Source organism: Peromyscus californicus, unplaced genomic scaffold (assembly GCF_007827085.1).
Source record: "Peromyscus californicus insignis strain IS unplaced genomic scaffold, ASM782708v3 Scaffold_6__1_contigs__length_162567912, whole genome shotgun sequence".
In the NCBI taxonomy this organism is placed as follows: Eukaryota; Metazoa; Chordata; class Mammalia; order Rodentia; family Cricetidae; genus Peromyscus; species Peromyscus californicus.
This window is the reverse complement of record NW_026294584.1, coordinates 104,238,667-104,379,074: the sequence shown is the minus strand read 5'-3', so window position 1 is coordinate 104,379,074 and position 140,408 is coordinate 104,238,667. Positions and strand designations below refer to the sequence as shown.

The window sequence follows — 140,408 nt, the reverse complement described above, 5'->3', positions numbered from 1 at the left end:
TAGCAAACCAGATCCAATATGCACAAAATAAATTATATACCATGGCAAAGGTAGATTTGTTCCAAGAATGCAAGGTTGGCTCAGTATCTGAAAATCAATTAAATTAACACAGCAGAGAAATAACAAGTAATTGACATAATATCACACCCACTGGTGTAAGGCTTAAGTGTTTTCCTGCTAAGACTACAGAGATAAGGAGGTTCATTCTCTTATCCAATATGATCCTAATGACTATACCTGGGGCAATGTGACAGGAAAAGGGACTAGAGATACCCAGATGGGAAAGGAATAGATAGAGCTAATCGTTATTGCAGAGAACATGTTCTTACCCTAGAAAATTCTAAGACCTCCACTGAAAATAAATAAATAAACAACACAAAATTATGATAACCAATATATGAGCTAAGGAAGGTTTCAGGATGCAAGATCAATATACAAAGCTTAATCATATCATTATATATTTTCAGTGAGCAATTCAAAAATTAAATTAAGAAAACAATTCTGAAAGCCAGGAGTAATGGCACATGCCTGTTATCCCAGGATTCAAGAGGCTGAGGCAGGAGGATTGTTACAAGTTTGAGGCCAGTCTGGGCTACAGTGCAAGCTCCTATCTCAAAAAGAAAAAGAAGACAAAGGAGATAATTGTGTTCATAACAGAATCAAAAGGAATAAAATTCTAAGAAATAAACTTAGCAGAAGGCTTTAAAATTCTGAAAACTACAAAATATTACTTAAAGAAAATTGGAAAGATCTAAGTGAAAGATCACCCATGCTTGTGGATTGGGGCACATTGCTGTGAGGATGTGACTTCCCTCTAAGGGACACACACACACACACACACACACACACACACACACACACACTTCCCTCTAAGGGACCCACACAGCCACATACTCTTCCCTCTAAGGGACCCACATACCCACATACTCTCCAGCAGAGTCCTAGCCAGATTTCTTGTAGGACCTGATGAGCTGGTGCCGAAACTCACATGGAATTACAAGACTTGGGACGACAATAGCACAGGAAAGAAGGAAGTGGAAAGAGCCAAACCTTGGTCTTGGAGTTTATTAAGAAGCAGGAAAATAATGCAGATGAGAGCAGAAAATGACAAGGCAGGAAAAAAAGCACATGAGAGAGGCTGTTTGAGTAGCTAAGAGGATTTGTGTATGGCCTTTGAAAAGTTTAAGAAAATGAAAAAAGAGAAGCAGAGGGGGCAGACCCAGAGGCTGGAGAGGTGGCTCAGTGATCAGAAATTACTAGTCGCTCTTGCAGAGACCTGAGTTTGGTACTCAGCACCCATATAAGGTGGCTTATAACCACCTGTAACTACAGTTATGGGGATCCAATGCCCTCTTCTGTTCTCCAAAGTCACCTTTACACACACACACACACACACACACACACACACACACACACACACACACACACACATGCACGCACGCAAGCAAGCAAGAAAAATAAAAATAAATTTTTCTTAAACAGAAAGAGGGAAGCCAAGTATGATGACACACATCTGTACTTGAGAGGTGGAGACAAGAAGATCAGGAGATCAAGAGTAGCCTGGGCTACTCATGGCCTTGTGTTAGGACACCAAAGAGAACACCATTACAGATTCTGACTATAGTAAAAACCTGGGAATCCTAAATACATTTTTATGCCTACATATCTGAAAATTTCTATGAAATGAAAGGACAACTTACCATATCTGGCACAAGAAGAAATATAGACTATTAAAGGTTTCATAACTTTCAAAGAAACTATTACAGAAACTAAAATCATAATTTAACATCTTTTCACAAAGGAAACTCAAGATTCGGGTGGCTTCACCAGCAAATTAGAAATCTGACTTAGAGGAGAGAGGGGACGCTTCACAAATTGCTTTATGAGGCTAGACTATACTTGATACCAAAATCCAATAAAGACATTATGAGAAAGGAAATATCACTTGAAAAAAATAAATGGAAAAATCCTGAATTAAATATTACCCAATTGAATCCAATAAATTTAATCCAAATGAATATGATCTGATCATGTTGATTCAGACTTATTCCAAAAAATAAAGGTTGTCTCCACATCTGGGAATCATTGCATTGAGAGAATGAGGTAGAAAACATAGTGCCTCCCCAGAGATGTCCAGTTTAACATACCTTTAGGTCATATTTTTGGTGTGAATAGTGGAAGGTATATGTGTACATACTCATGGAGGGAAGGAATAGGTGAACATGTGTGTGGAGGCCGGAGGTAAACATGAGGGGTCTTTCTCAATAACTTTCCACCATTTTTTTTTAGGCAAGGACTTTCTATGTACTTCCAGTTCATGGATATTATATATATATTAGCTGGTTAGAAAGTCTCATGGATCCCTCTGCCTGGCCACCTCCTCAGCACTGATATTATAGATGTGTCCCACCACACCTGGCTTTTACATGAATGCTACGGATCTGAACTTAGGTCCTAGTGCATGCACTACAAGCATTTTACCAACTGTGACACATCCCCAGTCCTTCCTATACGTGTTTTGCAGTTTTTAGTGTTTTTTTTTTTAAGCATTAGGCCCTTTCCTCAACCCCTAGACGTAATGTATTCCAGGCTGACCTCAATTCACTATATAGCCGAGGATGACCTTGAACCTTCAATCTTTCTGCCTCCACCTCCCTGGTGCTGAAATTACAGATGTGGATATCATACCCAGTTTATGCAGTGCCAGAGCCTGAATCCAGGGCTTTATCATGCAGGACAGACACTCAGCAAATGAATATAGCTCTAGACAAGTTAGGGGTTTTTGCATCTTATTTTAAACTTTTCCCCAGCCTTGAGATTACATATTCCTTTACCTTAGGATATATTGTTTTGTCTTTCACATTTAGATATTGATTCTACCTGGGAATGATTTTTTTTGTGTATGGAATGAGACTGGGTTTTTGTTTGAGAGGGTTTTGCTATGCTAACCTGGACCAAAGGTCGTTCTTCAGTGAAAAGGTCTAAGAGGGAGAATGAGGGATGAGGAAACAGAGAAGACTGGAAAGTTGGGACCAGGAGGTCTTGCACAAGCTGATTAACTATGCCAAGGAAGTTTATTAAGAAATATGGCATCTTTCAATACAGTTTTTACAAGAGAAATGGGACAAAGTCAACAGAAAACTACAATGGGGTGAAGTCAGCAGGAAGCTAATCAAGCTGTTGCACAAGAGGCAGACATGGTAGCTCAAGAGTGTCAGAGACCAAGCACACAGTGGCCTGGGGACTGATAACTCCAGTCTCTTTAGTGGGGAAAGTCAAGTTCCTGGAACCAATGCCTTAACTCCTTCGAGGATCTGGTCCCAGTCCCAGATGCGACCTGCCAAGTCTGCCCCTGAGTAAGGACACAGATTGGGTCCCTTTTGTCTTTTCATCAAGGCCTCTGAGAAGGCCTTGGATCAGACTGGCTGTGGACACAATGTAGCCCTGGCTGGCCTGGAACTAGCTCTGTAGACCAGGCTGGCCTTGAACTTCCAGAGACCCACTTGCCTCTGCCTTCCGAGTGCTAGGCTCAAAGGTGTGTGCTGCCACACCTGGCTCTATTTTAGAATGTTTTTATTCCTAGGTCTCTGACATTTATTTAAGCCAGTGTAAAGCAGAATCTTTCAAACATTTTGCCTTGTGCTTGTCTTGTTGTTCAGACGTTCACAGGCATTTTGTCCCCTGACCTGGGACTCACATGAATCATCTGTCTCACTGGTTCCCTGACTTGATCAGCCATTATAATGCATCCCACAGATAACCCCAGTTTTAGTGGTTTTCCATTCTTTACATCTTCCATTTCTTTTTCTTGCCATAACATGCAGGCCAGAACCTCTCATTAAAGACCAGGTAGAGGTGGCAACTATGAGTAAGCCTGAGGTCGGTGAGCAGGCTCACTAGCCAGCCAGCCTAGCCAAACTGGTGATGTCCAGGTCACTACACCACACACAGAGACATGCAAATAAAGAATTTTTTTTTAATATAGATGGAGCTCACACTCGCTGTAGACTATCCATTATGTAGAACATGCATTGGAATTTTCAAATAAATTCCTTTTAAGAAGGGTTAAACTAAGTTGAAAATGAGAAAGTCTATATATCAAAAGGCAGCAATGGGTAGAGCATAGCATGGGGAAAAGACACCAGCAACATATACAACAGATGCCATTGTTAATAGCATAGGATTGTGTATGAGATGCTAACATTAACAATTACACAGTAATAGTTAATATATGGCAGATAAAAGACTTCTGTCTAGAGAATGCACAGAACTCCACCAGGAAAAAACACAGAAATAGCAAGACTTGAGCAGGAACTCCACCGAAGATGTTACCCAAATGGCTAACAAGCGTAGAAGCTGGGAACATCCTTCAGTAACCATGGGTATTCTAGGACAAGCCACAGTGAAGTTATCTTCACACAGCCATGAGAAGGGATAAAATAAAAATATGGGACAGTAGTAGGTATCAACAATGATGTGGAGAAACCGGAATGATAGTGTGGGAGATCCGTGTCTCCTCACCTAAGAAAGTAAGTCATGTATTAGCAATTCCATTCCTGTTCTGTTCCTCATATGCACGAAAGCTCAGAGCACCATGGGCCCTGCATCCAGGATAGACATGAGAATGGCCCTAAGAGCCACTCAACACAGGCTGTGGGCTCACCAACAGGAAAGTAGAAATATAAGGTTTATCTGAGTAAGTCCTTCAGCAAAGAACCCAAGCAAACTGCAGCTACACACAGCAGCAGGCATGGTCTCACTAATGGAACGCTGCTCATGATGCCAAGCATTGAGGAGACAGACTGAATGCCTGTTTGTTTTGGGTGTTTTTTCTCCCTTTTGTTTGTTTGGTTTTTAGACAAGATCTTATGTAGTCCAGGTTGGCCTTGAACTTGCTATGTCACCAAGGATGACCTTGAACTCTAATCCCTCCTGCCTCCAACTCTCAAAGTGCTGGGATTACAGGTCTGTAGCACAATGTCCACATATGTATATTTTAAGGCAAAATTAGACAGTGATGTTTATCACTTAGCACAATGACAAACAGAAGGAACATCTGACCACCAGAATAAATGCCAGGAGATAAGGGTTAGGACTCGAAAGGGATTGCTGGGGTTCTGTCAGGGCTGTGTGTGTGTGTGTGTGTGTGTGTGTGTGTGTGTGTGTGTGTGTGTGTGTGTGTGTGTACAGTTACCCTGGAAACATATACCCTTGTTTCTTTGGATTCTGCTCTTGTTTGAAGAAGTGTCTGCTGAAGGCCAAGTGCCAAGTTTGGTCACCAGCCTGTGACATTATTGAGAACATTGTTGCCTTTAAGAGATGTCACTGGGAGCATGCCCCGGAAGAGATGTTGGGACACTGGCCCTCTTTCTCTCTTACTTTTCTTTTTTTAATGTGTAGGAGAGTTTTGCCTGCCTGTGTCTGGACACCATATGCAAGCATGGTACCTGAGGAGTTCAAAAGAGGGCATTGGACCCCTGGAACTAGATGGTTACTGATAATTGTGAGCCATCATGTGGGTGCTGGGAACTGAACCCAGGTCCTTTGCAAGAGCAACAAGGGCTCTTAACCTCTGAGCGTCCCTCCAGCCCCCTTCCTCTTTCTCTTTCCTTCCCAGGAGCTATCACATGAGCAGCTCCCTCCACCACAAGCTCCCACCACAATGTTCTGCCCCATCAGATCCAAAGCAACAAGATCAATCAGCTCTGGACTGGGTCCCCAAATCTGTGAGCCAAAATAAGATTTTTCTTCTTTGAAATTATTTTTAATTAGTTTTTCTTTTGTGCGTTCGTGCACGTACTACAGCACATATGGACAGCTCCATCCTTTCCTGCCACCATGCAGGTTCCAGGAGTCAAATTCAGGCACCAGGCTTGGCAGCAAGTGCCATTATCCGATAAGCCATCTTACCAGCCCCACCTTTCCTGTCTTACAGCTGATTATCTCATGTATTTATCAAAGTGACTCAAAGCTACTTAGACAGCTTCAACATTTTCATAGTCGCTTGATTTTTTTTTTCCCTTGAGACAAGGTCTTAGGTAGGCCAAGCTGGCCTCAAACTCACTGTGTAGCTGAGGGTGACCTGGAGCTCCTGATTTTCCTCTACTCCACCTCCAGAGTTCTGGGCTGACGATGTTCAACACCATGCCTGGCCATCTCCACCTGATTGTTAACCTTACGCTGTCACTCTTGGCCCCAGCCCTACACTTTTAAAAAGTGCCACGCAAACACCATAGTGCGGGGTCGGCAGGCAGTTTGCCCTCTTTCCATGAAACGAACCTAAGTTTGGGCACAAGACAAAGGGCCAAGGGCCAGGGCGGTGCAGCAAGAGAGCGGGCACTGGGCCTGTCTGCCTATCTGGCCTCTGCGTCACACAGCAGCCCAGCACAGGGTGCAAATTGCAGTTTTGTAAACTGATTTCATTCCCAATGCACCAGGGAGCCTGTCACACAAAGAAACCCCAGAGCCAATTCATTTATTAATTGATTCAGCAAATATTTATCGAGTACCTGTTTTATTCACAGAGCTGTGAACCCCTTTGGAACCTAAGAATTTATGTCACAGAGTGAGTGAATTCCCTCTCACTGGCCATGGAGGCCTGTGCTTCCAGATACTGACACTTTAAATGATGCTTGTTGTTTCTTGCTTCCTATTTCAAAGGTTGTACATGTTCACTACGGAGTATTGAGAAAGGACAAAAAACAAAGCAGAGAAAATAAAATCAATGTATCTAGGAACCATGTTGTTTACAAGTGTGTATTTATTTATTGTGTACATACATGTGTATGTGTGTTTATGAGTACGTGGAGGCCAGAGGCTGATGGTGACTATCTTCCTCAATTGCTATCCACAGTATTTTTTTTTCAGTCTTACTCAGTCAATAAAGTGCTTGCTGAGATGATATATTTCAGTACAAGTGGAGTGACAGTGATAACTTGAGTTCAGTCCCCAGCATCCACAGTGTGTGTGTGTGTGTGTGTGTGTGTGTGTGTGTGTGTGTGTGTAAACCTGGGCACAGTGCTGAGTGCCTGTAACCAGACCACTGGGGTTGCAGACACAGGAGGAGCCCTGGGGCTGGCTGACCAACCAGTCTTCTAGAATCATTTTCTTCAGCAGGCCTTGTCTCGAAAGCTGAGGTAGAAAGTGATAGAAGACACCTGATAGCAACCTCTAGCCTCCACATGTGCACACAGACAGACAGACAGACACAGACACACACACAGACACACACACACACACACACACACACACACACACACACACACACACACAAAATAGTTTTTAAACCAACCGTGAAAGGACAAGTGCCATGTGACTCCACATGCATGTGGTCCCTAGAGACTTGGGTTCAAAGAACCTATCGTGGTAGGTGCCAGGGCCTGGGGGAGGATGGAGAGTTAGTTCTTAAAGGGGACAGAGCTTCAGTTCGGGAAGATGAGGTAGCTGCAGGACACTGTGTGCTTCTTGTTGCTGAGCTGTGAAGTTCAAAAGGTTAGCTAGAGCCAGGGGATGGTGGCACATGCATGCCTTTAATTCCAGTTCTCGGGAGGAGATGCAGGCTGATCTCTGTGAGTTCGAGGCCAGTCTGGTCTACAGGCCAGCCCGGTCTACAGGCCAGCCTGGTCTACAGATCAAGGTCTAGGGCAGCCAAGGATACACAGAGAAACCCTGTCTGGAAAAAAATCATACCCCCCCCCCACACACACACAAAGTTAAACAGAAATTGTAATAGGAATGTCATCTCAGTTTGAAAGATTTCATTTATTAATTTATTTTACAAACACCTCATGTTGAAATTGTTTTTTTTCTTGCAAATAGTGTTGTTTCCAGATCAGGACTTTGTGTGGCCTTGAAAATTGTTTCAATCCTTAACAGCGCATTCTCTGGACTCAGCTGCACTGTTGGCAGCTGATTCTGTCAGTCTTGCCTTGCCCCTCCCCCACAAATGAAGTGGGCAGACAGCAAAGGTTGAAGAGACCATGTCTGGATGATGACTGTTAAGGACCACAGGAGGGTGAAGGCCCAACAGAGAAACAGAAGATGTAGCCCTCGGTGGGATACTGAACAAGAGGGGTTACCACCAGCTCTGTTACATCTCTGAGTTTAGAAACAGAGGCAGCCAGACTCAGAGGCTGGCCCACATCGGGAGGCCTCTGGGGAGCAGGAGGAACCGACCTCTGACAGGCAGTCCAGAGAGTCTGACTCCAAGGAGACTATGCATGGGGTTTATATAGACCCAGCTGAGCCTTGATTGGCTGGGGGCATACAAATGAGAAAGAATAAGGACCAATCAAGGGAGTTTGCTAAAACTGAGGCAGGTTCTCAGTCCCAGGGGCTTTGTTTCCCCTCCCTTCCCCCATCAGTTTTCGGCAGAAGAGAGAAAGGCTGGTGGGGGGGTTGGGGAGTGGGGGTGGGGGTGGGGGTGGGGGTGGGGGTGGGGGCTGAACCTAAGGTTGTTGCTGTTCCAGATGCTGCTCTGATCACAGCTGTAATCCCTCCACAGCCATCAGTGCCTGGTCTGAGGACAGCGGTCTGGAGTGAGCTAACCGTTGTAGAAGTGAATCAACCTAACCACAGGCTCCCTGACAAAAGCGGTCCCCAACTCACACGGTTCTCACAGTTGATGGCATGTCAACATCCAACCTGGATTCCAGCACCCCCTGTGGCCTGTACTGCCTCCATAGAAACTTCAAGCTCCCTCTGGGAATGGCGGATGGTGTTCTGAACCCTGTTATCACTCCTTTGGGCACAGAGAATGCTGAAGACTGGAGGTATAGGGGGGGTCCCCTCTGAACTGCTGCACCCTGACCACCTGTCAGAACCTGTTACACTTACAGTATTGAAAACAGCACTCAAGGGTCCTCTCCAGCATTCTATTGCTACATAGCTTTCCCTTGTATGAACACAAAGAAAGATGATTTAAGCCCCCCACCTCGTGGTTGTTTTAAACTTTTTGCTTTTATAATTGTCCCTACGGGGAACATACGCACAGCTAAATCTTTACTCGCTTAATTACTACCTTGGAATAAATTACAAGATCTGGAATTGATGGTTCAAAAGACACAAGCGTGTAAAGGCTTTTTGATACATATTGCCAAATTGACCTAGCAAAAATGTACTAAAGCCTGCCCTCAGACCTGCAGCAAGGGCCATGCCTGCTTCCCTGCATACCTCCCAGCACACACACACACACACACACACACACACACACACACACACACACCGACCCTCAGCTTAGCTTGTGCTTTTCCTCATCTGCCAATCACACAGTTTGTTTTTAAGCACCTTATAGTTGTGCTAGGAATGTTCTGGGTTTATTAGCCACTCATGGTTTCGAGTCTTTTGTCAGAGTTCTTTGTCTGTCTCCCTGTGGAGGGGGCCTCCTCTCCTCTCCATAATGGCCTACGGAGCACTGAGAAGTACCTGCCTTCCTGAAGCGGGTCCCAGCTGCAATCCGTACCCTCTCTGGTTGCTATGCAGATGTGCCAGTGGAGGGGACCAGTCACCATGGCCACAGATGCCCGGGTCTCCACGAGGAGCTAGCGGGGAGAGGTTGCCATGGTAATGCTACCCAAGCGGGGCCTGGCTCCCCGCCCACCATGCAAGGCTTTGAGGGTTGTGGGGAGGAAGCAGGGGGTTCCGTAGCCATGTGCCCACAGCGCCCAGCCTGAGGAGCCGGCAGCTTAGACTAGTCCATCCCTGAACATGGAGATGCATGATAAGATGAAAGATGAAACTGCTCGTCCCGAAACTTAAAAGTCATGTCCCTCGGCCAGACCGGAGAGTCCTCAAGGCGCTAAATGAACGCTTTGTGAATAAAATTGGGATTATCTTGTGACTGGCGCAGTCACAGTGCTGTGAAGTGTGTTTAAAGGATTGGGTTGTTAGAGTGACATTCAAAATACACACCAGTTCTTTAAAGCTGGGCACATGCTTTGAGTTGTGATCACCAGCCTTCTCAAAAAACAATGAACGGGAAGTGCCAGGCCTCTTGGAGACAACCTGACCCTCATTTTACAGACAAGTTGTGTACCCCGAAACCCACATGATGAATTTCTGCCCCTCGTAATTACAGGTGGGACAGCACTTAGAGATAGCCTTTAAGGAGACAATTAAGTGAAAATGTGGCTTTAGGGTGGGGTCCTAAGCCACTGGCTGTTGTCCTTAGAAGAGGAGGTGAGGACATAGACACACGCAGACAGATGTCGGGAACCCACATGGGGAGATGGTGCCTACCAGACAAGTAAGCCAGCCTCAGAAGAAACCAACTGTGACTGCTCCCCTCCGTCCACTTCCCAAAGAACACTCTGAACTGTTCCCAGGATGTGGACCACAGCCCACTGCTTTGCTTATTTCTTTGGGGAAACTGAGGTAGCTCTGCTCCACCAATCATGGGAAGCTGAAAGGAAGATGTCACCACTCTTCAAATGTCTCCAGCTCTGGCTATCTTTGGCAGGCCTGAGTTCTTTCTGCCTGAGGTTAGGGATATTTATATCATTTTTGACTCATTATATATTCATTCCATGATCTCACTCACATTCTCCGGATGCCTCCCTTGCTTGCACTAGACACTGGGCAAGGTGCTGAGGTGACCGAGTGCGCAGAGCACACAAGTGCCCACTCTCACCACATGCTCCACGGACAGCATGGCATTGATAGGACAGATCCAGAAGGACAGGGCAGATGTGTGTCGACAGGAAAGACAAGAGAGGGGAACATTTGAAGCAGAAGCCAGAAAGCAAGGAACAGCCAGGGGGAAGGCTGGGGGCAGAAGGAACCGTGAGTGGCTATTCCTAGGGCTGGGATGAGTATAGGTGCCCATGAGACACCGTCCCAGCGTTCTGTGTGGAGGAGTAAGGGTCCAGCGGCAAGGAAGATGGTGCCGTAAATTTGTCGCCAAGTATACTGTGCTGAGGTCCCCTTGCCAGCACCCTCCTCCCCTGGCGTGCAGCAAGCACTGGTAGAAAGCAAGTAAGTGTTAGAGAGAAAACTAAGCTATAATTTCAGTTTTGAATCGGCATGATGTGTGCCCCCAAAGGCGCTGTGTTGTAGGGGACACTGTGCAGCCCAGATTCCTGCTTCTGGGCCAAGAGCAGCTGATCCTGCTCAAGTAGACGGGATTGTTAGTGACTGCCACTGGGTTTTTAGGGAGAGGCTTCAGCCAATGACAGCCACCCTGCTAGCTCATGTTCCTCTCAGGGAGGAAGGGGCATCAGAAGGAGCCTGCTCCGTTCAACAACTGGCTGGTGTGGGGCTCACAGACCTGCAGGAACACCGAGGGAATTCACTGGGGTTTTGCTACTCTACTCCACAGTCCAAGTCCCCTCTCTAAATAGCCTCCTGCAGGCAGCTCCTCTCTCTGACCTCTTTCCCCCCAGAAACTGGCTCCAGGCATATTTGTTCTAATCAGCTGCCACAGATACACAACAGGTATTCAGCGTTCAGCATCCTAAGAATGGAGAGACTGCTAGGCCAGGACATGGGCAAGTTCTAGATCCATGTCACTCTTCCCCTTGCCTGACCTTGGTCCAGATACATGTTACCACCTTCCACTGAGCCCCGGCCAGGGCCTCGAAGAGTAGCCTCAGCCAGCAACTCTACTCTGGCTTCTCTGGTGGCTCCTGGTTCCACTTCACTGGCTGCCACTTCTGCTCAGAATGCTGTCTCTCACTCCCATCACTGGCCTGTCTCCAGGAAGATATCCTAGAAGCCAACACCACTAGGTGCCCATGAAGTATTTAAAAAGCGCCTCTGGGAAAGCAGTCGTGGGAGCCAGAAGAGCAAGAGAGAGAGAGAGAGTAAAGAGGAAGGCCGTGTAGAAGCCGCCCTGTGTCCCTCATCACAGACCGGGCCGCGCTTTCCCATGCCCACCCCCATCCCGCATCACCCAACACCTGGGCTTCCCTCTCTAGTGCAGTGTGCCTATCTGCACTAGAGAGAAGCTTGTTGAAGAACTAGGAAAGGATACCCTGAGTTGTTGGCAAGGTCTGTGGGGATCTGGGTCAGGTTAGAGACATTACCCTGTCAATCGGGACCAAATGAGCATCCTCCTCAAAGCCTCCTGGCCCAGGAAGGCTGCTTGAAGCACAGGGGTCCTCTGTACCACTCTTCCCATCCCCAGTGATCTGTGCACCTCAGGATCAGGTGGGGGGTGCTAGACTCGGCTTCCCCTAGGACCTCTGTGGTTTGGGGCTCATTTAGGGTATTAGGAACTTGTTCCTTTAGAGAAAGGTCCAGCAGGGACATTGGTATTGATTCCATTCCGACACAGCTGAAGTTCACATTCAAAAACAACCATGAGATCAATCCCTCTAGATGTGGCAAACTGTAGACAGACTCCTGAGAGTCCTGGCACAGGGGCTTCGCTCCCAGTCGGAGGCTGACTAGAACACAGACTTGAATCTGTCTCATTACATGCCACGTCAGTGGGAACAAAAGATCCAGACAGCGGTCATCTGCACACTGACGCCCCTCCTTTCACACCGGCCTGTGGTAACACTGAACTTGGTGCTGGCTCACATTTCTTTGTCCTGACTGACATCAGCATAGAGCTGACCAAAGCGGGAGGGGGAACAGGCGATTGTTGTCTGTGGGTTCACAAGGGCGGGCCCTCTCCAGGGTGAGCTTGCTCACAGAGAGCAAGAATAGAAGCTGTGAGTCTAGAGGGCCTTAAAGTCAACCCTCAGCTGCCACCCTGCCAGCAGGGCAGGATGTTCCACAGGTGGGCTCCCCCAACAAACGCTTCAGCAAGGCTGTGGGCAGGAAGCAGCCAAGCCCTTTCTAGCCAGTAGAGATTTTGTTCCCCTCCATTCTTTGTAAAAAAAATTTTAGGACCACTCTTACATACAAGGTGTCAGGCACCCTCTGGAACCATGGGGCTGGCACTCAGCCCCTCTCTGCCTCCCTTGTACAATGGAGCCGCTCATTCCTCCACACTGTGTGCTTGCTCCAGCGTGGAGTGAGCCGAAACACTCCAAGGACTCAGCACGGAGCTTGGTAAGCAGCGAGTGCTAAATGAGTCTGGCTATTCTTAGATCCCGGGGCTGCTGTTCTGGTGGGTGAGATGGGGAACTAAGAAGCCGGTTGGATCACCCCCAGAGGAGCAAGTGCCACCAACCAAACAAGGTAGTCATGAGGAGCATGGGACAGGAGTACCTGTGGCTCCTGTCAGATGGTACCTGTGGCTCACACCCATGCTGTCCTCTTGTGTTCACCCCAGCCAAATAAGGCTCACGGAGGCCCACGGAGGCTCCTCAGCCAGTGGGAGCAGCTTCTGTGGGAAGAGTAAGCATGTCTGGGGACTTGGGACCTCAACAACTCCCTGTCCCCCTGGGAAGCTGAGATGAAGAAGGATATACATAGAAAACAGAACAGCAGACTGATGAGGAATGTGCTGGACTGACATGGGCTCATAGTAGCAATTTCCACAATGCCCCTCCCTGTCCTTCCCATGTTCCCTCCCCCTCTAAGCTTTCCCCTCAAGAAAACACCTTTTTTTTTTTTTTTTTTTTTTTTTTTTTTTTTTTTTTGTCTGAGAGGCTACCACTGACTGGAGTCCCCGGTTGCTAGGTGATGAGAACTCAGTCTGGCAGGCAGAGTAGGGAGCAGGGCAGGGGCTAGTGGCCTTCAGTGCCCCCCCCCCACCAGCCCTACAGACAGCTGGGCACACAGACCCATAGACCCAGCAGCAGGCAGAAGCAGACAATGGTAGAGGAAGGCGCTGGGCCCCTACAGCACACTCATACCATCAGAGAACACCCAAACAATCCCAGGCTTCTGTATATAAACACCCCCCACCACTCAGACAGGCACAGCAGGAAGACAGGAGGCTTGGATTCACACAAACACAGGCACAGGTGCACCCCAGATGCCTGCCACTCTGCAGAGAAGAGAGGGGCCTCTCCAAGCTATACCAGAGCTCAAAAGGACCCCCAGGGCAGAGACAATAGGACACCCAAGGAGAACCACATCCTCTCCCCAAGAATGCTGCCCACCCCATCCTTCTCTCTTCCCACGTCCTCTGGAAGAACAGAGGCCATCTTTAGTCCAGAGCCCAGCCAGGCTTTGTGTACCACCTTATCTCCCTTGCTGAGGACACTAAAAATGCTCTCTGCTCCTAAGGTTCATTGACACCTTCAGCAAATAAAGGCTGTGGGACTTCACACACACACACACACACACACACACACACACACACACACACACAGTACCTCTGTGTAGTCCTGGCTGGCCTGGGACTCACTCTGTAGACCAGGCTGGCCTCAAACTCACAGAGATCTGCCTACCTATCTCCCAAGTGCTAGGATTAAAGATGTGAGTAACCACCATGTGACCCTGGGACTTCTGAAGAGCAGACAGGCACATTGACCTGGGGGCAGTGTCCTAAGAGGGACCTTTGAGCAGGGAGACTGCAATAATGGTGGGTATCATCCAAAACACAGGAGAAGGTTGCCAAGCCCTTGGGTGCAGGGCTGAGGGAGAAAAGTGAGGCAGGGAGTCTTCTCATTGCTGAGAACAAATATCTGACAGGAAGCAGGCTAAAGAAGAAAGGGTTTGTTGTGGCTCAGCTGAGGCTACAGTCCATCATGGTGGGAAGTCCTGGTACAGGAACATGAGGCAGCTGGTCCCATGGCATCCACCGTCAGGAAACAGAGAGAGATGAACGCTGGTACTCAGCTCACTTTCTCCTTTACTCAGCCCAGGACCCCAGCCCATGGGAATGGTGCCGCCCACCATCAGGGTGGGTTTTCCCCCCTCAGCTGAACTCGGGGAACACCTCACAGTCTGCCCAGCAGTGTGTTCCCGTGGTGATTCTAAATCCAGTCACACTAAACGAAGATTAACCATCACAGGGAGCCACAGTGGCTGCCGTACAGGGACACAATGGCCAGCAGAGAACTCGAGAAGCCTTGTAAGCAGGGGGTGAATTCTGGAGGACGCAGTTCTAGAAGCGAAGCCTGGGTGCAGAAGGCCACGTCCTTGGGGATGCCTTGGGGACTGAAAAGGAATAGATGTGCAATTTGGCAGATACAAGACCAGGTGCTAGACATGGTGAGGTGTCTTCCATTCCCTGAATAAATCCAAATTCTCGGTCCCTTCTTTCGGTGAGCACACCCGTGTCTGTCAGCACAACAGTGCTAGGCAGCATGAAGCCAAAGTCCACTCTCACCCTCTGAGGCCACTGGTGACAGCTCCTGCCCTTTGACCTACACTGTGGTTGGTGTCATATCAGAGCTGGTCAGAAGTGAGCATGCAGGAAAACACTCTAGCTCAGAAGTCTCAACGCTCCGTGCAGGCCCAGCCACGGCAATTACACTACAAGAAAGTGCTAGAACCGTTACACCTGCCACAGGGTAGGAGACAAACTATCAGAACTCCTATTGAGCATCTCCTCCCCAAAGAAAAACAAATGGGCACATCAGAGCATACAGAAGTTCAACCCCCCTCATCAGGCAGCCCTATCCCTTCACAGGGAAGTATGACAGAGCCAGCCTCTCCCGGGCTCATCCTCCTTCTCCACGTGGCCTGTAAGTTGATTTATGGATTATCGTCTCTATATTTAATTAAACTAACCCTAACAAAATGAGCAAGTGGCTTAAGAAGTGTCCCATTCAGAAACCAGGGCTGAAGACGGGGGGGGGGGGGGGGGGGGGGGGGGGGAGGGGGGGGACGACAGATGCTTAGGGAAGACGTGGCATCGGGCTCCTTGTTCCCTGTGCTGTGCTCACATGGATGCTGATGGACCCGGGAGACACCCTCCCCCTGGGATGGGGGAGCTCCACTTTATATCCTATGTGTCACAAACAAAATACTGAGAGGAATGCATCCGGGAGGGTGCATACACGCCTTCCCCAGGGCTGCCCACGCGGCAGGTCTCTGGGAGGTCAAATTATTATAGTGAGTTTGTATAACAGCAGAGATGAAAGTGCGGTAAAAATGTTAAGCATCTTGGGCTTTTAAGCTATTTTGAAAATAGTTGTAGGTTTATTACTGAAGAATCACACACACACACACACACACACACACACACACACACACACACACACCCCAAGTTGGGTTCCTGAAAACCCTCCCCTAGCTCCTCCTAGTGGTAACATGTCAAATAACTAAGGTGTGCTTGAGTAGATAAAAAATGGATATTGCTGTACCATGGGGGAGTAGTTTGACGGTGTCATGGATGCCTAAGAGGGCACAAGAGGAGTCTACTTCACCCCTGTGGTTTCTCAAAGCCCACAACTCCAGTGCAGGAATAAAAAAGCACCACCAAGACGCTAAACTCAAGGACTTCCCTAAAGAAACCCGCAGTCCTCTTTCAACGTCAAAGACGTGATAGGTAAGAAAAAACTGAAGAACACTGCCTGGCAGATCAGCAGAGACCTGGACATCACCACTCCTCCTGAGCTACCCCACCTTGCTCCTTGTCCCACCCATGGACACCAACGGGGAGCTCAAAGCCTCAACTGACTGTGTCATGGCACATGCATTGTAGGACCCAGCTCATTCCCTGGAACACAAAAGAACAAGAATGAAAAAACAGGGCTTCTCAACACCAGTGAATGGGGATGCTGTGGCTTGGTTCTAGACTCCAGAACATTGTAGACCTTCGTTTCTGTTGAAGTTGTATCTGCCAGGCCAATCAGCTGTCGATCCCGTTGGAGTTTGACTTGTGACTAAGCGAAAGGCAAGCTTGGGTCAAGAGACAAGGCAGAGGCCAGTCTGGATGGCCTTGACCACCAAGTCTGAAAGGCCTGGTGCGGTCAGAGTGAGGCTCTGAGGTGCCCTTACTATTCATGGGTTGGGCAGGAAGCAAGCTGGGACAGCTAAACAGGAATAGTAATGTCCTAGTGATAGGGGAGGAGGGAGCCAGATGAGCATTAGTGAGCAAGCCTGTGAGGAGAGGAGACAGTGAACTATGAGGGGAGGGAGCATCTTGCCCCTGGAGAGCAAAAGCTAGGCCTCAGAGCTGCGTTCCTGGGAGACAACATCTTTTGTGCAGCACAGACCCACCTCATACATGGCATCACCCGAGCTAACACAGCAGGGGTGGAGAGCCAGGGACCCAGCTTGCCATTGTGTACCCGTGCCTGAGTCATGAGCATGTTCTGAGCCGCCTGCTTCCTGTTTAATGAATGAAGGAGACAGACTGGGGGAGGTGGGGACACTGGCTGGGTGCAGGCCAAGCCTGAGTCCTTCTCCCCCGCCGTGCAGGCCTCCTGAGTCCCTGGAACAGATAGGTAAGCTGTACTCTGGTCCTGAGGTCCCGGTCAGCCAGCTCCCTGCTGGGTCTGGCTCCAGGTTAATCGTGTCAGTGGCCCAGATCAGGCTGGGGTGGCGACCAGCAGGAGGTGGACTCTGCTATAGTAACTGCTGCTGTGTGAGGAGCCACTCCTGACTTCCCAGCATTAAACAGTTGTCATTTCCTCTGTGTGTAACTCTGAGGGACAGTACTTTAGACAGAGCCCAGCAGGGTAGCTCACCTCCACAGGTCTGAAGCCCGGGTTGGGAAAGCCGCAGGCTGGCAGTGACTGGAGCCACTGAGGGTTAGAGTCACCTGGGGCTTCTTCATCATAAGCCCCACTGGGGGCTGGACTGGGATTCAGGCTGGGTGGCTGACTCATGTGACCTTCCTGCTTGGCAGGGACTTAGAGCCTGCCGTAGGTTCCCACAGGGCTGCTACAAAGAAGGCAGAATCTGACCCTCGCCTCCGAGCAGCATTCTGTCCAAGTCATGGAAATCAGGAAGGTTGGCCCAGACCCAAATCTGAGGGGCGCCCTTGACAGGGGGAAGAAGCCATTGCGACGGGTCCTGTCAGCTGGAGCATGTTCTGACCCACTTTAGGAAATGGCTCTTCCTTCAGGGTCAGGTTCACACAGTGACCTTCCTTCCGGCCTTGCATCTCCTCTGTAGCCACCACCACGGCAGTGTTGATGCATCCCACAGCTTGACATGCTGGCCTCAGTTTCCCCACCTGACACTTCTCTTGGCACGGTAACCCTCAGGAGACACCCGACTCCCGGCCTGCCACATCCTCCAGAGCAAGCCATCTTGTATGACATTCTGACCTCAGGGACTAATTATGTCATCCATCAGGGAAGTGACCCCTGTCCCCCTCTGCCCCAGCCCTGCACCCCACTCCTCTACACACCCCCAGTCTGCCCTGGAATGACACTCCACTCTGACATCCTCTGGGCCCTTCTTTTTCACTGAGCCCAGACCTGGGGACTCTAGTCCTGTGACCCCAGCCATGCTTCAGTGACTCTGCTGAAGGCCTAGCTTCCCTGAAACTTCTCAGAGATGGAGCCAGCACCTACCAGCTGCTCATCTTCCCCTCATGCCGTAGGCCCAGGCAAGGATACAGCCTTGTCCCTGTGGAGTTCACATCCCAGGAGACTCAGTGCATAGACCACCGAACCAGCAGATTGTGGTCAGGTGTAAAGTGTCCGGAAAAGAAGTGGATGGGCCCTGTGGCAGGCTGGAAGAGGAGTGAGCAGGAGTCCATGGGGATGATGGATAGGGGGTGCTCCCTCATCAGCTGCCCTCCAGCCCTAGCCACCCAATCAGAGCTTGGGAGATAAATACCCCAAGAGCTGCCCCTATGCAGGGTGCGGGGCATACCCTCATCCAGGCAGCTGTCTGCAGCTGGACTGCTGGCCCCCCGTATCTGATGCCGGGCAGCTGAGCTACTCCCACAGGTGCTATGTAATTAAGACTTCTGTGGTGGTTAACTCTGGGTCAAGTTAGCCGGGTTAAACCAATACTCAAGCTGAGGTCAAAAGCCAGTCTAGATGTTTCTGCAAAGGTGTTATTTTAGACAACGTTCACATTGAAATCAATGGGCTTTGAGGAACTCAGATCACTGTCTACAGCACAGTGGGTCTCAGCTGATCCATCCAGGCCAGGAGAGAGCAGAGGCTAACCTCCCTGAAGGAGGGAGGGAAGGCTTTGGGATGCTCTCAGACTTGAACAGCAAGGCAGCTCTTCCCAGCTGGCCAGCCAGCTCTAAGATGGCCTGACCTCTGCATCCCCGGGGGGCCAGTTCTGCAATCCAGCTCTCTCCTTTCTCCTCTCACACAGGGCTCTGTTGATTCCCCTCTCAGGAGACCAGCTTCTCTCTCAGGAGCTGTCATTTACACAGACCTGAATGACACAAAGGACACTCACACACAGGCACCTGGGACATGGGTTCAATTAAGAACTTGAGGGCAACTGGCAGGTTATTGCCACCCAGCATGGCTGGGAAGCCAGGGACCCCAGCGGAGTGAAGAGCTGGGGATGGCTGCGGAACCAACCATGTGGGCCTTGTGAGAGAAGATAAACTGCTGTTTATCCTGGGGAGTTAGGAGGGAGGCAGCCAGGCAGAGCATGGAGGGCGGAGGTCCACAAGGAGGGAGATGCTGTGACCTGCGTGAAAGGTGACAACCACGTTAATAAGGCGATGACCGGGAGGCTGGAAGTATGGGTGATTTGATTCTGGATATATTTGGAGGCTGAATCTAAAGGCCAGAGTACCGACTGTAGCTTTGAAGCAATGAGAGGGATCAGGTCGGGTAAGGACACGGTCAGAGTTTAAAGAGCTCCGGAGAATTCTATCACAGTGGATGGCATGATGGGAACAGTCGCTACTGTCCCCCTAGGCAGGGTAAAATCTGGTAACACATGAGTAGAGGGACCACCTTCATCCTAGCCACCCTGTGGCCTGTAGGTGCAGATACCTATGCTCTCTAGGCAAAGGCCAGAATAGCCCCTGGCCCATTGGACCCTGCAAAGAATACAAGGCCAGAGCCAAGCCAGCACCAGAGCAGAGCCTGAGGAACTCAGGCGAGCTAAAGAGAGAAGACACAAAATAATTAGTGAGCAGAGTGTGTAATTAAGTGCTAAATTGTGTGTTTCAGACTGGCTGAGCTGCAGGAGTGGGGGTGGGGGAGTTGCATCACCCTGGAGTGGCTGGGGAAGGGGGACACTGGACAGGGTGCTCCACAGAGACAGGGTTCCCAGGTGTGTAAGCAATGGTAAGAGGTGGGGTCAGATTACAGTGGGGGGTGCTAAGGAGAGAACCCCCAGAGCAGTGGAGGAGGAGCGCAGTACATGAGCCAGGAGCCGTGGGCACTCTGTACCACACTGGGCTTCAGGTGCTATGTCTGTGAAATATAGTTTTCTTGCTAGGGACATCAGTGACACTCAGCTATGTTCAGGCCCAGGGTAGGGTCTGGAACTGGGAACTCCAGCCAGACAAGTGGGTGGGCAGGCAGGCAAGCAAGGGAGACCTGGATGGACAGATAGACAACTGTATCTGGCCCTCTAGCCTGTCCCTGCAGGACCCCTGGTACAAATTCTACCCACTTTTATTGTATACCTTATCCCACAGAAGTGTAGGGCTGCATAGTGGCCCTGGATTGATCAAGACTCGGGGGCCTGCATGACATGGTGATCTATCTCACTGAGGCTCTGAGAAGTCGGGAGTGCTGAGAGGGGACCCTGTGGAAACTACAGGCCCCAGAAAGCAAAACTGGGGACCTCAAAGCTCAACAAGACTCAAACAATTGGAGTTCACAGCTGGGGCAGGAGAGGGTCTGGTTGAAAGGCCAGGAGGGTCAGGCTCTGACAGGGACAGGCAGGGCACCGAGGCCAGGGGCTGGCAAAGGAGTCAGTGAGCAGGAAACACCCGCTGGAGCTCTGTGTTTGCGGTGTGGCTTAGCACACGCTGCCTGTTAAACAAATGTTATGACAGGGCTACTTGAGCGTCCAGAGACAGCAGTGACACTCGGCTGTCACCAAGGGTAGCCTGCAATGGGGCACTCTTCTCTAGCCAAAGCCTCCAAGGTTCGCACATGGGCAGGAGGAAGCTGGCGTCGCAGGATGCTTCCGTCCCTCCAGGCACGGCCCTATCCATCAACAAGTCCTGGGACCTACGACACAGAAAACAGCAGCCAGAGCTGTCTGGCTGCAAATGATACCCACGAGCTGTGGGCAGGCCAGAGAGGAGTGAGAGCCCAGTTTGCGCAGGACCCATGTAAAGCCAGAGCATAAAGCCTCAAAATGAGGAGGTTAGGAGCCAGGCGGATCTCTGTGAGTTCCAGGCCAGCCTGGTCTACAGAGCAAGATCTAGGACAGGCACCAAAACTACACAGAGAAACCCTGTCTTGAGAAAAACCAAAAAAAAAAAGATGGCAAATTAGCAATCCACAACAGACCTGATGGAGACCTGAACAAAGTGAAGGAACCAAGTAGGGATGTGGAGGAAGAACATCTAAGCACTGAACAGCATGAGCAAAGGTCCTGAGGCCAAATGATGCCTGGTGGTTTCTGAGGCTGTAAAAGAAACAGGAGTGACAGAAGGAGAATGATCATAGGGAGCCAACTTCATGAGGCCAGGGAGGCACCTGGGTCTGTGCACAGGCCACAAGGTCACTGGAAGGGATGGAGAAGGAGGGGCAGGATCTGCGTTCAGAATGAAGAGGACCTCTTTGGGTGCTGGAGGAAAGAGGGGTGACTAAGAGCAGAAACAGGGAGGCTAGATATTGGGGGATGGTTGGCTCTACATAGGAAGTTGCCACGGGATGGAGGTCAGTGTGTCTAGGGTAGCCATAACAGGGCCTCTTGACAGAGGAAATGTGGGGTCTCAGGGGCAAGGAGATCCACAGGCTTCCAAAGAATGGAAAGCCTCCTCCTCCATTCATTCATTCATTCATTCATTCATTCATCCAACCATCCATCCATTCTCCACTCATTTCTCTTTTTGGAGGGGATGAGGAGGAAGTGATGACAGACATGAAGATCTGGTTACAGCATTGCTTGTCAGAGTAAGTTGTTTACCCTTTTATCAATAGGGATAATAAACAAACACACCTCCCAGAGTCATTCGGAATAAAAGCAGGCAGTTCTGAGACTGGAAGAGATTTCTACCCACCAGACCTTTGTTCTCTAGAACAAACACTGTCCAGTCCAGTGCAGGCCTCTGGAGATGCTTGGGACTAACAGCTGCAGTCCAGCCCAGGCTGGCCCTACAGCACCAGTCCAGCCCAGGCTGGCCCTACGGCACCATGGCACAGGAAGACTCTGACCAGCCAGAGCGTTGAGGGAGAGCCAGAGAAGTATGCTGAGGACGGTGACAGGTGAACCCAGCTGAAGACGCAGCTGGGGCCAGAGATGCTCGTACAATGATCAGGGGAATGTGCAACAAGGCAAACTGGGGCTTGCTCAAGGAGGCTGTGGGTCCCAAGAGATCTCTGATACCCGCTGGGGGTGTGACCTTTCCCACTGGGCTAGGCTAGCACAGGAAAAGATTCTGTCACTCCCTCAAGATGACAGAGCTCCCCCGAGGCTCCTCCTACCTGGCCCCCACCCAGTGCCTTCCTACGGAGCCTGTACCTGCCCTCTGTCCTCTCAACCCTCATCCCAGGGTTACTATGAGACGTTGGCAAGTCCCCTGCCTACTCTGGGCCTCCACGGAAGGCCTAGATTCAGTCTGTTCTTTGCAGAGTCGGGGACACAAGGCACAATGAGCCAGTAGCCCTCGGAGGACTGTATCCAAGGCAGTAGCCCAGCTGAGCCGCCGATTTCGCTGTCTTTAAACAAAGCTTCCAGATGGGGCACTGCTCTCTGTGGGTGCGCTAGCCGGCTGCTTCAGTGATCCACTAATTGGGTCTCCAGGGAAGGGGCTGAGGAAGAGCAGCCTTTCCCACATCCATCGGTCCATCCATTCGTCCATCCATTCACCGAGAGTCTACCATGTGAACGAGGATACTAGGGGCTATTGTAGTTAATGGGAAGACAGCATTGCACAGATGGGCCAGCTGGCCCACCATGCCTACACAGGGAGCAGTCCTTGAAGCCCATGGGGCAAAAAATTAAACAGGATTGAGTGGCAGAGAAGGAGCATCTCCCAGGAGGTGAAATTTAAGCTGAGACCTGGCAGGTGAGATGGGACCAGTGGGCCACCGTGGGGAAGGGACATCTTACAGGGGGCTGTAAAGCAAGGCTGAGAACCAGCCTATTCTTAGAGGAGTTGAACTGTTGCATTTGGGTCGATGGGCATGTCCAGGAGGCGGAAAAGGTAGGGTACCAGCAGGTGCCTGTGAATAGGAAGAAATGGCCCTGAGCCCCAGGCACCAGGCTCAGGAAAGGTGTGTTGTAGTTAAATTGCTTCCCCTGCTGGACAGGGCTGGGATGACCATCAGTGTGTTCAGTTGCTGGCCTGGGAACCTAAGGGTTGGGCTCAGCCCAGAGAACTGTTTCCTTCTACCTGAAAAATCTGGAAAAATCTGAATCCATTGCCATCTCTCATGAACTGGGAGACTGAAGTGGGAAGTCGAACCAGGATGGAAAATTCGAGGCCAGCATGAGCTACAAAATGAGACTATTGAAGAAATTGAAGTCAAATGGGATGACACTTCATACAAACAAGTCAGTTTCCAGAATCTCTTGCGCTGTCTGGCTGAGGTGGTCGGGCATCACACCGGGCCTCATCCTTCTTCTGCATCCAGCCTCTGAGCCACCTCTTTGGGGCTCACCATGGCCAAAAGTCCCTCTCTCCACTGAAAAGGGACTCAGGGAACTGAGCAGTCTCCTATTCCAAGACTGTCACCTCATCTCCCTGCCTACAGACCTCAGAACAAAACCCTTTAGGTTACAATTAAATTCGGAAGCCTCCACAGCCAGAGTCCATGGGCTAGGCAAAGGTAAAACTGAGGCTCAGCGGGGCTCAGAATTGTCCGGCCAGGCACCCCCGATGACTTACAAGACATAAAGAGAAGCATTCTTCCTAAGCCTTGGCGCACTTCCATTTAGCTGTGTGATTCTGGGTGAGTAGCTGACCTCTCTGAAACTCTGAGTCTTCATCCATAAAGACTAGCTCCCAGGGAAGGCCAGGCTCCTGGCCATGGCCCCGATGTCCACCTTCCTGGGTGATGCAGCAACCTGGGGTCAGGAAAGGGCAGTGGAGTGGTGACATGGTCTATGTGAAGAGGACAGGCAGCCTAAAGAACCATGTAGCAGTGGCTCACAGACCATCAGTCCAGCCCACAGGGTGCAGCAGGAGAAGAGGACCTAGGCTACAGTGACAGGGAGGAGAAGAATAACCAGGGAGGAAGGGTACAGCAGTACTATACAGTGCAGGCTAGACCAGAGCTGGGCTGAGAGGGTGGGGTGGGGACCCCAGAGGAGACATGATCTGGGGTACCAGGGGTGTCAGAGGAGGAGGGACAGGGTGGAGTAAAGACTGAAATCTAGGCAGGAAGCTTGGGCAGGACACAGCGAGAAGATGGGGACACAGCTGAGTTCCACAGTGTCTAGGTTATGCAGCTGAGTGTGGCCAGGTCGGAGGAGGTGGAGGTACAGCAAGGGCCTCCCTCTCCCTGCTGCTCTCTCTCTCTTCTCCCTGCCCTGCCCTATTCCCTCTTTCTGGCTTCCTTCGCCTGTCTCCTTGGAGTCTGGTGCCACAGCACCCCCTGCTGTCCTCGCACAGCATCGCGTCCAGCCTGTTCAAACCTGCCTGCATTCTATGACCACATCGCTGTCTCTGGATCATGCTTCCTGAGGGACACAGCCCCGAGGCCAGACTGGTGCTGTGGTGCTGCCCACCCAGCCAGAGATTGTGGACCACCTGGTTTTGAAGGACAAGGCCTGGGGTCCCCACCTGTGCACCAGCCACTGTGGTTGGATAAGCAGAATGTAGGCGCCCCCAAGACAACAACCATGCTAGATGCTCCGCTAAACCCTCCCTCTTCCTCAGCTTCCCTCCAGCACCTGGAACAGAGTGACACCGAGAGTCTCAGTATGCAGAGGTGGCTTCCCGTTCGGTGTCAGAGCTGGAGGAGAGCAGCCATGGTAAAGCTGGGCTTGGGGGAGGACAGCCTAGGAACTGGCTTCACATTTAAAATGCACTTAAAGCAAAGGAGAAACCAAGTCACATGACAAGCGGGAAATGCAGCCCTTCACAAGTCTAATGAGAGAGAGGTCAGCACAGAAAACAGCCCCTTAGAGGGGGGAAAAATCCGAGACCCAGTGCAGGACTTCAGCAAAGAAAAGCCCAAATGGCCCTGAGTTGGACAATCACTGTCTCTGCAAATGAGTGATATGCAGGCACCATTAGCACCATTAGAACTGCAGAGTGCCCTCAGGTGTGCCTAAAGTACCATGGAAACAGAGTCCTGCTCAGCTGCCAGGAACCACCAAGGACAGACCCAGCATACACCGGCTGACCAGTCCTGCAGGCTGACCAGTCCTGCAGGCTGACCAGTCCTGCAGACACGGGCTGTCTCCACAGTTGCACTGTGGGAGCTAGGGCACTGTCACCTTGGAAATGCTAACCACACCCTGCCCAGGAGCTGTTACATAAGCTCTGCTAGGTCACAGGAGGAGGGCCTCTGGCTGTTGAGGGCCGTGAGGGCCCAGGGCAGCACAGAGCCCCAGGCTCTGCTCTAGGAATCTTCTCTGATGGCTGCCCAACTTTGGCTGGAAAACCTCCCAGAACAGGAGAACCATCCCCTCCCAGGGAGAGTAAGCTACCGCTGGGTGGCTGGATTCCCTGCCCCACACCATCCTCAGAATCCACCTGCTCTATCCTCTAGCAAAAACCACAATGACCCATGACCAGGGGTCCTAGGCTATTCATTGCTGTGATGGCTTCTCTTGAGTGATGCAGGCAGTTCCCTTTCCTCTCTAAATCAATGCAGGTAACCGGTCCTCCCTCAGAGAGGACTGTCCCTGCACACACAGCAGAGGCCAGTCTCCCCTAACTCTTCCCAGACTCCATGGTTTAGTCATAACGTTTGGTTTTACCTAAATTGGGCATTCTGAGCAGACCCCAAGGTCTTTACCCTACTCTTCCTTCTCTCTGAAAAGCACCTATGTCTGCATCCTCTCTCCTTTATCACCTTGGAGAGGCCTCCACTTCCTACTCTAGCTAACAACAGCCTCTTTCCATTCCTCCCATCTTCTCATCCAGTCTGTTTCTTTGCCTATTATCTGTGATTTCTAATAGAACACAAACCCAGGGGACAGGGGCCCTGTGTATTCCATACACCACCAGAGCCTAGTGCCTAGAACAGAGTCTGACACGTTGTAGTTATGCAGTAAACACATGCATGAGTGAACAACTGCAGACTAGGGGGTGCAGGTCAGAAGGGGGCTGCTGCAGGCAGGACCACAGTCAGGGTCCAGCTGTGAGCTCTGCTCTGAGCTGCGTCCATTCAGATCCCATGCATTGATAGCCCCTGCCTTTGTGCCCCTTCCCCTCCCATCAGCCTCCACAAACAGAGAGGAGGCCAAGAGGTCATGTGTCTCCTAGAGACACACTGGGGGTCTCAGTTCAATAGAAAGCTGTGTGACACCTAATCACTCTGATCCCGGTGCAGGATGGTCACAGGGGTGATCCTCAGTAGTCCTGCTAGCCTAACAGAAAACTAGCATTGCACGGAGACGGAACAAAAGAGGCAGAGCATGGAGGGGGCCCTGCTCGCAGCCATCCGACTCCTTCACACTATCTCAGCCCTTCTGAAGGCCTGGTTACCCACAGGACCTGGACAGAAGAGGCCTCGAGAATACGAACGAGCACAGACGCAGGTGCTGTGAGGCATTTGTCGGGGGCATGGGCACGGCTGCTCCTGTGGACGCCTCTGGCTGGTGCCTTCCTGAGCACGCCTGTACTGTCTTGTCCTTTGTTTTTAATGTAGACTCTGCAACAGAGGACACACGCAAAACAAAACTTAGAATAATGGGTCAGCAGGGAAAAGAATCCCTTCCCCCAGCCCGGATCCCACACTTGGCTCCCATCCCCAAGGATAAGCACACCCACCGGATCCTTGCAAGATGTATTTATGCATACAGAAAGGCATGGCCACACACCGACAGACGTGGCTGTGCTCTCTAAGCTTGGTTCTGCCTGTTATATTTCTCCACTTGGTGCATCTGGAGACTCTTCTTCATCAGAGCTTATCGTGAACCCCTGTGGGAGTTCTCCTGAAAGCCTGTGTTTCACAGTGAATCCCCTCTTGTTGGACATTAAGGGTACTTCCAGCTTTATGCTTTTACAGATGATATCTTGATATGCCAATCTTTATACATTCCTCATTTTGCAAGCTGCTTTTCTTTTTTGCTCAATAATAAATGATGCTTATCTTCCCGGGTAAACAGCCCTGCCATTCCTTTGAGAGCTGAATAGCATGCCATTGTGCTTTCTAGCCAAAGCAGATGTAACCACTCCCTTACTGGAGTCTAGACTGTTGCCAGCATTTTGTTATTACAAGCTGCTCTGCAGGGACATTCCTTCAAGCTAAGCCTTGGCACACGTCCTTAATTCTCTCCTCGGCCATGTGCCCAGAGATGGAATTTATAGGTCAAAGGGTGTATACTTCTTTTTGTGTGTGTGTGTATGCCATATTTTTAAATCCCTTAGAGAGAGAGAGAGTTCTTCATGGGCTAGGGGCTGCCTCTGCAGGTTCCTGTAGGTGTCCTCGAAGCTTGCCGGTGGTTTTGTATAATGGGCTGTGTATGCTTTCTCTCCCTGCCTCTACAACTGCTCGGCATATTCTGCTCCTTCCTTGTGGGTGGGAGCAGACAGGAGTCTCTCCAGTCTAGAAGTCTTTTCCCTGAGCAAAATGTGGGAGGAGCTGCAGATCTTACTGGAGTTCCTGGCTGCCCTGGCCAGCTAGGGTGGAAACTCATCCCAAGCAGGGAAATCTATAGCCACAGATGCTCAGAGGCTGAGTTGGCCTGAGACCCATGACAAACAGCTCACCCCTAGGAAGCATTACCCAGACTCATGCAGAGGAGTCTGATTCAAAAACTAGGGGCAGAGTTCCAGGCCAGCCTGGTCTACAGAGGGAATTCCAGGCCAACCAGTGCTACATAGTGATACCCTGTTTCAAAACAACAACAACAAAAACAAACAAACAAACAAAAAACTAGAGAACAACATTCAAAGGCACCCAAGTCAGTAAAGACTGAAGAATGTTCCAGATTAAAGAGAAGCTGGAGACAGATCAACTCAGCACCAAAGGACCTGACTTGATGCCTTAGTCATTGGAAACACTAGGTCCACCAGCCAGGCATGTGGGTCCCAGTGATCTAAATTAGATTGTCTAGCTTGATGGCAATCACCTTTATCTTCTGATCCATCTCAGTATCTTCTAAAATTGACTTTTAAAAAGATTATTCTGGTGACAGTCATACTTAGGTAGTCCAGGCTGGTCTCAAATTTGCAATCCTCCTGCCTCAATCTCTCAAGTGCTAGGGTTGCAGGTGTGCCACCACACCCAGCCCAAGAGACTTTTAAGGAACACTCATACACTCATGCTTGTCTCTTTTGCTGCCAGACCTATGATGTCAACACATAATGTGTCTAGAAAGTTCTCCTGGGCTTCTGTGAGAGAATGAGAAGGCAGGGGTTGTCTTACATTATTTAAAAATAGTTTTGATCTCCAGAACCCCTTTGAAGGGTCTCAGGACCCCAGTTTGAGGATTCCTGGTCTGTGTCATGCCCCTGCTTCAAAATCTTCAGGGACTGTTAAAACCACTGGGAAGGAAATGGCGGAATGGGTGCATTCAGATGTGTACACTGTGACCACAGTGACTTTCTTCCTTGGAACAATACCCAGAAGGGCTTTCAAGAAAGTCAGATGCAGAACGTGTGTCCCAGCGTCCCTCGTTATCACAGTTACCAAACAACTCAAATTGACAGGAGAATTGACAAATAAACGATGCCATTTCTGTAACAGTGGCACACAGGCATCTTGAGTGTTAGCACCAGTCCCTAAATCAAAGTGAAATGAGCCAGCAAGTTGTGGGAGGTGATTCAGAACAAACCAGTTTGGTACACTTCAAAGCAGACATGACAGAGGTGGCATGTTGTTTGCGCGCGCGCGCGCGCGCGCGCGCACACACACACACACACACACACACACACACACACACACACATACACACCCCACATGAGAAGGCAAAGTTTCAGTTTCCTGCCCGGGGGGTGGGGGGGGGTCAGATTGGGAAAGAAGGGACAGACACAGGGGTTTTGCAATGTACCCATGATGCTTCATTCCTAAAATAACTGCTTCAGGACCCAGTGACAATGGGAAAGTGTTGAACTCCAGGTAGGAATGGAGTGAGCCACACCAGCCACTGAGCCCATTTGTTACCATTTTCAGTCCCGACAGCCAGATGCCAGATGCCTGCCTAATACCCATCTCTTCTTTCTTATTCACTTATGGAGAAGAGCAGTCCCCCAAAGGAAGCCAGACCTGCCCAGCTGCCATCATAGAGAAGTGACTCTTTCAGTCACTTTCAGCCAACAAGGCAAAAGTAAGGTATGAGTCACCCTTCTCACGCACACAGGGTGATTGTGGTAGCACGCGGACACTGTAGGATTAGACCGTTGGAACCACTATTCTGTGCAAGAAAAGTAGAGCTTGGGACAGCCGGGCAGAACGCAGAGGGGCCTAGGTCATGGATGACATCCCGGGGCCCCTATGCCAGCCTGGACCTCAGGCTCTCTTCTTGACTGAAGTCAGTGTGGTCCAGCTGGTGTCTTCTCACAGCCATGCATCCTCTAGCATCCCTCGCACTGCCCACGCTGGACCATCACCTCCCAAGCACATCCCAAGTATATGTTTGCTCACTGAAGATGCAAAAGGCACATGCTCCACCTCACTTCTTCCCCCTTAGCATCTCCATGGAGGAAGCCTTCCCAGGCACAGCAGAGCTGACAGGAACTCAGCACATGAGCCAGTCAGCCTGCCAGCATCTGGATCCACCTGTGTGCGGACAGGGCCCAGCTAGGGTTTTTGGACATCTACAGGCCTCTGGTTTACCTCAACCAGCTCAAAATGGGTTCTTGCTGTTCATGCGCATAGAAGTCCAGCTGATGGGAGAGGAGGAGCAGGGTGGCCTTTGTCTGGGGCAGTGGTTCTCAACCTTCCTTACGCTGCCACCCCTTAATACAATTCCTCATGGTGTGGTGACCCCCAACCATAAAGTTATTCCATTGCTACTTCATAACTGTAATTTTGCTACTGTTATGAATCGTAATGTAAATATCTGATGTGCAGGATATCTGATATGCCACCCCTATGAAAAGGTCGCTTCTACCCCCAAATGGGTTGTGACCCACAGGTTGAGAACCACTCCTCTATAATGACACTATCATTGTGCAGTTTGGCCCAGAGAGCCGTCACTCACTTCTCCCGTATGTTAAAAGAAATTCGGAAACACAAATTGGTGAAGGAAATTGCTTCATTCACAGTGTGGCCAAATGGTGAGGCCCTAAGCTCTTCCCATCCTGTAGCCTGTGGCTACCTTAAGGTTGTTAGTCCCGAGGCAAAGGCTGGAGCAGGTGTGACACCTGACAGAGCAGCGAGTTCTCTCCTGGGGCGGGTTCCTGGACTGATATCAGATAGCCTCCCCGCTCTGTTATTTTACTCAAATCTAGGCTGAGAAAATGGGGGTCTTGAAGATTCCCCATCTAGAAAGAGAAAAAAACTTCAGGGTTTTGAAGGTTCCTCCCTACCAATTCCAGGCCCGGCAGAGGACTTTGGCCAGAAGTCTCTTCCTTTCATCTAAGTCCACTCAGTGTGAAAGGCGAGCCTGGAGAAGGGAGGGCCCAAGGGAGGCCCCCAAGGGCAGCTGTGTCTGAATCTCTTCCTCCACCAGTGGGGAGTGGGCTGCAGCCCAGGGTCACAGTCCCCGTGCTTTGGAGCCTCTTACCCTCGCCTTAAAAAAAAAAAAATCTTCCTCTTGGTGCCAAATAATGGCATTTTCAGCATTTAGCCTTGAAAATTCTGAGCCTTTCTTCTTGCTCCTGAAGAATCCATACCAAGATAAGAAAGAAAAAAGTCCCCACTTCGCTACAGCTGCAAAAGCAGCCACACTCAGAGTCACTAAACGGGGCTGATCAAGCAGGGATGTGTGTGTGTGTATATATACACTTCAGTGTGGAGAACAATGTGAAGCCTGGAGCCTGTTCTAGTTTCTGCTGGAATAGCTACATCTTGCTGGAAGGGTGATTTGCACAGAGCCTTTAAGATGCCTTCAGTCTCGTCCTCCGAAGCGTGTGATTGTTGAGACATCTCGTATGATCATTTCTTGCCCTGCTAATAACATCTAATTTGGCATCTGCTGTTTTCTGAAATCTCTTTGTCAAGTCTTAAGAGGATCACTGCCATTTTCACGGATGGAAATAATTAGCAAATGCTGAGATGTTGTTAGTTGCCTTATCCAAGCTAAGACTCCCAGGGTCTTGCCTCATTTAAATCAGCACTGACCTGGGTTTGCCCTCCTGCCCACCCCCACCCCACCCCCATTTCCACCCCTTGCTCACCTTCAGAACTACCTCAGTGTCCACGTCTTGTCAGGTGGAGCCGGCGTCCCTCGGCCTGCTTCTCCCTCTCTTTCACATCAGCTGGGCTCTTCCAGGTTCAAGTGGTAAGAACCCGACTCTAACTGGCTTGTGCTAAAAAGCAGCTGCTATGGTCCTTGGGCCTAAATATCCCAGCTGCTACCTACTCAGGCACAGGTGGATCCAGATGTTCGGAGGCTGATTGGCCCCTGTGCCCCGCCTGTGCCCAGCCCTGGCTGGACTCTGCTGTGCCCTTGGATGTCTTCCTCTTCCAAGAAGCAAAATTATTCAGCAAAGACTTTACATTCTGAAGAATTTCCAGAAGCACCGTGGCTGCAGACTTTTTATTGGCTGGGCCTGAAGGATGTGCCCATCATCCTCTAGGCAGGGATGCAGCTGGTTAAGCTGGTGATGGCTCTACCCAGGTTCCCAGAGTTGATTGTATATACCTCCCTGAGCATGTAGTGACTTCACCTTGCTAGCTGGACGTCAGCAAGGCGAGGTGGAAGCCCTGAGCAGACTCTATAGAGAAAGGATTTCTTGGAGCTGGGAATGTAGTTCAGCAGAGAGTTTGCCCAGCAAGCACAAAGCTACCACTACCTCTCCCACTGGCAGAATTCCTTGGGGAAGTCGGGGCAAGGGTTCCGTTATGGTCAGTCTTCCACAACAGAAGTCAGCTCTGCAGCACAGGAAAGGCTGGAGTGCAGTTTCAGGAGTAAGGAACAAACACACCGTTAGAGGCTGCTCGGATTATTAGTCGGGCTGCGCCTTCCCCAAGCCTTTGCTGGAACCATGCATTGAGTGTTTTCGGTGAATGGTTAACAACATTGAACATGGCCCCCACCCGCTTTGGCTTCTGCCTTGAGCAGAGGAATGTCAGTCAGCTGCAACTCTTGGGCAGCCTGGGCTTTAGTCCTATGCAGAGGCCTGAAGGAAGCCACTCTGTGACTGCAGCTACTGACTGTTAAGCACCAAGTCAATCCTTGGACCAGTTTGAACCAGCCTTTCTGGGCACCACCACCCTCAGGTAAACTGAGGAGAACTTGTAGCCATTTCCACCCAGATCAGAGGGGGAGCATTTCCTCTGGTGGCCAGCATGAAGGACTCTACCCCGATTGGTGCGGGGAGCCCTGCAACCCCCACTTTTGGCTATGGGTTCTCTACCAGCGGTGATTGCCCCTCACCTCACAGGAGCGAGTGCTGGCGGAAGCAGAGACACCAGATAGTTGGCAGAGGGCAGAGCACCAAGGCTGATGGAAACAGAGAAGAGAAACTGTTTCTGGTCACTGGAAGACTTCCACACTAGGGCATCCCCCTGCCTCAAGAGCCAAAGGCCTTTAGAATCAAGGCCATTACTAGGGTCTGTGAGTCTGGATGCCCTATGCCTGAGAGCTGTTACAGTAGCAGCTATGGGAGCTGAGGGTCCTAATCCCCGAGGCACACACAGATGTCATTTGGTATCACCATGAGATGCTGCTTAGAGCTGAGTGAATGCTGGACTTTCAGAACAGAGCAGTGAACCTCCAGCCTAAGTATCTGCAGACACAGCCCTCTACCCGCTGAGGCTGAAGCCATAGGTCTTTTTGTTCTTTGAATTTGTGGCCTCTGGGATCTGTGGGCCTATTCCTGAGCCTTCAGCACCAAGGCCCCAAGTCTGCCAAATACCAGAAGCTTCTTTCTTTGTACTCGTGACATCCTTCTGAGACACCCCATGGCTGGACAGGCTGAGGGCTGTGTCCCTGAAGACTGGGTGGCCAGGTTGAGGTTGCTTGTCCTCTAAGTCACCAAGCAACCTTGTGCACGTGGCACCTGTCAGCAGCTGCCTGTGGTGCCCAAGTCACCCCAATGCCACATGTGACATTTAAAGCTTTACACATGTACAAGAGCTGCAGGACTGGCCCTGGACAGGTGCAGAGGACCTGAGGATTGGGGTGGGGATAGAGTACCCCAGTCTGGGGTGTCACATTCTGTGAATTTGATTTTGAGGGGATGCAGAAAATCAGAATATGCGGAAACGGACTGTTGAAATTCTGAAAGCTGATTATTTTTAAAGGCATTGTTCAGGCCTACAACATACCCTATTAATAAGGACCAGGGCCAGCCTTTGAAACCAGAGAAAACGGAAGCACAGGAAATTTCCAGAAGGCCCCTTTGCAGTGGTGGCCCATGAGCTATCACCCTGACTATCTGGGAGTCCCGGGTCTGTGGGACCTATGGAGTGTGAGCTTGCATCCCTGAAGTTGGAGACCCATCTCCTTGGGGTGGCTTTGTGTTTTCCAGCTCTATTCAAGTTGCCCTCTCTGGAATACCCTCAGGTCCTAGCCAGATGGAACTGAATCTGTGCTGAGAGGCCACCTAAGGAGATCTGACTGCAGGGGCTCTGTACATGCCTCACAGCAGGCTACAGTATGCAGCTGAGACCTCAGTGCCAAGTGATATGAGAAACCAAACACTAGGCATGCTCTAGCAGCCAGCCCAGGCCCTAGCCTCAGGACCAATTACACAGCACCTCCCCCATCACCTGGGATGAAGCTGCTTAGGAATGGACCATAGAGAATTCCTGAACAGGGAAGCTACCTTCTGCAGCCACTCCCTTGCACTCCCCCTACTCCACCCATTCCACCCTACCCCTGGCACAATCAGTCTGAGAGACTGAGAACAGGGTTCCTGTCAAAGCCACACTGGAGGAAGTAGCAGGTGGGGACTGAGAATCAACCACCTGCTGTCTGCTTAGGTGTGCATATTGGGCTGGGGATGCAGTTCAGTTGGTATAGTGCCTGTCTGATGGGCATGAAGCCCTGGTTTCCATTCCCAGCACTGAATAAAATGGTCTTGGTGGTTCATACCTGTAATCCTAGCACTTGGAGAAGTAGAGGTAGGAGGATCAGAAATTCAAGGTCATCCTCCACTGTATAATGAATTCTAAACCAGTCTGGGCTATATGAGACCCTGTCAATAAATAAGTGATTAAATAAATAAATAAATAAATAAATAAATAAATAAATAAATAAATGGCTGAAGAAATGGTTCAGTGGTTAAGCACACGGGCTACTCTTGCAGAAGACTGGGATTCAGTTCTTAGCACCCTCATGGTGACTCATAACAGTCTATAACTTCAGTTCCAGGGGACCCAACACCCTCCTCTGGCCTCCACAGGTACTGCACACTAGTGGCAAACACTCATATACATATAATAAAAACAAATACATCTTTAAAAAATAAATAGCCGGGCGTGGTGGTGCACACCTTTAATTCCAGCACTCGGGAGGCAGAGGCAGGTAGATCTCTGTGAGTTCAAGACCAGCCTGGTATACCAAGTGAGATCCAGGACAGGCACCAAAACTACACAGAGAAACCCCACCTCAAATATATATACATAAATAATAATAAATAAAAAATAAATAAGGCCAGTCATAAATAATAATAAATAAAAAATAAATAAGGCCTTTAATCCTTCAGTTACTAGTGTTACAGCTCTTATGCTTACAGTGCTGGGACCCTCAGCATATAGTATCAACTAGTGTTCAGCTCCAGGCCTGTGGGATGGGGATCCCCAGTTCTTAAGAATTGTAGAGGGGCTGGAGAGATGGCTCAGAAGTTAAGAGCACTGGCTGCTCTTCCAGAGGCCCTGGTTCAGTTCCAGCAACCGATGGTGGCTCACAACCATCTGTAATGAGATCTGGTGCCCTCTTCCAGCGTGCACGCATGCACGCAGGCAGAACACTGTAAGCATAATCCATCCATCCATCCATCCATCCATACATACATACATACATACATACATAATCTTTTCTTAAAAAAAAGACTGGGAACTCCTCCAATGACATGGACTTGTAGTTTCTCACAGCCTTTGTCTTCCCTCAGTCTCAGCTCTCCACCACCACCACCCCTCTGCCATCTTGTCTGCTCTGCTCTCCTCTGCTCTCCAGAAGTCCTCAGCTACCTTCAGAGCTGATGCTGAAGCTCCTCTTGTAATGACACCAGGGGGCAGCATAAGATGGTCACCACACTGAAAGAGTGACAGTCTTCAAAGGTGTGTGTGTGTGGCAAGGGTGTCTGCACCAACCACAGCCCAGCCCTTCCTGTTCATAAAGGACTTTATTCACAACATACAAATAAGGGACCACTGTGTCCCCAGTCATCGCAGTCCCTCATGCAAATGAGGAGCCATTTTTGCACCAATCACAGGCCTTTTGCTGCCTTCCCTCTGGTCTGGATGAAAATGGCTGCCAGAGTTCCCTGTGATGGTTAAAAGCTCTCACACAAAGGGCTTCAAACAGTGGCCAAAGCCTTCAGGAGCCTGAGTGCTTTGGCAGTGAGCAGCTGCAGTTGGCCTGGAGATTTCATCCACAGAGAGTTCAAAGCAGTAGGTGCTGGCATAAGCCACAGTCAGGCTGCCTGTTTGGCTGACAGCCTTTGCCCTAGGCAGGCTCTTCAGAGACAAGGCGTGCACAGCGTGTGACTGGCGGCCTGGCGTGCTGGCTAAGATTAGGTTCAAATGTGAGGGAAGAGCCCAATGTGTTTAAACAAGATAGCCATTTATCTTGCTCATTCCAAAAGCCATTGGAAAGCTGAATTCCAAGGCCATGGCAGACACATGGCAGTGTCAGGGATATCAGCCCCTCTATCTTGTTGCATGAGAGGCTTCTGGTCCCCAAGTTAACCTATGGTTCAAGATGGCTACTGTTACTACAGTCATTACAAGGACATCTCCATGAGCTGGAAAGAGCCCACTCCCTCTCTTTCAGAATGTTGCTTGCCCATTCCATCCCACTGACCAAAACTCAGCTGCTGAGGCCCACATCACTCACGGGAGCCTAGAAAGCATAGGCTTCAACAGGCTTCAATTAGGGGCAGTTGTGCATCCTCTATGCCTCCCCCGCACCCCCCCAAAAAAAGAAAGAAAATCAAGGCTTCTATTACAGTAGGGAAGAAAAATAAGACCACATCTGGGAGGATAACACAGTCCCTGCAGAAGACTGATTAAAACTAATTTAACTGTGAATTCTAGCAACTGCTCTTGCATAAATCCCCACAGGCCAATTTATAAGGATTTGGAGTTGTCTTGTTCATTGTGGCAACATCAAGTCTATCCAGAGTGCTTGCTGGTCATGAGTGAGCACTCACACGTGGGCTCCTAAGGAGGAGCCCTTCTCCCACCTGCCTGGAAAGACCACCAAGACCCACTGTGCTGGGGCATGGGCAGCTGCGAGCTTTTACGGCAAAAAAGGTGAAATGGTAGCAGCTTCCTGGTAAGCACTGTAGGCAGGCTAGCTCCACACCCAATTCGGGGTCACCTGGCCCCTGCCCTGTGTGTGGAGATAAACTCAAGGTCAGAGGGAGAGGGTCACCTCCCGCCACAAGGCAACCTCCAAGAAGTTTGCGCCTTGCTTTGTTTTTGCTTTTCCATGTGTAAATAGTGTCTGTATTTATTTATAAAACAAAAGAGCTGGAGAGATGGAGCACAGACTACTCTTACAGAGGGCTGATGTCTTAGTTCTTCTACTGCTGTGAACACCACGACCAAAAGGAAAGCCTTTGTTTTTCCTATACTTCCATATCCCAGTTCATTATCCAAGGAAGTCAAGGCAGGAACTCAAACAGGGCAGGAACCTGGAGGCAGGAGCTGATGCAGAGGCCATGGAAGAGTGCTGCTTACTGGCTTGCCCGCCATGGCTTGCTCAGTCTGCTGTTTTATAGAACCCAGCACCATCAGCTCAGGAGCATTTTCACCCACAATGGGCTGGACCCCTTCACATCAACCACTAATTAAGAAAATGCTCTACAGCGGTGGTTCTCAACCTGTGTGTGGGTCATGACCCCCAAAGGGGTCAAATGACCCTTTCCCAGGGGTCGCCTAAGATCATTGGAAAACACAGGTATTTACATTGCAATTCATAACAGTAGCAAAATTACAGTTATGAAGTAGCAATAAAAATGATTTTATGGTTGGGGTCAGCACAGCATGAGGAACTTTATTAAAGAGTCGAAGCATTAGGAAGGTTGAGAACCACTGGCCCACAGACTTGCCTGCCTACAGCCTCATATTATGGAGACATTTTCTCAATTGAGGTTCCCTCCTCTCAGATGACTTCAGTTTATGTCAAGTTGACATAAAACTAGCTACCACAACCCAGTACGGTGGTGTGTGCCTTTTATCTCAGTACTTGGGAGGCAGAGGCAGGCAAATCTCTGTGAGTTTGAGGCCAGCTTGGTCTACAGAGCGAGTTCCAGGACAGCCAGGGCGACACAGAGAAACTCTGTCTTGAGAAACGAACAGAAACAAACAAAAAACAAACCAAAACCAGCCACCACAACGGAGCTACCCATTTTGAGTTATGCATAATGCCCTGTAACTCCAGCTCCAAAGAATCCAGGGTTTCCTCTAGTCTCTGTGAACACCCACCCACCCAAACACCCACACAGCATATACCCACACAGACATACACACATTCACATAAATAAAATAAATCTTTTTTTTTAAGTTGGCATGTGCCTCAGCTCTGTGGTGGTTCCCTCTGTACTCTTAACAGCTTGCTCAGTGACGGCTCTGACAAGCAAAGTTTGCTACTGTGATATCACAGCCTACTCCTCCCCACTACACACACACACACACACACACACACACACACACACACACACACACACACAGAGTAGAGATGTGAACCCACCCACCCAGCTCTGGATCTGACTACCCAATCCTCCTAAGTGGTTCCAAAAGCTATCATGATTTCAGCGAGAGCAAGCCATTAGCACCCTCAGACCAGGCTCCCATGTAAGCCACATGGCTCCCACGTAAGCCACAGGGCTCCCACGTAAGCCCTAAGGCACACTTGCAAGTGTATCACTTGGAAGAAGCTCCCAGAGACTCTGGCAGCATTGTGGTCTGTCCCCTCACCCCCAGGATTGAAGCTCACTGACCGTCATACCTGGTCATCTGCAGTGCTCAGGCCAACACTGTCCTTCTGGGCCTGGGTCCCAAGAACTCTTACATGAAGGCGTTACCACATGACAACAAAATGTTGGGGGTCGTGCCCTTGGCACCCTCCTGGCCTGAGGGCCAGCCCCTGGGGCAGGTGGGGACCCAGCCAAGCCGAGGTCGCCTCTTGGCTCTGATCATTTGGCTTGGCTATGAACTTGGTAGACTCTTCCTGCTCAGGGACAGTTGGAGGTCACCAACCACATTGAGTCCTCTTTCCACACCATGCCTTGTAGAATATCCTACAGTTCCAGCACTTTCTTGAAATTTTTTTTTATGTATATGGGTGTTTTTCTACAAGGATGTCTGTGCACCACGTGTGTCTGGTGCCTGAAGATGTCAGAAGAGGGTAGGTCCCCAGGGACTGGAGGGATAGATGGTTTTGAGTCACCATAGAGGTACTGGGAATCAAATCCAAATCCTCTGCAGCAGCAAGCAGTGCTCTTAACTGCTGAGCTATCATTCTAGCCCAGCATTTCTTCCACCTGTTCTTGACAGTTACATTATACTCTCAGTCACCATCAATCAATGCACTGTTCCAGAGACTTAGAATCAGTTTCTGTGGCAGGTGACTGGTGGCACACAGGGTCAGATGTGTCTCTCTGCCCCTACTTTACAGACGACATAACTGGAGAGGGAAGGCCCAAGATGACAGCTTAAGGAGCCCAGGGTGGTGGGGACCACAGGCTCCACCTACTGGGCTGAACATGGTAGGGAGACCTCAGCTCCCCAGAACTCTCTTCTTTCCATATTGGTCTCCTCGCCTCCAACAAGCCACAGTGACCTGCCCCTTACCCTGCCCTGGCAGCCAGTTCTGGGGACATCCCCTGGTAGGGGCCGCCCTGCCACCTATAAAGTCCTGCTGCTAAAAGGCACCAGCCCACATCTACTACTCTTTTTGCTTTTATTAAAAAATAGATCAAGAAAATATACACACTGTAGCCTTATGGCTGAAGAGGCTGCGAGCTATGGGGAAGGGACAGGGGATAGGCAGGCAGGACCCCAGCAGGAATGTAGTGCTGGGAAGGCAGGGGTCCCAAGCTGGAGCACAGGTAACAAAGGGGAACTGGGGGTGGAGGACAGGAGGAAGCCTGTATCCCGGGGTGCAGGTACCCCTGCCCAGGGCTACTATCCACATGAGTTCCTCAACTGCACTCTGCTCCACCTGGGAGCCCCATCTGTCTTCACAGGCCTCCCTGATGCCTAGGTGCCCACTCAGGCATTGATGGCTTTCCAGCGCTCGCTGTCTGTGCTGTTTATGCTGCCCGTGTGGCAGGGCATGGAGGCAATGTCATCTAAGTAGGCCACTCCAGCAGAGTCGAACTGCGTGCTGGAGTAGCTGGCTGCCGAGACCCCCGCAGGCCCTGCAGACTCTACGCCCTCACGCCGGGCCACTGCGTAGGGTTGTGGCAGGTGCATGTCTGGCTCTTCAGTCTCATCCACTTGGCATTTGTAGGAGAAAAGGATCTTGGGCTCTGAGCTGGTGAGAGAATGCAGAGGGGCCACTGCAGTCAGGAGGAGCAGAGGCCAGACAGAGCCCTAGCTCATCTGCAGGAACCTGCAGGAACCCTTGAGCCCACCAAGCTTTGAAGCTGGCCCCACCCACGCCTGAGAGATGAGGCAAGAGCTTCTACGCCTCTCCGCCCATGGGTATGTCAGCCCCCATGGGTGACAATAAACTAAACCCTAGCCTTCACCAACCCTGGCCAAGTGTGACCCCTATGCCTGCAGCACATGACAACCCGCTCCTGAACCTGGTCACCATCATTGGGATAGCTAGAAGAGGCTCAAAGAGCAGCAGGCTGTGCATATGGGAGCAGGCCTCAGCTCTTAGGCTCTGTAGGCCTCCCCAGAGACGGTCCAGGTCCAGCACCCCAGCCTGACGGGAGAGCAAACCCCGCCTGCACTCCAGCACATCAGGCCTGGTGGGGAGCCAGTCCCTGCCTTTGCCTCCTAGCCTCTGATGCTCCCCACATGCACCTGTGCACACAGCACATCCTCCTTCCAACTGGGGTTCACTGTGAACCCTCAGAGGTGCACGCTCCCTGAGTGCACTCACACCTGCTTTACTCTCCTGGTGTCTTTGGGGTACAGCAGGGTCTACCTCACAGCAGGTGCTTGTTGACAAAACAGGTAATAGGACAGCACTGCTAAACTGGATCCCTATCTCTTGGTGGAGGGGGCTGCACCTGTCTGTGCTTGCTACACATACACAGACAGCATCTACACAGATGCTAAAGTGTGCCACCCAGTGCCCTCTGTGCACCCACCTCCCTGGCCATGCACACACAGTAGCTGCAGGCCCAGCCACATTAGAGTGCAGAGGTCTGGCCATAACTCACCCAAAGAAGCCACGGAGGAAAGCCACATAGATGAGCGGTGCAAAGAAGCTGAAGTACAGGAAGGTAGTGGCATCCACACAGCTGTGGTAGGGGGCAGGTCAGCATGGCCAGGGCCTGTGGTCCTGCCCTGACCCAGTGCCTTGCCCAAGGGCGTGGGGACCCCTTCTGCCACAGTGGTATCCACTCCACCCCACACCTAGCCCACTCCCATGGTGGGCACCCTCTTACCAGAGCCCCTCAATGATGTCAGCACACAGCAGAGCACTCCCCAACCCCTGCAGCAAGTTGAGTGTGGCCAGGATGCCTGCATACACGTAGAAACTCTTCCGTGCTGCGGGGCAAGGGCCATGAGCTTCTGAACCACACTACCCTTAGGGCCCAGGTATAAACCTTGGGGTTCTCCCCCTCCCCAGGGATCCCCAACTGCAAGGCTGGGAGCAGGCCAGTGCCCTCCTGCCCCTGCTCCAGCAGGTACTCACAGGGCAGGGATACGCGCTCCTTCAGGGGGGTCTTGGGGAGAATTACCACCAGTGAGTAGACCTGCAGAGACAGGGGTGACAGGGAGGCCGGGCCAGGCCAGGCTCCTTCACCTGCCCCCAGGGAGCACGCCAGACCTCACCAGGAAGAAGAAGCAAGAGCTGACCAGCCAGAACTGGCGGCCACCATGGCCATAGATGTTGAAATCCTCAGCCGAAAGATGGGAGTCAGGGTACAGGATCTCCAGAGTCCCCTGTAGAAGGCAAGGAGGTCAAGTCAGTTCTACCACTGAAGCCTCTCTTGGCTTTCCCTTGCAGAGCCCAGGGCACTCCACATGTCAGGCCCTGTCCCAGCCTAAGCCCCAGCCATGCCCACCCACCTAACTCCAGGGGCAGTTCAGACCCTGGATGAGTCCCTTGTGGACAAAGCCTTCAAGGTGCAGTCCTATGCAGCCTAAAAAAGGCCCCTAGCATATACTCTCAGGGTGCCTGGCTAGGCACTAGCTCTCACACATTTATTTCTTAGCCTTTCCTAGGCTCACCTACAGTCTGTGTCCAGGGAAAGTTGGCCCTGCCTAGTCCATGTGACTCCTTGGGAACACTTACAGTTCGGAAACATGACCCTTGACACCACCACCACCACATACCTGGGTGACTGAGTAGGCCAGAGACAGAACTGTGGTGATAGCCAGCACCCGCTTGATGCTGGACTTGCTCTCTAGGTGACCTGCAAGGCACAGGGGTGAGTCAGCCCCTCCTCTTAAGAGCCATCTCTGGACAACCACAGGAAGGGTAGGGAGAGCCAACCCAGGTTGGAGGACAGCCCTGCAGTATGCATACCAAAGGCAAGGCCCAGGATGATCACACTCAGCTCAATGGCTAGCAGGAAGAAGCGGGTGATCTCCCACAGGATCTGGGCACAGAAAGGCACAGGATCAGCTGGGGGTGAGCTCCACCCAGCCAGACATCCCTAAGTCTCTCCAACAGGCTCAGGGTACAGAGGGCACATCACAACCTCCACCAGGCTGGCCTCCCCCCTTGCACCTTGTCAGCAACTATGGCAGCATCAGAGGCACTGACAGTCATAGAAACCACAGCCCTGGCAATGCCTACCAGGGCCACCACAAACACCTGCAGAGCAAGAGAGAAGAGTGTGGTGTCAGAATCAACAATGCCTCCTTCTGCAGGATCTACTCAAGAATGACAAGGGATGGTACAGGGTGGGTCAGAGTGGGACACATGAAGGCATGTTCCAGCACAGGATTCAGGCATGGAAACTCCACTGCTGCCCATCCAAAGCCCCATCAGCTCCCTGTGATTAGAGAACCAAGCAGTTGGGGCTCAGACCTAGCCCTGCTGCTTTCCTGCTCTATGACCTTAGGCAAGTGACAGCCATGTCTCCTTGCACGCCCACCACCCATCTTTAGTGGGAAACTCAGAGCCTGACCACAGAAGGGACCAGAGAGCCACTCAGTTGTCAGGTGACATCTGAGAGTCTGAATCTGGAATATTCCAGTCAATCAGGCTCCTATCCATGTGGAGAAAGAAACCCCACACCCTGGAATGGGGGATATACCCAGGGAGGTCACCCTTAGAGCCTCTGCCTCATGTACAACCTCGCTTCTATATCCCCAAAGCAGCACACAGAGGGCCCACCAAGGGCTGAGACTTCAGACCCTCTCCTTAGGAAAACCTGCTGCAAAGACACCACACAAGTGGGAGAACATTTGACTGGACAGGGCTGCTGTGGACATTTTTCCTTACCCAGCGTTCATTTATCCCTCTACCAGTTCCCCACTTTCCCATAGGGATCACTTGCCTCCCTCAGCTAGCACGATCTGCTGGCCCGTCTCAACCTTTCCCTTTCCTTGCTAGCCTGTTATTGGCTCAGGCATGAATGTGGGATCCTAGGTGGGCCAATCCAAGGACAGGCTAGGTCTCCCCTAGCAGCCAGGGAAGAGGGACTCCCTAGTGCAGCTGGAAAAGCCAGGTGAGTTCCCAGCTGTCCTTGGCATCAACTCTGTGGGGAGAACCAAGTGCAGGAAAGAGAAAGAGGCAGAGCCCCTGGATCCAGCCATACCTGAAGCCATTTTCATTATGGAAGCAATTCATTCATTTCCCTTTGTGCTTAAATCAGAGATGGGCTTTCTGTCACCGAGTGGAGGGAACTCACCAAGATGTAGAAGGTGATGAAAATGGGGCTGGAAGTGACACGGATCTTGGCCCGAGCTAAGGGAAGCTTCCAGAGCAGGAAGATGAAGAAGAGCACATTAGGAATGAGCAGCAGGAGGTCCCAGTACCGGACCCTGGCAGGGGGCACAGAAGGCGGTTCACTGGTGAGGTAGGCACACAGATCCCCCAGGCCATAACATCCCCTGACCACGCACCCACAGCCAACCCTCCGTGGGGCCAGGAACCCCACCTGGAGGAGCCGATATCCTCATACAGAAGCAGCAGGCATTGGTGGGGCTCGCTGATATTGGATGCTGCGGGCGGTGGCCACGCTGTGCTTCCGTTGGCCTCCTGCAGGCTGGCCATTCCACCGGCAGTGGCCCTGAAGACAAGCCCACGTAGTTAGGGCACAGGGCCCTCCTCCCTCTATCTAAGGCTCCCAGGGAAAACCAAAGTGGCAGCGTGAAGTGCAGGCCACACGTGAGACTCTCTGGGTAGGAGACAGAAGGCTCAGGGGCCTCTCGCTCTGGACAGGGCCTGGCCCCTCTCTTCAGGCTCTGCCCAGATTGTCCCTCCAGCCTCCAGCCCGCCCCTGCTGCTTGGCCTCCTGGTGCTTCGGTGTCCTCTCTGGAATGGCGCTGAGAACAGTATTCTCTTGCTGAGGCCATGGTGACGCAGAATACCTCCAGCAGGACTGTACTGGGAGGACCGAATGACTCCCAACTCCACCTTACAAAACCCGCCCACCATCTGATCTCTGAGGCCACACGGTTGCTAAGGTCCTCAGGAAAGGAGATGCAGGTGGAGAGGACACTGGGAAACACAAGGAGGTCGCTAGGTACAGGGCCTGGAACAGTGGCCCAAAGAGGGCCAAGGGGGTCATCTGAGAAGGCCAGGTTACCAGGAGAAGCTGGAGGCCAGAGCAGCCCAGAGGCCAGTATTTTTGTGGCATTCGGCCTGGAGGACCAGATTGCTGAGGATCTGGGGTCCCTAGAATGCCCTGGAGGGAGGGAACTAAAGGTGGCCAGAAAACCCTAAACAAGGAATCTTGGTGAGAGGATTGTCTGGGGATAGCAGTAGGGCCTCCTGCAGGACAAGCTGAGCCCCAGGTCTCATGGGTGGCAGTATTAGGGTCAGGGATCTGAAGGAACTCTCCTCTACCCAAAACATCGAGCAGTCAGGCAGGGGATGTGCGCAGGTGAAGCAGTGTCAGCCTTTGACCACAAGATGGCAGTAAAATGAATGAGCCTGAACTGCTGGCCAAATGAATGGGCCTCCCAAATGGGATGTGGGTGGATCCAGACTCAATAGTGCCACCATGACCAACACAGAAACATGGCTGGGACTTTGCAGACCAGGGTGGCACACTAAGCCCCAGGCACTCCACCCAGGCGTGGGCGCACAAGCGTGTATACTATCAGGAAAGCTGCTGAAAGCTTTTCACAGGAAAAGGTTGAGGCCTGGTGACCTATCTGTGGCAGGAGCGGCCAGGAGCTTGGAGCTCCTGTTCAGTGTCCCAGGTACTGCAAAAGGAGCCCTGTGGGTTCACTATAGAATCCCTGAGCAGCAGCAGAAAGAGGCAGGGCTTGGGGGACTCAGGGACAGTCTCAGTTTCAGGGCCATTCCATTCTAGTGCTACCTCTGCTGAAAAGACAGGAACCCCCGTGTGCTCAGGTCCCCCAATCAGGTTGGGCCCTGGCTCTGATTTGTTACACCTCCAGCTTGCTGATGGGGAGAGTAAGGAGGTATGTACCTGGTCCCCAGCAGACACCCCCAAAAGAAGCTGGCTCCTTCCCAGTCCTGACCATGGCAAAGGTGAACGGAGCAGCCATCCGTCATTCATGTGCCCTTCTGCTTGCCCAGCAGATCTGACCAGGCATGGGTCTGGTATATCCAGCAACTCACTGGGTTGCTCAGATGTGACAGGGACAAGGTCTACCCTCCTGAGGTCATCCCCCCAGGGATGGGAGGAGAGCAGACACAAACCCTTGTACTTAAAAAGTCAACTTCCACTGGAGACAGCGGAGTGGGACAGAATGACGGAAACGCAGCACAGACAGGAAGTCCCCAGCATCCACACTTACCAGCAGAACCCTGGATTTCAGTCTGCTTTCCCCAGCTTCCCTTGCAGGAAGGACTGGCCACGTGGACACCAGCAGAGTGTGACTCGCCAGTTTCAGGTCGTGCCTTCCTTCCTTCCTGTTGGCTGGAATACGGATGTGATGGAAGAAATGAGAACAGCCACGTTAGACCATTAGGCAGAAGCATGCCTTGCAGTCAAAAACCAGCAAGGAAGATGTTTTGTAGGTCCCTCCATGCACGCCAAGGCTGCTTCCACAGACTGACTGACAAGACAGAACGGCCTTCTATCTAGTTATCATGGCCTTGCCTCACAGCTAAGGCTGAATTCCAGAGAACATAAGAAGGCTGATTTAGATTGGTATTCCGTCAATATTAGATATGCAGCTGAGTAGTTAGCCTTGGAAAACTCTGGATAAAGAGCATTCCTTGGAGAGATCAGCAAATACAAAAGCCCTGAGGTAGAATTGAACTTGGTCTTACAACCAAAAAGAATAGGCTGGGCATCTGGGGCAGTTGGAAAGATGAACACACTTGGCAGGCTGGATCAGATGGAGTAAGTAGGAGTAAGCAGCACACCTACATGCAATGTAATTTCACTCTTGGAGTACTGAAAAGGGTCTTTCCAAAGAGGTGACAGGGTCCCATTTCATGTGGGCAGGCCTAGGGGAAGGTGAGACAGGAAGTGGGTACTGTAACAGTCTAGCTCTGGCTGGGAAAGGTCAGAGAACAGGATAGGGGTCAGTCAGCAAGAGGTCCCCACTTTCCAGAGGGAGCTCAGCACCCCTGCTCTGTCCAGGGGTTTAGATGTGGTGAACTCCACATAGCACAAACGTCAGGAAATGTAAGTGTATCCAAGCCTGGCCAACCAGAAAGTCCATGCACCATGGCCTCTGAGAACCTACCCTGCTGAGATCAGCAGGCCAACTGTGACTCTGGGCCAGAGCTCTGGAGAGAAAGAGAAAGCTAACAAAGGCAGAGCCACAAGGAGGATATAGAGAGAACTTGTGAATTCCTAGTAACCCCTGAATTCAGTGACACATGACACCCATCCTTCCCAGCCATAAGACCCCCAAATCCCCTTCACCTCCAGGGTGTTTGAGTTTGGCCTCTCCATTTCCCAAACATATCAGATTTTTTTTTTTTTTTTTTTTTGCATTGCTGGAGATAGGACCTATGCTAGGCAAGCACTGGACCACTGACCTACATCCCTAATCCTCCTTTTGAGACAGGGTCTCCCTACATTGCCCAGCTTTGAACCTGTGATTCTCCTGCCTCAGCCTAATAGCCAGGGTGACACCAGGCCTGTGTCCCCAGGCCTGGTTCCCAGCTTCTGTAGGGTATGGAATTGGCAAGTCTAGCGAGAACAGCATTCCCGGCCCTGTCTCCTGCTTGCTGTGTGACCTTGGGTGAGTCACTTCACTCCTGAGTTTCACAGCGACAATCACAACTACCTAGCAGGGTTGTTGTGACAGTCAAAATAAGGCAAGCTATGAAAATGTCTACAGCAGCCACAGGCAATAAATGACTTTCCTACAGGCTGAAGGAATGAATGCCGGGTGAGGGTGGGGGTCTGCCCATGGACCCAGGTGCCCCCTTAGCAGGTCTAACGGCTATGCAGGGAAGGACCAGTGGTGTCAGCTGCCACCTGTGTCACTCCATTGTAGGATTGGGAATCCAGCTCTGGGATTCACAGTGCTCAGGGGCGGCGGCCACCTGCACCCATAGTCCAGCTATCCCCTCCAGAGCCTGGCTAGTTCTACACCTAGTAGCAAGCAGCTCAAGGTATGCATCTCGACTTGAGCAAGTGGACACTGCTGAGCAGGCAGAGCCCCAGCGGCTGCCAGGCCAAACTCCCGACCCAAAAGATCCCTGCTCCAGCAGCACTGGGGCTGGGAAGCAGTCAACCGCATCCCACTTCTGTGTTTGCCATGATGATTGTGCTCCTAAAATAACTGAAGTGATGATAACAAACACATGAGGACACACTTCCAGCACACATGCTCAGGGCCCTGTGCTTCCCTCCTAAGAACACTGGGCAAGCACCATCAGGGTCCCTGTCAAAGGAAGGAAGGGCAGGCATGGCCCACGGACCCCGCCCCCTATCCTGGGACCCAGGGCTTCTCCTTCCCTGGCTTTGGACACATGCAGTGACAGAGAAGTGAAAGGAGCTGGCCCACCAGGAAAAAGAGGAAGGAGAGAGGGCTGACTGAGACAAAGAAGGGCTGCGACATCTTGAAAGAGTAGCAGAGGATCACGAGGGGAGCCCAGGCCTCTGGGGACCAGGGAGCTGAGGCAAGGTTTCTTCCACCTGTAAACCTGAAAGGGCAGCTCTGACCTCAGAGCATTCCCCAGAGGCCAGGCTCAGGCCTCTCCTTCCTCCCACTCTCTGTGGCTAGCCTGCTGGGCCTTAGGTGGGACCTACTCTGACACACACAAACACACACACACACCAAGAGGCTGAGAGAGCTTGTCTTTCCCATCTGTGCAATGGGATTGCCCAAACTTTCTGAGCTCTTATATGGGACCCCTACCCAGAGGGAGAGCAGCAGGGCAAGCAACCCCAAACACTTGCTTCTCTCCCTTATCTCATAGGCTGCTGAGCCTCTAAATCTAGCAGCAAAGCAGCATGGGAAATCTCCAGAGGATAGAGGCTAAGTTCAATGCCTCTCTGAACCTGTCAGCCTTGGTGATAGAGAAGAGACTCTGTCCTAAGGGGCCACTGTGGCCACCAGGAAGAAGGGATGATCCAGGTGACCTACCTCCTGCCAATCCTCCTTCCCCTTCTCTACCCACAACTTTTATTTCACCTACCTCAGGGCCTATGTGCTTGCTTATCTTCCCCCAGTTTGAGCTCATCATTTGACTCTCTGGCTAGCGCCCCCCCCCCCCCCCCCCCCCCCCCCCGCCCCAAGTGGACTTTAGCATCTCTAGCCCACCTGGGTGTTCTTCCAGTATTTTTTTTTTTTAAGGACAGGGTCTCATGGGGCCCAGGCTAGCCTCCAACTCAGCATGTAGCCAAGGCAGGTCTTGAACTTCTGATCCTCAACTCCCAATTTCTCCCCCGCCACCCAGCTCTTCCGTGTGTTGTTTATAGCACCAGGCCTTCACCGGCAGCAGGTGTATTTACTTGCTTTCTGTCGGTCTGTCCTAGGCCTCGTGACCCAACCCCCTAGAACAGAGCCCGCACAGAGTAACAGCTCAACAAAATGCTATGACGCGCACAAATTTCCAGCCCAACGCAACCGAGTCGGACAAGGATTGGGGGTCAGTGTCCCATACTCCACAGCCCCCTCCTCCTTACGGAGCTGAGAGGAGATGCCCCTTCCTTCCGCCAGGCCAGGGAGGCAGAGGCAGAGCCCGGGCGGTCCTTTCCGGCTGCCGCTGAGCTCGGGCTGCACCCGGAGCTGCCCGTGTCCAGCTCCATACAGGGTCCGGCCCTGACCGCTAGGGTCCCCAGAAACTTCCCAAAGGCTGTCCTGCGGCTGCAGCCCTAGTGGCACAGGGACAGGAAGGGACGGTAGGCCCGAGCCCGAGGAAGGAGCGAGGCTGGGCCTCCCCGCTAGCTTGGCGCAGCAGGAGGTGAGGACCGGGCTGCGCTTACCTGAGAGCCCGGCTGCGCAGGCCGCGGGACTCCGACCCCCGGTAGGCAGCGAGAGCGGGGGAGCGTCGTGCAAGAGCCGGGGCTGAGGTTCTACGCGGGTCGGTCGCGGGGGACCGGACGCCGCCAGCGCGCAGGACCCCCAGGACCCGAGGACTCCCCTGGCCTTCCCCGGCAGCGGCGACTGGCAGGCGCCTAGGCTCGGTGTTTTTTCGTCTAGGCAAAGCTGCGAAAACAGTCACGACCCCTGTTTGTGGCACTCAGCCCCGCCCCCGGCCTCCAGCAGCCAATCGTAACGGACTCCCTCCCAGAGTGGAACAGGCCAATAAAATTCCTCCCGGGGCCAGCTCTTAAAGGGACTGCAGTAAGCTTGCAGTTGCTGCGAACTTCTACTGGGGAAAGAATGTCTACACCACTCACCCCTAAAGCATTTCGGGACAGCGCACCGAGCACGCTCCGCCTTTGCCCCGCATCTTCCTGCGGTCAGCTCTGGTTCTCCGACCGGTTCGCCCCACCTCTCCGAAGGTGGAGCCTCGGGGACCGGCGCCCCGCAAAAGTGACCTCTGGTCACCTGGACCAGGGAGGAGAGAAGAGAGGGCGGCCCTTCCTCGGACGCCGTGTACTTGGCCACTTCAAAGGGACCGGCTTTTACAGGGCTTCAGGCCGCCAGTCCCAGTCACCCTGGAGGCTGGGTGCTATCAGTCGCGTTTTGCAGAAGGAACCTGACGTTTCTTGAAGGGGTTAAGGAATGTGCCCAAAGCCGTCGGGTTAGGGAGTGGACACACCAGGACTCACGCGTAGGCAGGTGCCTTCCAGAGAGATGCCTTCCCTGACTGTCGCCTCCCCCGGGCGCCTCAGTGGTGTGAGACACCCCCAGGGCAACTTGGAGGCCTGGCCTCATTTCAGGCCACCTCCTGCTTATCTTGAGCAACTTAGGCCAGCCACAGGAGCCTCCCCGTAGACATTCAAGCTTGTGCCCCGCCCACCCCCGTTGGGCCTTTGCGTGCATCCTCAGGCCTGGCTTCTCACATCCTCTCTTCACCGAGAGCTTCCTGTCTCTCCTTCAAGTGATGACATTGACATGCTTGCCCCTTCTCAGGCATCCGGTGGCCCAGGACCCAGCCCCTAGTGTGTCCCAGTAGCACCCTGAGGGGGTGACTCAGTGTAGGCACCTGTTTATTATAGGATCCCAGGATGCCCAGGACAGCACAATGGGACTGGAATGAGCCTGGACTTCCTTGTGACTGGTGTTAAACATAGCTTCCCTGAGACTTCCAGGTTAGGTCCACTCGTCAATTTTGGTCTTAGCCAGTGAAGCTGGCTGTGTGCCTGCTACAAGGTCAGAAGTTGTCACAGCCACAGTGGGCAGAGAAAACCACCAAGAGCTCTCAAATTCTTGCCTAGAGAATACAGTGCCCTGCTTAGGAATACATGTCCTAGACCCTCCTTGACCTCCAGACATCAGGGCACCACTGTCCTATACTTACAAGGAGAAAGGCCACAGGACTTGAACTCAGGGCTTCTGTAAAGGCAGTACACGCTCATAACTGCTTAGCCTTTTCTCTGGCGCCTGTTGCTCCCCCCTCCCCCACTATCAGTCACATTAGACAAACAGGGTGTGGTGGGTGTGGTGGGATCACATGCCTGAAATCCCAGTGCTCTAGAGACTGAGACAGGAAAATGGCCTCAAGTTTGAGGCCAACCAGGGCTACATAACAAGACAGTGTCTCAGAAAAAAAGAATATATATATGTGTGTGTGTGTGTGTGTGTGTGTGTGTGTGTGTGTGTGTGTGTTTCTACATTTCATACTCTGGAATTTTGGGCTCCCCATGTAGGTGTCTAGGAGGTTTTATGGTGTTTGTGGAGTAACTGAGGTCATCATCAAATGCCTCTTCCCCTCTGGCAGCAGAGGCAGTCTCCCCTGCACACAGGATAGTGTGGCATCCAGAAAGTCACATGCATGGGGATCTACCAGGTAGTGCTCCTGGCTTGCACCGGGGTGGGATGTGAACGCCAGTCTTGAGAATCTAAAGCATGTTGGGGCACTGGGACCCTCCCCATGCCTATTTCACTCATTGTTCTGATCTTTAAAATTACAAACCATGCCTCTTTCCATCCCTGTTACAGAAAGGGAATAACCCACCTTCAGGGTCCTTCCAGGCCTATGATGACTCCACTACCCTCTGCTGTCACAGGGTCTGGCAGGGCCTAGGCCATTTGGACTCTTTACAGAATGTGGCTCTGGTTTATCTTGTCCATGACATCCTGCTAGTAAGGGTGGGTAAGCATGGAGTGAGTGGCAGGCCAGTGGTGACAGATGAGATTGTAAAGGGGGGGCAGATAAGTGCTGTGAAAAATGGAGGACTTGTCTTCATTGGAGCTCATAGGGGTCTAGTGGCCTAAGGCAGACTTGATCATCTTTTCAAAAAACATATCCTATCATGGTGACTTGTTTTTGGAGTCTCTGTCATCTGGACGCAGCACCTTCCACACTGGTGAATGCTGCTGTCACCTGCATGGTTCCCCGGTGGCACAGTGGTTTCCAGCTTTGGGGGAGGCCTCCAGCAGGAAAGGGGCTGTGGGTTCCTGTTTCAGAGGCCATGCTACTAACCCATCTCCCTAGGACACATCCTGTAGCACCTAGGGGTATCTTTTGTACTACACGGCTTACAGACCCCACCTTCTGAGCTTCCTTCCATACTTCCTCTGCCCTGCTCTGGGTCCTGTACAGAACTATTCATGCCCACGGCACTAAGAACTGTTCATGGAGTACATACAGCAGAAATCCCATCCTGCTGAGACCCAGCTGTCTAGGACTATAGGAACAGCAGCAGTCCCCTCACAGGAAGCATCCAGCCTGTCTCTGTCCACCTGACAGGTGGCAGCTAGTAGTTCACCCAGCACTTGGCTCCCACAACTCCCTCGGGTGACTTCACATCAGAACAGAGCTCCAGCTCCTAGACGGACTGCAGATCTGCCAGATCTGCTATCTGAGCTCTCCCACTCCTTCCTGGGCTTCACAAGTTGTGAACCAAGGGGTCCCTATACCCTCCAGCCTGCATGCTGCCGTTTCACACACTACATCCTTCCCACCGGGAACACCCTCCCTGCACCTCTGCCACCCCTGCCAACACGACTCCCCTCTTTGACAAAAGCCCACAGCAGCCTGAGTGCATGAAGGATTGAACCTCAGGGCTTTGGGAGAAGTTGATACCAAATCAGGAAGAAATCAGAAAACTGTCTCAGTTGCATCAAGTGGCCATACTGACACCAAGGTCTCACAGCTAGGAGTCCGGATTGGCCCTCAGAGCCACCAGCAATCCAAAGTCCAGCTCCATCATCTTAAGGTGACAAGCCCTGCAGGGTTAAGATGCAGCCTTTTGAAAGCTATGGGCCGGTCTCCAGAGAAGAGGGCGGGGCCTCGCTTAGTGTAGGCGTGACCCAACACTCTAGCCCTCCTCCCGCCCTAGATGGACGCGGACGTCGTGACGTCTGGTTCCTCTCCGAGCTTCCCGGGCATGGGCGGGTCACATGATCCAGTTTTCGCGCGAAAACCGGTGGCTGCTGGTGTGGAGGAGCTAGCGCAGAGATGGCGGTGAGGAGCTGGGTGATCGCGGGCGGGTGTTCAGCGGCTTCGGCCTGCTTTGCCGGGTCTCATCCTCCAGTGGCAGGCCTGAGTGCGGGGCTACCTACTCTAGCCCGGGACGGATCGTCTCTTCACCCCTCGTGCGTCCCTAGGCCCCGGGTCTCCGTGCGCTTTGGGTGGTGAGGGTGCAGGAAATGGAGCTCAGAGCCTGGCGCTTGTAGGGAAAGCGCGCTACCACGTAGCTGCATGCACTCCGACCCACTTCTTTTGAGAAAGGGTCTCACTGCCGGGCAGTGGTGGCGCACCCCTTTTAATCCCAGCACTCGGGAAGCAGAGGCAGGCAGATCTCTGAGTTCGAGGCCAGCCTGGTGTACCGTGCAAGTTCCAGGAGAGCCAGGGCTGTTAACACAGAGAAACCCTGTCTCGAAAAACCAGGAAAAAAGAAAGAGAAAGGGTCTTACAAAGGCACCCAGGCTGATCTTGAACTCAGTCTGTAGTGCGGGGGTTAGCTTTGAATTTGACAATCCTCAGGCCTCAACTTCTGGGTATTCGGAATTACATACCTGTGACATCAGGCCCGGCTTCCCTACTATTAGTATTCGTGTTCTCATGACTCTGACTTGTTAAAGGGTAAAGATCTGTTCTTTCCTTCAGTTTAGAATTGTGTTCCTTGATACCTCTTAATCATCACTTATTGTCCCAGCATATTGTGGGGGCTGGAGTGAGTAGGGTGCTCGCTTAAGGATAAACAGCTTTAAAAATTGCATAGTCCCCATAGTTTTTCTTTTTCTTTCTTTCTTTTTTTTTTTTAAGATTTATTTATTTATTATGTATACAGTGTTCTGTTTGCATGTATCCCTGCAGGCCAGAAGAGGGCGCCAGATCTCATTACAGATGGTTGTGAGCCACCATATGGGTGCTGGGAATTGAACTCAGGACCTCTGGAAGAACAGCCAGTGTTCTTAGCTTCTGAGCCATCTCTCCAGCCCCCCATAGTTTTTCATAAGAGAGACATGGGGTGATCTGAGTGATCCAGTATGTGAGAAGATGGCTCTTGATTGGTTCAGACCAGATCCTTGAAGGCAGAGGGCCCAGCAACTGGAAAGGACTCAGGGCTGAAGGGCTTTCACGTCCTTGAGTGGTGCCTGGTGGACAGGAGACAGGCAGCCAGCGGAGAAGGCCCCATGGTGGGTGTCAGCCTGTGTCCCTCAGGTGTCTGATGGCACCCTCTCTTGCAGGAGTCTTCTGAATCCTTCTCGGCAGCATCTAGCCCTGCCAGGCAGCGTCGCCGGGTCAGTGATCCTCTCACCTCCAGCCCGGGCCGAAGCTCCAGACGTGCTGATGCCCTTACCTCCAGCCCTGGCAGAGACCTCCCCCCATTTGAGGATGAGTCTGAGGGGCTACTGGGCACCGAGGGGCCTGTTGAGGAAGAAGAGGATGGAGAGGAACTCATTGGTGATGGCATGGAGAGGTATTTTCAGTCTATGTCATGGTTAGGTGGTTTTCCAGAAACACCCTGTGTCTGGTGGCCTGGTTGGGGACCCATGAGTGTATGAACCTGGTGACTTTGCCTTTGAATGTGGCAAGGTTCAGGTCAGAGAAAGTTTCACCAGCTACTGTGAAGATCTATTTAGCTTACTACATACAGCTCAGACTAGACCCTAAGGCCCAGGCAAGCCCCATCTCAGAATGGGACCCATAGAGTCTGATCCAAAGAGGCATGGGAAGTGGACTGCAAGTATTTTGTCTCCACCTTTTCTAACACATTGCATGGTGCTCCTGAAAATGAAAGTTTAGATTCAGTCAGCAAACTTGGGCCCAGCATACATCAGGTCCTGGGTCAGAAATGTTCAGGGTTGTTTGTTTGTTTGTTTGTTTGCTTTGTTTTGTTTTTTTTTCTCAGGTATTTTTGAGGCAGGATTTCTCTGTGTAGCCTTGGCTGTCCTGGAACTCTCTTTGTAGACCTGGCTGGCCTCGAACTCAAAGAAATCCGCCTGCCTCTACCTCCCAGTGCTAGGATTAAAGGTGTGCGCCACCACTGCCCAGCTAGAAATGTGCAGGTTTACGAGCAGACTAACCCAAGGTGAAGGCTGACTGCTAGGAAACAGGATGTAAGCTTTGCCAGGAAGTACAATTAGATCCGTACTAAAGCCTTACCAGCAACTACGGCTGGGATCGGGTACCAGTTATGTGGGCGTCTAGGAGCCTCGTGGCACCCTCTTGTGCCTTTTCCTGGGGAATATCTGGGGTGTGAGCCATCAGAGGGACTGTCAGGAGCCTTCTACACCATTTAGGTCTTTGCTTTAAGCACTGCCAGGTGAGTTATGTGAGACCTGGTATGTGGTGTGTGTCCAGCTATGGGAGGAATGATCCAGATCATCCTGGGCTCAGAGTCAAGGGCTTCCCTGCAGAGCTGCTCATCCGGCGCCCCTCCTCTGCTCCCGCCCTATCTGTCTTCACTCTTGTATTTATACTTAAGTGAGAAGACCTTGGGGAGGGTGCCTCAAGATGTATTCTAAGCCTTACCCTTATAAGAGTACAGCTCAGGGATGTTCAATGCAAGCTTCCTGAGCGCGTTTCTGTTGCCCCACAGAGGTCCCTCCCGCCTATGGATCCCAGTTCCCAACCCCACCACAGCTACCCGGCTGTCTACTCTTCATCTCCTTAGCTCTTCCAGTTCTGATCATTTGACCAGAACTGGAATCATACTATATTTGTCCTTTTGTGCCAACATTTCACTTAGCACAGTGTTTTCAAAGTTCAGTCTTTTTAAAAAATGTATGAGTGCTCTACCTGCATGTAGGTCTATGTACCACATGCATGCCTATGCCTGCAGAGGCCAGAAGAGGCCATCAGACCCTCTGAAACTGTAGTTAACATATGGTTGTGAGCTGCCATGTGGGTGTCCAGAACTGAACCCAAGTCCTTTGCAAGCGCAGCCAGTGCTCTGAACCACTGAGCCATTTCCAGCCCATCATTTTTTGTTGTTTGTTTTTCGAGACAGGGCTTCTCTGTGTAACAGCTCCAGCTGTCCTGCTTGCTCTGTAAACTAGCCTGGTCACGAACTCACAGAGATTTGCCTGCCTCTGCCTCCCAGGTGCTGGGATTAAAGGTGTGTGCACCATCACTCCTGGCTGCCCCTCTTTTTTTTTGGTGCCGTCTTTTAAAATATTTCATTACATTGTTCATTAAGTGTTTGTGTATGGGTGCACATGCCATGGCACGTCTGGGAAGGTCAGAGGACAGCTTGATGGGCTTGATTTTCCTCCTTCCTCTACTGGGTCTCAGGGATGGAACTCACTTCGGGTTTGGTGGAGGTTGTTAGCCATTAAGCCGTCTCCTCATTCTGGAAATGTTGTCTTTTAAGGCACGTAGGTTTTGTAATTCGGTGAGATCCAGATTGTTTGGTTTGTGTGTTTGGACGTAGACTAATTGGAATGTCACTGTTTCTCGTGACTGAAATCCTCTCAGGGTCAGAGCATACTTGCCTCAGAAAGCGTTGGTGACTTCTGCATAGCACCAGTCTGGACTGTTACTTGATTTGAGTTTGGTGTTGTGAAATTGTTTGTTTTGAGAGGGTAGTCTGAGAACATTAACCAGAGAAAGAGGGCGGCCTTACCAGTTACCCTGAAGAAGGGACAAGAACTCCAGATGTCCCGTCCGTTTCCCTGGGAGATGCTGGCTCCTGCGGGGAGGCCATGTGGCCCTGAGGGAAGAGCTTGCAGCCTATTGGACTGTAGAATCACATCATCCACTCAAAGATGAGATGGCCCCGACTCGATGGGACCTGGGGACTTGGGCACCACAGGGAAGAAGCTGCCGGCACTCTGTGTTAGACAGAGTACCTAACAAGTGCTCGCCAGAGAGAGACTGCTCCGTGAGCTTAGAAGAGCTCAGACGGTTGAGCCAGTGCGGGTGAGCTTTCAGGCAGCTAGTCCGGCTGGGTTTTCGGAAGGGGTTTTTATGCTTCGGTGGGGAAAAGCCACTGGGAGGGTGTAACCCCTGGGTCCACAAGGATCTGCTCTCAGAAGCCTTTCTGGTGTCAAAGTCTTGGCTTCTTCTAATTCTGTTTCCTTTTCCTTTTTATTGTGGTGGTGGCACACACCTTTAATCCTCACACTTGGGAGGCTGAGGCAGGTGGATCTCAGTGAGTTCAAGGCCAGCCTGGTCTACAAAGAGAGTTCCAGGACAGCCAAGACTGTTACACAGAGAAGCCCTGTCTCAAAAAAAAAAAAAAAAAAAAAAAAATTCCAATGACTTTTGAATGTGCATTGGTGTTTTGCCTGCATGTATGTCTGTGTGAGGGTGTCAGAACCTATAGACCTGGAGTTACAGACAGTTGTGAGCTGCCATATGGGCGCTGAGAATTGAACCCAGGTCCTCTAGAAAAACAGCCAGTGCTCTTAACCATTGAGTCATCTCTCTAGCCCATATTAACATTTATGTGTATACTTGAGTGTGTGTGTCTATGTACTTGAATGTATAGATGCCTGCAGAGGCCAGAAGGTGTCAGATCCCCTGAAGTTGGAGGTCCAGGTTGGGTTATGAGTGCTGGGAAGTCAGGTCCTCTGCTTGCGCCCTCCAGCCCAACCCTCGTTATTGTAAGATATACAACAAAATGTCTTCATTTTAGTGTATGGCTCAGTGGCATTCATCTGAGTTACCGTGTAGCCATCACCACTGGCCGTCTCCAGAACCTTTCTCAAAACCGAGTCTCTGTCTCCCATTAACACTGACTCCCCACCACCATTTGGCTGTCTTCCCCTGAGTCTGACCCCTCTGTGGACCACATGATAATGGTGCGGCTTAATCCACTGGTGTGAGATCACCAGCATCATCCATGCTGCAGCACCTGTCAGAGCCCCTTTCTGTTTTAAGGTTGAGTGTTGACCTACCGTGTGGATGGGTTTATCTGTTGGCCACCCTGGGGTTTTGTCCCTAACCCATTTATTAGAGTTTCATTCTGTTTTCTTCGCCCTTAAAAGTAGTCGAAGATTTTCTTCAGAATGTGCTTGGTAGTCGTTTTAATTTTAACTCATGAGATCTTTTCTTCTCACCCATGTGTCCTATCCTGTCTTGTTCTTATACTGGTGTTAATTTTGAAATTTTACTGTGTGTCCTTGACTGGCCTCAAATGCTCAGAGATCCTCCTGACTCTGTTTCCTGGGACTGCTAGTAAAAAGGTGTGCACTAAGCCAGGAAGTGGTGGTGCATGTCTTTAATCCCAGCACTCAGGAGGCAGAGCCAGGCGGGCGGATCTTTGTGAGTTCGAGGCCAGCCTGGTCTACAGAGCGAGATTCAGGAAAGGCACAAAGCTACCAGAGAAACCCTGTATTTTCAGCTCCTTAATTTTTATTTTTATGTGTTCAAATTTATCTGTGCCTGTGTACACATGTAAGGGCAGGTACCTAGTGTGGGTACTGGGAACCCAACTTTGGTCCTCTGCCAGAGCACATGTGAGCTGGGTGTAGTGGCACACGCCTTTAAACCCAGTACTTAGGAGGCAGAGGCAGGCGCATCTCTGAGTTCGAGGCCAGCCTGGTCTATAGAGTGAGCTCTAGGACAGCCAGGACGGAAAAACCCTGCCTCGAAAAAAGAAGGAAGAAAAAAAAAAAGAGCAGTGTGTGCTCTTAACCACTGAGCCATCTCTAGCTCCATATGTGTTCACATTGTTGAGAGCGGACTTGACTAGCTAGCTAGTGCCTTGTATTTCCCCTGGGATTGTGGATTTTAGAGTCTCCCACATTTGTTATCCAAAGCCCACATTCTACTGTGTTTATTGGGTTTTCCTAGTTTCTGCCCTGTTGTAAGTCCCCAGTTTCTTCCTTGCTGTGACAGTTTCATGCTTTCTAGTTTCTGATGAAAATGGTGCCGGTTAGAGATTTTTAAATGACCTCGTGTGATGCTTTCCTTGGTAATTTTCTCAAGACCAAGCTGGGTAGTGCCTTTGGGGAAGAATCTGCATTAGGGAAAGCATTGACCTCGTCCATCATATACCACCAGCAGGTGGCGCTGTAGACGTGGGACTTGTTCTGCCCAGACTCACATGGCGGAGTCCCAAGGCTCTGCACCTCATGCATACAGATGGACCACCCTTTGCATCCTGGGAGCTTGTGCCTCCTTGATGGAGTCCCCAAATAATGTTCTTCAAACTTCCAGCTTTCTGTTTGCAGCTGTCCAGCTAGGGCCTTGTAAGCCTGTGGAGCAGACTGCCTTCCCAGGTGGGCACTTTGGGGACTCACTGTCTGTTGTTGCCCTCTCTCAGAGACTACCGCCCCATTCCTGAGCTCGATGTCTACGAGGCAGAGGGATTGGCCCTGGATGATGAGGATGTGGAGGAGCTGACAGCCAGCCAGAGGGAGGCAGCAGAGCGGGCCATGAGGCAGAGGGACCGCGAGGCTGGCAGAGGCCTGGGCCGCATGCGCCGGGGGCTGCTGTATGGTACGTGTGGTGAGCATCCCAAAGGGGCTCCTTGGATCTCCAGAGCCTCAGGAAGTGGGGAAGGCATGGGTAGCACACACTGTGCAGAGGATGCTGGGAGAAGCTTGCATACAGGGGTGTCTTGCTACCCAAGACAGCGACGAGGAAGATGAGGAGCGGCCTGCCCGTAAGCGCCGCCAGGTAGAGCGCGCCACCGAGGACGGCGAGGAGGACGAGGAGATGATCGAGAGCATTGAGAACCTGGAGGACCTCAAGGGACACTCAGTTCGTGAGTGGGTGAGCATGGCGGGACCCAGGCTAGAGATCCACCACCGCTTCAAGAACTTCCTGCGCACCCATGTGGACAGCCACGGCCACAATGTCTTCAAGGAACGCATCAGTGATATGTGCAAAGGTGTGTTGCTCATAGTCTGGGGTGGAACGCAAAGGTATACTTGTCTTGAGTGAGGTCCTGGGCTGTCTCAGCACTGAGGGGTGAAGGTGGCCTGTCTTCTGTATCCTGCCTGCCATGAAGGCTGCTCCTGCTGGCCTTGTTGTAGCACACTAAACACATTATGCCCAGGAACATTTGGTGACATGGACAGAACCGGAGGCATCCTTTCAGAGGAACCCAGGCTCTGGGGTGTTTGGGGACATGCTTAAAAAAATATGTGTTAGTATCCTGTGGGTGTTTTGTTTTTTTCAGTGTCAGGTTGGACCCAGGGCCTAGCACATTCTAAGCATGTGCTCTGCCACTGAGCCACTCCTCAACCTGTGCGTTACAGCTTTGATCCAAAAGTGGTAGCGTTTCTGTGTGACAACATTTGCTTTAAAGGACCTGACAGCTTCAGACCATGGTAGCCCCTCCAGAAATGGCTGTAGTTCTTCTGTAGGCTTTTTTCCACAGCCCGTGGCACTCTTTCTGTAGCCCAAGGGCTGTCTTCCTCCTGGCCAGAGATACGCATGTTTATGTATCACTTGGATCTCTGTTGCACAGCCAGCCACAGGCCTAGTGCTGGCTGGACTTTCTGGCTTACGCAGGTTTGGTTTGGGTAGAGAGGATTTGGCCAGCAAGGTTCTAAGATGTTAGCTACCTTCATGACCCCTGGCTATGTCATCAATTCCACCCGCCATCCTCCTTAGAGAACCGCGAGAGCTTGGTGGTGAATTACGAAGACCTGGCAGCCCGGGAACATGTGTTGGCATACTTCCTACCTGAAGCACCAGCCGAGTTGCTGCAGATCTTCGATGAGGCTGCCTTGGAGGTAGTGCTAGCCATGTACCCTAAGTACGACCGCATCACCAACCACATTCACGTGCGCATTTCCCACCTGCCTCTGGTGGAGGAGTTGCGTTCACTGAGGTGAGCAGGGGTGTTGGAGGAGAATTGTCCATATAGCCAATCCACTGTGCCAACCAAGCAACCTTGAATCAAAAGATGGAGTCAGAGATTGGCTGACTGGGATTAGCTATAAAGTTCTTGGAGGACTTAGGAAGGCTGCTAGGGAAGACAGGAAGAGGGGGGAGGAGTTCCAAGGGATTTCTGGAGTGGTCTGGGAAAAACGTGGAGAGAGGGTCAGTCAGTCGCTCCGCTTTCCTTGGATTTTCCAGGTCTTTGTCTCGATTTCTGACTCCCAGATTTAATTATACTGGAACAAATTAGGTAATCCTTACATCTGGTAGCCTTATCTGGCACCCCAAGTTGGGTGCCATATATAGCAGTACTTTCTTGTTGGGACCGCCAGCTCACAAATAACAACACGGAGACTTATTAATTATGAAAGCTCAGCCTTAGCTTAGGCTTGTTTCTAACTAGCTCTTATAACTTAAATTAACCCATTTCTATTCATCTGTGTGCTGCCACATGGCTCGTGGCTTTTACCTCTCTTCCTGCATGTCCTGCTTCCTCTCTGTCTCCTCTGGCATCTCTCCCCTGCCTAGATTTATCTCCTCTTCTCTCTGCCTGGAAGTCCCACCTAACCTCTTCCTGCCTAGCTATTGGCCATTCAGCTCTTTATTAAATCAATCAGAAGGCACCTTGGCAACAACACATCTTCACAGTATACAAAAAGATTATTCCACAACATGGGGAGAGTGAGTGGGGCCTAGTCCAGTGAATGGGGTAGGAAGTACCCCACAGCCTCTGATGTACTTGTTACGTCCCACACCCAGGCAGCTGCACCTGAATCAGCTGATCCGTACCAGCGGCGTAGTGACCAGCTGCACTGGAGTCCTGCCCCAGCTCAGCATGGTCAAGTATAACTGTAGCAAGTGCAACTTTGTACTGGGGCCTTTCTGCCAGTCTCAGAACCAGGAGGTGAAGCCTGGCTCCTGCCCCGAGTGCCAGTCCGCTGGGCCCTTTGAGATCAACATGGAAGAGGTGAGTAACCCACATCTGTCGTGTTATCCTTGGTGTGTGAGGCCTAACCCATCTCTAGGGCCTGGAGACCTTAAGGCGCTTAGACATGCCTTAAGACAGAATTAACCAGATTGGTCCTGCACCTTCAAGAATTCAATATGTTTGAAACTAGGTGATCCTGTTTGGTGTGTCTACATTTGTGGTCTCTAAAGATAAGATCAAACAGGGCCCACTTTTTCTTCCTATCCACCCCAATAGAGCATCTACTTGCCCATCACATGGGCATCTGGACCACCTCTGAGACTTGTTGGTAGGGCCTGGCTGGCTCCTGATGCTTTTTGTGGGGATCTCCAGGGTTATAGCCACCTTGGATCCTGCAGAACCTTGCTTGGGAGACTCCTGTACCTCTAGTACAATTCCTAGCTGTCTTCTCTAGAGAGCTGCCTGGCCAGGAAGTTGCCAGCAACAGTGTTCAAGTCACCTGGGTGACCCAGCTCCAAGGCTGCACTTAGCTGTGCCTCTCCATCCTTCACAGCCCCACTTAGCCGTGTCACAGACGCTGCCCCCAGGACACTGAGCTGTACAGTTGGGATTAGCAAGTGGGGTCAAGTGTGTGCTGGCCTTGCTGGCTGCCTGCTGCGTTAATCTTTATTACATTCTGGGAGGGAGGGTCCACAGTTCTCATCTTGTGGAATAACGGGTGTTCAGAGACTTGAAGGGCTAAGGTCACCACTCAGCAGGATCAGGCAAGCATATAGATGTGATTGTGTGCTTTTTTTTTTAAATTGAGACTGGGGCTTACTATGTAGTCCTGGCTGGCCTCTAATTCACAGACGAACACCTGTCTTCGCCTCCTGAGTTGTGGGCCCAAAGGGGTACACGGCCGTCACCTGTCATTGTGTGCTTCCAGGCCCTGTGTCTTGTGTATCAGTCAGCTCTGGGTTACCATAACCAAACACCTGATGTAATTGATTTGAAGGATTAGAGTCGCGCTTGGGGTCAATTGAGGCTTTGGGGCCTGTGTGTGGCAGTGATGTGTGATACAGCAAGCTGCTTACTTCACATCAGAGACACCAAGGAGAACAAGAGACCATCCAGTATCCCCTAGTCCCCTTCAAGGGCATGCCCCTGTGACCTAAGGCCTCCCACAAGGCTCCCCTGTCTCTCACACATGAACTGAAGAATCAAAGCCTTCCACGAATAGGCCATTGGGGACATTTGCAGCCCAGACTCTAGCCTGTTGTCTCTTTTCTGGACTGTAAGTAAACTAGTGGGATGGTACAGCATGTGGCACAGCTCCACCGTGTGGTCCTGCTCTGCTGTTGTGGGTGCTGCTGTCAGTACTCATACACATGGCCCAGCTTGATCTTCGTAAGATCATGCTTAAAGCTCAGCACCCCCTTCAGCCAAGAATCACTCTACTTATGACTGGGCTAAGGTGTGGACACAGGTGAATCTAGGTTCCAGGGTGTAGAGCAGAGGCTAGAGCCCAGGAGGAGGGAAGACAGTGCCCAGGGATGGTAGCAGATGAAGAGACTCACCGGGTCACGGTTGGCCTGTCCTTGGTCTCTGCCAACTTGTGGCTTGCTTATCCATTGGGGACTACAGTCGGGTCAGAGCACATGGGAAAGCTGTGCTTTGGGGAGAGCAGGAACCATGATCTTTTCTGTTCCGAGCAGACCATCTATCAGAACTACCAGCGTATCCGCATCCAGGAGAGTCCCGGCAAGGTGGCAGCCGGCCGGCTGCCCCGCTCCAAGGATGCTATTCTCCTTGCTGATCTGGTGGACAGCTGCAAGCCAGGAGACGAGATAGTAAGTGGATGCTGCCAAGAACTGGTGGGATCTGCTGTGGCCAGTGGGGGTGGGACCAGTGTCCGAAGGCGGGGCTCAGCCTGGCACCAGCTCTTGAGTCAGGAGGAGAGCTTTTCTCCCGCTGGTCAGAGTGATGGGCATAACTCAGCTTTGCTGTGACAGTACCATACGGGTACGTCAGCTTAGAGGAGGAGAGATTTATCCTGGGTCAGTGCCAGAGCAAGTCCGTGGTCTTGGGGCCTGTGGCTGTGGATGTAACTGCACAGTGCATTGTGGCAAGAATGTGAGGTGGGCAGGGAGTGTGGTGGCTCACTTCATGGGGAAAGAGAGAGCTGGGAGCAGGGAGTTGTGTCAGGGTCTAGGGATCCCCTCCCAAGCGCACACCCTAAATGACCTCACTAACACATTGCATTTGTGCCAAGCTGAGGATGAAGACTTTAATGCATATCTCTTCCCCACCCCCCACCTCCCACGTAAAATACAGTGGGACAAAGCTCATGGGTTGCTCATCTTTCTGCAGCACAAGGAGCTTGGAGTGGAGTTGGGGGAAAGCAGCATGGGTGTAAGACCTGTGGGGGACACCAGGTTGCACCCTCTGACATGTGACCTCCCCCTCCCAGGAGCTGACTGGCATTTACCACAATAACTATGATGGCTCACTTAATACCGCCAATGGCTTCCCAGTCTTTGCCACTGTCATCTTGGCCAACCATGTTGCCAAAAAGGACAACAAAGTGGCCGTTGGTGAGCTAACGGATGAGGATGTGAAGATGATCACCAGCCTTTCCAAGGACCAGCAGATTGGAGAGAAGGCAGGTGGCCGGGCAGGGCTCCACCTGGAATCTCTGGGAACCAGGCACCCTACCCCCTAGGCTGGGTCTCTGAATATTGGCACTGGTGGGGTAGATGGGGCCTGCACCCTGCAGGAGGACCATAAGCTGACACTGAGAAAAACAGCCCCAGCTCTGCCTCTGGAGGCTGGAAGTCCAAGGTTGAGGGTCCACTTGGGGCAAGAGCCCTCATGGTATGGCAGAAGATTCCATGTACCAGTAGGGCAGACACTCGGCTCCTTTTGACTGGAGCCTACTGTATATGGTACTGAGCCCTGCTGGCCTAATTACCTCTTGAAGGATCCCCTAATAGGGTTGCACTGGAAGCTCGGTTTCCGATGCGTACTTCCAGGGATTTTCACAGCACTGCCCCACTGCCGTAGCTGTCAGTCATGGCCAGCCTTGCTGCTTTGAGCCTCAGAAAGGTTTTATTTATGGCTATGTCTATGTCTGTCCTGGTTTGCTTTCTGTATCAAGACCATGACCAAAAGCAGCTTGGGGAGGGGAGGAAAGGGTTGATTGGGCTTTTCGCTCACTGATGATAGTCCATCACTGAGAGAAGCCAAGGCAGGGACTAAGTTACTTATCTGCCGGCTGGTTCCAGTCTCACGGGTCTCCCTCCGTTCCTCAGATCTTTGCCAGCATTGCGCCCTCCATCTATGGGCATGAAGACATCAAGAGAGGCCTGGCTCTGGCCCTGTTTGGAGGGGAGCCCAAGAACCCAGGTGAGCCCCTCTTGCCAGCTCTCCCCGCAGGGATTATAGGGCCTTTGTTTTGTTTTTGAACATCAGCGTTAACAAGAGTACTGCCTGGGCCTGTGGTAAAAGTCACCGGAGAGGCTGCAGTGAGCGTGAGCTCTGCTCACCCTGGTCCACTCTAGTAGGCTATGTCTCTGCTGTTTGGCTGTGGTCCATTCCCGGGCCGTGACTTCACCACCCTCTCAGGTGTGCAGGGCACACTCAGGGTTTCATGACATGTGTGCTCATTTGGTTGTATCCCAAAGCTCCATAGCTCATTCCTCTGGACTCAGCTTACCAGGGTTCTGGGGCTGGGTACCCCCAGCAGAGACCCACCTTTGCGTTGCTGAGGAGCAGGTCAGGGGATCTAGCCTGTCCTCTGGCCCTCCTTCCTACCTACCCGTATGCCTTCTATCTCCACCCCTGCCGCCTCCTGCAGGTGGAAAGCACAAGGTTCGAGGGGACATTAATGTGCTCTTGTGTGGGGACCCTGGCACGGCAAAGTCTCAGTTCCTCAAATACATCGAGAAAGTGTCAAGCCGTGCCATCTTCACCACGGGCCAGGGGGCGTCAGCCGTGGGTCTCACTGCCTATGTTCAGCGGCATCCTGTCAGCAGAGAGTGGACCTTAGAGGCTGGAGCCCTGGTTCTGGCTGACCGGGGTGTGTGTCTCATTGATGAGTTTGACAAGGTAGGGCTCTGGGCTGGTGGGCTCTGGGACTGAGCTCTCAGTGGTGGGAGGGCTTTATTAGAGAGTGATGGGGCCTCCTGTGTTGCTCTGTGTTGTGTAGATGAATGACCAGGACAGGACCAGCATCCATGAGGCCATGGAGCAGCAAAGCATTTCCATCTCCAAGGCTGGCATTGTCACCTCACTGCAGGCCCGCTGTACCGTCATCGCTGCTGCCAACCCCATAGGTAATGCCTGTCACAGGATGCAGAGTCCAGACCCGACGATGGCAGCAGACGCAGCTCCATCCCATGAGTCCCGCCAGACGGGGCCAGAGGAGGAAGGCCTTGGGACCCCAGGGTGATGGTGCAGCTGTTCTTGCATCTCCCGTGGGTGCTGTCAGATACTTGGTCCAAATGGGGTTGGGGCTGCACCCAGACTCAGCCAATAGGTGGCTAGCACCCAGGATCTCCCTGGGGCTTTTCTTTGGAGCAGCTCTGGTTCTAATGGAATCGGGCAGTGTCTCTGAAACCCTCCTTTTCCCCACACCTCTACCTGAAAGGCACACTGGTCCTAAGAAAAGCTTCCACAGCTCGGGGGCAATGGATGAATGAATGACTAAGCTTGCCTCCTTGTGTTTCAGGGGGCCGCTATGACCCTTCACTGACCTTCTCAGAGAATGTAGACCTCACAGAGCCCATCATTTCCCGCTTTGATGTCCTGTGTGTCGTGAGGGACACTATTGACCCAGTTCAGGTACGTTCCCACATCCCCTGGTGCCACCTGTAGGTTCTGGGCCATTGCCTGAAGCTTGGGCTGTGCTGTGTGCCGGGCATGGGGTGGGCACTATATGGACATTGCCTCATATTCAAGTGTCATCCTGACCTCTGTGGCTTCCCTGGTCCCTCCCTGGCTGAACCCCCAGACTAATCACAGACCATACCCTGTCCTATATCCCTTCCTCCAGCTCTGCCCTCTGACCCCAAGGACTGCTCTTGCCTAGGTTGGTTGCTTATTTGCCTGCCAGTTAAAAGAGTAGATGGCATGGCCCCTGTCCTCCCCCCACAGAATCTCTGCTTTGTGGCCACTGTGCTCCACATGCTCCCTGCACCTGCTGGGTAGGGGATGGCTGGCCAGCTCTGCAGCTGCTGTCTTCATGCTAAATGAACCCACGTGCCTGCTCTCCCTCAGAAAGGCAGCCCTGGGCTTTAAATGTGTGCTTTCCCCTGGAGTGCCCCACCACCACCACCAGATGCCTCTCAGTTTGTCCTGTGGCGAGAGGCTTCTTGGCCACTGGGCTCTCCTTGGTTACATTACCCTATTTTTTTTCTTTTCTTAGCTTGTTAAACACCCCCCCCCCCTTTTTTTTTAATTGTTTTTAATGGTTTGGCTTTGGCGACCGGGTCTCAACTCCCGGGTTCAAGAAGCCTCCTGTTTCAGCTCCTGAGTGGCTGGGATTGTCTTCAGTGCACAGGTGTTTCCTGCCCCTCTAAGCCTGTCACCTCTCTTCACGCTCACGAGCTCGCCTGGCCTCGCAAGTGTGGCAGTCACTCCCCTTGCTGTGTGTAGCTTTTCCTGTCTTCCCGACTCCACCCTTATATGGTACCCCACCCCCATCTCCTGTCTAGGATGAGATGCTCGCTCGCTTTGTGGTTGGCAGCCATGTTAGACACCACCCCAGCAACAAGAAGGACGAGGGGCTGACCAATGGCACCTTGGAGCCAGCCATGCCCAATACGTACGGCGTGGAACCCCTGCCTCAGGAGGTCCTGAAGAAGTATATCATCTATGCCAAGGAGAGAGTCCACCCAAAGCTTAACCAGATGGACCAGGACAAAGTGGCCAGGATGTACAGTGACCTGAGGAAGGAATCCATGGTGAGCGGGGGACACTGCTGGCTTTCTGATCCAGACATGGGGCGGGGCAGAGCAGGCAATATTATGTAAGAACCTCTGGGGTTTTGCGTTGCTCTGTGGTGAGTGCCTGCCTTGTGTGGACAGAACCCTGGTTCCATCCCCAGCACTGAAAAAAAAAAAATGGCCTTCCATATCTTAACCATTTGGTCACAGGTGAACCTTAACTGTGTGCAAGAGGGTCATGGTCTTTTGCTTGTTTAAGTTCTGTATTAACATAAATTTTGCCCAAATCACCATGAGAACTGAGTTGGTTTGGGTTCTTTGTATTGGTGTGGGAGTGCAAGACCATTGACTATTTTAAATCACACCTGACCAAGACACCAGCTGGGTTTTTTGTTTGGGGGTTTTGCTTTGGCCATTTCCAGTGTGTTACCCACTGTTTTCAGAGCATTCAGCTTGGTTCTTACGGGAACGATGGCTTCTCTCTCATTGTTCGGCTCATGTAATGTTCAGTGTAAGCTAGACGCAGGTGTTAACAGACCAGAGGGATGTGAACTAGCTAAGGGCAGACTGGTGCTAGTCTGACCACAGGCCTGTTTTTGTACCTGGCATTGGAGCTGAGCTCAGCTGTAGCTGCTCCACTGGCCGCTCGGCTCTGGCAGCATGGCATTTGCCTCTAGTCCCTTCTGCTGTCTCCTCCTGAGGAAGGCCCCACACTGTTCTCTGCAGGCAACGGGCAGTATCCCCATCACAGTGCGCCACATTGAGTCCATGATCCGCATGGCAGAGGCCCATGCACGCATGCACCTGCGGGACTATGTGATGGAAGATGATGTCAACATGGCCATCCGAGTGATGCTGGAGAGTTTCATTGACACACAGAAGTTCAGCGTCATGCGTAGCATGCGCAAGGTGGGTGTGACTGAGACCAGGTTCCTAGCCTGTTTAGAGATTGGGAAGCTGCGGCCTAAGTATAGCAGGAGCCCCTGCCCTGGCGGCTCAAGCCATGAAGGTGGCCTGATATGATCGGCTTCTGACCTCTGCCCTCTTCTGCAGACCTTTGCCCGGTACCTCTCCTTCCGGCGAGATAACAATGAACTTCTGCTCTTCATACTGAAGCAACTGGTGGCTGAGCAAGTAACATATCAACGCAACCGCTTTGGGGCCCAGCAGGACACGATTGAAATTCCTGAGAAGGACTTGGTGGACAAGGTATGTAGGAACAGGGGAGGGCCAGGGCTTGTTGCGCTGTGGAGCTTGCGGCCATCTTTGGTGTGCCATCAGGTGACAGGCAAATGAGGTAGAGGCGGGCACAGGGGAGCAGGTTCCAGCGGCCTTGACCGAGGACTTGTGAGGCTAGTAAATCTCAGGTTTGGCGCTCTGAACCAGCATAGCCCTTCCAGGTGAGGGCTACCATCCTCCTCTGCTAAATGGCTCTGATGCCTTTTCTCCAGGCCAGGCAGATCAATATCCACAACCTCTCTGCCTTCTACGACAGCGAGCTCTTCAGGATCCACAAGTTCAGCCGGGACCTGAAACGCAAGATGATCCTGCAGCAGTTCTGAGGCCAGCACCGGACGGACCCCTGTGTCTGGATGCGGCTCAGCCACCACTCTGCAGACAGACACATCCCACTTCCACCAGGGGCTCAGTGCTCTATGTAAAGTTGGGATGATAGCCAGATGCACACCTTTACCCATGACCCCCTGGGCCCAGGATATGGTGTGAAATGACTGTATTTATTCTTCTGCTCACCTCTAGAGAGCTCTCCTTGGCAGGCCCCTCTGCCCAAGGCTCAGCAGCCTCATAGCTGGTGTTCGGGATGAGGGTTTGTTCAGGTGACGGACTTGACCAGAACTATTGCTGTTTCGGCATGAGTTTGGTTTCTGGGCTGTTTCTTCCTCTTTTAGCCAAAGAGCAACTTAGAGGTATTTGCAGATTTTTCAGAACATTTTCCAAGCCCAGTGTAGCACTCGCTGCTTTCCACTGCTGAACCTGTTTCTTCCCACCTAACCAGTGCCTTCATTCACTTTTTGTACAGTTTTTGTCTCTGTAGTTTATTTTTTAATAAAGTTGAATATAGTCTAAATACTAGTGTTATTTTGATTCTGGTTTAATGTGGCTTTCCTGGGCTTCTTTGAAGACTTTCCCACCTGTCCTCAGTTTCAACAAGACATGGATCTGGTTAGATCTGCTTTGTGGATGTGCCCTGCACTTTGGGTTTTAAATGTCTCCTTAAGGGTCATTGCTAATGTAAGCTCATTGTTTTTTAACTCAAGGCCTCACCCTGTAACCCTGGCTGGGCTGGAACTCAACTTGGAGATCTGCCTGCCTCTGCCTCCCAGGATTAACGGCATGCACCACCAGTCTGACTCATTGCCAATTCACCAGCTTGGAGCCTGGTGGGAGGAAGTGAGGTTATTGGACCCCGACATACCTTTTTTTGTTTCCAGACCACTACGAGGTCAGCAAGTCCCTGCTACTATGAAGTTCTGTCTCAGTACACTTTGAGCCAACAGGCCGTAGGCAAATCTTTGCAATGAGCCCCAAACCTTACCTCCTTATAAGTTGATTATCTCCTGGTACTTGGTTGCGGAAACAGATAGTTGGCCAACACGAGACACTGCTGTTACAGCACACAGAACTGACATCTTTATAGTAATGAGTCCTTGTGTCCAGACAAGATACGTTCATCCATTGTTCCTGGTTCTTAGGAAGCTACAGAGCCTCTGCATTTAGATTCTACACGTCTGGTTTGCCTCATTCTGGCTTTTAATTGTGCTGTTAAGACTGAATGATTTCTCTTTTTAAGCAGTGCCAGAACAAGAGCCAGAGCCCTGCTGGTGTCCTGCAAGGACTGCCCTGAGCCACACGCATGCATCCTGCGCTGTACTTCCCAGTGGTTACCATAACGGGGCAGACTCTGCTTCTAGCCAACCTTGAACTCAGCGGGCTTATGAGTTTTGCAAAGTTTTTTTCCATTAATGTCACCTGTGTTCTTTATCCGGTTAGCTCTTACGGGATGCTCAGCCTTTTGGGTTTTAGCGATCCCTTTTTTGCTCCTCACTTGATCTGTCAGGGCACACTTGTAATGCACCATGAAGGCTGGTTATTGACGGTAGGTTTCTGGGAGAGCCTCTTTTGGATCATGAAAGTTTCCTCTTAATTTGTATCCTTGTAAGAGTTTTGTTTCTTCTTTTTTATAGAGATGCCAAATTTAATTACATAATTGAGAGTAAGAATTGTGTCTTTTTTTTTCCCCAGAGCTGAAGACTGAACCCAGGGCCTTGCGCTTGCTAGGCAAGCGCTCTACCACTGAGTTAATCCCCAACCCCATGTCCTTTTTTTCATACTTCACCAGTCATGTCCCTGAGCGGAGCCCTGCCTCGCTGTGACAATACTACCTGGGGTGAATAGCGGCTGCAGGTGGCGTCCTGTGATTTTAAGTTAGGCTGTGACTGCTGGGTGAGACAGGTTCAGGCTTTCTGCTGTGTATTTCTCTTGGCTGCTTTGGTGTCAGGTTTTACTAGCACAGAGTGAACTGGGACGCTCGTGGGCTTTGCTCTGGAGACACTGTTTTGTGGGTACGTGGCTTCCAAATGGGCTTGAATGCTTTATGAGGGGAAGAGTTCTCGTCTCTGTCTCCCCGTTGCCCTTGGTCCCTTTAGCTTTACTACTGGGACGAATTTCACTAAACACAAATTTTACCGAAAAGCATTCATTTAGGGGCCAGGGAGATTGCTCAGTTCTTAAAACACCGAGGACATGAGTTCTGTTCTCAGAACCTACAAAAAAGTGCTGGGTGCAGTGGTGTTGGTCACAGCGCCAGGACGGCAGATACAGGCAATCTCTGAGGCTCAGGGGACAGCCAGATTACTCTGCTTGGCCAGCTCCAGACCAGTGAAAGATCCCATCTCACAAAGAACAGCAGCAGACAGTTTGTGCACGTGTGTGCAGGTGAATATGTGCTACGACGTGCAGGTGTGTACAGGTACAGAGCAGAAAACAACGTTCAGGAGTTGGTTCTTCCGCTGGTTCCGGGAACCAAACTCAGGATGTCAAGGTTGGTGGCAGGTGCCTTGCTGAGCCATCCCACCAGCATTGTTTAGACTGCTAAAATTTCATCAATGAGTCGTGTCGCTTTTCTTACCATTTTTAAAATCAAGTTTGTACCTTTTATTGTTTTCTTAATGTCTCTGGTACTGTAGGTGTTCTGCTTTGTTTACACCCTACCACATTTACACACATACTCATTTGTTTTCAAGTCAAGGTCTAACTGTGTGGCCCTGGCTGGTCTGGAAAGAGATCCTCTTGCCTCTGCTTCCCAAGTTCTGGAATTAAAGGCATATGCCACCATGCTATTTTTATTTTTGAGACAAGCTCAGCCCTGGCCTGGAACTCAGAGCAGTTTTCCTGCCTCAGCACTCTAAGGACTGGGATTACAAGTGTGAGCCACTGTGCCTGGCTTTCCTTTATATTTTTGAATAATAATAGGCTTTTAGCAATTGGTTCTATCAGGTTCTTTTTTTTTTCTTCCAACAATAGACATTTAGTGATTTGTTGTTTTCTGAAGACTTTTAAAAGTATCTTCTTAGATGGGACATTTAGTTCATTCACTTTTGACTTTTGTTTGTTTATGGATTTTTGAGACAGAGTTTCTCTGTAACTGCCTTGGCTGTCCTGGAACTCTCTTTGTAGACCAGGCTGGCCACAATGCCTGCCTGTGCCTCCCAAGTGCTGGGATAAAAGTGGGTACCACCATGCCTGGCTTTACTTTTAACCTTTTTTAAAAAAAATTAAATACATGTATTTGCAGTTATGATATATCTGCCAGCTTTCGGCTGCATCCCTAGACTTCCACATACAACATTCTCATGGTATTAATTTTTGAGAAGATTTGAGGTTTACGCTATGATGTGCTCTAATTCAAGAGCTATTTAGAAGTACATGCATTTGGGCCTGTGGTTTCCTCCATTGATTAAATCTCATTTGCTTCTGTGCTGGCTAGTTTTATGTCAACTTAACATAACCTAGAGTCACTGGAAAGGAGGGGGCCTCAATTGAGGAAATGCCTCCATAAGATTGGACTGTAGCAAGATGGACATAGTGGTGCACACCTTTAATCCCAGCACTTGGGAGGCAGAGGCAGACAGATCACTGAGTTCAAGGCCAGCCGGAACTATCTACAGAGTAAGTTCCAGGACAGCTTCTTACTAAGTGATTGATGTGGGAGGGTCCAGCCTGCTGTGGGTGGAACCACCCCTGAACAGGTGGCTCTGGGTTCTGCAAGAAAGCAGGCTGAGCAAACAATGGGGAGCAAGTCAATAAGCAGCATTCCTCCATGGCTTCTGTATCAGTTCCTGCCTCCAGGTCCCTGCCCTGTTTGAGTTCCTGTCCTCCAGTAATGAACAGTGATGTGGAAATGTAAGCTGAATAGACCCTTTCCTCCCCAACTTGCTTTAGTCATGGTGTTTCATGACAGCAATAGAAACCCTCACTAAGACAGCTTTTATACCTTTAAAAAATATTGATTTTTGTTTATGTGTGTGTGCATGAGTATATGCCATGTGTGTACACACATGTACAGGGACCAGAAGAGGGTGTCAGATCTGGAGCTGGAGTTTCAGGCAGTTTTCAATGGATGTGGGTGTCAGGAACCAAACCCTGGCTCTCTAGCACAGCAAACACTCTTAACTGCTGAGCCATCTTTCTAGCCTGTCATTTCTTCTTGCTTTTCAGTATTTCTCACAGTTGTGCTCCTGCCCACCACCAGAACACGAGACAGAATCCTCTCAGAAGAGGAAGCAGGGTATCTGCCCAGGGCACCAGCTTGTCTTGTGGGGGGAGGGGCGTTCCAGAGATGGCAGAGGTTAGACCGTGTTTGTACTTAACAAGAATGATCTGGAAGACACAAGTCTGTCGCAGAATATTATTTTAAGATGTGTTACTTTTGTTTATGTTGCATTTGTTTAACTCTGTGAAGCTGTGTTACTTTGTTTAAACACCTAATGGTCTAATAAAGAGCTGAACAGCCAATGAGGAGGCAGGAGAAAGGATAGGCGGGGCTGGCAGGCAGAAAGAATTGATAGAAGGAGGAATCTGGGAGAGAAGGGAAGTAGCCAGAGAAGGAGGAGGACACCAGGGGCCAGCCACCAGCTGGTATACAGAAGTAAGAAAAGGAAAAAGCCTAGAGGCAAAAGATAGATGGGATAATTTTAAGTTAAGGAAAGCTGGCTAGAAACAAGCCAAGCTAAGGCGGGGCATTTATAATTAAGAATAAGCCACCATGTGTGATTTATTTGGCAGCTGGGTAGCAGGCCCTCCAAAAGAGCAAAACAAACAACAACACAGGTCCACATTGTCCATAAAAGAGTGGCACAGTGAAGTCTGATGAGGAGCCCAGGTCTCACTCTCCTCTTTCCCAAACTAGATACTTGCTCTAACAGCTCTTCTCGACAGTGTCCCCACTGAGCAATGGTCACTGTAAGAACAATGTCCATGAGGTTCGGACAGTTCAAAGAGCAAAGCCATTAACATTCTGGATATTTCATTTTAGTCCCAGCATCCCATGCCTGTGTCCTCTGGGTGGCCTGGCTTTGCACAGAAACTATGCAAATCAGTTCTTCACTAACTTGAGCTTGCTTTACTCTGTCCATAGAGTAAAGCACCAAAAATACCAGTCAACAAACACTAGCCAGTGTGGTCACTATCAGTTCCATCAGTGTTCTGTCGCAGAGTGTCGCAGCACAGGTGTGTGGGTTCACGTGGATCTGTGGAAAGAAGACTCAGAGGCATCTTAAGAATGAATTTAGCCTTTCTCAGCTGCAGGGGGGTCCAGCCTCTAAGGACTGAAGCACTTTCCCTTCACCCTGGGCATTTTTATTTTCTCTGTATTTACAGTTTAGCCAGTTGATTTCCATATCTTCAAAAACAACCTGAAAGGAGTTCCCAAAGATAAAATGCCAAGTGCAAATTCCTCAGTTTCTCAGGTACCACCGTTTTCCAGGTTTCCTAAACCAAATTTTGCATAGGCCCTTGATCCTTGGGAGACTCTGAGACAAGAGTCACATAGGGCGGTAAGAGAAACAAAAGGTATGGGTTAAACAAAGGATGGGTTAGGGCTAGGTGCTACTCTCTGGAGCCAGGTCAGGTGTAGCTCAGCAGGAATGCAGCCGCAGTGTCCCACTGACTTTAACTCAGGTTAGCCCAGGTTAGACTTTCATCACCACCCCCAGATACCAGCAACAACCTCCTCTCTGGTCGTTGATGTTTTGCTTGTTTATTTTGTCTCGAGTGCTGTTGTCCAATACTGTTTACAAGACCTAATGAGACCATGATTCCTACTTTAAAAATGAGTTTCTTCCAGTACAAAGTCTACACTTACCCTGACACACATAATCCTTTGTTCTCTAGAACCTGACCCACCTTCACTGCCCATCAAATGATGCAGGCTATGCAGTCAGGTTGGCCTCAGGCTAGGGGAAGGAGAAGAGGGCCTGCAGTCCTGTATTCTGGTTGTTGCCACTTTGCCTTTTTGTGTTCAGGGTCCTCACATTGATGGATAGACTACAGAACTTGTAAATGCCACCCATATGTCTTCTGCACTCTCCCAATGATGATGCTTATTCCCCTGAATGTGACAGACAGACCGTGTCCACTCTGTTCTTAACCTTGGAGCTCACATCTTGCCCCTGCCTTCTCAAATCCTGTTTCTCTAAATAGACTAGAAGATCCAAGTGCATCTCTATCTAATGGTATCCCCTGCAGTGAGGAGTGAATATTGTTTACAAAAACATCCAGCATAGGCCGACATGATGGTCCAAGCCTTTAATCTCAGCACTCAGGAGGTGGAGGCAGATGGATCTTTGTGAGGTCAAGGCCAGTCTGATCTACATTGGGAGTTCCGGGCCAGTCTGGGCTACAAAATATAAATAACATTTTTTAATCTTTTAAAAAAGATTTTTGGGCCGGGCAGTGGTGTCGCAAGCTTTTAATCCCAGCACTCAGGAGGCAAAGGCAGGCAGATCTCTGTGAGTTTGAGGCCAGCCTAGTCTACAGAGCTACAGAGCTAGTTCCAGGACAACTAGAGAGCTATTACAAAGAGAAGCCCTGCCTTAAAAAAAAAAAAAAAATCTTTAGTTTTAAAATGTATTAGTTTTTACTTTATGCATGAGTGTGTTCCTGAATGTTTGTACACTGCGTGCATGCATGGTGTCCACAGAGGCCAGAAGAGGGTGCCAAATCCCCTGGAACTGGAGTTAACAGCAGTTCTAAGTCACCATGTGGGTGCTGGGAACAGAACCCAGGTTCTCTGCAAGAATAAGCAAATGTTCCTAACCAATAAGCCAACCTCCAGTCTCTTCATTGCGTGCGTGTGATTATATGCTATGTGTGTGCAGGTACCCACAGAGATCAGAAAAGGCCATCAGATTCCCTGGAGCTGGTTATAGGCAGCAGCAATGTGGGTGCTGGGAACCAAATTTGGGTCCTCTGGAAGAGTAGCATACTCTGCTGAGCCATCTCTCCAGTGCCCCTCCCACACCAGACACTCTTAATGTAGCTCAGACAGACCTGGTCTTAACCTGCATCCTTCCTACTGCTGGGATTACATGCATGCACTACCATGTCTGGCTACAATTTGTTATTTTGCACAAATGTTTTCCTAATTTACTGTATATAAAATAAAAATCCCACAAAATTATGGGTACTGGACAGATATGTTCCAATAGATGCAGGGCACATTTCTTTCTATCTTGGAGATTGCCAGAGCCTCCCTCTGTATCTAGAATGGTTTCTCCCAAACCCAGCTTATCCAACATCCATTCATCCTGTAAGGGTGTCTCTACGGAAGCAGGCTGAAGGTCCCCTCTGCTGCCTACTGCTCTTTGTGCTTAACCAGCCTTCCTGCACTTGTGGCTCTGGGACCGCATGTTAAGGAATGTTCCTGCAATGCCTGTCTTATTTGTCTCCATCATGCTTGGCACAGGAGTGAACTTGAAGTCAAGGGGAGGCACACACCGGAGAGAAAGGCAGCTCTCCCAAGATATCTGGTGACAGGGACGAATCTGCTCAGGCTGTGAGAGCCAACTGGAAGTTGGGAGCTAAACTACATTGTAGTGGCTCAGAGGTTATGAGCATGAACTGACTGGGATTCAGTTCTCAGCACTCATATGGTGGCTTACAACCATCCGTGGACATCAAACGTGTACTCGGTGCACATACATACACACAGGCAAAACACACACATAAAATGCAAATAAATAACAAATTACACCTGGCCCTGAGTTCAGTTCTCTGCTCTTGCCCAGGTTCCCCACCAAAGCCTGGTCCTCCCAGACCTTCAGAACCCCAGGTCACATGCCCCAGCAGTCCTCTGCTGATCCTGGCCTCTCTCTCCTTTGCTGCAGCTGGCCGGTCTGCTGCACAAAGGGTGCGGGACCCTGTTCCGGGGTGGCGAAGTGCAAGAGGCTGGAGGTGCAGGTGCGAAGCCAGACTCCGCAGCAGGACCCCGCCTCCGAGTTGTCCACAGCATCGATTGGGCGGCTGGGCGCGTGAGTGACGGGTACGCGGGCCAACGGGGCGCGCGCGCGCCACCGCCTTCGCTTTGCGCGCCCCCGACGCCGGCCCGGGCGCCGCGGCGCTGCGGCTGCGGGCGGCGACGCTGCACCATGGCCCGGCCGGTGCGGGCCGCCCGACTGCCGCCGCCGCTGCTGTTGCTGCTGGCCGCGGGTGAGTGGGGCCGGGCCGCGGCGCGAGGGCGCAGGGCGCACAGGGCCCGTGCTGGCAGCGCCACAGAACAAAGGCTGTGGGGCGCGCAGGGTCGGCCGCGCGCGGGGAGGAGGTGGCGGCGCGGGGCCTGGAGAGAGGAGCCCCCCCCCCCCAGGCGCCGTGTCCGGGGAGCTGAATGCTCCGTGCCACGCGCGCGCTCGGGGACGACGCGATGGGGCCGCTGCACCAAGGTGCCCGTGCCCCACCCCTCGCCAGGTGACAGGTGACAGGTGATCAGACTACGGCCACCGAGCAGAGGGGCGTGTGCGTGTGTGCGCGAGAGGGTTCAGGGAGGCGCAGCAGGGAGGTGAGAGCCCACGGTGACACCCTTGGAGAAATCGCATCGTAAAGGTCCAGCGGGTCCCCACGGCGTGTGGGCCGGGGATGCCGGGGGTCTGAGAGCGAGCTGCGTGGCCGAGGTGGATGTTTACATGTGCATGGAGCTTGCCTGGGAAGGCGTGTGCGTGTCGTTGTGAACGCGTGTCCTCGACTGCGCGGGGCAACTTTATTAGGAGCTGACAAAGGGGTAGGTCTGCGACAGCGACTGCCGCCACACGGGGCTGTGTGTGAGACTTGGTACGTGGTTTTCCATTCAGCAATCGCACAGGGTACCTCGTTAGTGTGGTTGTGTGACAGATCGGGGCCTGAGGCAGGTAAGAAATGGATATGTCTGCGTGAGAGAAAAAGAGACAGCTTTCCAGGTAGACATGAGATTCAGGGGTGTGCATGCGTGAGTGAGTGTGTGTGTGTGTGTGTGTGTGTGTGTGTGTGTGTGTGTGTGTGTGTGTGTGTAGGGGGCGGGCACAAGAGCTTGACAGGCTCAGAGGCAAGCCACCACCACAGAAGGGGCGGAGGAAGGCTGACTGCAAAGGTGGGTCAGATCGGGACATAGTAGAGCTGCTTCTCACAGAAGGGTGGAGCTGGGACCCCATCCTAAGGTGGGCGTGGTGCAGGAGCAGGGTGCTGGGCTAGGTGGGCTACAGGACTCAGTGAATAGCCCTGCGCCACTTCCCCTCCAGTGGAGACAGGCATGGGACTGGCTACCCCAGTGCTCAGGCAGTTACCCCACCAAGACTCAACCCTATGCAATGTATGCAAATTCCAAGGAGTCTTTGTGAGGGGAGGAGCCAACCTTGCTCCATATGGACATGTGGTGGGGGCTGACTTTGGGACTGTCAATGATAGAACCCCAGGAAGATGTCTGGGGAGTTGGGGAGAGTGATCAAGGTTGTGTGTACCTGTAATTCCAGCACTTGGGAACCTAAAGAGGCCAGTCTGGGCTGCGGAGCAAGACCCTGTCTCTAAATAAACAAATACATACAAAATAAATAAAACAAAAAGGCTGAGTGAGAGAGGACTGGCCCCTCACAATGCACTGCTGTGCCTGCTGTGAGCAGGTTGAGTTAGCAAGGGCACGTGTTTTACCCTTGGAGAGGAATAAAGGACCTAACAACACAGGGGTTGGGTGGGGGGGATATCCATTGGTGTTGGCATCAGACATCTACACAGACCACCTGCATCCTCTGGGAAGATCTGCGCTCTCTCTCTCTCTCTCTCTCTCTCTCTCTCTCTCTCTCTCTCTCTCTCTCTCTCTCTCTCTCCCTCCCCCCCCTCCCCTCTCTCTCTGGGTCGGAGCCACACCAGTCCTGCCAGCAGTACAAGTCAGGACCCAGGCCTGGCTCTCGTGGCCTTCCTCCTAGTAACCAGGAGGATGCTGGTCAGGCCCCTCCCTCCTCTCTCCTGCCACACTCTCCATGAGCGTGCCCCTGGCTCTGTGCAGGCACATGTGTGTCTGTCCGCGTGCCTCTTTTTTATACCTTTGTGTAGAAGAATGCTTCACTTAAGCGCTGTGGAGTGGTGGTGGGGGATGGGGTGCAGGATGGTGGTGCTGGAGCGTTTCTGTTGTGGCTGCCACTCTGGGCTGTGGGGGCAGAGTGGCAGATGCTGCCCAGCCACCTCCCATGCTGGTGTCTGCGAAGGGCTTAGGGGGATCTGACATGAAAGCTGCTGACTGGGGCCGTGTGCAGCTGGGGGTAGACAGACCAGACTGCCAGGGCTGAGCGGTGTGGGGAGATACACCGGGTTCTGGGACCTTGGCTTTCTTTGACCCTAAGATGTCTGCCTGTTTCCATCGCCCCCTTTTCTGGGCTTGTTTGGATCTGATTTCCCTTGAGGCCGATCCCCCTCATCCCTTCCTGTATGCCTTTTCCTTTCTGCCTCCCTTTGGGGTGATGAAGTACCAGAAAACGCAATGAGCTTGAGGAAGGAAATGAATCACACGGGGAGCATAATTCTGGGATTTTAAGTCAGATGGGGTCTCCATTGAGGCCGACTAATTATTAAATGAAAAAATAATTATCTGTAGAATGGACAGAGTGCACCTATTCTGGTGTCTTCTCGTGGTGGGCAGGTCTGAAAAGCAGTACCCCCCTACCCCTTTGCCGAAATAATTGCCCACTACCAAAGCCTTTGAAAACATCCAGGTCTCTATAAAGACCGAGCATGCCTTCCAGAGAATGAAAATTGGCTGGGAAAGAGTGGAAAACCGGGGAAATATCAGACCACCCCCTTTTTTTAAAAGTGAGATTTCAGTCTTTGTTAATGCCTGTAGACCACCAGGAAAGGTGGATGCAGAAGAAGAGATGCTAGTGTGGAGGGCAGGGGGTGCTGGTTGCTGGAGTGCAGAAGGAGTTGGGGAGTGGAGGCCCCCACCTGGGGCATGGAGGTGTCAAGGTGCAGATCCAGGGTGCCCCCAGCCACAGTGCTCTGCACACAGACCTGGCTGACCAAGAAGCACCTGCCGCCGCCCCCCCACCACCACCACCTCAGCCCCATGGGAAGTGCACAGCTCCTACTCTATTGTCTGGGAGGGGGGCGGGGGGCGCTGAAGTGCTGGGCAGTTCCAGGTCCAGCTGACTGTGGCCACTTCTCTAGCACACTTAAGTTAGTTTGGTTTTTGTTTGTTTCTTTGTTTGGTTTTGTTTTTGAAGATCTATGCAGTTCTGGCTGTCCTGGAACTCACTATGTAGATCAGGCTGGCCTCAAACTCACAAAGATCCACCTGCCTCTGCCTCCCAATGCTGGGATTAAAGGCATGTGCCACTGTACCCAGCTAAATCAGATTCTGAGGAGGTAATGCAGAGGCTCTGAGGCGAGCGGGCCACATCTCTTCAGGACTCATGTGGAGTAAGTCCTGGATTCTTGAGGAAGACCAACTTTACTCTCTCCCATTATCACTAAAGCAGTGTCTTTCCTAGCATCCCTGCCCAGACACAGCATGTGGGTAAAGCTTTACTCCTCATGGCCTTGAAGTGTGGCTTGCTCAGGCGCCCTGGGAACCTGTACACTATTCGGGGTTTAATTTGCACACACATCCCTCATCACCTGACGTTTTCTTCTTCCTGGGATGCATGAATGAGTTTTTCCAGATTGGTTTCTCTCATTTGGCTCCTTGCCATCCCTGTTCCCAGCCCCGGGGAGGCTGCTTCTGCAAACGAAGGCTGCTGTAGCAGCTGGTAGCTTGTATACAATTTAGATTCCATTTCTCCCCCAAACTGCTAATTTCCCTGCAGGCAGAGACTGTCCAGTGTCCATCTTTGTGTCACCGGGGAGGGCCTGGTATACCACTTGGCTCAGACCAAAAGCTCAGGAGTGACCACACGATGCTGTAGCTGCCCTTCTTGTGTGAATTTTACCTACAATAAGATGGCACATTCCTCATGAGCAAGTCTCCGTTTTAATTGGCACTGGATTGATAGGATTCTGTGAGTCTGTTTCACTTATTTTAAAATTAGAAAATAAGTGTTAAATAAATAAGGGCAGTTTATAGAAGTGTTTCTAAACAGGGCCCCTGTGGACCTGTGAATAAGAGATTCGTGGTGGATAGCATTCTGGAGGCACTTTGCGGGGAGGCAGAACGCTCCACCTGGACTCAGCTTGGATTTGCTGTGGGAACCCCAGGCCGAGTGTCCAAAGGAAAGGGATGCCCTCCAGTCCTCAGCGCTGGCTTCCCTCCATGGCACTTACATCCCTTGGGGTAGCTATGCTATCTTGAATATTGTTTTAAGCAGCTCAGCCCAGCAAATAATTGCTTCCCAAACCTCCTTCACAGAACATCTGCAAGACCTTCCTGTGGGGAGAACAGCTAATTACAGCTCTTTCTATTAACTTAATCCCATGAGTCCTCAGTGATTTCATCTGTAAAACAGGAGGGTTCAACCCGATGATTATTTATTCACTCAAGGACTTGCTGAGCCCTGTTGTATATCAGGAACTAGACACTATAGTGTCAAGGGTCACACTATGTGCTTACCATGTGAGGAGAGTTATATGATTGTCTGTTGCCAATGGCTGAGCAAACTATAGGGCCAAGATTGTGATAACAAAGAATGGCACCCTGCCCAGGCACGTGACCAGGGAAGGCTGCTCAGAAAGTATCTGGGGCTGGGAAGTTGGCTAGGTGGACAAGAGTGATTGCCATACAAGCAGGAAGACCTGAGTTAGAACCCTAGCACCCACAGAAAAAGCTGGGCATGTCTGCACATGCCTGTAACCCCAGCCTTGGGACAGAGATCTTGGAGTTTGCTGGCCAGGGAGAGACCCCAGCTCAAGGTAATAAAGCAGAGAAAGATAAAGTTCATCTGACATTCTTCTCTGGCCTCTGCATGTGCATGCATACTCACACCCTCACATGCATGCAACATGCACACACACACATGCACATACCACATATGAGGGAGGGAGGGAGGGAGAGAGAGAGAGAGAGAGAGAGAGAGAGAGAGAGAGAGCGCGAGCGAGCGAGCTAGCTGTGTCCGAGGGCAGGAATAAAGAACTAGGCAAAGCTGGAGAAATGATTTGGCAGTTGGGAGCACTTGCTCTTACAGAAGACCTGGATTCAGTTCCCAGCACCCACATTGAGGTTCACAATTCCAGGTCCAGGGGACCCAATGCCCTTCAGCTTGACTCCATGGGCACTATGTGTGGGTGGTACATGAGGGCACACATTCTAGGAAAATAAAAATAAATCTTTGAGAATTAGGTGGGGGAAAGATGGGAATAAATGGATATTCATGCAGAAGGCATAGCACGTATAAAGAAAGCAAAGGAGATGTAATGTTCTGGAAATCCCTAGAAACTCAGTTTAAAGCATATGGCATGAATGGGGAATGATTGTGACTGTGGAGAGTGGAGAAGAGGTACTAGGGTGTGTGAGTCCCTCTGCTGCATTAAAGGATCTGGCTGGGTCATCTTTGTGATGGGGCAATAGGTACAGATTTGGCTGTCAGAAGGCTGTTCTGAGTTTTGCTATTCAAAATGTGGTCTGTGGACCAACAGCATTACTCATCCATACAGAGCCAGGAACATTGGGTGAGTCATATGTACACTTAGGCCCTGGTGGCACTCTGCTCCACAGGATAGTGCAGCGGAGAGATGGACGCAGTGAGCATTGGTAGGGAATCCTGAAATACCTAAAAGATCCACTGGGGACTGTCTCTGGAGAGAGTTGGTAGGAGGGAATCAAGGATATTCATGGGTCAGCATATTAGGAGGGTGGAGCTTGGAGAAGCCCCTCCACCTTCTCAAGATGCTAGCCTTTAAATAGACCCAAGTCCTTCCTACAAAACTGACCTTTTGGGCTGTGAGCAGTGTGGACCTCATTCCAGTAATGTGGCCTTGACTGCTTTGTTGAAGTGTAACGTGTGGAGTGTGTGTGGGGGGGGGGTGTGCTCCCTTGGGGGGCACCACTGTCCACTCAGTGTAAAGTGTGGAGTGTGGGGTGTGTGGGCTCCCTTGGGGGGCACCACTGTCCACCCAGTGTAAAGTGTGGAGTGTGGGGTGTGTGTGCTCCCTTGGGGGGCACCGTTGTCCGCCCAGTGTAAAGTGTGGAGTGTGGGGATGTGTGCTCCCTTGGGGGGCACCGTTGTCCGCCCAGTGTAAAGTGTGGAGTGTAGGGTGTGTGGGCTCCCTTGGGGGGCACCACTGTCCACCCAGTGTAAAGTGTGGAGTGTGGGGCGTGTGTACTCCCTTGGGGGGCACCACTGTCCACCCAGTGTAAAGTGTGGAGTGTGGGGGGGTGTGCTCCCTTGGGGGGCACCACTGTCCACCCAGTGTAAAGTGTGGAGTGTGGGGGGGTGTGCTCCCTTGGGGGGCACCACTGTCCACCCAGTGTAACGTGTGGAGTGTGTGTGTGGGGGGGTGTGCTCCCTTGGGGGGCACCACTGTCCACCCAGTGTAAAGTGTGGAGTGTGGGGGGGTGTGCTCCCTTGGGGGGCGCCCTTGTCCACCCTGCAGAATGAGATGAGGCGTGAGCATTCCCAGGTACTGCCCCAGCTCTGCTCCCCTCCTCCCAGCAGCTCTTCTTGCCTGGTTCCCTTCCTTCTCTTGTATTCTGCCAGCACAGGCACCATGCTGTCGTTCTTTAGGCCTCTTAGGTACCTGTCACACTATGCTTTGATGATTTGGCTTCCCCCTGGGCTCCACAGGAAACTGGCGCTTTGAAGGTCAGGGACTGTATCTTTCTGATTTCTGTATCTGCCTGACCTTTGTATAATGCCTGGTGCAAAGCTAGCATTTATAAAAAGACTTGTTGGGTGAACGAATGAGTGAATGAATGGAGTTCAGTTGCTCACACCCTATTCTGACATGGAAGAACTCCATTTATAACCCTTCTCAGTGTACCAGCAGGCTGTGCCAAATTTGGGGCTGTGTAACAAATCACCCCCAAATTTTGTGACTTAGAACTTGTTAGGATGGCAAGATGGCTTAGTAGGTAAGGGCATTTGTCACAAAGCATGATGACCTAAATTCATTCTCCAGCCCTCATGGGAGAAGGAAAGAGCTGACTCCCTAAAGTTGTCCTTTGACATCCATGCACATGTACACATGCGTGTACACACACACACACACACACACACACACACACACACACACACACACACACACCGGGCAGGGGGAGGAGGAATACATGTGAATTTAAAACAATAACAAAAAAACTCCAGAAATTCTTTTTGTTACTGTTTCATGTATATGGGTGTTTTGCTTACACATGTATCTGTGCACCATGTACCACGTGGTGCTGGCAAAGGCCAGAAGAGGGCATTAGGCCTCCCAGACCTGGAGTTATAGATGGTTGTGAGCTACCATGTAGGTACTGGGAATTGAACCCATGCTCTTGGCAAGAACAGTCAGGACCCTTAACTACTGAGCCATCTCTCTAGCCCCAAAACCCAGAAATTCTTCATGTGATCCCCAAACTAGAATCATCAACCTGGGAACTTTCTAGAAATGTGGGTTCTTGGGGCTCATCACAGAATAACTGGCCTCAAAGATTATCCGTGGCTTAGCTTTCTGTTTAACTCACACATCCCGCCACGCTGTGAGTCTGTCTGTGCTGGCTCAGGTTTGAAAGGGCCTGGTTTTGAACAAACTCCGTTTATTTAGCTCACGACCCTGGGCTGGCAGTGCAGGCTGGAATCTGCTGGCACTTCTGATCTCAGCCAGACTCCTTCAAGTTCCACGTCAGCTTGTCCTGGCTGGCTTTGTCCCACGGGGCTTTGGCTGGGGCACTGCTAACCCGGCTGTTTTCTACACGGGCTCTTTTTCTAGAGCAGGCTGGCCTGGGCAGGTTGGCCAGAAGTCCTGAGAGAATAAATCTCACACAACTCTCGAGGCCTGTCGAGAGGATAGTGCAGTGGTGCAGGTCTGAGGAGGGGGAACTTAGCCTCAAGGGAGGAACCACAAAGTTGAATTCCAGGCCCCCTGGAGGACACCCTTCCACCTCCAGAGCCTCAGAGAACCTTTCACCTGGGTGGTTTCTGCGTTAGACCCAGCAAATTGACTTACTACCATCTACCCGTCATGGGGTGGATATTGCTCTTCCCCATAATATCAGGACTAGAATAACAACAAGAGTTGTTTTAGGGTCTCCTTATGATGGGATGAGAGTCAGAAGGACTCATTGGCATCCTCTTCTGGGGGTGGAGGACACCAAGAAGATTGGTATGGCTCCCTCTGGCCTCTAGATGTCTGGAAGCCATGAGTATGCCCTGTCCTTTCCCACATGTGAGCTGGTAATGTGATCACAGGGGCACAGCTTGAGCTTCATGAAGCCAGGCTCAGCTGGAGACTTTGGACCTGGTATCTGGGACAGCTAGAGATGCTCTGGAGGAGGTGTGATGATTCCTAGCTTCAGAGCCAGAATCTCCCCCAGCCACCAGATGTACCATAGGTAGAGAGCATAGTAGTGTCTCTGAGTCCTACCTTCTGGCAGAACCGCCCCCCCCCCCCACTGCCCCAGGTATAACTTGGCCTCCTGCAGCTCAGATGGCCTGTGGATGAGGTTGTCGAGAGTGGAACGTCTCTGAGCCACAGAGTGGAAGGGACCAGCATGCCAGCCGTGGCCCTTTGGTTCTGCCTTGGTCTCCTCTGCCTCCACAGTCAATCTCTGAGGCCACACGGGACATTGATGAGCCCTGCTACTAACATCAGCCTTTTCTTTCCTCCCTGCTTCCCTTCATTCCTCTCTCCCTTCCTCCCTTCTCATTTGGGTTTTTTGAGACAAGATCTTACCATGTAGCCTAAATTGGCCTCAAACTTATAATCCTCCTGCCTCAGCCTCCAGAGTGCTGCGATTACAGGTGTGAGGTCAGCCTAAATGAAGTGAAGATGCAGCCCATTGTCCGCTCTTAGGGCTCTCCAGGTGGAGGACGTCCTGGGCCTCTGGGCTTTCTTCCGGTCCCTGTATGGCAGTGCACACAGTACCTGGAGACTCGCTGGGATAAATAGCTCTGCCCACCTGCAGTAAGTGCCTCTGGGACTGGGAGCTTGGAGTAACTGTCCATGCTCTACAATGGACACTAAGGCTGGACTGATGAATGAGCTTGGAGCCCCTCAGCTCAAGCAGGGAAGACAAACCTAAGCTTGTTTCCTCGGTACCCTGTGTGCCTCCCCTTCCGGCCCTCTTTCTCCCCACTGACCCCAGCCAGATGCTCCCTATAGGTCAGTGTGCTATTCCTGGTCCTGGGCTGACTGACAGGTGCATAATGTACCTGACATTCTCCCAGTTTCTGCTGGAACTCTGTGGTCTTTTCTCTTCCTTCAGCAGCCAAGTGCTGTCCTCCTCATCAGGGGGTGAGGCGATTAAAATTCAGATACTGTTTGTAAAGCACTTTTGCACATGGCCCTGAAAATATGAGGTCTTGTTTTTATTATAAACATCACTGAAAATTTCCCTTCATTATCATCACAGCAGGTCACAGTCCACATCCAGTGCAGGGGCAAGGGTCGGGGGGCTTAGACATGCCCTCCCCACACCACTGATGTTTTTAGTCTTAGGAAGGATGCAGAGGGCATTTCCATCAACCTCCTGGTCTGCTAGGTGAGGAGGTGACACTCGGGAGCCTTGAGCAACTTCCCAAAGCATGCAACGAGCTAGCTGTGAAATTGGTCAATAGTACAGTTCTGCCGTTCTCAGTGGCAGAGGGAAAGAAATGGAAGATGATCCTTTTTAACTTGTAATCTGGTCTTTGTTTGTTTGATCTTGATGAATCAGGGGGGGTCCACAATTCTAAACAAATGTACAGAATCACCAGCCCTGGTGAGCTTGCCCTGCAACCTTGCGTGGGTTATTAAACTGTGCGGAGGAGACCTGCTGTGATGCAAATCACAACACAGGCTGGAAGAGTTTCAGGCTGGGATGCAAACTTCAAGAACATTGTCACATGAGGAGCAAAGTCCTTGGCTCGAATTTGTACCTGCAGTGCCTGGCAGAGCTACTGGACTGGGACAGAGGAGCTTTCTGAGCACCCTGGGGATGAGGGGAGCAGGGTCATCAAGTCCTCACTCCCTGCTGGTCCTCTTGCCACTGTCACAGGGCAGGCTGAACACACTACAAGGGCATCTCAGGTCCCCCTGAAGCCCCAGTGCTGAGAGGTGTCCATCCTTGTGGTATTTCTTGCCAGTCCTTGTCCTTACCATCCTTCCTGATGTCTGGTTTTCTGTTTGCAGGAGCTTCCCTGGGTGCCTGTGCAGCCAGCATGGATGAACCTGGCCCCGAGGGCCTCACTTCCACCTCCCTGCTTGATCTTCTGTTGCCCACTGACTTTGAGCCACTGGACTCGGAGGAGCCCAGTGAGGCCATGGGCCTGGGCGCTGGCCTAGCTCCGGGCTCAGGCTTCCCCAGTGAGGACAGTGAGGAGTCCCGGCTCCTGCAGCCACCACAGTACTTCTGGGAAGAGGAGGAACTGAATGGCACCAGCCTGGACCTGGGTCCCACTGCAGGTAGCTCTGCTCACTTATCTCTCTGCAGGATACGAGGAGTGGTCCATGTTGGCAGGGTCCGTGGGGCAGTTCCACTCCCATCTTTTTCCCTCTGCTGCCTTCCAGGCTGCCATCCATCTGCCATCAGGGCCACATCACTGAGATTAAGTTTCTCCTTAATAGCAGCTACTGTTTACCGAGACCCAGGCACTGGTAACCAGTGCGTGGAGCAAGCTGCAGTGCTTCCGGCCCTGACCTCTGCAGTGACATTCTTGGCTTGTGGGGTCCCCCTTTAAAGATTAGGAAAAGAGATCTGTGGTATCGAAATTCAGCCACAAATCTTCCTAAACTATGACATACTCAAGTAGGTTTATATTTTGTGATTTAAACATAAATTGGTTGAGAGCACTGACTGCTGTCCCAGAGGACCTGGGTTTGATTCCTAGTACCTACATGGTGGCTTACAGCTGTCGGCAATTCCAGTTCCAGGGGATCTGATGCCTTCTTTGAACTCCCAGGGCACCAGGCACCCACACAGTACACAGACAGCCATACATGCAGGTAAAACTCTCATGTACACTAAAATAAAATATATAAATCTAAAAAAATTACACAAATATTAGTGCTATGTGGTGATCATGTCTTTGATCCCAGACTCAGGAGGCAGAGACAGGAGGGTCTCTGTGAGTTCCAGGTTAGCCTGTGAGTGAGACTCTTGTCTCCAAAGGAGGAGGGGGAGATGAACACTGTAGAAAATTAAAAGATGAAACAAAGTTAATTCAAAGGAAATAAAGCCACCCACAATCTGACAACAGAAAACTGAAAAACTAGAACCACAAGGAACATTCTATTTTCATTTGAAATATTTCTCCAATGTATTTCCACATTATTCATTATCATTTTACAACCTGATTTTTTTTTTTTTTTTTTTTTACAAATTTCCTTTACTTTCATTTTATGTGTATGGGTGTTTTTCCAGCATGTATTTCTGTGCACTGTGTTGGTGCTTGTTTCTCAAGGAGACCAGAAGATGGGGATAGGATAGATTGCCCCGAGACTGGATTACGTCATCATGTAGGTGCCGGGAATCAAACCAGGTCCTCTGGAAGAGCAGTCGGTGCTCATGACCTCTAAGCCACCTCTCTGACCCCTACCACCTGATTTTTAACAGTTGTGTAGCAGCTCACACATGGCTGTCAGATGGCCCAAGATCCTCCCCTGTTGTGTCCAGGTTTAGCTGCTGAGGTAATGTTCTCATACTTTTTCCACTCTCCTGGTTATTTCTCTAGGATAAAGTCTAGAATGAAATCACTAGGTCAAGAGATGTCTTGGTCAGCATCCCACCCAGGAACGGAAGACAGGGAAGCCAGATAGCCCCAAGAGACAAAGCAGTGGATTTGCAAAAGTCTGGCAGGGTGTGAGAGGATCACTAGGGATCCAGGGCAGGCCACAGATGCATGCCACCACCCTCAGGTACAAAGGAATGGGAAGGTGACCACCTGTGGCCTTCCTCCCACTCCACATCCAGGAGTCCATCTGCCAGTGCCTCTTTGTCCTTACTCCCTGCCTCTCACTGAGGAGCCTGTCAGAGACAGGGCCATGGGAGCCCAGGGCCGTGACTGATCAAGTCAGCCTGGGGCAATGGCAGAGGAGAGTTTTAGACAGTTGGAAGGCAAGTGGAACAGCACTGCCGTCAAGTGTGTGGGTCTTTCAGGGGCTCTGGAAACATCCCCAAAATGACCTCCGGAAATATCACCTTTGCTCCAGCATGCACTCACCAGAGGAACTGTGTTCTGGGGCTTGAGATGCTTCCCACCCTGAGTTCAGTTAGCCAGATGTGATGACCCAAGCAGTCCCTGCACTCAGGCAGCTGATGCAGGAGGATCATGAAGTGGAGGCCAGCCTAGATTATATAGCAAGACCCAGTCTCAAAAAAGCCAAGGTCTGGAGATGAGGCTCAAAGGTAGAGTTGCCTCCCTGATCATGCACAAGGGCCTGTCCTCCATCTCTAGAACCCCATGAGGGGAGGATTTTGCTCAATTTGATAGGAAAAATTGTAATGATCTTTGTAAATGGCCAAACAATATAAATATATATTCATTAATAATATATACACCATTAAATCTCTCTCTATGTGTGTGTATATATTCTGAACATAGATGGTGTAATATATTCTATACAATATATTCCACATATAGAAATATCAAATATCGTTTTCAGGGCTGGAGAGATGACTCAGTGGTTTAGCGCACTGGCTGCTCCCCAAGAGGACCCAGGTTTGATTCCCAGCACTCACAAGGTAGCTCACAACCAATCATCTGTAATCCCAGTTCCAGGGGATCCAACAGACATGAAAATGATGCGTATACACGCATGCATACAAAACATTCATACACATAAAGTGAAAATAAATGAAATAAAGTTTTCGTTTTGGACTTGAAGCCTGGGTTGAGAGAAGGCAGGTTCTGCCATTCCAACCCTGCCCACTAACAGCGGCCTGACATCAGTGAAGAGTGCAGGGCCGAAGCTCCATTTCCTCATCCAGGGCATGGGGTCTCCACCTTGAAGGGAAGGGTAGCTTAAATGAAGTGATGTGTTCTTAGTACTCAGCACATGTTTGGCGGTGGGAAGTGCTCTACAAGTGGTTGCTGCTGTTATTACTTCCACGGTTTTTCCCTACTAAGGCGCTCATTTTTTTTCTGCCACTGTGCAATCTTCGTATAGAAGAAAGAAAATATGTCTCCATCATTTACATACAGAAACATTTTTACAGTTTGTCAATTGCTTTTTTTTAACTTTTAAAGATTTTGTTTATTTACATGCTATGAATATGCTTGTTTTTGTTTTTATTTTTTAAATGTGTAACATGTGTGTGTAGTGTCCAAGGAATCCAGAAGAGGGCATCATTCTAGTCCTGGAACTAGAGTTCCAGGACTTTGTGATCTGTCCATGTAAATGCTGGGAATGTAATCCAAATTCTCTGAAAGAGCAGCCAGGGCTCCAGCCCCTTGAAAATGGTTTTATATTTAAATGTTTTTGTTGCTTTCTGCTGCTTTGTGTTTAGAGAAGTTTTTCCCTTCCTGAGATATGTGCCACTCTTCTGTGTTTTTGTACTTTTATATTTAACGATTTTAGCATATGGTGGGAGATAGAGACCCATATTAGTTACTTTTCTTGTTACTGTGACCAAATACTCTCCAAGAAGCTACTTACGGGAGGAAGGGTTTGTTTGGGCTCAGAGTTAAAGGGGATACAGCCCACCATGCGGGGGAGATGTGGCAGGCAGCTCCGTGGTGGCAGTAGTGTGCCTCCGGGACACCTCGCCTGCTCACCTCTTGGAGGAAGAGGCAATGGAGAGTGGAAAGGAAGTGTCCAAGCCCCGCCCCTAACAACCCTCTTCCTCCAGCTAGGCTCCACCTCCTAAAGGTTTCACAACCTCCCAAAATCGTGCCATCCGCTGGGGACCAAGTGTTCAGATGGGAGTTTATGGGGACATTCCCATCCACACCACCAGAGGGTCTCATCCTCTTTCTGGGTTGGTGACTCATCTTTTCAGCAGTCCCGCCCATGTTCTGTACTGGGCAGTCTGACGTCCTGGGCCTCGAAGGCTCTTCCTGCTGTAGAGAGGCAGGCAGGTGGTGGGTAGGAGAGCGGCAGGCATGCTTGGGGCTGACTCCTGGGGTCACAGCAGGGCCTGAGTCCAGGGAAGGTTTGTGTCTCCTTCCTGGACTTCTCCAGGCCTCTTGACAAGAAGTCTCACCATCATCCACTGAATTCAAGCCATGTCATGGTTTCTAAGTCTCAACATGGCTCACTTGGTGTTCCTGTCTTCTCATCTCTGCCACACCAAGTGATGGTACACAGAGGCAGGCAGCCACACCGCTGGCCTCTTGGCTGTGGCCTTGCTGGTAGCCTTCCCTCTCCCACGGTGTCTCACCTTTCTACTCCACATGATCCCGAAGAGCAACTGCCTTCCTGTGCATACACTGGATGAACCCTAGTAATATACATTGTAGCCTATACGTCCAGCCCACCAGAAACTGGTCTCCACAGTGCAACCTCGCCTCCTCCACTGCCCTCTCCTGCCTGGCTGAGCTGACTGGCTATGCAGGGCTCTCCTGTGACTAGCATCAACCCTAGTGTCCTATTCTAACTGGCAGTGGCCTGAGTCTGCTCCTTCAGCAGTTCTGGTTCCTCCCATCCCATTGGCTCCAGAAGCTCTTTTGCACCCTGGCTTCCTAGTTGCTAGGTAACCGTCCTTCACTACCCAGCTCAATGGGGGACAGTCACTCCATCCATGAGCAGATGCTAGGGGCTGTGATGCTGATAGTGCCCTGTCCTTGGTGTGTAGCCTGGCAGGTAATGTGGGGCTAGTGTCCCATGCCATCCCACTCTCCACTGCTGGGTGAAGGTATCCCACTTTCCAATCCACCTGCTGGAAAGGTATCTCTACATGCCATTAGCAGCCCCTAAGCACAGTTTCCTTGCACTGCCTGGCCGGCATTTCTGTGAGAGGGATGAGGTGGGAAGAGAGGGTCTAGGCTGGCAGGTATTCAGGAGGATCGAAGGGGCAGTGTATCACTCACCACCATTGCCTTGTTCCGCTCTTGCCCCTGAGGAGTCAGAGTCCTACACTCCAGGCTTGAGGAGGTGAGCTGTCTCGGAGCGGCTCTTCCGGTCGATGTCCTTCCAGAAGAGCAGACAACAAAGTGGGGTGGCATGGGGGTGTGAACGTATCCACACCCCCAGCGAGCTCGAGGTGGAGTTAAAGCTGGTGATGAACAATAGCTGTTGTTTTGTCCAGCCTTAGCTGCTTTCTGCCGTAGGATTAGAAGGTTCTGGAAGCCAGACCTCCATGGCGGAAGGCCACACCTGGGAGGGCTTTGGGTCTCATGGTCCTGTGGCAGAACAAAGCTGGAGAGGGGCAGGCCTGAGCTGCTGTGTGACACTGATGTGTGCTAATGACACTAAGCCATCCAGAAGGGGGAGCTCCAGCCCTAATCGTTTATTAAAGGCCCATTAGCATTGTCATAACCACAATTAAACCCTCTCCCTCCCCGTAGGTAGCCCACACTGCTAGAACTCACAATCCTCCTGCCTCAGCCTCCTAAATGCTATGGTTACAGGTGCACAACACCCACAGCTGGCTTCTGGACAATAAATATCAAAGTGAGTTTCAGAGGGGTTATGCAGACTATGGCACATCCCAAGATGGCCCTGGCTGTCACCCTGAGTGCACTTCCTATTCTGAGACAGGACCTGCATTCTGAGATGGTCCCAGGGAAGAAGTCAGAATCCTGCCAGAGAAGGGATGGATGACCCCTGGGGGCCAGCAGGTCGGGGAAATCCCATTCACACAGATTCACAGGCTTCTATGGAAAAGGGACTCCCTGGGCCTATGGAACAAGAAACAGGCTCGCAGTACTAGCATGGGCTGTCTGGGCCGCCCTGCTCCATCTTGTTCTATTGGCTTCAATCTGGGTAGACTGCCCAGAAAAGTCACTGTCCCTTAGTGACCACCATAGAAAGTGAGCTCTGCTTTCCCAGGACCATACGAGAGTTAGGTTGGTTCAGATTGGGTCCTGAACCTTTGCCTGTCCTGTCCCAAGACCAGAATTCTTTGACTGGCAAGGGCTGGGGTAAGCTACCCCTAAAGCCAGTGGGTGGGGGTCCCTTAACTCCAAGAAGAGGGGAGGTGTGTCCCCAGAGGAGAAGTGGAATCACACTCACCGAAAGAGGGGCAGCGGAGGGGCATGAGCAGCAGTGCCTTGGGCAGACCCTTGGTTCCTAAGGGCTCTCACTCTGAGCAGCTCATGGATTGCAGAAGCAGGGCAGCCACTATCACTGTTTTATAGCTAAGGAAACTAGGTCAGAGATTTAAAAGTGGCACTCTATTACCCCGAGAAGAAGCAGCAGAGCTAAATCTCAAATCAGCCACCCTTCCCTAGATGGAATCACTCTTACTAGACTTCTTTAATTACGCCTGCCTGGAGTGGAGCTTGGAGAAACCAGACACCAAGGCAGCTGTCTGCTGGGGCCTGGAGGTGGTTTCCTACCGCAAATCCTTGCTGGGCCGTAGCTGCTGCTGCGTGGTCTGAGCCTGCAGCATGAGTACTGTACCCGCATGAGTCCGTTCACTGGGATGGACAGGCCCATAAGGCAGAGCCAGCTGCCAGGCACTGAAGGAACACTTGTACCCCGACCGCAGGAATAAAAGTTCTTCATTTTTATGCTTGTAATGAATACTAGCATATAAATCCTTTAAAATGCAAATAAAAGAAGAAAATAGAATTGGCCCACATTCTCATCACCTAAAGTTACCAAACAATATCATGTTGGTGTCCCTTCAGACTTTATTTCCCTTATAGGAAATAGATTTTTAAAAGGCTTTGGCACTAAACAGTTGTGGTACACACACCTCCGGGGTCTAATCATTAGCATCACTGTCCTGGGCCAGCAAGCACTCCTGGAACTTCGCAGTGAGGGCTGATGGTGTCCCGGGGTCCAGCGAGGCGCTTCACTCTTCACCAGCACCCCGCCTTCCACTGCAGGGAGCTGGAGGGTGCAAGGCTTTGTTTTTGAGTCAGGGTCTCACTCAGTATCCCAGACTGGCCTTGAACTCTAGCAATTCTCCTGCCTCAGTTTCCCAAGAGACCATATCTGTGGGCTCTAAGCTTTCATTGTGTGAACTGAGCTGCGGTAGATCCTGAAAACATAGGTGTGGCCCCTTGATTGGTTTTAGAGGGCTAGAGTTCCAGGTTTAGATTTCTTTTAAATTATATTACATATTTTACATATTTATTTTGTGTACATGTATGTATTTTGCATATTCACATGTATGTGAGCATGTTTCTGTACATGTGGAGGTCAGAAGACAGTTTTCCGGCATCAGTTCTCTTCCCCTACCTTGTGGTCCTGGGAATAAAACTCAGGCTTGGTGGCACGTGCCTTCACCCATCGAACCATCTAGTTGCTATAGGCTCTTTTCTTTTCTGTGCTGGGCTTGGAGCCTGGGACCTCCTGATGTGAGGCCAGCACACCAATAAGTGAAACCCCAGCCTTGGCTTCTATTTCCTCAAATACTGTTGAGGCTGGTCATTAGAAAGCCAGTTTAGTCGTACTGATGGCCTCTCTCCTTTGCCCCTATGTTCTATACACATCTCTTGGCTTTTGGGTGTTTCCATGTTAACACTCGCTTGAATTGCTGGCTGGCAGGTGCACTAAGGGGACAATTTTCAGGGATTTGACATTAACCAGAAAGGACATTTAAAGTGAACTTTCAAGGTCTCTGGCCCTGTTGCCTGTTTTAATTCCAGACCTTGAATAGGGAGGTCAGCCTATTAATATTTCAGCTAACGCCAAATGTGTTTAGTGCAGACACTCGGCCCTGGGGAGAGGGACAGAAGAAGGTCCAGTGGCCATAGGACATCGAAGGAGGGACTTGTGTAAAGCTCGGATGACGCCGAGGAGAGACATACAGCACGATATATTTAGAAAGCAAACACCAGCACAGTGGTGAGGTTAAAGGACAGAAATAGAAAGGCACAGAGGAGCAAGCCGCTTGAGGAGAGCGGAGTTCACAGAGCACGTGCCGGCTGCCAGTGAGCCAGCCCGCAGGATCTCCCGGGAGCTGCCCTGTGGAGCCTGCTCTTCTGCTCCAGGGACCCCCCAGCTGGTGCCTCACACACGGAGGTCAGAACTCACTGGGCAGGCACTGTTGGGTCTCTGCTCTCAGATAGAGCTCTTCGATTCAACTGTGTTAAATCAGGTGTGGGGGTGCACGCCTTTAACCCCAGCACTCAGGAGGCAGAGACAGGTGGATCTCTTAATGAGTTCAAGGCCAACCTGGTCTACAGAATGAGTTCTAGGACAGTCAGGGCTACACAATGAAACCCTGCCTTGAAAAAAAACAACCACAAAACAAAACAGAAAACACCACGGGCTTTCCAAGGACAGGAATATCAACAGGGAAGCTTGAGGATAAGCATAAGTCTAGTCCCATGGCCTCAGGATGAGGGTGGTAAAATTGGAAGCAACTTGGAGAATATGAACAGTCCTCCTCACAGGACACTTAACAGGTGGTTCTCAGTAAGTACAAAAGAAATTGGCCTAAGCTGCAAAGCGTCCCAGTTGGGGTAACGAAGGTAGGAAGAAAGAAAGGCAGCAGGAGAGAAAGGCTTTTTAAAGGAGGCCAGGAAAGGTCCAGAAGGCAATTGATTGCAGCCAGTTACCCTGCCAGAAGGTGAGGCTTTCAGTGTTAGAGGCTCGTGTGGCTGGAACCTAGTGGTGACCGTCACAGCTGCCACTGCTCTCTTTCAGTGGGGCACAAGGGGTGTGCAGTGTGACTCCAGGAGATTTCTGGGAAGGCGAAGGCAGGCGTTCACTACTTTTCCTGTTGCTATAAGAAAATGCCTCACAAAGGCAACATGAAGGAAGGAGGGGTTTATTGTGACCCACATTCAGAGGTTGCAGTCGGTCATGGTGGGGAGGACACGGTGTCGGGAGGCTAGAGCAGCTGGTCACATTGCCGTACACTCAGGAATGCTTCAGCTCAGTTCACTCTTTCCTTTTTATTCAGTCTGGGACTCCTGCCATGGGAGAGTTTGGCCAAATTAATGATGGGTCTTCCCACTCATTTAAGCCAATCTAGAAACTCCCCCTCCCCAGACACGTGGTTTATTTCCATGGTGGTTCTAAATCCCATCAGGTTGGCATGTAAGATGAGCCATCCCAGACTCCCTCTCATTTGTTATGTTATGAGGTCATCTTGGGAACACTATACCATCATGGAGGGTGGGTGTGGGGTACATAGACCCCAGGTCATTTCCTGAGGTGAGGACTCCTAGAATTATGGCTCCTGCCTGGACCTCTAAAGCAGCCTCTTCTATGACAGCCCCAGCTTTCCACTGTGGCTGTGGTCAGAGACAGGGATACGGTGGACAGGAAAATGACAGTTGGTCACGCCCCTTCTCATGTGGGTCCTAAGTCTGGGTGTTGAACGAAATGATTCTGAAGTGTCTTTAACGCCACAGAAGCTGGAGCACCACAGTGCTGACAAGCTTCTTCACACTCAGGCCATGTTTTCCACTCCTGAGCTCTCCATCTGAGAAGCAAGTCTTCAGTCTGTAGGGTTTGGAAACTACGTTGTCTAGGACCTAGGGAACAGTTAGTTTCAAACAAAAGCCACCAGGTGGCGCTGTAATTTTACAGCATTGTTCCTTTGCCGTTCCAGAAGAAAGTCGGGTAGCCTCTGTGCCACTAGGTGTTTAGGAGGTGTCCGATCGTTCTGGGCCGCTGTGTCTTGTGACCTAGCTTGATCTTGTTGGGGTGGCTCGAGTCTGAGAGATCATTCACCTCTCTTCAGTGGCCCCCACTCTGAGGATGACTTCTTGGGCACAGGCTCGCTGGGGAACGGCCCTTTGTCTCCTGGGCAGGCCCTAGTTGTCGGCTGTGGCTGCGTCTGGGTGCCTTGGGTACTCTGATGTGTCTCAACCTCAGGTAGGCTTTTGGATTTTGGCTTCAGCCAGAGGGGCTGCTGCAGGGACTCTAGTAACCTGAATTCAGGTGCCTGGAGCAGATGGACCAGGACAGTCGGAGCCGGCCTGGAGCTGCTGCAGTTCACAGACGTGGTCCTAGAGGGCGACCGCGTGCTGTGTTTGCAGCTCTTCCTCTGGCTATCCATCACAATTGTTTTTTATTTGGCTAGTTCTTTGCCTTGCTGGGATGGAAGAGCCTGTGCCTCCTAGGGAAATGTCTGCACCATCTCCACCTCTCTTTTCCACGATCCTTTCATCCTTTGCCATAGGCATCCCCTCTTGAAGCTTTAGCGTTGACAAACCCGATTTTCACTCCAGTCTAAATCTTTCAGCTCTGCCAGAGCCTCTCCTACCTCCTAAGGATCTCGTTCCACCGGGGGGGGGGGGGGGGGGGGGGGGGGGGGGGCACAGCAAAGCCACTAGAGCGCCACACCAGTTCGTGAGGTCCCAACTTGTCTTGGTCTACTCTCTCTTGCAGTGATGAACACCATGGTCACAAGCAAACTGGGGAAGCAAGGGTTTAATTGGCTTACGCCTTTACATCACAGTCCATCTGTGAGGGACGTTAGGTCAGGAACCACGGAGGAAACTGCTTACTGGCTTGCTCCCCCATGGCTTGCTCAGCCTGCTTTCTTACACAGCCCAGGACCAGCAGCCTAGGGGCACTGCTCACAGTGGGCGGGGCCTCCCACATCAATCATTAATCAAGAAAATGCCCCACAGACATGACCACAGAACAATCTGGTGGAGGCATTTCCTCAATTGAGGTTCCCTCTTCCCACGTGACTCTTAATTTGTGTCAAGTTGACAGAGACTGCCCAGCACACTGCTGAATCAACTTCTTAACTCTCCTGTGACCACGGACCTATTCAGCCCTCTCATGCCATCAAACACCTTTCAGACCTGATTCCCCCAGTAAAGTCTGTCTTTTCCCTCTTGTCTCTCAGTGTCTGGTATTCACAGAGACCTCAGCTAGTGATACTAAGTGTCTGCCAGGGACTGGTTAACCTTGCATTGCTTCAAGTCATCTAACTTTTGTCTGGAGGGATGCAGGGATACATTATTCAGTTCCGCAGCTTCCACAGCACCCATGCCTCCTCCCGCCACCTCACAAGCCAGGCTGTGAGGAACTCTTTAACTTAAGAGTCCTTCCTGAATCCCGCAGTCCAGAGGCAGCACACTCCATAAGCCCCATAGATTCCTGGAAGCCATTAGTAAGGCCCTGTCTGCACGTTGAATCTTAGATTTCCCCTTCCTCTGTATTAGAGGTTGGACCTGTGGGCCGTCTTCTCTCTCCCTCTCCTCTTCACTGGCTCTCCCCGACAGTTCTCAGGCAGAGCTCTTAGCACAGAGCTAATTCACGCTCCCTCTGTGTTGTGTCTCACCATGTGTACAGAACAGCAGCCAACAGCTCCGCTCCTCCCACCCCCCACCCTCTGTGGCAAATCAGAGGCTGTCGCAGAGGACAGTATCTGTGTGTCCTTTTCCCGATGTCCTTCTCTCCGTAGGCAGGACAGTCCTTTCTGGGCAGATGGGTAGCTTCCGCGGCCTGTCTGAACATAGCACAGGCATTCCGTGGCCGCAGACTGCCCAGGCTCCCATCTTATTCACGCTACCGTCAGGGATCACAATATACGCTCTAGTCATTATCTGTTTTGGGGGGCAGACCCCATCCATCAAGGGGCCACATCACCCCATGCAACACGGAGGAAGACATTCACCCTGGATGTCCTCAGGATGTCCCCCTCTTAGGGAGCAGCCTCAGTTTGCCTATCTCGTCACCCATGGCAGAGACAGTGCCCCTGCCCTCCCCCAAATTCATCTCCGGTTTATTTGTGACCCTGTTCCCGAGTGAGCCAACAGAGCAGAGCAATGTATCCACCCAAGTCCTGCTGAGTTTAATCGGGTGACTTACGGGAAACACCACGGAATAAGAGTCTCCCTTCCCCAGCAGTTGTTAACGGCTTATATATTCTCAGCGTGAGGAGGGGACTGGGTGCCTCAGGAGGCCTCCACATCGAGCATGAATGGGCCTGCTAGTGTGAGAGTTGACTGTGGGCAGCCACAGCCACTTTGGTTTCCATGCTGCCCCACCTACCCCATTTGGGGATTACTTTAGTCACCAAGCCCCCTTGAGGACTTCCTCACCTGATGGAACTCTGATGATGAGGGCTCCCTCTACCCAAGTTGCTGCCTTGCTACCCACTGGCTGCCTCAAGTATTCCCCGAAGGCTCTTTGGAACCCGCCTCTGGACTCGGCAGCTCTGTCAGGGGCCACAGTGCTGATGCCTGTCATCTGCTAAGCTCGCCTTCTGCATCAGCTCTGCCTCTCGGGCCTGTCCTGAATCTTCCCTTCTCTCCCTACACTCACTCTCTCTGCTCTGTGTCTCCTGAGGCTCTGCAGTGAGTTCCCTGACCTGTACTTTTATCTGTCAGGCTGGATCATCCCAGTGGGCTCTTGCGAGGACTTTGTGATGTTTCCTAAGCACCCATCACACCCTCACACTACTCCCCAGGATTCCTGTGAAGCGGCCCTCCAGCCACTTCAGTTATGGTTTATACATCGCATTGTAGTTTTCAATAGATCTAGCAATTGTAAGTTCTTGCTTGTATCGAAGTCTTGTTTTGTTTTAAGATAGGGCCTTTCTATATAGCTTAGGCTGGCCTCAAACTAATGGCAATCCTGCCTCAATAGGCATGTTTTGTAACACTTGGCATACAGGTTTTTTTGTTTTGTTTTTGTTTTTAAGCTATTTATTTGCTTATTCTCAAGGCCTAGACTGGCCTTGAACTTGCTGTTTAGCTTGTACTTCGGATCTGCCAGCTTCTAACTCTGGAGTACTGCATTACAGGAGTATCCACTATGCCTGGCTGTGGTAAGGCGCTTTTATTCTTCCTTGTTCATGCTTTTGAGGGGTTGCTTCCTCTGGGGTCTCTGGAAACTGAATACGACCTTCTCATTGTCTCCTGTTTGCTATGTTCGCGCTGTTCTCCAGGCCGCTGCTTTCCTCGCTCACCGCTGTTTCTCGGCGCTGGTTTCCCCAAATGTCTTGTGAGTCTTCATGGTTCGTTTGTGCTTTACAAAGGCAACACTAGGCTGCTTGGTTTCAGGGGTGCCATGGGTTTCCTCCGTGGGTGTGTGGTCCCTGTCCCCTGGAGGTCATAGATGCCTCCTTGTGTGGGGAGCTGGCTACCTTCTCTCCAGGCTGTGGGCTGTGCAAAGCTGGAGGAGGAGGACCTTGAGGGACCAAGGCTCCACTCCTCGAAACACACATGTAAGAAACAGCAGCCAGGATATTCTAATTGCTCGTATGTGTCTCACGGGGCTTCCCATTGTTGCTAAGATGGCTCGGATTCTAAGCCGGACCTTCTTGGTTGCTATTTTGTTTTTTGAAACAGGGTCTAATTCTGTAGCTTAAGCTGGCCTGGAACTTACTGTGTGGCCTAGGCTGGCCTCAAATTCATGCCAGTCTTCCTGCCTCATTGCTAGCATTACAGGAGTGAGCCACCATATAAGTCATGCTTTTTACTACAAGGAAACAATTTTTTTTTTTTGGCAATTGTTCTTCTCAGCTCTCTCTAGATTCTTGTTCTATTTTTACCAACTGCTTCCTAGACCTACAGTACCACTTCTATTCTGAGATTTATTGTATTGACAGTCTTCTTGTGTTTCTTAATTTCCCATGTCTCTTTTTCCCCCAGAAGACACCATTGAACAACTCTCTGAGAACTCATGGAGAGTAAAACATTTAAGTCCTTGCATGTATGAAATGCCTTTATTTGGCAACCATAATTGAAAGATAGTTTAGTTGCACATAAAATTCCTAATTCAGAACAAACTTCCTAGTCTGGGAACATAGCTCGGTGGTAGAGCTCTTGCTGAGCATGTGTGAAGTCTGGGTCCTTCCCCAACCCCATGAGAGAGAGGAGAGAAAGGAGAGAGAGAGAGAGAGAGAGAGAGAGAGAGAGAGAGAGAGAGAGAGAGAGAGAGAGAGAGAATATATGAATACATGTTCATATGTGTACATTTGGTACATATGCATATGTGTGTGCATGTGAAGGCCAGATGTTGATATTGGGTGTCTTCCTCAATCACTCTCCACCTTATTACCTTATTATCTCATTTTTTCTCTTTTGAGGTGGGGTTTCTGAATCCAGAGCTCAGTGATTTGGCTAGATTGAATGGCTAGTGAGCACCAAGAATCTACCTATCTCTGCCTCCCCAGCCTGGAATTACAGATGCGCATCATCAAACTTGGCCTTTAAAAAAAGATTTATTTTTGCCGGGCGGTGGTGGCGCACGCCTTTAATCCCAGCACTCGGGAGGCAGAGCCAGGCGGATCTCTGTGAGTTCGAGGCCAGCCTGGACTACCAAGTGAGTTCCAGGAAAGGCGCAAAGCTACACAGAGAAACCCTGTCTCGAAAAACCAAAAAAAAAAAAAAAAAAAAAAAAAAAAAAAAAAAAAAGATTTATTTTTATAAGTGTGTGTGTGTGTGTGTGTGTGTGTGTGTGTGTGTGTGTGCTTGAGTGTATGTATGTGCAGTGCCCACAGGGGCCAGAAGAGGGCGTTGTATCTTCAGGAACTTGACTTCCAGGCAGTTGTAAGCCCCCTGATGTGGGGGCTGGGAACTGAACTGCTGTACTCTGGAATAGCTGCCAGTGCTCTTAACTTCTGGGCCATCTCTCCAGCCCCACACCTATCTTTTTATGTGGGTGCTGTACATTCAAACACAGGTCCCATTACTACGGAGACCCTCACTGCCATGCCCCCCTTGCCATGATGGTCTGTATCCCTTCAAATTATGAGTCAGAACAAATCTTCCTTTCAGTTTCTTCTGGTCTAGTTTTTGGTCACAGCAATGACAAAAGTGACTAATACGTTATTGTAACCTGTTTCCTTCAGTCTCATCTTGTTTTGTTTGGGAGATTTTATTTATTTTTATTTTATATATATGTGTAGTGGTATTTGCTCCACCCATGACCTTGGGCTATATGGGGCCCAAAGGAGGCAGTACTTCCTGGCCTTGTAAGTGACCTCTTACAAGGGGTTGGAGAAGAGTCACATGCCCTGCTCCCTGCTCCTGCTTGCGAGGTGGATTCACTCAAGATTGCAGAAAGGAGTAGACAGAAGTAGTCGTCCTCTGATCTGACGAGGAGCGAATCCGAGTGAATCCACCTCGCAAGCAGGAGCAGGGAGCAGGGCATGTGACTCTTCTCCAACCCCTTGTAAGAGGTCACTTACAAGGCGAGGAAGTACCGCCTCCTTTGGGCCATATAGCCCAAGGTCATGGGCCGAGCAAATACCACTACATGTATGAGTGTTTTGCCTGCACTTATGTCTGTGTACCAGGTGCATGCAATACCCTTGAAGGGCAGAAGAACATGTTGGATCCTCTGGAACTGGAGTTCTAGATGGTTGGAAGCTGCATGTGAGTCTGGGCATTGAACCAGTGCTCTTAACACCAAACCATTTCTCTGGCCCCTAAATTTATATTATTTTTTTATTACTATAAGGGGAAACGTGAACAGCCAGCTCCCTGTGTCCTGGTAGGCTGGCTTCATTCTCCTCCCCCAGCTCACTTCCCATTCTTCCCCAACACTGCCCATCATCTGGCATCCCTGTATCCTTCCATCCCATGGCAACACCTCTCTTCTTTTACGCCTCAGTCCCACTTGGAGCCACTGTTTGTATAAAGGTCACCCCACCCATGGCTGATGAAGTCTGTGAGTTAGCTCTCCATCTTTCCTTAGACTATGTCTTCCCAGACCTGACTGAGAAGGCGGCTTCCATGGAAGATCCAGGCCAGGTTCAAGACCTGCCAAACCTCCCCTCCATCCTGCCCAAGATGGATCTTGCTGAGCCTCCCTGGCATATGCCTCTGGAGGAGGAGGAAGAGGAAGAGGAGGAAGAAGAGGAGGAGGAGGAGAAGGAAGAAGAGGAGAGGGAGAAGGAAGAAGCAGAGGAGGAGGAGGAGGAACTGCTCCCCGTGAGCGGGTCCCCAGAAGGAACCACCATGCAGGCCCACGACTCTTCACCTAATGTCAGCAGCACCAGCAGCCAGGGTCCTGGGGCCAGCAGACACAGGCAGGAGGATTCTGGGGACCGGGCCACATCAGGCATGGAGGTGGAGAGCAATGTGAAGCCTACTTTCTCAGTGCCCGCAGTTACCCCAAGTACAGTGGCCCTGGGGGATCAGAACTATAGCCAGGAGTTTGGGGGCACTGAGTGGCCAGCTGGGGGGCTGGGGGTACAGTCTGAGGTCACCCAGGGAGCTGGTGAGGAGGCCACCCTGGGAGCAGCTGGCTTAGATGGCCAGCAGGGGGCACTGCCACCCTCCTCATTCCCACAGACAGTGGCTCCAAGTGGGACTGAGGTCCCCAGTGAGGGTCACCTTTACCCCAGGACCCCAGACTCTTTCCCACCTGGACCCCAAGACACAGAATCAACCCCTTCCTCTGCTACCTGGGGACAAGAAGGTGTCAGTGAGAAGCCCCTGGAGGGTCAGGCAGCCGAAGCTCACTCACTAACACCGTGGGACTCTACTCAGGTAAGCCGGAGGTGCAAGCTAGCCTCTGTGTAAGAATATCTACTGTCCCCACGGTCCTCAGGCTGTCAGCAGCAGAGCGATGTGGTGGGCGCTGACCCCACCTCTCCCACCTCAACTGTTAGCACTCACGTACTCAAGTCGTTGTTCATACACACAGGCTGCAGGGGAGGGGAAGGAGTGTTCAGTCCCCAGAAGTTCAAGGACAAAAGGACATCACAATCAGTGAAGCCTCTGGACAGGCCAAGCCTCTCTTTTCATTTATGACCCCAGTTTAGTCTTATGCACTTGGGGTGGGTTCCCTGGCATGGCAGTTCAGGAGGACATCGTTGTCTTCAGACCTCAGGCCTGCACCTTCTCCTGCTCTCCAGAGGTCTCTCCAGAGGTCTCTCCTGAGGCCTCAGTGTCTTGCTTTCTGTTTCCTGCACAGGTGATCTGCAAGGATTGGAGCAACCTGGCTGGGAAGAACTATATCATCCTGAACATGACGGAGAACGTAGACTGTGTGAGTGCTGAGCTGGCCACATGGAAGGGCCAGAGGGGCAGAGGGAGGTGCCACAGTGGGGCTGGGAGAGGCCAGCCCAGTCTTGAGCTGAGCCAGCACCTACCACTTAGGGAAAACCAAAAAGAGGTCTTTCCTACTTAAAAATTCTAGGGCTCTTTTCTTCCTTGCTTCCTAGAGTTTTGGGTTTTGTTTTTTCTTTCTAGCCCAGGCTGACCTCAAACATACTTATGTAGCCAAGGGTGAGTTTGAACTCTGATCCTCCTGCCTCCACCTCCCCAGCACTGGGATTGCAGGGCCTGGTTTTATTCAGTATTAGGGATCAGACTCAAGGTCTCATGCGTGCTAGGTAAACACTTTACCAATTGAGCTGCGTCTTTGGCCCCTCCCTCTTCTCAGTTTGAAGAGACTTTTTGTTCCTGTGTACTACATGCCTTATTCTCTAATGAGATCGAGACCTGTTCTTTTGTCTGTAGGGTTTTGTCAAGACAGGATCTTGCTATATTGGCCAGGATAGCTTGGAATCTCTGGGTTCGATCAAACCTCCCACACCCACCTTCCACGTGGTGGAAGCACACAAGCCAAGCACCACTGTTGTCCAACCATATCTTTTTAAAGAGTTGTTTTCATGTGGGGTACAGTGCCACATACCTGCAATACCAGCACTGTGGCCGCTGAGACAGGGGAATCAGAGGTTCAAAGCCAGTTTGGGCTGCATAGTGAGGTGCAGTCTCCGAAAGGATGCTTACCCCACCCTAGCCACATTATTTCTTCTTAAGCTTTTTCATAAACAACATCTGTGGGCGTTTGTTCATAGCTCTCTAGGGTGAGAGAGACAGACAGACAGATACACAGACACAGACAGACATGCCCTCAAAGCCTTGCATAGCTCATGTGCTAGGCCATCAGTCACTGAGCCAGCCATTTATGGGCCCCCTGATGGGATATGGAACCTCCATGTGATCAAGATGGTGTCCTATCTTATTCTGTTGGGGTGATAAAACATTCAGACAAAAAGCAACAGCCTGTCACTGGGGGAAGTCAGGGCATGAACTAAAGCAGGAACCCAAAGCAGAACCCATGAAGGAACACTGCCTGCTGCATGCCTCCCCCCACCCCCCAGGTTCATACTTAACAAGGTTTTTTTATACAGTCCAGGACCACCTGCCCGGGGAAGGGTGCAGCCCACAGTGGCTGGGCCCTCCTGCATCAATCAATAAGACAATCTCTCACAAACATGCCTACAGACCAACCTGATCTGGGCAATTCCTCAACTGTGGTTCATCCATCCTCTTATACCCAAGGCTGTATCAGGCTGACAGTGTGGCTCCTAGGCTGGTGGGCTGCCTGGGCTATTCCATTTGGAAGTCTCTAATGTCAGTGGCATTAGGTCCTTCCTCCCCAGGTGACTAGACTGCCCTACTAGAAATATGAAGAACTGTTGTCAGTGTTCTGGGAGCCAAGGCAGGCCAGAGGTTGGGCGTCTCCATAATTATATGCTTACATGAACATAAAGATATGCTTACATGAACACCAGTGCTCATTAGCCATGGAGTCCAGGACAGAAAACTCCCCATACAGTAGTGCTGGACAGCCTCATGGTCAGAGGCACTCTGTTTTACTCTCTTGAAAACATGAACTCCCAGGGCTAGGGTGTGGCTCTGTGGTGCTGCTCAGCACACTCAAGACCTGGTTTATCTCCAGCATGGGGTGGGAGTTAGAAAACAAAACAGAAAAGAGAAGATGCACTTCTCCAGGCAGTGAGACAGTTCGCCACTGGTGTATCCATCTCCAAGCACCATGTGTAGACTGCATCTCTCTCGTCCAGTATTCCAGTATTTCCTTTTGACCTGTGTTTGAAGAGAATGGGACAGTGTGTGTGTCAAAAGTGGTGGGCCACACTCAGCCTCTTGTCTCCAGGAAAAGATGGGGAGGAATGGACCCGCTGTCCCTCAGAGACGGTTTTACAAGATGCAGCTACAGTTTCAGAATTTTGCATTTGAGATCTGGAGGAGTGGTGCAGACTAGCCAGTTTCTCTTACTTTCCACCTAAGACACAGGAGGCAGGAAGGGAGCCAGCAGAGATCAGTAGGCGCAGGCACAGAATGGGGAAGCAGTAAATGCCAAGCTGACCTTGGCGTTCTAGAAGCCAAGAGAATCTTTGCTTTAGAGATGAAGGGTCCGATCCTTTGCCTGGCACAAGAAGTACTGGAAAAAGAGACGTTTGGTAGTCGTCAGGTAGGACAGAGAGTTCTGGCTTTAGTGCAGAGGGCTGGGTTACAAGCAAGGCTGACCCAGAGGGACAGCTACTGTTCCCAGAATTGGTGATTGAGCGACTCCAGGATGTTGGGTAGCCCACATCTCAGATGGAGAAGCTGAGGTTCAGAATGTTGCTGAAGGTCAGAGCTAAGAAACCATAGGATTTGAACCCTGGTGCATTTAGTTACAAAGCCAGGGCTTTCCCTTCCCTAGCTAACTCTGAGTCCGGGGGACTTTGCTATACTGTAAGGGGTGGTACATGTGTGGCAGAGCAACTGAGGGCTTCTGAGTCCCAGAACAGGCAGGTAGAAGCCTGTCCTGCCCTCCCGTATCAGTGAAGACACTGACCACTTGACCCTGGTTTGTCTGACTGTTGTGGGACAGAACTGCTGACCAGGAAGCTAGAGAGTATCTAGACCTGAGATGCACTGGGCATTCACTATAAAAACAAGGAACAAGCCCAGCATGAAAGTCAACCTGGTGGATTTCAGGTTGGCATGACAACCAAGGGATAGGTCCTTATCCTAGGCAGGAACCCAAGAGTAGCAGTTCATCTCTGCCTCAGGTATCACCCAGGGTGACTGTTGAGATCTCTTCTGACAGCCCAGCTCCCACAGCACCCTGGAGAACTGAGCATCTGGAAAAGGGGTTTCTTTCCCTTTTGGGGAAAGAAATGGGACTCTTGGAAGAAATGGAGTCAAGGTTTTCCATATACAAGAGGAAGAAGCTGCTGAAGAGGATCTGAGGACCCAAGGAGGGTCTCTTTTTACAAACAGTAGGCATGAACCCTGTGGCAGCAGCCTGGCCTCTAGTCCTGCTACACTAAGTTCCTGTGGAGGGCTGGGTTCGTCTTCATGTTACATTGTGTAATTATATTTGACACGATCATCTAAACGGTGAGGTAGACAGTCTGAGGGGAAAGAAGCCGCCTCGCCTCGCCCCACACCTTGGCCAGTTCCCAGGGTCCTCTCAGCCATCTCTACTGCATTCCAACCCCTGTTGTAAAAGCACTCCCATCACTCTTTCAAGGCCCAGAGCTGGCCAGTGGTGAGATGACCAGCAGAGGAGCCCCATCCACCGTTGTCAGGCTCCCTGCTCTCTGGTGGCTGTGGGGACTTAGTGTTGTGTCCTCCGCAGAACTGTACACTTGCCATGGACATCATGGGCACTGCTCCCAGAGGCTTGGGCACTGCAAACCCCAGTTAAAGGTTTGTCTTTGTCTGTGGACAAATCCATGTCTCCTCCACCTGAGTGGCCCTGGGACAGGCTCACACCATGGCACCTGCAGATGGAAGTGAACCAACAAGCTGTCTCTGCCCATACTCTGCTCTCGGGTGGTCCCAGAGCTGACCAGGCTAGCCAGAGGACCATCTAGGCCTTTGGGAGATGGGTTGAGGGCAGATGGGGTCAGCCTACCACCCTTCCTTGAGCTTGGTCCCTCTGAACACCTAGGAAGTGTTCCGGCGGCATCGGGGACTCCAGCTCCTAGCCCTGGTGGAGGAGGTACTGCCACGCCACCGCAGTGGCCAGCGTGGGGACTGGCACATCTCTCTGAGCAAGCCCAGTGAGAAGGAGCAGCACCTGCTGATGACACTTGTGGGCGAGCAGGGTGAGGAGGAGAGGGGAGAGGTGTCCCTCCACAGGCTCAAACTGGGGGCTCAGGAAAGAACAGATAGGGTGGTAAGAGCTAGGAACCCCAGAGAGCAAGCAGCATGCTAGTGTAGGACTCCAGGTGGAGTGACGCCTGGGTTCTGGTGATGAGGAGACAGGTATAGACACCACACACTGTGAGAGGGGACCCTTGGGCTGCAGATGCTTCTAGCATCCCACCTGTCATATGGTGTTCCAGGGAATCAACTCGATGGGAAGTAGGTCAGCAGGGAGCATACATGGGCGTGGTTAGAAACAGAAGCATAGCAGAGGAGGCAGACAGGCTGCCTTAGGAGACACTTCAGGGGTGCTGTGGCGATGATGGCATTTCTCCTGCAGGGGTGGTACCCACTCAAGATGTCCTTTCCATGCTCAGTGGCATCCGCAGGAGTCTGGAGGAGGTAAGCATACAGGGACCTGACTCGGCAGCCGCTGCAGCAGCCTTTCCCATCCCTACCTCTCAGAAGTGCTGAAAGAATTCACAGCCTGCTCCAGGACAGGGTTGTGCCTCAGGGCCCTGGCCATCCCCAGATAGGAAGAGCACGTGCAGGCAACCAGCTGAGCAGAAGGGCTGCACACCTGCGGGCCATAGTGGGGGAGTTGCCATGGGAGGGGGGTTAAGTAGGACAGTGTCTGAAGTACCATGCAGGACCTAACGGAGGGGGAACAAGATAGGCCCTGTCCCTACCAGTGCTCCTTCAGGGGAACCTGGGGTGGTGGGGAATGTCTGGAACTGGGAAACATCCCTCCCTTGTTAGAGGTGGCTCTGATCAGGTGTGGTCTTCTGGCCCCTGCTGGCTACAGAACATATAAACTGGAGGTCCAGATATCCAAATATTCCTGATCCTCACCCCTGCCCCTGCTTTCTCTCCTGACTCATGACCTGTGCAGTCTTTGGAGGGTCTCTGCAGTGTTTGACAATACCCAAGATGTCACACTCTAAAGGTGCTATGTGTTTCTGGGCTACACACAAGGTTTACAAGGTCCAGACTACACTGGCTTCTCCCTTGGTCCCCTCTTCCCCTCCGCGGGGTTTAAGGATTAAATGAGAGGTGAGAGCTGAAGCCTGGGGAGGTCAGGTGCCTTGCCTGAGGTCACCCAGGTAGTAAGGACCAAGCCTGCCTGATAGAAAGCTGCTGTACTGCCTGGATGACTCCCAAAGCTCTTATCAGCCTTGAAAATCTGGGCTCATGACCACAGAAGGACAATGGACACTGGCAAGGTTTCCATAATGCAGGGAAGAGCCGAAGCCGGACCTCCTCAGAGTTCCCCGATAACCCCCACCTTCCTTGGTCCCCTTCTCTCACCTGAAGCTGGTCTGTAGGGAGCTTTGCCCAGCCCAGCCAGAGCAGCCTGCAGCAGGAGGCACATGCCACCTGCCATCTTACCACTGGGAAAGGGAAGAAGCTGGGCACCCCTGTTGTGGGCTGCAGTTGGCATCCCCACATGGCTCCCAATGATGCTAGGCTGCCTGAATGACACCACCTACCCCTTAAGTGGAAGCTATGCTTCAGGGCACCGACTGAAGGGTGGACTTGAGTGTCCCCCAGAGACCTTTTTGCTTTGTGTAATTGATGGGGACAGGTGTGGGGCCTCATCTCTTTGGGCCACAACTCTCAACAGAATAGTCTGTGGTGGAGTCTCAGTGCTGGGCACGGCAGAAATCCATGAGGATATGAAGGAACTGAGATGTGGCCACTGGGAGAGCTTGGGGGCTATTCTTAGATGAACCAATAGGGACAGAATAGAATGCCCGTCAGCACAGGTCCAGGTCCCAGGCCTCAGGCCTGCCAGGGGTTCCAACTCCACGCCTGTAATGTTAGTAGCTCCCTGGACTTTTGCTGAGGCCCTATCCCATCCCCCCACCCCCAGATTGGCATCCAGAACTACTCCACCACCAGCAGCTGCCAGGCACGGGCCACCCAGGTGCGCAGTGACTACGGGACACTTTTTGTGGTGCTGGTGATCATTGGTGTCATCTGCTTCATCATCATTGTGCTTGGCCTACTCTACAACTGCTGGCAGCGTCGGCTGCCCAAGCTGAAACACGTGGTGAGTAGGCCAGGTAGGGCTTGGAAAGGGTGGAGTGCTACTCAGCAGCCTCACCTGGTGACCTGTACCAACTCAGTTGTGATTACTGCCAGGCTTGGGGCCTGCGTCTACCTCTCTCTGAGGCTGGTACTGTGGCTTTCTTTGTGAGAAGGTACACAGTGAAGGGGTGCCAGTCTCACCAGGGGTCCCCTCTTCTCCAGCTCTTCCTACCCCCAGTGTCCCTCGCTTCAGGCCTTTGAGAGCAGGTGCACATTTTGAGTCAGTGTCCTGGAGCCAAGAGCTCCTGTAATCTGCGATAGGGAAAGGGGACAGGCTCTGGTCATCCCCCCGCCCAGCTCCTGTGCTCTGAGTTTCAGGGAGTCTCATATCTACAAAGGGCTGTTGGGAGGGATCAGGTGACACCAGGGAGGTCACAGTTTTAACAGTGCAGAGAATTAAGGCTAGAGCTGCAGGAACTTGTTTACTGGGCCCCAGAGAGCACCCTGGGGGCGTGGCCAGCCGCCGCTTGTGCCCAGCTCGCTCTCCCGCTGCCGCAGTCGCACGGCGAGGAGCTGCGCTTTGTGGAGAACGGCTGCCACGACAACCCCACGCTGGACGTGGCCAGCGACAGCCAGTCGGAGATGCAGGAGAAGCAGCCCAGCCTGAACGGCGGTGGGGCCATCAATGGCCCGAGCAGCTGGAGCGCGCTCATGGGCAGCAAGCGCGACCCTGAGGACTCGGACATGTTCGAAGAGGACACACACCTGTGAGCGCCCGGCCACGCGCCCAGTTGCGCGGGACTACCCGACGCCGCGGCCCCGTGCCCCTCCCGGCCCTCCACGCAGGGCCACTTTGCTTCCCCACCGCAGCAGGCGACCGCGGCGCAGCTCCCACCCCGTCCCGCCCGGCCCCGAGCGCTGCCCGAGGGCGGTGTGCTCCCCGCGCCCGGACTCCATTAAAGCCGCCAAGACGCGCGGGCCGCTCCGCCTCCACGCCTGTTTCTTGCTTCCGGAGGGTGGTGCTCTGGGGGGCGGGGTGATGATAGGGGCGGGGAAATGGGCGGGACACGCGGGGGGTCATCCGGGTGGGTGGGCGGGGCCAAGCGCGGGTGGGCTGGCACTTCTTGGAGTTTGCGGGCGTGGCTAGGGTCGTGGGTGGAGTCTAGGGAGTGTATTGTCTTCTGGGTGGAACCCAGGTGGGCTGAGCTGAGCCTGGAGCGGTCAGGGAAACGTCCTAGTGGGCGAGGCCCCGGCCTTGTGGGCGGGGCCTGAGCAGCGCAGGTCTCAGGTTGGATGGGCGTGGTTAAGGGTCAGCGTGCTAGGGCTGGGGGAGGTGTTGCCCTCAGGGCTGAACCCCTGCGAGGTGGGCGGGGCCTGGAGCGGACTTCCCTTCGGGTGAGGCTCTTCTGTCGAAGTAGGGTTTTGGTAGTGAGCTTTCCTCTGGCGAATGGGCGGAACCTGAAGGTTTGAGTTGTCCTCTAGACGAGTGGGTGGAGTTCAGGCTAGAGGTTCCCTAAAGGCTAAGTGGGCGTGGTTAAGGTTAGTGGGTGGGGCCTTGATGAGAAGCGTTCTGAACGCGGAAGCGGGGTTCAGGCCGGGCGGTCCTCCGGACGCCAGGCGCCGCTGCTGAGCCGCAGTCGGGCATTGCGAGGCGGAGCCGCGAGGGGCGGGGCTGTGAGTGTTTACATCCGGCCCGGCACAGAGGTCTCCCGACATCGCTTGGCCGGGGGTCCAGCCTCCCTCGCTATGGACACCAGCGACCTGTTTGCCAGCTGCAGAAAGGGGGACGTGGGCCGTGTGCGGTGAGGACCTGCAGTGCAGGAGGCGGGCGGGTGTCCGCAGGGTGCGTCGGGCATGGGTGTGCGGGGCAGGCGCCGTGGGGCTCCCGAAGCTGACCGAGCCCTTTTTTCCAAATCCCCTGACTCTCATCAGAGGAGGCCAGGCTGCAGCTCTGTCCCAAAGCCTCCTTAGGCCTGTCCCCAACACCAGATGCCACCTCAGAGCTAATGACCCCTCCCTCAATGTAACTGCAACTCTGAGAACCCAGGTCCTGCCTTGATATCCTCCTTGGGCTGCCGCGTCCCAGTGATGGCTTCCTAGTTCTTGACCTCTTCTCCTCAGCATCTTAACAATTGTTCTTTCCACTTCTTCTCTAGATCTGCCCCTGTCTCCTGCTCTCCACTCCCAGAGTGCCTGCACCAGCTTTTCTCTGGCTTCTCTGCCTTCACCTCCCCAGGCTGAAGTAGGGGCCCCATCACCTTCTCTCTCCCAAATATTACAAGACCAAATTCTCAGCCTTCTTAACTTGGGCTTGGCCTCTGTCCCTGAAGCTACCACCCAACTCGCAGTTGCTGATCCTTGTAGGCCTGTTTACTCCCAGGTCTCACCCTTCTCAGAGGGGTCCCTCGCCCAGAGAAATGTGGCCTCCTTCCCTACCTGGTCTCCTTTCCCAGATCAGAAGCAGTTCTGACCCAGGCTCTGAACTTCCTGCCCAGGTACCTGCTGGAGCAACGAGACGTGGAGGTGAACGTGCGGGACAAATGGGACAGCACCCCTTTGTGAGTGTGAGCTGCGGGGTAGCTGGGTGGGTTAGGGTGGGTCAACCCTACTGACAGCTGCCCCCTTTTAACCTAGGTACTATGCCTGCCTCTGTGGGCATGAGGAGTTGGTACGCTACCTGTTGGCTAACGGTGAGAGAGGGTCAGGGCCTGCCTGACTGTAAGCTCTGATGCCTTGCTACACATTTGCACGCACCCTTGATTTCCTGTTAACACCCCAAAGTCAACAAATGGTGCCCTCTAACCCTCTGTCCACTTTCCCATGTCACCTTTGACACCCAGAGCAGTCCCAGGGCTGTGTCTGGACCATACCACCGTTGGTCTGCTAAACTGATCTCTTGCCCCACCTACAGTCTGATCCTCATATTGCAGGCAGGAGGATTTTTTCCACGGTAGAGCTGAACGGAGTTCAGGAGTGTTTGGGGAAAAAGAGATTGGGCATGGTTGCTCACACTTGTAGTTCAATCACTGGGGAGAGGAGAGTTGAGTCAGGAGGTCTCTCTCAAGTTCAGAGCTAACCAGGGCTACATTGGGTGACCTTGTTTAAAAGAACAAAACAAAAGGATAAAACTGGACTTGCCTGTGAAACTCCACAGGACCCACTCCTTAGGTCTCCCACCTGCTGGCTGCCGGTCAGCACCTGGTCCCTTAGTACCCACTGGACTGAGCCATCTCCTCCCTCAGGTCTTTACAGTTACAGTACCTCCTGCTTAGACTGGAGTTCCTACCTAGATCTCTGCACTTCTCCCTTAATTCAAGTCCCTGTACTTAGCCACTGTACTGGCCTGCACAGCCTCCCCATGTGGCAGCCACCACCATTGTCACCCTTGATTCTGTTTTGTAATAATGGCAGCTGCCGCAGACTAAGGTGCTCATGTGCCCCACTAGTGTTCAGTTGGGGCAGAGATCTGCTAGTCATCGAGATGGATGTATACCGGACCAGCCATCCAGTCTGTACTTAGGCTGCGAATCGTCTGATATGTACTCGTGAATATGCCTACATCTAAGTGTGCATCTAAGTGTGCCCTTGGCCTTCACCAGGACTCAAGGGTTGCCTGGGACACCTTGGGAAGGAAGGAGGGCCTCTAGGGCTTCTGGACTCTACCGGTGGGAGCTGGGGAGGAGGGGAGGCCAGAGATCAGTGTCCCTTAACTTTGACTGGTGAGCATTGCATCATAGGAGCCCGCTGTGAGGCCAACACTTTCGACGGAGAGCGGTGTCTCTATGGGGCGCTGAGTGACCCCATTCGTCGTGCACTGCGTGACTACAAACAGGTCACCGCATCCTGCAGGAGGCGGGATTACTACGACGATTTCCTGCAGCGGTGAGCTGGGGGCGGAGCTTGCAGCATTGGTGGGGTTGCTGCCCACTCTCAGTGGGTTCGGGTGGGCGGGGTGTGTTGAGTGGCCTTGATGCACCTGCATTTGCCTGAGTGATGCATCCCTTCCTGGCTTTCCCCAGGCTTCTGGAACAGGGCATCCACAGTGATGTGGTCTTCGTGGTACACGGAAAGCCGTTCCGAGCACATCGCTGTGTCCTAGGTGCCCGCAGCACTTACTTCGCCAACATGCTGGACACCAAGTGGAAGGGCAAGAGCGTTGTGGTTCTCAGGCACCCGCTGGTGCGTCTGTCCGCCTTGAGGGAGAGTGCTGACTTCTGGGCGAGCAGTTAGATCGTGCTCTGATCTCTAATTTCTGCTCTGCCCACAGATCAACCCGGTGGCCTTTGGGGCTCTGCTGCAGTACCTGTACACAGGTGACTGACCCTCTGGGCTGGGACCGCAGTACACCCAAGGTGGCCCTGAGCTGACGTGCCCCTTCTAAGCTACTCACCGTCGGGGAGGAGGGGTGTGCCCGGCATGCAAGCATCCTGACTCCGGCAGGGTGCCAGCCTGACTTGCTTGCTTGGAAAGAACACATCCCATCCACAAACTGAACAGGTCTTAGGTCCTTCTGGATGAAGAAACCCGGGCATTGAGTAGGAATCGCTCTCGGGTCCTGACCCAGGCCCCTGTACCCCCAGGCCGCCTCGACATCGGTGTGGAGCATGTTAGTGATTGTGAACGCCTGGCCAAGCAGTGCCAGCTGTGGGACCTGCTCGAGGACCTGGAGGCTAAATGTGAGAAGGTGTCCGAATTCGGTGTGTACAGGGTCTCAGGCCACGGTCTTGGGCTGCAGCCAGTAGTGCTGGCGGAGCTCTCTAACCCCTGCTGTCCTCTCCCCCAGTGGCTTCCAAGCCCGGCACATGTGTGAAGGTCCTGACTATTGAGCCCCCTCCAGCAGATCCCCGGTTGCGGGAGGATATGGCACTGCTGGCTGGCTGCGCCCTGCCACCTGAGTTGCGGGTACTGACGGGCATGCTGGCCTGATGGGCAGGAAGGGTGTCTAGGGATGGGGCTGTGGAGGGTAAGCCCCACAGAGTTGGGTTCCCTTCCGAGGCCAGCCTGGGAAGCTGCTTCCCTTTCACGAACAGTTTTGGTGCCTTTCCTCTGCCAGGGTGACCTAGGAGAGCTGCCCTTCCCGTGTCCTGATGGCTTCAGCAGCTGCCCTGATATCTGCTTCCGAGTGGCTGACTCCAGCTTCCTCTGCCACAAGGTGCCTGTCCCCCTCCTATCCCTACTCGGGTTAGCTCCCTGGGGACAGATTCCAGCCCTGGTTCTTTCTGAACTCTTCTCCCTCAGGCTTTCTTCTGTGGCCGCAGCGACTACTTCCGGGCCCTGCTGGATGACCACTTTCGAGAGAGCGAGGCACCTGCAGCCTCTGGGGAGCCCCCAGTTGTCACCCTGCATGGCATCTCCCCAGAGATCTTCACTCATGTGCTGTACTATGTATACAGTGACCACACTGAGGTGTGGCACCCAGTGGGAGGGCAGTGGGGAATGGAGCCCTGGGCTGTCAAGGTCCTTGGGGTTCTGGGCTCTTGGGTCATTCCTGCCCTTAGCTGCCCTAGAGTTCTTGACTCAGGCCCTATGAGTGGCAGTGGACAGTGCCAAGGTTCCCTGTGTTGGTGTATATGTGCACAGCACGGTAACAGGGCAGCATGCAGGAGAGAAGTGTACTTTCCATTGGTCTTGAGAGACCAGGTGGCTTGTTGGGGACCCAGGTGTCCCTCTGTCTGGCTTCTCCAGGGCATTCCTGCAGACCTTTCCTCAGAGGGTAATGTTTTGGGCCTGGTGGGCCATGTGGTATCTACAGGGCTACTCGGCTGGGCATGCTATGCGCCAGGAAAGTTCTTTGTAGGAATGGTGGCCCTGACTCTCAGGCTATGGCTCCCATCCTGTCCTGGCTTTGTCCTCTACAACTGAGATGGAGCCACAGGAATGTGTGTACCTGCATCACTTCCTGTTGACCCCTGTCCTGGCCCTCCAGCTCCCGTCAGCCTGCCCCTCTCTTAGGTTCTGCCTTCGGCCTCCCTTCTGCCTGCTCCCTCACTTCCTTTCTCATCATCTGCCACTCACTCTGTGGTTGACGCTGTCATCCTGAGTCACAAGCTCCCCCCTGAAGAAGCTTTGTTACCCAAGAACATTCGTACTAGCTCAGAGTGGGGATGGCTTCTGAACACAGTCCAACAGGAGATTAGTCTCTGGGAGCTCTGTCATCTCAGTTACATACCTGCTCAGTGCTTTGGTGTATCCCCTAGGAAGATGGAAGATAAATGCATTTCCTTGAAGCTTGTGCACGTGACCATATGACCACAGGTCAATTAGATGGCAGGGTGGCATTCTGAAGTATAGTGGCATAGTCCTTTGTTCCCTCTGCTCGATCCCTGAGCCACCTGAGGTCAGGCTGAAGCTGGACCCTTGGTCTTTCTCAGCCAAGGCCTTAGCTGTCCCCTGCTCACATCTGTGTGGTCTCTCAAGTGGAAGGAGCCATGCCCATGCTTGTGGACTAGAAACTGGAATCTCCAGCTCACTTTACTAACAGCTTTCTAAGGCAGACATGACTATCTCTACTCCACAGATGAGGAAGCAGGCACAGAGGTGGAGGGACTCACCTAGAACCCCACAGCTGGGTGTGAAGAGCTCAGGTCTAGGACTGAACCCACACTGCTTCACCTGGAAGGGCTCCAGCCCTAAGCACTGGCCTGCCTTTGGCCTGGGACCCTCTCCCCCCAATCTCTCCCACGCATTGCACCCTCAAAGACCTGGGCTAGGCTCCAGAGCTGTGTCACTTGTATTCCCACTGGGGCCTCCACCCTAGGCCCTTGGAGCCCTTGGTGATCACTGGTGTCCCTATGTCCCTTCCTGTTCCACAGCTGCCCCCTGAGTTGGTCTATGACGTGCTCAGTGTGGCTGACATGTACCTTCTACCTGGCCTGAAGCGGCTTTGTGGCCGCGGCCTGGCCCAGCTGCTGGAGGAGGACAACGTGGTGGGTGTCTGGCGCATAGCCAAGCTGTTTCGCCTGGCCCGGCTGGAGGACCAGTGTACTGAGTACATGGCCAAGGTCATTGAGAAGGTGGGCAGGGGTGCAGAGAGGGGGAGGCTGTGAGGGCAGGATACAGCCTGTGCTGGGATACAGCCTGCCTTGAGCCTTGTTCTTCTGTAGCTGGTGGAGCGAGAGGACTTTGTGGAGGCGGTGCGGGAAGAGGCGGCAGCTGTGGCCGCCCGGCAAGAGACAGACTCCATTCCACTTGTTGATGACATCCGCTTCCATGTGGCCAGCACAGTCCAGACCTACAGTGCCATTGAAGAGGCGCAGCAGCGGCTGCGGGCACTTGAGGACCTGCTCATGTCCATCGGCTTAGACTGTTGAGCCCTTGCCATCTGGCAGCCTGCAGCTAGGGCTCCCACGGTGACGAGCACGTGCGGTGTGTGCATGCAGCAACTGTTGCTCTCGCATGCTTGGTGGCATTACAGTGGACAGAGGGCACTCATTGGGCTCCTGGGAACCTCACAAGGTGTTCCTGGGACGAGCCTCCTCCCCTAGTGCACAAATAAGCCCCGAGACTTGGGGCTGGCACCACTCAGGGAAAGCTGGGGTATGGTAGGCTTTGAACTCAGTCCCCTCTCGCCTAGCACCCCACCTACTCCCTCCTGGCCCTCACCCAGCCCTGGCTGGCTTTGACTGTTTCCATGTACAGGGTTGGATAGGAAACAGGAAGTGTGTATGGCAATAAAGCTTGAATTCACTGTGGAGACCTGTTCCTGTGTTGGGGGACAGCTTGGGAGGACAGCTTTGGGGAGTGGAGCTGGTAAGGAGGAGAAGCTGGGGACTGTAGTTTGGGGGTTTGGGCAGTCTCAGCAGGGCACTTCACAAAGGGTGACCCAGAGGCTTAGAGAGCAGGTTCTGAGCCAGTAGGCCTTTACCCCTGCCACTTAACCACAGCAGATCTGACTCCATGACCTAACGACACAGACCAAGACGTTAGACAAATACCAATTCCCTGGATGCCCTCAGGTCTACGGACCATGACCCCCCTCACCCACATAGACCCCTGCTTTGGCTCCAGTCCTGAACAACCAGCCCTGCTTGTTACCCTAAAATGTTAAAGATCGCCCTGTCTTTGTGTTTCCAGAACTTTCTAGATTTTCCCCCTTTCCTTCACCAATGTCTTTTCATATGTTTTGCTCTTGTATGTTGGTCATATGGAGGAAGATTTGAAGCCGCAAGCTGGGCCAAGTTGCCCTCAGTCAGGTTTTCAAGCAGAGTGTTGCAGAGATGGAAGGCAGGTGCTCCAGAACCCACCACAGGCAAGGGTTGAGGGGGGGGGGGGGCAGGGAGTAGATGGATGGCGGAGTCTCATTGGCTCTGCCTTTGTGCCTGTCCCTACCACGGCCTGGGTTGCTACTGAGCTCCACGCTGGGGAGATGAGTTCCGTGTGTGCTTATCTGAGAAGGCTAGGGCCACCCCTGGACTGTGGCAGGCCTGTGTGTTTGTGAAGCATATGCAGGAGCCGTCTGCCGGGAGGTTCCAGTCAAGCAGGGGTGTGGTAGTGACTTGCATCTTTCAGCGTATACTTTGAAACCACAGGGACAGGGAGGACGGGGACTCAGGCCACACCAGGTCAGGATGTGTGGCCTTGATTGCACAAGGTAAAGGGAAGGCTTTAAAACAGCATTCATTTCTTCCCGTGTGTGATTATTTATTCAATCAAGTCCGTCTTTTGAACAGATGTTATTTGAAATCAGAAAGTTTCCATTTTCCACCAGACATTAATAACACAAGCGAAGGAATTCCAAGTGCCCTGGAATCCATATTCTCCAGGTTTATTGATGCTGCAGTCAGGTTACCAAGAGCCAGGCTGTGGGTTAGAGTGGAGATGAGTTCCCCAAACACAGCACACATACCCACTCAGAAACCTGAGTGTTGCAAGTAGGAGATGTTGTGCCCTTGTTGCGAAACCTCCAAGCAAGACCACCACAGAGCCAATATCCGATGCAAAACACACAGTGGTTTATAGATAACAAACAAGCCCTGGCTTGGTCCACGTCCAACACTAGAATGCAACAGTGGAGGAGGACGGCCCTGAGCTCTTAGAGTGAGGGGTTTTTAAAGGGAAAAACCGCAGGCAGGATTGGTACAAGCCTTTGCATCATATGATTGGGTGAGGGTATGTAGCCTTTGAATTTACTGGTTGGGGGTTACAGGCCTGGACAAGTCCCAGGCTCTGTCCTTGAGCTGCCATGAAGGCTGGCTGGCCTCGCACGTTCACATTGACCCAAGCACATAGCTCTAAGCTGGTGAGGGGTCCCAGACAGTAAACAACTGGCTGAACCTTGAACAGTCAGAGTACATGCAGAAAGGGAGCTACTGCAAGGACTATGTCTTTTGTTCATGGCCCTCCCAGAAACTGCTTGCTCAAGTCTCAGGAAACTGAAATTGAGGGCTGATCTCTGAGAGAAGACTGAACAGCCTGTTATGGCATCTGCTTTGTCCTTTCATCCCCCAATCTTGGAGATCTTTCTTTTTTGGTAAAAAGACTTTATCATCAGGGTAGTAGATTATTTTGGGGACTAATTGGACCAGGATGTAAGTGATTTTCCATTATCATCGTCAAAGTGAGCCTCCCGTTAGTTGTTGCCATCTGCAAGTGTGTCATGGGTTTGGTTCAGGGGCTGATACTGGGATTCTAGCATCCTCAGTTTAGTGGTACCCAGACAGGAATCATCATTCAGTTAAGGCATCAGTGACATAAGAGCCAACAGTGATTAGCAGAAGCAGAAGGGCCAAAAGCCCTGTGATGGGTGACAGTTTTTTTGTTTTGTTTTTTGTTTTTTTGTTTTTCTGCATGTAAAAGCAAAGAGCCTTTATTTCAAGCTCTGGAGCTTGGTCCCTCTGTCTGTCCAACACAGCGGTGAGAGCAGAGAGCCCTGAGTTCAGGTGGGGCAGAGTTTTTAATCAGAAGAGGTTGGGGTGAGGGGATTTCCAGGGTCCAGGACCCTGATTGGCTGACAGTTGTCTAGGGGTATCTGTAAAACAAAAAAAATAGGTGTGTGCTAGACTCAAGGACATCTGGCCACCTTATCTAATGGTTGGACTGTTTGGGATGTCAGATACTTCCTCACCCCTGGGTGGATCCCTGGGTGGTATCTGCTTAAGGCTTTTCCTGGATCTGGGTGTTGCCTGCCAGTAAGCCTGTCACAGAAACTGTGTCTAGGCCCCTAAGCCTGTCATGGCTGCTGTGTGGTCAAGCTATTTTGGGACCCCTTCACATTCCCCACTTCACAAGTACCAGTGATAGGACTCAATCATGAGTCCTACCTGTCCAAGGATGCAAGGGTATTGGAACCTACGAACCATTAGCTAACAGGTTTTTCTAAGGTAGTGACACCTGTATCTATTGCCATTTTTTTCCCCTTAGGCGTTTGCTGGACAGGCCTGGCCTCTCTTTTATCTTTTTTTTCTCTTTCTCATTTTTATTTATTTATTTATTTTTCTATGATCACCTTGATACAGTACAAATTCTTATCCTAATAGTGAAATGTTTTATTGAGGCTTGCCCAGTAATTGAGTAAAACCAAAACTTACTATAAGCCACAGTCATCCTAGGGTCCCCCCTGCTATATAGCCTCCCTGGTTCTGTGGGTTGCAGTCTGATTGTTCTTTGCTTTATATCTAGTATCCACTTATGAGTGAGTACATACCATGTTTGTCCTTCTGGGTTTGGGTTACCTCATTCAGGATGATATTTTCTAGTTCCATCCATTTGCCTGCAAATTTCATGCTGTCATTGTTTTTCTCTGCTGAGTAGTACTCCATTGTGTAACCACATTTTCTTTATCCATTCTTCAGTTGACGGGCATCTAGGTTGTTTCTAGGTTCTGGCTATTACAAATAGTGCTATGAACATAGTTGAGCATGTATCTTTGTGGTATGATTGAGCATTCCTTGGGTATATGCCCAAGAGTGGTATGGCTGGGTCTTGAGGTAGATTGATTCCCAATTTTCTTAGAAACTGCCATACTGATTTCCACAATGGTTGTACAAGTTTGCATTCCCACCAGCAGTGGAGGAGTGTTCCCCTTGCTCCACATCCTCTCCAACATAGACTGTCATTAGTGTTTTTTTTGTTTTGTTTTGTTTTGTTTTTTTAGTGTTTTTGATCATAGCCATTCTGACAGGTGTAAGGTGGTATCTCAGAGTCGTTTTGATTTGTATTTCTCTGATGATTAAGGATGTTGAGCATTTCTTTAAATGTCTTTCAGCCATTTGAGATTCTTCTTTTGAGAATTCTCTGTTTAGCTCTTTAGCTGATTTTTAAATTGGATTGTTCAGTATTTTGATGTCTAGTTTCTTGAGTTCTTTATATACTTTGGAGATCAGTCCTCTGTCAGATGTGGGGTTGGTGAAGGTCTTTTCCCATTCTGTAGGCTGTCTTTTTGTCTTATTGACTGTGTCTTTTGCCCTACAAAAGCTTCTCAGTTTCAAGAGGTCCCATTTATTAATTGTTGTGCTCAGTGTCTGTGCTGCTGGTGTTATATGTAGGAAGTGATCTCCTGTGCCAATGCGTTCAAAAGTACTTCCTACTTTCTCTTCTATCAAGTTTAGTGTAACTGGATTTATGGCTGACAGAGTTCTTTATCCTGAAGGAACTTGGAAGTGAGAATGAGGACCAGTTGTTATTTTATTTCAGGTTCCCTATAACAAGAAATTCCCTTTTGATCTAACATTCTGGGGGGGGGGGCGGGGAAGGGCGACATTTTCGCTTCTGTAATCACTTTCCTGCTGACCTTGGGACATTGTTGTCAGGGACCTGGTGTAAGGATTGTGTCCTTATTATGTCACCAGCCTGCAACGGCTTCCCAGCCTAAAAAGCAGACATGCCCTCTCACGGGCCTCTTTCTGTACTCCCCCCCCCCCCAATTCCCTCTGTCCTCCGTGCGGTCTCTGTCTCCCTCCCCCCTCTCTCCCTCCCCCTCCCCCTTCCCCCCCCCCGTCTCTCCCTCCCCCTCTCTCTCTCTCTCTCTCTCTCTCTCTCTCTCTCTCTCTCTCTCTCTCTCTCCCTCCCTCCCTCTCTCTCCTAATAAAGCCCTAGAAAGGTAAACATGGCTCGTGATTCTGCTACCACCACAGCATCCAGCGCTATCTTCTGTTGGCATGGCCACCGCAGGCAGCGGCCAGCCACAAGTGCTACCGCTTAACCAACACCTGGAAAGCCAGAATGTTAGTCAAAGACACGGAGGGAACATAGAAGCGTCTGTCTAAGAGATAGCATTTATATCAGCTGGATTGGTCCACATCAGCTTTCAGCAAGTTCAGGGCTCGTCAGCAAATGATGCTCAGATGTGTCTGTCAGCCAAGTGGAAACCTGTTGAGACAGATATAAACTAGGAACAGAAGTTAAAATTGATGAACTTAGCCGGGCAGTCGTGGTGCACGCCTTTAATCCCAGCACTCGGGAGACAGAGGCAGGCAGATCTCTGTGAGTTCGATGCCAGCCTAGTCTCCAAAGCGAGTTCCAGGAAAGGCGCAAAGCTACACAGAGAACCGCCCCCCCCCCCCAAAAAAATGATGAACTTATTTGGAACTTTCAGACCCACAGTCTCAGTAATTGAGGAAGGGGAGGAGCAGAACCTGTTTCTCTCTCTCTTTTTAAAAGAGACTTAGTAGCTTTGATTAATGCCTTGATCAATGAATAAGGTGGCTGCGACCTTGTGGAACACTCTGGTTGCCTGATGTTGCTAAGCTGACAAAGCTATAGCTAGCCCAGTCATCAATGCCATCAAAGATCTAAGAAGGATAAATTTTACCCAAGTGCAGACTTCCAAGTCTATTAAAAATGGCAGAGACTCTCCATTACCCAGACCGCCATCATCCCAGACTCCTGTAGTCTTCATAGCGTTGGCAGGACAGGTGTCAGGACAGCATCAGTCCTGGCTGCCGGGCCTATAACATTGTCCACTCTAGGCCTGATCGCTGGCAGCAGGTGTTGAGTATGGGCATCTTGCCCAGTGGTTGGTGTTGTCAGCAATTCAGGTGGCATCCTCATGTTGTTGTTCCATATCTTCTTTGGAGACCTTGGGAGTCATTGCTAGGAGCTGGAAGTCTCTGTTTGTTATAGTAAGCTTTTTATCAAATAATTTAAATGCCATAGTCATCAGATCTTTGATGGGTTTGAGGACCATTATCTATTAAATATATCTGAGCCAAACAAATCTAGGCCTAATCTTGAAAATATCTCTAAGTTTGGTAACAATAACCAGGCCAATTTGTTATCCTGTAGATATATTAGTCAAATGGACCTCTCAGGTTCTGTTTTATTTCTTCTTTAAATAGATTATAATTAAATAAGTTAACAGTTTATGCTTTAAACTAGTATCTGGATAGCCAGATGACTGGCATTAACTTGTATCCTTAACACAGAGGACATGCAAACTCAGACATTCAAAACCAAACACACATGTGGCCACATTTGCATCCATACTTGCAGAGTAGACAGACATTTTTAAAGCTATGAACCTTTGGAGTCTCAAAGTAACAGCAGAATAGCAAGAGAAAGAAATCTGAAACATGCTTCATTCTTTTATATATCTCAAATCATTTTCTTTTATCATTATTTAAGCCTTCATAACTTGCTTTTACACATCCCAATAACTTGCATTTCACATATCTTAAGTTACTTTCCTTCTTCCCAAAACTTTCATTTTATATTCCCATACCTAAAACCTTTACATCTTAGACCCCCACATAAACTTTACTTATACTCAAACCTCACAACTTACTTAAACTTTAAAGTACTTAAACTTTAAAGTTCCACATTTTTATACCTCAAACTAATTCCTCAGATCCAAAATATCACATACTCAAATACTCACGACATACTTAAGATTTCAAAGTTAAGATTTTTACATCTTAAACTAATTCCTCAAACCAAAAAATCATTTATTCAAACTTTCATTCTCATATCTTAGGCCTTCATATTCTTATAAAAATATTACATCCTAGGCCGGGCGGTGGTGGCGCACGCCTTTAATCCCAGCACTCGGGAGGCAGAGCCAGGCGGATCTCTGTGAGTTCGAGGCCAGCCTGGGCTACCAAGTGAGTTCCAGGAGAGGCGCAAAGCTACACAGAGAAACCCTGTCTCGAAAAACCAAAAAAAAAAAAAATTACATCCTAAAATATCTTTTTTTATTTAATTCATTGAGCTATCCTCTACTTGGAATTTGATACAGTTTTTTTCTTATCTTAACCAACAGTAATTTGTAACCAATTCTCCTAAATGATGGTAAGTATTTGCAACACATTGAACTCAAATGACCAAAATCCATGTATTTTTCTTTTCCTGTGGAAAAAAAGCATAATTTTCCCCAAACATAATATATCTTTGGCTTGATATTCAACATTTCTTTTAAGCAGTACCAGAACAGAGAGGGGTTGACAAGGATGGTTGCTGGCCGGCAGACGAGACCTTGAAGTTATCACAGTGAAGAACTTGGCTTAGGAAGGAAGGGAGGGGGATGTGGGCACAGAGCTTGGCTGCCAGCGTTCCTGAAAAAGAGTTTTGTTAACTCCTCTGACTAAAATCAGATTCTCTGTTCAGCATTTACACAATTTGTCGTTTGCAGACCGTCAATTCCCCATCACCCTGCCCATAGCTCCTGTCTCTACACGCCTGTATGGAGAGCGAGCATCCTCACCCTCGGGCTGGCTGGCTGCAGGCCTGTTAGCAAGAGAGCTATGGAGGGAGGGAGGTGGCCCTTGCTATGCCTCTCTCTTCTTCTCTTCCAGGAAAATAAGGGAGGTTAGTAGACAGAAACAAATAACATTTACACAGACAATCCAAGTACTGGTACATCAGCACTGAGACGACGGCCTCCCTCACAGCTAGTGAGCCCCGTCCAACAGATAGCCCATCTTGCAGTACACAAGCCCCACCTGGCAGAAGCTACCTGCTTATCTCAGTTCAGTCAGGGGGACCCAGTACCCTCTATCATGGGCAGTGGCTCGCACATCCTTCCAGTGGGCTAGGCAAAGGTCTAAGGGAGAAGAGGGGGACTGTCCCATAGCGTCCGTCACAGTCAAGTCAACAATGAGAACAGTTAACATACTACACACAAGACCAAGGGTACATGAAAAAACTTTGCCCCAACAAGACAACCAACAAAGCTCCAGAACAATGACAGCCTGATGTGCTCTGGGGGGAGCGACCCTCCAGGCTCACACTAAAAATTGTCCAGACAGGGGCTTCCACATCCCCATCAATTAAACAGACCTCGGGAGCTTCCACATCCCTGTCTCCAGGATCCGGAACATCTTCAAGGACCCTATGATCCCGGCCCTCCAGCACGTCCTCTGGCTGCATGCCATAGGCACTGACCATGCCTGGACCACACCACAGGTCTAGCGCACCTTAGAAAGTGAAAATACAGAGTCACACAGAGACAAGGACAAACAGACACAGGAACTTACCGGCCTGTTAGGAACCCTATGGATTGGGGTCTGGGGATCACGGGGGATCCTGGACAAGCCCCCAAATGTTGTGCCCACATCACGAGACCCCCGAGCAAGACCACCACAGAGCCAATATCTGATGCAAAACACACAGGGGTTTATTGATAACAAGCAAGCCTGGGCTTGATCCGTGTCCAACACTCTGATGCAGCAGGTGCAGGAGGACAGCCCTGAGTTCTCAGAGTGAGGGGCTTTTAAAGGGAAAAACTGCAAGCAGGATTGGTACAAGCCTTTGCATCATGATTGGGTGAGGGTGTGTAGCCTTTGAATTTACTGGTTGAGGGTTATAGTTATCAGTTTTGGGCAGGCCTGGAAAGTCCCAGCCTTTGTCCTTGAGTTGCCATGCAGGCTGACTGTGGGGGCTGACTCAGTGGCCCAGGCTCTGTCCTTGACTCATGCACATAGCTCTAAGTTGGTGAGGGGTCCCAGACAGTAAACAACTGGCTGAACCTTGAGCAGTCAGAGTACATGCAGAAAGGGAGCTACTGAAAGGACTATGTCATATAGCCCTCCCAGAAACTGCTTGCTTAAGTTTCAGGAAACTGAAATTGAGGACCAATCTCTGAGAGGAGACTGAGTAGCCTATTACAGCATCTGCTTGGTCCTTTCAAGGGGAAGGAAGCCTGTGAGCTGGGAAGAGCATAGGGAATTTGAGAAGGTGAAAAAGGCTAGGAGGATGCAGGGACTTGGAAATGTGTAATAGGTACTCGTGATACTAGGGGACCCTGAAGGCCAGCATGCACTTGGGTATACTAATAGGCACTACAGATAGCCATTTGTCCCTTTTGGAATTTGGGGAAATGAAGTTTCCCTTGGACCTGACAACTCACACACATAAAATAAAAATATTTAAAATAACAACCTTCCAGTGCTAGCCCCCATCACTCCTGTACATGTGGAGAAAGGGTTTAGTAGAGTCAGGTTGGCAACACTAGGGTGCAGGGATATGCTTGTTTTAGGAGGTTTATGGCCTGTGTCAGCCTCTGGGGTTCCAGCTAATCGTTCATCCTCAGGTTCCTTCAAGGCCTTACATAGGAATTTAACTACCATGCTAAGCCGGGAAATCCAGATTCCAGTAGTTCCTCCATGACCAAGAATTCCCTCAGTTGTTTTATGGCTGGGTTTCCAAGATAAGGAACATTGTTGCTAGAGTTTTCCTGCCTGGCCCACAGTCAGGACAAATCTCTCTCACCCGCCAGTCCCAAGCCACTCAAACCCGATCAAGTAAACACAGAGACTTATATTGGTTACAAACTGTATGGCTGTGGCAGGCTTCTTGCTAACTGTTCTTACAGCTTAAATTAATCCATTTCCATTAATCTATACCTTGCCACATGGCTTGTGGCTTACCGGTACTTTACATCTTCCTTATCCTGATGGCGGCTGGTAGAGTCTCTCTCACCCAGCTTCCTGTTCTCTCAATTCTCCTCTCTGTTAGTCCCGCCTATACTTCCTGCCTGGCCACTGCCAATCAGTTATTTATTCATTGACCAATCAGCAACACATTTGACATACAGACCATCCCACAGCAGAACATCCTTGCAGTGACTAGAAAGGCTCCTTATGCTTGGGGTTAGCATTAAGACACAGGAATTGGCTGGGCGATGGTGGTGCATGCCTTTAATCCCAGCACTTGGGAGGCAGAGGCAGGTGGATCTTTGTGAGTTCAAGGCCAGCCTGGTCTACAGAGCGAGATCCAGGAAAGGCACAAAGCTACACAGAGAAACCCTGTCTTGGAAAGAGGGACAGGGGAATTGGACCTTTTGAGACAGATTTGGGCCTCAGAGGGGGAAACATTACATTCACATGAGGCTAGTTTTTGAAGAGTTAGAATATGCAGTCTTTAAAAAGATCTTGAAGGACTGAATTCAATTCCTCTCTCAACCATGTGGGAAAACACAACACAGAACCACAGTAGATGGAGAAAGCAGTCCTCACTCCACCTACAATCTGACAGTCATGGGCCAACCCTCTGAAACTGTAAGCAAGTCCCCAGTTAAACGCTTTTCTTTTACAAACTGCCTTGGTCATAGTGTCTCTTCACAGCAGTAGAACAATAACCAAGACACTGGGTGACTTAGCAGACCCAGTCTGGTGCTGGAGTCCCAGGAAGATCCTAAAGAGCTTCCAGTTTTCAGTCCACACTGGAATCCAGAAGAAGTGGGTTCTAACACTGGCTAAGGAAGGCTCAGACTAGATGAACTTGCCAGTGAGAGTGAGGGCAAGCAGACAGAAAAAGTACAAGCTTCCTTCTGCAGGCTGAAGGTGTGGGCCAGATGTAGGGTGGATCTACTGACTCATATGATCCAGAATTAGGGAGAGTCTCCACCTCAAATAATTCAACCAAGGAAAATCCCTCTCAGGCATGCCCAACTGCCTGGGTTTCAGTTAATTCCTAATATACTCAAGGTGACAAGATTAGCCATCACAGACTCCCAACGTCAACCAGAGACCACCATCCATTTCTCAATAATCTGAGTCTAATGAGAAGGGAATTGACTTTCTTGAGTGTGTATATGATGAGTTTTGTAAGTAGATAGTTATTAAAGTGTTAGGGAGCAAGTGGAAAAGGAACCATGCTGCCTGTCCACTAATAGCTGAATATCAGTGTCCACAACCCACTGAAGGACAACACTCTGGAGCCTGTTGCTGGCATGACCACCATTCCTTCTTTTATTATTAAAGTGGAAAGTATCCTTCTTATGGTTTTGATGGCAGATGTCCCACAAAGAATCATGTGTTTGAACAGGAGTCACTGTTTGGGGAAGGTGTGGACCTTAGGAATGGGGGCCTTGCCAGAAGTCAGTCACTGGCAACAGGGGAGAACTGGATGTAACCAGCCTCCTCAGGTTCCTACGGCCCTAGGTACCTGCCGTTCCTGCTACCATGCCTTCCCTGTCCTCAAGTGCAGAAACTGAGGAAATCAGCATGATTTGTGCCCAGACATGGTTAGTTCATCTTTTGCTGCGAAGTTACAAGGAGCCATTGTGAGGAATGATAGATACCTGGCCATATACAGAACACACTAGGGCTGGTTTCTGTCCATACAGTGTGGTAGCTGTTGGTTGGTAGATCTCCACACTGGTGAGCTCCACGAGGACTCTGCACAGCTGTTGAATCTCAGCAGAGTGAGTTCCCTTCTGAGGCCATGGCTTTTGTGGCTTTCCTGTTTATTTATTCATTTATTGGTTTCAGGAATGATTGTCCTTATTTTTGTTTTTCTTTATACTCTCACATTTTTATTTTTTTATTCTTTCTTGATCTATGTCATTTTCACTTTGATTTATCTCTTTTCCACAATTAAAAAACATGCATTAGTTTATATTAACTGCACATCATGAGTTAGTAATCTCACAGTGACATTTCCATACATATCCATGAACTTTGAACACATTCCTCTCTTCTCACTAACTCCTGCCCACTGATTCCAAGTCTCCAGTGCTTCCCTTTTTATTTCAGGCCCTTCCACTGTATGTTTTGTGAACTATTCCAAGGACTAAGAGGCCACATTGGGTGGTCTTTCTTTTTCCTTTTTTGTTCTTTTTTTGGGGGGAAGGGAGGCGTTTTTTGTTTTTTCAAGACAAGATTTCACTGTGTAGCACTGGTGTCCTGGAACTCATTCTGTAGACCAGGTTGGCCTCAAATCCAGAAATCAGAGTGGCTGTGCCTCCCTAGTGCTGGATTAAAGGTGTGCATCACCACTGCCTAGCTAGAAGCTGTTTAAGGAAGGGCACCCATTGTGTCTGTGCTTCAGGAAAAAGTCTCCTCCTAGGTGGCTAACTTAGGCTGGCAGGTCAAAAGTCATGGCTCCGAGCAGGTCAGAGATGAGATTATATGGAACAGGGCAGCTGAAAAGAATTCAAGAAGAGAAAAAATGAAAGTCTAAAAAGAGCCTGTTCTTCAAGGAAGAAAAGAACTTTCCTTGGTGGGACTTACCACACCCTGTCCCTCCACCATCTTCTGTCCTTCTGTCTGATGGAAGCTGTCCTTTCATGGGTCATTTTCATTTTCTAACTTAGGTTGGGGGGTGCAATCACAGGACTAAAGCTGTGTGCTATCACGCACAGAGGGTGGGGACAATAATGATTTTGAAGCAAAGGATCAGTTCTGCTGGCCAAAGAGCTCAAAGAACATGTCCAGGAACAAAACTACCTAGTGCTGGAATCATGCCCAGCACTCCACAGACCCACCCCAAACACCTGTCCCTTTGGAAAAGGAGGGGACATTTCATTGACAAGGACAGTCTTTACCTGATTTTCCCAAACCTGGCCTTGAATAAAACTCCTAATCTTTTCTTCGTTTGTTTATCCAGATGGGGTTTCCCTGTGTGTGGCCCTGGCTGTCCTGGAATTCTCTCTGTAGACCAGGCTGGACTTGATCTCACAGAGGTCTGCCTGCCTCTGCCTTCCAAGTACTGGCATTAAAGGCATGTGCTACCACCTCCAATCTTAATCTTTTCATCTTTGGAGAGAGGTGGTGGGTAGCAGGACCTTCATGGTCCAACACCAAAGCCCTTCAGTCTCCTTCCTGGATTTCCCAGGTGTTGATGATGAGGGAGGGCCTATCCTGTGACTTTCAGAAACCTAATACCTGATAGAGAATTGGCACGTAGGACTTCAGTGCCCATTGCTGGACAGTACCCATGTCTCCCTTTCATCATGTGATGATTTGGTTTGTTAGAATTGCTAGCCAGTGCCTAAGTGTGGAATGTGTAGACACGTGACGCCTTCAGGTGGTGGGAAGGTTTTCTTGACAGAAAACATCCTTCTTGACCTCTTGGAAACTTCCATCCAGTTTCTTTGGCTCATGTCACACAGCTGGTTCTGGGTGGGTCCGGTGAGGTCCATCTAATGTGTAAAACCAATGACCTCTGATGGGAGGTGACAGCAGCGTCACTTCAAGAACACGGAAAAGGCTGACACAGCCCTCCCACCTCAGTTGTTGATTTCACACTCACTGTGTCCGTGCCCTGTGTCTCACAGCAAACGGTATTTCTGAAGCAGTAGGAACCTCGATCACGTACAAAACAAAAGCAGTCCCTGCTCTTCTCTTTGCTTTTGCATTTTGGTTTGGTGAGACAGGGTCTCCTGTAGCACAGGCTAGCCTCAAGACCACTGTGGAGCCAAAGACGACTTGAACTGCCACTCCTCCTGCCTCCACTCTCCTAGCTTTAATAATTGCCACGTGCTCACCTTTATGAGACTTGGGTTGTTTCTCTGTCAGTTTAGTGGCCTCGCCTGAATCTACTGATATTTTAACTACCATCAGTGCCCCGAGGCCCCAGAGGCAGCACCCCACCATACAGCCTGAGGCCTAGCGGGATTTCTGGCCCCACTGGTACCAGCTCAGCCACAGCCACCAAATGCAAGTTTTAACTAAGACTATTATTCTATTTACCAATAAGGACTCAGGAATCAGGTGTTAGAGAGAAAACCTGCTAGATGAGAGGCCGAGAAGCAACCAGAAGACCTTCCTTTTTGGCCAGAGACCCAAGGAGAAAAGTGTCTCTGCACTCATCCCAAACCATAAAGACCCAAATCTCTAAGTCCCTCCCAGCTCCTTCCTGTGCATCTCTCTATCCATATTCTTGACTCCTCCTTCCTCTCTATGGATAATTCCTGTCAGCTAGTTGCTGGCTCCACCCCCTGACCCAAGGTTAATTTTATTACCAGTCTCTGAGTTTCTCAGTGCCATCAGATATCCCATAACACTTTCCTGTTTTTTCCCATTGAGCTCCTATATAATGTACATCACCTGCCCTGAAGGACTCCTCTCAGGCTGGACACAGCTAGTTGTATCATGCCTAATTGTGAGGTAGGTGTGTGTGTGTGTGTGTGTGTGTGTAGTGTGTGTAGTGTGTGTATAAGTGTGAGTCTGTGTCTGTGTCCTGCCAAGTCTCTGTTGAAACATCAGTCACAAAACAACAGTATTAAGATCTAGGGACTCACAAGCACTAAAGATTTGTCATACAGCAGAACATGTGGCCTCTAGAAAAGGGCTTGATAGACTGAGTTCATGCTTTTCCTTGACCACGTGAGAATACATACAAAGTACCAATTAGAGTTAGAAAGCAGCCCTGTTACACACTCAATCTGTTGGTATCTTGATCTTGCTTTGCCAACGTCCAGATACACAAGCAACTGATTTCTGTTTGAGAGCAGAAGGACTGGGGTGCCAGGATATGGCTCCATCGCCTACATATGTTGTGTATAGCGTTCTGGCTGACAAGTACTTTCTTGATCATTTTGAACATATCAGGCCACTGTCTTCTGGGATCCTAGACTTTGATGAGAAGTTTCAGGAACAATGGGGACCATGAGACAAATGAGGCAGTGGGACTGGGACGTGTCCTTAGTACATGAGCTGGCTGTTTGGAACCTGGGGCTTATGCAGGGACACTTTGCTCAGCCTGGGAGGAAGGGACTGGACCTGCCTGGACTGAATCTACCAGGTTGAACTCAATCCCCAGGGGAGTCTTTGCCCTGGAGGAGATGGGAATGGGAGGGTGGGCTGGGGGGAAGGCGGGGAGGGGGGGCAGGAGGGGGGGCAGGAAGGGGGAGGACAGGGGAATCCAAGGCTGATATGTAAAAGAAAAAAAAAAGGAAAATGAACTATATTGAAGTAAATGAAAAAAAATGATGTGAACTTTCTCTCAGCCCCACAGATGTTAGTCCTAGGTCCTGGGGTGCCATGGAAAACAGTATTTTCTCACAACATCCCAATGTAGTCAGGAGCTGTCATCCTATAGGACCCAATCTGAGTTTAAAGAAAAGTAAGTTGAATTCTTTGAGTGTGACATGATGAGTTATTACAAACTTGTCACCGAAGGCTAGGGTCCAAATGAAGAGCAAAACACTCTCCACCTACTAAGGGGAGACTATCAGTCTGTAACCGAGGCAGGGCCAATGCTCTGGAGCCGTTGTCATTCTTATGACTCCTTGTTTTATTATTAAAGTGGAAGGGTCCTTGTTAAGGTCTGGGTGTCAATGCCCCACAAAGAATCGAGTGTTTGGACACTGGTCCCACCAGGTGACACCATTTGGGGAATTTTTGGGTCTCGGGAAGTGGCCTAGCAGGAAGAGGTGGGTCACTGGGCAACACTAAGGACAGCCATTTGAGTGTAACCAGGCTCCTCAGGCCCTACTGCCCCACTGGCCAGACCAGTGAGCTGTGCCGAGCCCTCATTGGTCCATTTCTTGCTGTGATGTCACAATGACAGACACTTGAGCACTCACAGCTCTGGCTGAGGCTGCCTCCTGTCCTCACAGTGCAGGAGCTGTCGGTTGGTTGGAGAGGTGGTGTTCGGCACTGGTGAAAGAAAGAGTCGACTTGGACTTTCGGGAGCTGTTGGACCCCGACACTGTGAGTTTCTCTCCAAGTCTGTGGACTTTATTTGGTTTCTTGTTCTCAGTGAATTTGTCTATTGGCTTGCTTTATTTTTGCACTTACTTTTTCATGTTTTTTATTATCTTCTATTTGACTTTCTATTCTTTTTGGTGTGTATGGGGTAATTCAAGACAGGGTTTCTCTGTGTAGCTCTGGCCTTTATGGAACTCACTCTGTAAACCAGACTGGCCTTGAACTCAGAGATCCGCCTGCCTCTGCCTCCTGAGTGCTGGGAATAAAGGCATGTGCCACCACGGCCCACCAGTTTTATTCATTTTTAGGCTATGTTTACTGACGTAGAATATTTTGATATTTTTATTTTATGGGTATGAGTATTTTGTCTCCATGTATGTCTGTGCACCACGAGCCTGGTACCCATGGAGGTCACAAGAGGGACACAGATTAACTGAAACTCAAATAACAGGTGGTTGTGAGCCACCATGTGGCTGTTGGGCACCTAACTGGGGTTCTATGAAAGAGCAGGAGGTGCTCTGAGACACTAAATCATCTCTCCAGCCCCTCTGTGTTTATCTTTACCTCTTCATTTATTTTTGTCAAGTTTTCCTTGATTTATTCCTCCCATTTCAAGTCTTTTCTTGGTATGGAATATGGCACATAGAAGCAATTTAGTTATGACAATCACAGGAACACCTGTAATGCATTTTGATCACATTAATCATGTGATTAACCTGTGCTGTTATGCTTTCTTCCCCACTTCCCCCTCCACTTTCCTAGTAGCCCCTTTTTAAGTTGACGACCCCCTCCTGCTCCCAAACCCCACAGAGGAGAGAAAACAAGCGGCACATTTGGAGGACTGGCTTTTCCCAGTCTGTCCTTGTTGAGAGCCCCAGTTTCATCCTGGATGGCTTCCCATGGCTTGACTGTGGCACTCTTGCCCTTCATTCCGTTCCTATATTGTGTCGTTTGTCCTCTAAGCATGCAGAGCAATCCTTGCAAGGATCCTTGTGAGTGTGTTTTAACGATCAAGTATGGCCTTATTAATGTGTTGTGGAATTTGGTGAGAAGTATTAGTACTATTATTAAGGACTTTCATATCCATGTTCATCATGGAAACAGCCTTTGTTTTTTCTTAATAGTGTCCTTTCCTGGCTTTGGCATGAATGAGTTTGGAACTGTTAAGTCCTTTCTGTTTTGTGCAGTTTGGAGAAGTGCTGACATTTGTTCTTTGGGGGCTGGAATGACTCATCAGTAAGTGCCTGGTCCTGGGCTTTTCTGTGCAGAGTCGTTTTTCATAAATACTTTAATCTTGTTGTTTATCGTCTCTTCTCAAGTTGAATTTGTATCTAGAAGTTTCTCAATTTCATCCACATTTTCCAATCAATGAGAAGAACACTCTGGGTTTAAAAAACAGATTAATTTGGGGTGGGATAGGTTGGAGAGATGGCCCAGCAGGTAGGACCATGTACTGTTCTTACAGAAGACCTAGGTTTGCCTCCCAGCACTCCCATGACCCACCATAACTGCCTGAAACTCCACTTCTAGGGGATCTGATGCCCTCTTCTGACCTTCTAGGTCATGGAAAAGAAATAATACAAAAAGTATTAGTATTTTAAGTTATTTGTACTACCTGTGAGTATGTGTGTTGGCATCCTCGAGTGTACATGTGTCTGTGCGAGTCTGCCAACATGGGCACATGCATGCATTGTATGGATGCCCTCAGAGGCCAGAGGTGTAGGCTCACCTAGAGCTGGAGTTAGGGCAGTTGTGAGCCACCTGACCTGGGTCCTGAGAACCACATACAGGTCTTCTGAACTTCTGAGCCATCTCCCCACCCAGGCACTCTGGGTTTGGGGGTGCCTGTTGTCATATCAACTGCTCTTGACTCTAATTTTATTAGTGCCTTCTCTCTCAGTGAGTGTTGAGTTCGGGTAAGAGGATGATTATCCTTCCCAAGAAATGGCTCTTAGCGTCTGTGACCCCTTGTTTATGCTCTGTTTCTGGTTGATTCCTACCAACCCGATCTGTGTCTTATTCTGCTGTCTGCTGCTTTGGAAGGTGCTTTCTTCTCTTCCTGAGCATTGAGTTCCTGTGAGGTTGTCTAAAGTACTTCTGACTTTTTTTTCCTTTTGGATGTAGGAATTTGTATTGATAAACAGTCCGGGCCTGATTTGGACTGTTTAAAATTCCCCATTGAGGGTTTGGTTATAGCCATATCAACAAGGACCTGACCATGGAGCAGGGCAGGGAGGCCCACTGCTCTGCTGAGGAGACCTTGACCGCTGACTATAAGATGATGATGACCCTGGGCCAAGGACAGTTTTCAGAGGTCAAATTGGCCTTTCATGTGCCCACAGTATCCTGTGTGGTTGTAAAAATTCTTAGAAACAGCTGGGCGGTGGTGGCGCACGCCTTTAATCCCAGCACTCGGGAGGCAGAGGCAGGCGGATCACTGTAAGTTTGAGGCCAGCCTGGTCTACAAAGTGAGTTCCAGGAAAGGCGCAAAACTGCAGAGAAACCCTGTCTCGAAAAACAAAACAAAAAAAACAAACAAACAAACAAAAATTCTTAGAAACAAGAAGAAGTATGCCTCATTTATCAACAGTGAAGTCAGCATCATAAAATCCCTTGCCCATCCCAACATCATTAAATTGTTTCATGTGGTTCAGACCAGGGAGACCACCTACCTGGTGATGGAGCCTGCATCAGAGGGAGACCTCCTGCATCACATCCTGGAACTGGGGGCCTTAGAGGAGAGCGAGGCTCGAAGGTTGTTTATCCAGATATTGCATGCAGTGCAGTACTGTCACGATAACTCTATTGCTCACAGAGACATTAAGGCTGGGAACATCCTCCTGGACTGCAGGGGTAATGCCAAGCTGGGCGATTTTGACCTTTCGGCTAAGGTCATCCCTGAGCAGAAGTTTAGTGGTTTCTGTGGTACTCTACACTACTGTGCCCCGGAACTCTTTGGAGAGGAGGCCTATGATGGCCGTGCCACTGATATTTGGAGTTTAGGTGTGCTCCTCTTCCTCATGGTCGCCGGGCACTTTCCCTTCAGAGCTAGCTCTGTTGCAGGGGTGAAACATCAGATCCTTGCCGCAAACTTCAAGGTGCCTCCACATGTTTCCATCGATATTTTCAATGTCATCGTCGAATTGCTGATCATCAACCCTGGCAGGAGGCCCACCATAGGCCAAATCATGAGGTGCCCTATGATCAGGAGCAGCGAGGCCCATTCACCGCCTACTTCCACCCAGTCTCTCCCAGGCCCGCCAAGCCCTAGCATTGTCAGGGCCATGACAGTCATGGGGTATAAATCCAAAGAAATCATTGAGTCTCTGAGAGACAGAAATACAACCAGGTGATGGCCACTTACCTAATTCTACAGCACCAGTCACCCGGGGGAGACTGCTACCATCACCAGGAGAAACCAGTGAGAGCCATGCAGTCAGGCCTTGACCTCAACCTGGCAGATCTTCACACTTTCCCTGTGGCCTTAGGGAGAGCTACCAAGCCTGCTCCCCACACCTTCACCTTGCCATCTAAGACCAAAGAGAAAGATGAGAAGAATGTCAGGCAGGGTGGCACAAAGCACAGCATGCCTGCCGCCCTGTGCTGCCAGCCAAAGAGGACCCACCCTCCCCACCTACCTCACTTGGGCTGACCTATGGTTGATTCCCTCACAGGCAGCAGCCTGGAAATCACTGAGTATTTCACACAGTCTGAGATTGGGTCATTCTGTGGTCACATGGCCAGTGTCCAGCCACCTCTCTTTCTGGACACCTCCTCTCCTAGGCCACACCAGAGGGAGAGGACAGGTGACACAGACAACAACATGTCCTCCTGGAGTCCCCAAGAGGAACTCTGGAGCTCCCAGGAGGCATCTCAGTATTTAACCCCCACAGGCTCCTCTTCTTGGCATACGTTGCAGAAAGAGACCATCACCCAGGATGAGACCATAACTCATGAAGCTACCTTGACCCAGGATGAGGTCATCACCCATGAAGGGACCATGACCCAGGATGAGGCCATCACCCATGATGCAACCTTGACCCAGGATGAGGCCATCACCCAGAAAACCACCTTGACTCAGAATGAGGCCATCACCAATGATACAACCTTGACCCAGGAAATGACCATGAACCATGAAGGGACCATGATAAAGGATGAAGCCATATCACAGGAAGCGATCATGACCCAGGAAGTGACCATCATGCAAGTGGAGGCCATCATTCAGGATGCAACCATCACCCCAGAAGCCACCATGACCCAGGTTGAGACCATCAATTCAGGAAGAAGCTACCACTCTGGACGTGGCCATGACCCAGGAAGTGGTCATCACCCATGGCCAGCCCCAGGATGCAGGCCCAGCTTCATCCCGAACCTGGAGGTGCCACAGCTGGAAGGGGGTCAAGAAAACAATTATGAACTGCTTCAGAAACCTCTGCTGCTGCTGCCTGCCACCTGCAGAGAGAGGCCATGCCTCCCGCAAGAACCTGGCTCCAAAGGGAAGGGATCATGGAGTCACCCCCAGAACCAGGTGGGTGCACTTACTTCATTTTATTTGTGCTTCTCCTCCTGTCCCTTGTGATAAATGATGCCTGTGCCCACTTGTGGCACACATGTGAACTTATCAACCTGTCACTTCAGAGAGACCAGTCCCAGAGAATCCCTTAAGTGTGACCTCAGGCTTGTTGAGCTACAAGTGGACAGCAGAGATGCTGATGAGAGCAGGGAGAGCAGGAGGCGGGGCAAGGCCAAAGGAGGCAAAGATCCCATGGAGGACAAGTAGGGTGCTTAGGCACTGCAGGGCCAGCACAGTAAGTCCTGTGTGTTCCAAAGCCACTAAGAGTCTCCTTCCTGTGTCTTTCTGCTTTGAAGTCCTGAAGAGGTCAAGCCCCAGCTCCATGGCTTGTGAGCCACGGGTTGGGGACCGGTCTGGCTGAGAATTGGACAGCCCCACGGGGAGCCAGGCCAGATGTCCAGGAGGCAGTGTGGACACAGGCCCCTCCTGCAGAGGAAGAGCTGTCCACCCCAGCACAGATCTCTCCAGGTAAAATCCCAGGCAGGAAGGACAGGCTTTCCACAGGGTCTTGCTCAGAGGGGAGGGCTGAGGTGCAAAGGGGCCCTAAGCTGTCTTCATGGAACAATAGCCCTTTGCCCTCTCCCCCTGCCTGGCTAAACATCAGAGATTGCCCTCTGGGTAGTGACTGTCCTTTGCTCCCTGTTTCTGGGCAGAGAACATGGTCTTCTCCATGAGGTGAGACTTCTCTCCCCAGGGAGAGTATTTCTAGTCAGCCTGTCCTACCTGCCCTAAAACGGGTTCCCAGGTTCAGAATGTGACCAGCAAGCAGCCCTGTAGGGCTCCAATAGAGGGTAGCTGTGGCAATACTGTGTTCCCCAAAATATTGTGCACCCTAGTAAACTTATCTGGGTCAGAGAACAGAATAGCCACTTATGGTGATATTTTATTTGTATTAAAATGTTATTTGTATGTTAATAAATAAAGTTGCCCGGGGGTCAGAGCTATTAGCAAGCCATAGGAAAGCAGGGCAGTGGTGACCTACGCTTGTAATCCCAGAACTTGGTAGGCAGAGCTGGATAAGTCTCTGTGTGTTCAGGGATACAGCCATTATTGGATACACATGCCTTTAATCTCAATACCAATCATTGAAAACCTGGAGGCCTAGACAGACAGGCCATGAGGAGGCAGTCATGTGGTTGGGTTTACAACCAATGAGAAGGCAGGACAGGAACTCTATATAAAGACTTTAACACAGGGGTAGCTCTGGTTCGGAGAGGTAGGACCACTGCAGGAGGAAGGGTAAGGTTTTAGCTCTTAGCTCTGACCTCTTGGCTTTCTTCTTTGCATTGGTTCTGTGTTTCTTATTTAATAAGAAGGTTGGTTACATCTACATTTGGCGCCCAACGTGACAAGAATCCATTAAAAACCGCTTGGCTTGGCTTAGCGGCAGGTCCGGTTTCCAGCCTGGACTGCCCGGCTCCCTAGCTCGGGCCCAGGCCTGACTGACCCGCAGCTGGAGCTACTTGCAACTGCTACAAACAACTCAGGCCTGCCCTGCTGAATAGGGCCCCTGCCTGTAAAGCCAAGACTTGACTGGGCTCAAGCGGCTACGCTGTCTCTCTCTCTCTCTCTCTCTCTCTCTCTCTCTCTCTCTCTCTCTCTCTCTCTGGATTCACACCTCGAACATCAGGTTGCTGTTTTGAAATTCCCTGGGATTCTACTGTTCTACCCAGACTTGGTAAGTCAATTAACATATCTATTTAAAAGAGAATTTGTTTTCTACATTAAAAAAAATGGGCTTTATGTGTACATTGGAAGAAAATTGGGCTTTGTTTGAAATTTTAGGCACTCTGACAATGGAACAACTATATGAAAAGATTAATATTGATCGAATTATTCAGTTTATTACTTTTCTTATCCTCATTTTACTATTTAAAAAGATAGTCAATTTAAGTGCCAGGATAACAGTCTTAGAAAAACTTGTTAAACCAGTAAAAATGAATTATAGAGAAATTCAAATTCAGACAGAAGAAATAAACAGTGAAGTTGTTTCAAAATTGGATCATAAGGTTACAGAAAGAAAGCCAGTTTTCACACAATCACCCTTAATTTATCCGGTAGCCGTACAGCAGCTACCTGATGAAGAGAATGAACAAAATACTTGGGTTCCAGTTAAAATGTTAGACTTACGAAGATTTAAGGAGGCAATAGCATCTTATGGCATGCACTCCCCATATGTAAAGCAAATGTTAAACACCTGGTCAACTTGTAATAGGATTCTACCAAAGGACTGATGGGATTTGGCACAGGCTGTTCTTGAACCCGGACAAAATCTCCAGTGGAAAATGTGGTTCAATAATGAGGCTAAAAATATAGAAAGACAATGGAGGGATAGCGGAATACAAGTCTGCCAGGATCAGCTTATTGGAGAAGGCCAATATGCTTCAGTACAAACACAATGTTCATATGATGTCCAAACTCTAGTTCTATGTCAAACGGCAGCTTTGAATGCATGGGACGGAGTTGAAGAACCAGGAAAAAAAACTGAGTCATTTACGAAGGTTATACAGGGCCCCAAAGAATCTTTCACAGATTTCTTACAAAGACTGGCTTCAGCAGTACAAAAAATGGTCCCGAATTCAGAGGCTAGTCAGATAATAATTGAATCTTTAGCCTTTGAGAATGCGAATGCAGCATGCAAAAGAATAATCAGGCCATTAAAGGCAAGATCTGCACCTTTGGAAGATTGGATTAGAGACACAGTTAATGTTGAGGCTTATGACCATGATGATATGTGGGTAAGAAAAGCAATTTCAAAAGGTTTGAGCAAGATGTTTTGGATGTGGAAAGCAAGGACATTTGAAAAGGGATTGGAAACAGGTCATTCCTAGAAATAATGTTTCTTCAAGGAACACTGGCAACAGAATGCCCCTGCCTTCTGGAGTATGCAGAAGGTGTGGTAAGGGAAAACACTGGACCAACGAATGTAGATCAACAAGGGACGGACAGGGTAATCCTCTGCCTCGAGCTTCAGGAAACTCCCAGAGGGGCCTCAGGCAGGCCCCCACAGTAAATCCAGTTCAAACCTTTCCTCAGTTGTAGAGGAAACCCCTACTCAAAGCAACTAAATAACCAAATGTCTATTGGAATAAATCATGTTGGTCGAGATGATGAAACAGAGAAAATAGGAAATTCAGGAAAAAACATAAAGAAAATTTTTTGGCAAACTTCTATTAATGAACAAAGACCAAAACTAACAATAAAGATAAATGGTGTTTTGTTGTCTGGTCT

At 50.8% G+C, this 140,408-nt stretch overlaps 4 protein-coding genes and 1 pseudogene across 8 annotated transcripts; 4 read left to right on the top strand and 1 right to left on the bottom strand.

Moving 5' to 3' along the window:
• Positions 1-39,193: 39,193 nt before the first annotated feature.
• Tpra1 (transmembrane protein adipocyte associated 1) lies at positions 39,194-49,235 on the bottom strand. 2 transcript variants are annotated; one of them, XM_052720780.1, is made up of 12 exons: positions 48,980-49,235; positions 45,381-45,502; positions 43,547-43,678; positions 43,298-43,430; positions 42,169-42,255; positions 41,965-42,037; positions 41,772-41,851; positions 41,268-41,378; positions 41,128-41,188; positions 40,877-40,979; positions 40,649-40,729; positions 39,194-39,786 (listed from the first exon to the last, which is right to left on the bottom strand). In XM_052720780.1, the coding sequence occupies exons 3-12, from the start codon at positions 43,660-43,662 to the stop codon at positions 39,522-39,524; spliced, it is 1,110 nt and encodes a 369-aa protein (XP_052576740.1). In that variant the 5' UTR covers positions 43,663-43,678; positions 45,381-45,502; positions 48,980-49,235; the 3' UTR covers positions 39,194-39,521. The 2 variants fall into 2 exon arrangements, with proteins under 2 accessions (XP_052576740.1, XP_052576742.1); XM_052720782.1 differs by lacking the exon at positions 48,980-49,235 and adding an exon at positions 48,680-48,941.
• Positions 49,236-52,458: 3,223 nt separating this feature from the next.
• Positions 52,459-69,325, top strand: Mcm2 (minichromosome maintenance complex component 2). The gene is made up of 16 exons (XM_052721355.1): positions 52,459-52,572; positions 53,802-54,034; positions 58,829-59,004; positions 59,138-59,398; positions 60,127-60,346; positions 61,156-61,363; positions 63,022-63,156; positions 63,777-63,968; positions 64,618-64,711; positions 65,163-65,413; positions 65,514-65,640; positions 66,036-66,148; positions 67,021-67,269; positions 67,978-68,160; positions 68,305-68,460; positions 68,703-69,325. Exons 1-16 carry the CDS (start codon positions 52,567-52,569, stop codon positions 68,811-68,813), a joined length of 2,715 nt encoding a protein of 904 aa, XP_052577315.1. The 5' UTR covers positions 52,459-52,566; the 3' UTR covers positions 68,814-69,325.
• Positions 69,326-76,874: 7,549 nt separating this feature from the next.
• On the top strand, positions 76,875-110,785 carry Podxl2 (podocalyxin like 2). The gene is made up of 8 exons (XM_052719993.1): positions 76,875-76,977; positions 87,022-87,294; positions 102,562-103,358; positions 103,786-103,860; positions 107,569-107,725; positions 108,106-108,167; positions 109,639-109,818; positions 110,355-110,785. Exons 1-8 carry the CDS (start codon positions 76,917-76,919, stop codon positions 110,565-110,567), a joined length of 1,818 nt encoding a protein of 605 aa, XP_052575953.1. The 5' UTR covers positions 76,875-76,916; the 3' UTR covers positions 110,568-110,785.
• A 631-nt stretch (positions 110,786-111,416) lies between these two features.
• Positions 111,417-117,487, top strand: Abtb1 (ankyrin repeat and BTB domain containing 1). Of its 4 annotated transcripts, XM_052720994.1 has the most exons (13): positions 111,439-111,598; positions 111,953-112,038; positions 112,292-112,354; positions 112,431-112,486; positions 113,534-113,678; positions 113,816-113,975; positions 114,064-114,109; positions 114,377-114,493; positions 114,580-114,698; positions 114,850-114,948; positions 115,035-115,202; positions 116,609-116,809; positions 116,900-117,487. In XM_052720994.1, exons 6-13 carry the CDS (start codon positions 113,922-113,924, stop codon positions 117,104-117,106), a joined length of 1,011 nt encoding a protein of 336 aa, XP_052576954.1. In that variant the 5' UTR covers positions 111,439-111,598; positions 111,953-112,038; positions 112,292-112,354; positions 112,431-112,486; positions 113,534-113,678; positions 113,816-113,921; the 3' UTR covers positions 117,107-117,487. The 4 variants fall into 4 exon arrangements, with proteins under 4 accessions (XP_052576953.1, XP_052576952.1, XP_052576954.1 ...); XM_052720993.1 differs by lacking the exon at positions 111,953-112,038 and having other exon boundaries at positions 111,417-111,598; positions 114,377-114,472; XM_052720992.1 differs by lacking the exon at positions 111,953-112,038 and having other exon boundaries at positions 111,427-111,598.
• A 17,276-nt stretch (positions 117,488-134,763) lies between these two features.
• Positions 134,764-135,892, top strand: LOC128098277 (sperm motility kinase X-like; annotated as a pseudogene).
• Positions 135,893-140,408: the final 4,516 nt, after the last annotated feature.

What these genes read in the sequence shown, in the direction of transcription:
- Tpra1 (XM_052720780.1), bottom strand. Translation starts at nt 43,662, where the DNA reads ATGGCCAGCCTGCAGGAGGCCAACGGAAGCACAGCGTGGCCACCGCCC. An exon ending in CTGCCATAGTTGCTGACAAG is followed by an intron (nt 42,038 to 42,168) that starts GTGCAAGGGGGG and finishes TTCTGTGCCCAG; the next exon opens with ATCCTGTGGGAGATCACCCG. An exon ending in GACATCATTGAGGGGCTCTG is followed by an intron (nt 40,730 to 40,876) that starts GTAAGAGGGTGC and finishes CCCCTACCACAG; the next exon opens with CTGTGTGGATGCCACTACCT.
- Mcm2 (XM_052721355.1), top strand. An exon ending in TTGAGATCAACATGGAAGAG is followed by an intron (nt 61,364 to 63,021) that starts GTGAGTAACCCA and finishes TGTTCCGAGCAG; the next exon opens with ACCATCTATCAGAACTACCA. An exon ending in AGGGGAGCCCAAGAACCCAG is followed by an intron (nt 64,712 to 65,162) that starts GTGAGCCCCTCT and finishes CGCCTCCTGCAG; the next exon opens with GTGGAAAGCACAAGGTTCGA.
- Podxl2 (XM_052719993.1), top strand. Translation starts at nt 76,917, where the DNA reads ATGGCCCGGCCGGTGCGGGCCGCCCGACTGCCGCCGCCGCTGCTGTTG. An exon ending in TGACGGAGAACGTAGACTGT is followed by an intron (nt 103,861 to 107,568) that starts GTGAGTGCTGAG and finishes CTGAACACCTAG; the next exon opens with GAAGTGTTCCGGCGGCATCG. An exon ending in TCCGCAGGAGTCTGGAGGAG is followed by an intron (nt 108,168 to 109,638) that starts GTAAGCATACAG and finishes CCCCACCCCCAG; the next exon opens with ATTGGCATCCAGAACTACTC.
- Abtb1 (XM_052720992.1), top strand. Translation starts at nt 111,543, where the DNA reads ATGGACACCAGCGACCTGTTTGCCAGCTGCAGAAAGGGGGACGTGGGC. An exon ending in GCTGCAGTACCTGTACACAG is followed by an intron (nt 114,110 to 114,376) that starts GTGACTGACCCT and finishes CTGTACCCCCAG; the next exon opens with GCCGCCTCGACATCGGTGTG. An exon ending in TGGCCAAGGTCATTGAGAAG is followed by an intron (nt 116,810 to 116,899) that starts GTGGGCAGGGGT and finishes GTTCTTCTGTAG; the next exon opens with CTGGTGGAGCGAGAGGACTT.